Raw genomic sequence first — 142,522 nt, forward strand, 5'->3', positions numbered from 1 at the left:
TTGCCAGCCCCCTCACTATGCTAGTGGGGAAACTGAGGCGCAGAGTGGTAAAGGGACTTGTCACAGTCACTCAGGGCGTCAGAACCAAGACACAGGCCCCTGGCTCCCTGCCCACTGCTCCCTCTCTCTCTCTTTCATGAGCAAGCCCAAGGCCTGCCCCTCAGGACGGGTGGAGGAGAGGGAGGGACTTGGTCGGGTGTGTGCGCCCTTTCCTAGGGAAGCAGCACAGCGGTGCCAGCCAGATGTCAGCCCCACTCTACTCCATCCTGCAGTCTGCTCCGCCCCAGCCTGAACCCGGATGGACTGCAGATCTGACAAACAGCAAGATTTACGTCTTGATGGTGTAAGAAAGGACAGAAGAGGTGATCTTGGCCTTTGGCCCCTAAATCAAAGGTTTAAGCCAGAAGGCATTGAGCCAGAAAGGAGAGGATCTGCATTAACACCCTCTTCACATCACATAATCACCATCACTGTGTGTCACAACCAACACCGTCACCACCACCACACCCATACAAACACCATGACCACCATCAACGACGCCATCATAACCAGCACCAGCACCATCACACAATCACCACCACTGTCAATACTGCCATCACCACCACCACCCCTTCTATCATCAGTGCTGAGCCAGATCTGAGTTGAGTTACGCTAGGAAGCAAAAGGTTCCCCCTGCAGCTGACACGGAACCCAGAAATCTAGCTGGAGAGAGTGGGGATGGGCTGGGTCTCAGCCCCCAGGAAGGGCCAAGTGGCTCAGCTCGTCAGCAGGGAAGTAGAGTGGGCAGGACCGGACAGGCCTAGAGCTGGCACTGAAGATGAGAAGCAGCAGACGGGGCCCCAGCCAGGGCAGGCATCGGGCGGGCTAGAAGAAGGAGGGATGGGGGGTCAGGGGAGCAGGCGAGCAGGCTGCCGGTCGTCTAGATGGAACACCAGAGGGAGGAGGAGAGCAGCCCCTACGGGAGCCCGCTCGTGGGGGGGAGACCAGGAGCAAGCAGCTTCTCCGAGCCGGGGCCCAGCGGGCAGGCAAGCCTACCCCGTATGTGAATGAATGGCCACGGTGTCCCACATGGCTTCCCACTCTCTCATCACCATGACAACCAGCTTCATGCCTCCTTCACCATAGCTACCGACACATCCCCACAATTACTCCCTACATGGTCCCACCACCCCAGAAGCAGACCGCTGCTGCCCGTCCCTGGCCTGCTCCCTGCTCCCCTTAATGACAGAGCTCCCACGTGCCTTTGACGGACGCCACTGCAGGCTGGGTTTCCCGGGAAGCAGACCTGAGAGAGAGAGCAGGGGGCGGGTTCCCTGAGGAGTACCCTTGGGGCTGACACTTGTCCAAGGCAAGGGAAAGAAGAGGGAGTGGGCAGAGGGAGAAACTGGCTGCAATGCCCTCTCCACAAAGGCCTTGGCTGACCCCACAAGGACCTCTGAAGACCAGATGGCTCTTCAGAGTTGTCCTGAGTTGTACCTAAGAGACTGGGCCTTGATGCTCCTAACATTCCTGCAAAACCCAGTCACAGCATGCAGGCTGCCCCATGGGAAGGGGGCATAACCTTGGACAAGGCATATCTTTCTAGCCAAGAGTCATTTCTAGAGATGGCTGAGGACCCTCAGCCAGCAGCCCTCCCTGCAGCTGGGGAAGAAGTCCTTCAGTCCTGAGGGGCATCTGGGTAGTGTATTGCAATGCCCACCACAAATACCCATGAAGCCTTACATTCCCACTTGCCCTTACAGCTAGATGTGGCCAACTGGCTAAATTCTGACCAATGATATGTGAGAGGAAATTATGTCTACCACTTCATGGTTGTGCCAGCAAAGGAAAAGGCATCCCTTCTCACTCTCCTTACCACTGTCTGGGATGCAGGTGTGATGATGGGAGCTGGAGCAGCCACCTTGGGTTCAGAGTTGGATGCTACATGTAGAGGAGTGGCAGAGTTGCCCAGTTCTTAACTGCACACCTCCAGATTGTTACCTACAGAGAAATGGCTTCCGCTTTGTCTGAGCATTTGTGGGGCTCTTTGTTGTATTCTATTCTCCTTTATCCTAATTGAGCAGCCACCACTTACATCACTCCTTGACCGCAGTATGACTACTGTGTCCACCATCGTCAAGACCAAGTTCAACTCCAGGTTCAGTCCTGGCTCTGCCACCCACTTGCTCTAAGACCTCAGACAAATCACTATACCTTTCTGGGCCTCACTATACTGTTCAGAAAATATGCAGTTTATAATACATAAGGGCTCAGTGCTGAGGCCAGATGCTGGGTGTGGGCAGGCCCAGTCCGTCCTTCTTAGAGGTGAGATCCTCTCAGTGCTGGAAGGCCTCCTAGGCAAGACCACCCTCCTCTGGCTGGCACCTGAAATCCCACCGTTAGCTGTGTGCCAAGCATTGCCCTCATCTGGGAGGGAGGAGATAAGACTTTCTCCTTTTGTGAATTATTCAATAAGATCTTTTCCCTACAGCAAGAGGGATGGCACACACTGAGTGAGAGCCCTAAAGAGGGAGGGGAGTGACATTAATGACAAAGTTTGAAAAGTCACCATTTTGCCATAATCCAAACCAAACTGATAGCAAAAAAAATGGACATCCCCATGTCCCCACGGTCCCTGCCTTAATCGTAGTCGTGACTATTATGCTCAATGACAGTGCTGTCCACACATTCGCCGCCGCTCCCCATGAGGGGATTCTTTTCCCACCCCATCAGCATCAGGTTGGGTCATATGACTTGCTTTGGCCAGTGAGATGTGGGTACAAGTGACATGTGCCACCCCAAGCAGAAACTTTAAGAGCCACTGTGTGTTTTTGCTGTTGCTCTGTTTCCTCTGTTGCAAGAGCAGCATATTCTAAATGAGGCCTGCTCCTTCAGCCTGGACCCTGGACAGAAGACATGTGGGGCATCACCCCAGCCACCTTGTAACCTTAAAAGAAACATAAATCTTCGTTTCTGCAAAACATTGAGATTCAGGGGATGTTTGTCATGAGAAGGTAACTATCAGATGCTGACCGATACAACAGCTGGCATGGATACAGCATTTACTACGAGGCAGGCACACTTCTGAGTAATTTCCATGTGTCACCTCATTTAACTCCCACAGAAACCCTGATAAGATGGTTCCAACCTGATGAGGTTAGTAAAGCTCTGACTTGCTAAGTATCATGTCCAAGGCAGGAACGAGCAAAGCTGGGATCTGAACCAAATCTGTCCACCTTGAGGGAGGGAGGGATTTTCCCCCCCACATTACAGATGGGGAAGCTACTAGGTAAAGCCACTGGTCCAAAGTCAGCTAGAGACGGTCCCTTCGGGTCAGGTGACCCGCAGCAGGTCACATGGGACGTGAGACCCAAGGCCTCCCCGCTTCCAACCCAGCAGCTTTCCACTGCGTCTCTGCTATGATAGGGGGTCCCCACCGCAGCCAGCATCAGGGAGCCGCCCTCTCCGTAACGCTCAAGCTTAAGTTTCAGGCGCCCCCGCGCCCCTCCTCGGCGCAGGGGGCAGCGGCAGAGCCGCATCTGCCCAGGCGCTTCCGAGCTTTTTGACACTTGTTAATATCTTCCCGCTTCTGTGCAGGAGGGTCTGGTTTACATTAGCACCCCAGGCCCCGCGGTGGTCGGACGCAGGGCTTGGGCCCCATCCAAAAAGTGTCAGACTCCGCGGGGGCCCTTCTAACTACTTATCTAACGTGGAACATCGAATGGTTTGATCTGCCAATTAGGCTCACCCAGAGCTGCTAACTGGAAGCAGATGGGCCTGTACATTATTGTAGGGAGACCCTGCGCCTCCGTCTTCCCTGCAGAACGGGAAGGCTGTGGCTGCGCTTCTCCCGGCCCACCCTGCACACCGCCTGCACGGCGGCAGGTCTGCGTGCCACCTTGGGGGCCTTGGGTGGGAGATTGAGGCCCAGGGGAGATCGTCCTCAGTTCCTATTCCCGGGAGTCAGAGGAAACTTGCTTCTGGTTATGGAGTGAGTCAGGAGGGGGTCCACCAAGTGGTGCCGAGTTCCCGGGGTGTCAACAGGCTTCTGCCAGCCAGGTCCCCTATCCAGTGCCATCGGCACCAGCCACTAGGCTGGGCCTGGTCTGCAAAGAGACAAGGGGGTGGTATACCCTCTGACCCTTGGGTGGCCCAAACCCACCCCCCTGACAGCTCTCCCAGCCCCCCCGCCCCCCCAGCCTGACTCCCTCTCCTCACACCAGGGCCAACCTCTCACCAAAGGGGCACTGGTGTCCCAAGTCCATGGCCACCACCGGTGCTTCGCTCACCCGGACCTGTTGGCCAACACCGGAGAGGCTGTCTCCCTGCCTTCTCAGACCCACACTGTCTGTCTCCCATCTTCAAAATCCCTTTAAGTTTCTGTCTTAGGACAAAGTCAAATTCCAAACAATAATCGTAGCTAACACTTGTAGATACTCGTTCCATGCCGGGCATCCGGCTACATGCTTCACATGGGACAGCTCATGCCATCCTTCCGGCAGCCCTGGGGTCAGCACGGTGCCCATCACTCCCTTTTACAGAAGAGAAAACTGCAGCACAGAGAGGCACGCTCACGCCCCCCAAGCCACACAGCCCCTCCTCCCCTCTCTGTCCCTTCCTCTCCTCTGTCTGCCTGCTCGGTCTCTCTTCCCCCACCCTCCCTCTCCCCCATCTCTCCCCCGCTCCCTCCCACTCTCTCCCCACTCCTCTCCCCCCACTGGCCCATCCATGCCCACCCTCCAACTCCAGCCCACGAAGCCCCTCTGTTGCTGGGCCTGCCCAGCCCGCTGCACCAGGCCTTCACCCGGCTCCCCCGCCTCAGGTGTGCTCCATCCTCCGAGTGCCCCCTCCCTGGCGAACAGCTGTGTGTTCTTCAGGTCTCGGTTTGACAGCACCTCTTCAGGGAGCCTTCCTCAACCTCCCAAGGTGAGTGTCCTTTCCGGTGACTCCATACCACCGTGGGCCCACCTTCTCCCAGTGGTGTGCCATGGGGTCAGATGGTCTGTTTGGTGTCAGCCACTGGAACACAAGCTGCTTGGGATCAGAGACTGCCTTCTTGGGTGACACTGGGTCCTGGCGCCGCAGGGCCTCACCCAAGCAGTGCTCGGTATCCATTTGTTGAGGGAGGGAGGGAATTTATGCGTGAGTGGCTGCGGGCCTCCAGCAGCCCTCCCTAGCTCGTGGGGCTGAGCCCCTGGCCCTGACCATGATCCCCAAACTTCCCGATCTGCTCCTGGCTCCCCCAGCTTCTGACCTCATGATCCACTGTGGTTCTGTCTCACTCATTCCCTCACTGATTCAACCAGCATTTGTTAGGCACCTACTGCACCCTACTTTTGCAGGGGCTCAGATGCACCAGCACACAGCTCCCTGCCCTCATGGAGCTTACAGTCCCCTGAGGGAGAAAAACAATAAAGAAGACAAAGAAGTAAACTGTATAGTGTGTTACACGGTAGTGAGTGTTAAGGGGAAAAGTCAAGCAGGAAGAGAAAATGAACGAGGGAACAAGCCGTGTGACAGTCCCAGGAAGGGCATTGGAAGGAGAAGTAACACCCGTGCAAAGGCCCTGAGGCATAAACATGGTATGTTTGGGGGATGGCGAAGAGGCCGGTGTGGCTGCAGAGGAGAGGAGAGGGGAGGAGGGGTCCCAGCGAGGTAGGAGAGGTGGTGGGGAGCCCTGTGGGTCTGATGCACAGAGGGCTTTGGCCCTCCGTCTGAGAGAGATGGGGAGGCCCTGGGACACCGAGCAGAGCGGGATGTGGACTGACTTAGGTTTCTGAAGGGCCTCTCTGCACATGACGGGGGCAAGGGCAGAAGCAGGCAGAGCAGTCAGAAGGCTGTTGCTACAACTTTGGCTTCCACCAGGTTCTGGATCTATTTTGAAGTTTGAACAGTTTTACCTCCAACAGGGTTACCTGGACTGACAGATAGAATGTAGGATGAGGGAGAAAATGTCAGGGGACTCAAAGTGATGGAGATGCCGCCAATGAGTCTCCTACCGACTGGTCCTTCCCTGAAGGCTCAGCTCCAGCTCCCTGGCTTCCCTCTGTCACCATCTCCATTCCCCTCTGCAGCCCCGGCCACCAGGGAAAACAACACATTTAGCCTGCCTGTCCCCAAGGCCCTGGCCATAACCAGCCCCTGCCCCATGTGCCCACCAGCCCCCATGAGATGCAGGCCAGCCCTGCAAAATGCCCCACACATGTCGCTGCCCAGCCAAGAGCACTCAATGCCTCAAGCAGAAAATCCCTGGAGGTGAGGCTACAGGTGAGAAAAGGCCGGCACAGAGGAGCACAGAGCCTGCCCCCCCCCCAGCCCCCACCTCAGAAGGTCCCAGCCCAGCAAGGCAGCAGGCAGGTTGCAAGTGCCAGGACCGACAGGGCTTAAACCCCGCAGCTCTGTGAGTGCAGAGGATCTCCTGTGCTCCAAGGAAGGGAAGTCTCCCCAGGGAGGGGGCATTTGAACTGGGCCTTAAGGGATGAATACAAGTCTACCAGGAGGAAAAAGAGAAGGGACAGCTTGAACAGAAGCATGAGGAATAGCCGGGAGTCCGCAGGGGCCCCTGGGAGATGAGGCAGGGAAGGTGAGCAGGGGCCCGGATTTGGAAGCACTTGAATGGCACATGAAGGAGGTCAAGCATTCTCATGCGGGCACCAGGGAGCCGCGGAAGTTTTCTGAGCTGGGGAGGCCTCTGACTGTGATTGGTTTTAGGGGACATCACTAAGCTGGCCAGAGTGCAGATTTGGGAAGATTGGCAAAGGCCAAGGAGAGGGAAGGTGGGAGGTGCTCTAATGTTTACAGGCCAGACTGTGTCCAAAGGAAAGGACCGGGATGGTGGTCAAAAATCAGGTCCTAAAGCAATTGCAGACTTTTAGACCAAAAGGAGAGATGATCCGAGGAGAACACAACAGCTGTATCTCTCCACAGTTCCCCCTGAGCCCAAATCCTAGCTCCCCCACTCCCCTGGGTGACCCAGGGCAAGTTAACCAGCATCTCTGAGCTTGTTTCCTCTCCAGGACGCATTGGGCTGCGGGTGGCAGAAAATCCAACTCAAACTGTCTTAAGCAATAGTGGACATTCACGGACCCGTGAAAGGGAAGATTTCAGATTGCAGGCAAGATCCATCATCTCAAAAGTCCCCAAGGAGCCATGCTTCCACTTTGCCATCTGCAAGGTCCAGCTTTCTTCTAAGGCTGACTGGCCCTGTGGGTGGTCCCACAAGAGCTGCCCCCGGCTCGTGAACCTACAGCCTTGCTAGTTCCTAGGGAATCTCTGTCTCAGGCAAAATCCTGAGCGTCCCTCTGACGGCAACCACCCCGGTCACGTGCCCACCCCTGAGCCAACCACTGCAGCCCAGGGACAGGCGTGCATGGCCTCGGTCCCCTGCTCCACCCCCTGGAGCCAGGTCACAGAGTCGGCTCCCCAAGAACCATATAGGCCTCCCTTGGGAAAACAGGGCCTGCCAGCAGGTGAGAGAGGAGGGGATGCTGGGAGGCATCGGCACATGGTCAACAGGGTCACCGGTACCCATCTGGCAGAGTCCTTGTAGGGATTAGAGGTGACATGTGCAAAGTGCCTGTCTGGCACACTGTCTGTGTACCTGGAAAGGTGGTTATTCTTTTTATTACATATAAAAATCATGATGCGAAGGAGGAATGAGATTTCATTTGTGGCCCCAAAGGATAAAACTGGCATCCATACATAGAAATCCCAGAGAGCTGGGTTTTGCTCCAATCTAAGAAACATGTTCTAATAACGGGCATGGGACTCTATGAGCCTCCCATCACTGGAGGCGAACAAGAAAGGATCAAGATCTCAGCTCTGGGCAGCTACACGAGGAGGAAGGAGCAGATGCCTCTGAGGTCGATGAGATCCCAGGATTCTCTCTCTAACAGTGGTTCATGAGGCAGAACCCAGAAAATGAGGTCATTATCCGAGAAACAAAATTTAAACCAAGGCGTCAAAAGCATGCAAGAAAAGAGAATTAAGAGCTTAAAACTCCTTGAGCCTGACAATCTGGTCCCGAGGGGGATGGGGACGGGACACAGGCACATCTGGGAGTGGGCCATGCAGAGCTGCTCGCTGGAGGCTCAGAGCTGGGTGGGGTCCAGCCGAGGTCCTGGGCTCCCCTGGGAAGCAAGTGGAGGGGTGGGGACAGTACGTTCACACCTGACAGCCGGGCACTGGAGGCCTCTCCCGGTGGTCTGCAGCCCATCCGGCCAAGCCGATGACCAGGACTGTGGGAGGAGGACGGCTGGCCACAGAGACGAGGGACAGCCAGGAACACCACCGGGAGGCACAGGACAGAGGCAAGCGGCACGTGCTCGGATGCTGGCAAGTAGCCATCCCGCGTTTCCAGACAAGTTCTAGACACCTGGGTCGGGGTTCCCCCCATCAAATCCCCAGCCATACTGCCAAGCTTGTTTCTCATGACAGCCCCTGGAAGGCTTCCTCTGAAATCTTCCCCAGTCACTGCATCCACCAGCCGTCTCCCTAAAATCTGAGCCCGCACCCCACAGTGCCTTGGTAGGGAACCTGAGCCCCCCCACAGTGATTGCAGTTCCCCTACACCAGCTTTCTGGGCACGGCCTCACTCCACAGAGGGCCATGGTTCCAGCAATGGGCTCTGTGAGGCTGGGAAAGCGTCAGCCTCTTTGAGTCCCCTTTTTCACCCCATCTGCAAAACAAGGATCCTAATGGTACCCGACTAGCAGTTTTGTGAGGAATAAATGGGTGCAGGAGTAAAATTCTAGGGAGCATAATAAATGTTAGCTGTTTCCAATCTTAACTACAGAAGTCTGTGTCATATTTCTGAATACCCCTCAGGGTCTGGCGCCCCAGGCAGTCACAGATGAACTGAATTAATGATGCAATGGCCCCAGAGAACAGGTGGCGATGGAGAAGGTGAAGGGTGCGGATAGTGATTGAGCCGTTCTATTAGTATTCATGGAGCACCTGCTATGTGACAGGCTCTAGAAGGAGGCTCAGAGAAGGGAAACAGGGATGGTACTTGCCCTTATAGCAAAGTGGCCCCAAAATATGAAGTCCATTTCCCCAAATTCCAGATGATTCCATCCAAGACCCTGCCGCCTGCCGCCTGGAAGCATGAAAGGGTAAATGCAGGACAAGAAGGAGCCAGCTCTGCCCTCCCCACTACAAACAGGCTGAGGGAAGTGGCTTCTGCCTGGATTGGTGACGGACAACAATAAATCACTCCCAGGGGAGTCTGGGGACAGCCACACTGTCACCGCAGTACCTGAGTCTCAGGAAGCCTGTGTCTGCCCGAGTGCAGTGAGCTCCGACCCTCCCACCCTTGCCTTCAAGCTGAGAGGCAATGACTCCCGAGAATGTCATTCAGCCTCTCTGGGCTGCAGCTTGGAGGGCTCAGCACCGCTGTTCTGGCTCCTTGGTTAGATGTGAGGGGCCTGGGCGGGGGCGTCAAGGCCCCTTTCGCTGCCGGAGCCCAGCATCGGGGGTGGTCGGCACGGACACAGCCGCACCCAGCAGAGCAGCCTCTCCCAGTCCGGCAGTGCCAAGGCGGCAGGGTCGTGGCACACACTGGCTCTGGAGCACACGTGAGGCTCAAGCACCCCCGAGACAACACCCAGTTTCCAGCAGAGGCTAGTGTCGTGGACTAGGACATACATCATGGACATTCTGGTAGTATAAAGGAAACACAATCTTATTTTGTCCCTGATAGTTCCAGGGACATGTGGATTTGTGATGGTGGGCGTTTATTGAGTACCTACGATATGCACTTTACACACGCCTCTGATCCTTCAGTGTCCCTGTGAAGCAGCTATTGTTCCCATTTTAGAGATGGGGAAGTATAGGCCCAGGGACATTAAATAACTGGGCCAAGGTACACAACTCGGAAGTGGTGGAGCTGAGATGGAAACTGAGGCCTCTGATTCCACATCCTCTTTGACCAGGGGACCCCTGGAAACAAGTGCATTCATGTTAGCCTAGTGAATGAGCATCTACGGGCAACTCAGTGAGCATCTATGAAGCGCACACTGTGCCCAGCCATCACTCAGAGATAACATAGAAGCTGGGTGATGAGACTCAGACACATGGGCAGCTTGTGAATGAAGCCCAGGCAGGGTTATTTGAGCTCACACTCTCCACACCAGCCCCAGTCCAGCCCACCGTGGGCTTTGGTTCACGGTGAGGGGAACGGATTGGGACCTGCAGGTCCAGCTTCGACCACCAGATGGAGGCAGTGGGCTGCTAAATGTGACTGTCCTTGGAGGTTAATAGGTCGCCTTGGGTGGGTTTCTTAGAATGGGGTGGCAGTGCCTGCAAGCTAAACAGCTCAAGGGAAAGAACAAAAGTGTGAATGTTTCTAGGCATCCATTACTAGGCGGGTAAAAAGGACTGGATACAGAGAACCTTAGAGGGACGCCAAGTGAGACACGAGGGGATGGGGATGATGTTAATCTAGGATGCTTCCCTGCATCCATCTGGAGTGGACCAAGCAAGCCCCAGCCTCTGTGTCTCAACACTGGGGCCCTGCGTCCCTGGGGGCAGCTGATGGCAGCCCTCTCCTCCGCATGCCGTAGCCCTGGGTCATGCTGTTGAAATAGACCGGAGAGTAGCGCTTCAGGTAAAAGAGGATCATGTAGCACTTGGGGCCAGAGTAACCCAGGCTGATGCCCAAGGGGTTGAGCATAGTGACCAGCACCCCCCCATAGACAGACGTGAAGGTGCAGAGGAAGATGGAGGAGGTGAAGTACAAAGTCATGCAGCAGGTGGTGAACTTGGCCTCATGGTTGGTGGGCAGCTCTTCGCACATGCAAGCAAAGCCGAAGCCCACCATGAAGAGGAGCAGGTCCAGGCTGGGGTTAAACAGCAGCTCCTTGCAGTGGCTGGGGCTGCAGGAGGGGATCGTGACCTAGGGACGTTGGGGTTGGTGTGGGTGGCAGGGCCAACAATTGCTCGCCACCGTGACTGCCTTGAGCGCTGTGACAGAGCCACAGACACAGGGCCCATGGTAGCAGACCCAGTACCGTAGACACGAGGGAGGTGGCTGGCCATTTTGAAGAGGCCATTTTGGATGATCTGGGAAGAGCACATGGTGATGCAGGAGATGCAGATGGTAAAGCAGAGGGTGAAGAGAGCCTGGCAGCAGAAGCACACAAAGACTGTGGGGGGCCCTCCGGACCTGGGAACCATCCTGTATGCCTCCAGCAGCAGTGTCAGCACCAGGAAGCACATGGGGCCCCCAGCCGAGAGAACCATGGATGTCTGGAAGTGCCTCCAGAAGATTACCAGGGTGGCCAGGGTGCTGAGGAAGCCCAGGGTGGCCAGCATGGCACAGTGATGGTGGATGCTTTGGAAGGGCAGCTGTTGCTTAAAGCAGGAGGTGTCATTTCTGTGGGACCCCTTATAACTTGAGCAGGGCTGACAGTCAAATTCATCTGCAAAAGGTCACCTACAGCAACTCCTGTTAGCTGAACCCCCCTTCCCAGCACCTACATCCACCAGGCCTGCAGTGGGCCACTGGGAGAGAGTTCTAAGGGCAACCCTTGCAGTCACAGCCAACACTCACTGAGCATCAACCACCCCCAGCTCATCAACTCTTCATAGAATCCCCATTTCACAGATACAGAAACTGAGGCAGAGGCAGGTAAAGTCACAAAACCAGTAAGTTACAGAGGCAGGATTTGAACCGAGATCTCCTTGACTCAGAGCCTAACAACTATAATTCCTTGCTTCCAAGACTTCACCCTCTGTTAGAGGGCCATTCAACCATTTATTCAAAGAATTCATTCAACAAATATCTTCTTGAGTGCCATCGACTATGATGGATACCTGGGGTGAGAGGCTACACAGATGGATATATCCTAGCCCCTGCCTTCAGGATACTGACCAGTTGGAAGAAGATGCCAAGTGAAATCATTTGACAAGCTTTTGTTGAGCACCTACTTTGTACCCTGTGCTCTGCTGGGCACAAAGTACTTTGATTGGTAGATGTATGTATATGCTTAATTTATTAATCAGTGAAGTCATGAAAAAAAATAATTTGAACCCCAACTCTAAACTGTGCTAAACACTAATGTGGCAGACAGATGACACTCTCCCCACCTTCCGGGAGTTTGTTCTATAGGGGAGATATGTGTTAATTCTTCTAATCAAGGAAATCATTCATTAAACAAACATTCACTGAGCAACAATCAATATGCTCTGAACGATGCTATGCACTTGGGAGGCCAAAGAGATAAATCAGATTCTGTCCCGTCTGCTAGAAATGTGCCTTCTATTGGCAGAGTTATTCATTCATTCATTCACTCATCATCCAGTGGACACTCCCTGGCCTGCCCCCTCACCTGGGCTGTGTGGGTGGAGAGGGAATCAGTTACAGCCCTGCCTGGGTGGGCGTTATTCCTTCTCCCACCCCCACCCGCAAAGAGACTGCATTGAAGATTTTTCTCTAATCTGGTAGTGGGGAGATACAAGCAGAATCAGACATGGTCCCTGGCCTTTGGACACTTATACCCCCTGGGGGAGACCCCAGAGGTGAAGGGCCCGGAGACCCTGAGGGTAGGGAAGGTGCAAGGTAAGGGCTTGGGCCTACAATACCTGCAGTTTGGTTGAGGAAGAGACCAGGGAACCAATCACAACACTCGAAGCAGCAGGGGGTGGATGCCCACGAGCTGCTTCCTTTGCCCAGGCTGGCAGTCCTTGGAACACAGACATGGGAGTCTGGGGGGAAGAGGGCAAGGTACACACGTTGGGGCTCTCCCTGCTCTCTCCATCTAATGGGGTACTCAGGAGAGGGAAGCCTGGCCTCTGCGTGGGAAGGGAGGGGTGCTAGGACTGCCATTAGAACTGGACCTCTGTAGGGAACCTCTTCATTTTGCCTGCCCAGACCTAATCCACCTTCTTTAGGTAGTAAGAAGATGGAGACTTTCTGAGGTCATTGAACAGATAGGCCGTGACTTGGAAGCCGCTAGCAGTCGTCCTGTCTCTAGGGTGAAACATTCCTGAGGAAGGATCTGGGAGATGGGGAGAGTGAGATGCTGGATCCCCGCTTGCCTACAACTTCATGGCCTACCCCTAAAGTTTTCAGTGACATGAAGCGATAATTAACTTCTTGCTTACATCACCTTCTGTCCCTTGCAACCAAGAGCCCTAATTCATGTAGCCTTTATGGAAGGGCAGGGGTTTTCAGATGAACAAGAACAGGTAGGCAGTGACCAGGTTTATTGTTTTTACTGCTGTATTTCTAGAACACTGAAGAGTTCCCAGCATAGAGAAGGCCTCCAGTGACTGTTTATTAAGTGAATAAATGAATTACCATTAGCGGAAACAGTAAAAGCGTGGAGGAGTAGAAGGGGGGTGGTATACTTGGGAAGAGAGCATCTCCGGGCCTGGCTGGAGTCAGGGTGCATTCGGGGAGAGGGCAGGAGATGGTGGAAGAGCCACAGTCTGAAGGCTCATCCGTAGCACACTAAACATGCAGATGCAGGGGGAGGCAAGCATGGTTCTAGAAAGGGGGAGTGGCCTGATTAGATTCAGGGTGTATAAAAGTCATTCTGGTGACCAATCAGGATGGTACTGCAAGAGCACACATATGACCAAGGGCCCAGACGAGGGGAACCACGGTAGGACCACTTGACCCCAGAGTTTTCCGTAATTACTCCCCTCTGAGCCCGCCGGTGTGAAATAAAACCTCAACACTCCAAGACCTCCGATTGCCGCTTGGTTCTTCCATCAGCTTTTGCTCTGATCGCTTGGTTCTTCCATCAGTGATCCAGTCCAGGTTTTCCAGTATTTTCCATAACAAGAGCACTGCTCTTCTTGCCTCTCAGAGGTCCCCTGTCACCCTGTTCCACCCCTGTAGTCCCATTTCATGCAGCCGTCAGATGGTATTTCAGACATCTTGTTCCCCTCCCTGAAACTCCATGGAGGAGCCTCAGTGACTCTCTATTGGCCAAGGTTAAAAATCTGATCCCCGCCAGCCTGTCCAGGCCTGCCAGGGTCCTCTCTGCCTCCCACGGGCCCGCACACATGTGGAGGCATATCCGCACGAATACACCCCATTCACACACACACCCATCCAGACCTGCACCCCACTACTCCCTTGCCATGTGTCCCTTTTCCCCACTCCCGAACTCGTCTCTTCACTGTCCCCTCAGTCATCAAAATAATCCTACCTCTTACCCATGGAATCTCAACCTGCTATTCATTCATTCACTGATTCAAAAAGGTATTAGCACACGCTGATGCCAGGCCCTGGGAATACAGCAGTGAGCCAAATGAGGCGAAGTCTCTTTCTATGGGATGAATGTCTTCATGGGGAAAAGAGACAAAACACATGTAAATATGTAATAGGACAGATAGAGATAAATAGCATGAAGGAAAATAAAGCCATGCAAGAGGATGGAAAATGATGGAGGAACTGATTATAATCTCAAATGGGGTGGGCAAGCAAGGCCTCACTGAGCAGATGATATTGGAGCAGACACCTAAGATATGAAGGTATCTGTTCAGGCAGAGGGAACAGCAGGTGCAAAGGCCCCAGGGTGGAGAAACTTGGCAGAGTAGAGGAGCAGCAATTCCAGCATGCTTGAGCAGAATGAGCAAGAGGGAGAGAGGGCGGTAGATCAGCTCAAAGAGGTGGAATCAAAATGCTTTGGCTTTTTCTCTGATAGAAGTGAGAAACTACTGGAGGATTCCAAGCAGAGGAGTGATAGAATCTGACTTTGTTTTAACAAGAGTTCCCTGTTTTCTACGTTGAGTATAGACTGTAAGGGGCAAAGGCGGAAGCAAGGGACCAGGCAGGATGTTCTTGTAATAATCCAGGTGAGAAATGATGCTGGTTCTGACAGGTGAGAGATATAGCACTGGAAGAGGTGAGAAGGGGTCAGATTCTGGATGTATTTGGGGAGTGGACTGGACAGAGTTTACTGTTGCACTGGATGAGAAAGAGACGAGTCAAAGGTAACTCTGGTGTTTTTGGTCTGAACAACAGAAAGATGGTGTCACCTTTTACTGGGATGGGAAGACCTCAGGAGAGCAGGTTTGAGTAGGCAGGTGAATATTTGAAGTGAATCTAAAGGGAGAAGTCTAATCTAAAGATATAAAGTAGGGAATGAATGTAGATGATATTTTAAACCATGTAGACAGAGAAGAGAGCAAGTCCAATGGCTGAACTCTGGTACACTCTGGAGTTTCAAGGTCAATGAGATAAGGAAGAACCAGAAAAGGAGACCTAGAAGGGAGGAGTAGTCACAGATGTAGGGGAACCAAGAGAGAAAATGGCTCAGAGACCAAGTAAAGATACTGTTTCCAAAGAAAGGAAGTGATTAGCTGTTTCAAATCTGCTGACAGGTTGACTATGAAAATGACCGTTGGATTGGCAATATGCAGACATCAGTGACCTTGACAAGCGCTGTCTCAGAAGAGTGGTGCAGATGAATGAAAGCCTCCTTGGAATTTGGAGTGGGTTCAAGACAGATTAGGGCACTTCTGGTTTTCCAGTCTGGCATATAGGGAGCTTGGAAGCCATCACTTCTTTCCTCACAACATGAGAAAGGCTGAGCAAACTAAAAATCAACTCTTCTTGAATCCATCAGAGAACTGGAATCACAGGGGTGCAGACCCCAAAACTGGAGAGACGGGTGAATATGCAGAATCACAGGTTACCAGGAGCAGAAACTGCCACTGGAGGCAGCAACTGGTAGGACAATTCAAAGACTACGTGACTAATTGCTGGAGATTGACCTTGGACTGGCTTGAAAGAAAAATTCCTGGGTGCAGTCTTACGCCCAGGTATCCTACCAGGTTGTAGACTGGAGGTGAAGATTGGAGAAAAATCTCCTTATGCTTCCAGTAGAGAGGGAGGAAAAAGTAACCATTTTTAAATACATCCAGAGCATTCTGTTCTCCTTTAAAAAGGACTGCCTTCAAGGGAAACTACTTTATCAGAGCCTAACTGACATAGGGGAAGAGAAGTACCCAACTCTGGCCCCCTCCAACCTTCCTGTCTTACCTAAGGCGGGGAAGCTGAAAAGCACTTGTGAAGGACACAGCCCAAGGGCACAGGTTCATTGAAAGAATGAAACCTAGTCATAGGATCATTACAGAAGGTTCCTCTCCTCCCGTACCTTAGCACCACATCATTCAGGCTCCTGTATAACAGGGGGTTACAACCAAAAGAACTTCAAGGGTCTATTTAAGGAGGAGTCTCTGGGGAAATCAGACACCAGAGGAAACAAAAAGACACAAGAGGAAATTTTAACCTCTGACACCACAGCACAACAAATTATAAACATAGCCTAACTCCTACCCAGATAAACATAAAACTTCACACTAAAGATTTATGTATCTCAGTTCCAATAATTCATGTCTGGATTCCAACAAAAAAATTACAAGGCATGCTAAAAGACAAAAAAAAGAAAAAAAAACAGTCTGAAGAAATAAAACAGTATCAGAACAAGACTCAGGCATGGCAGAGATTTGGGGATTATCAGACCAGGAACTTAAAATAGCAACAATTTCTATGCTAAGGCTGTAATTGAAAAAGTGGGTAACATGCAAGAACAGATGGGTGACGTAAGCAGGGAAATGGAAACTAAGAAAGAATCAAAAGGAAATGCTAGAAATTTTTTTAATAACATGGTAACAGAAATGAAGAATGCCTTTGATGAGCTCATCAGTAGACTGGACATAGCTAAGGAAACAATCAGTGAACTTGAAGAGATGTCAATAAAAATACCTTAAACTGAAAAGCAAAGAGAAAAAGATAAGCAAAAACAATCAAACAAATGAACAAAATATCTAAGAACTATAGGATCATTACAAAATGCATAATTTAGATATAATGGGAATACCCAGAGGAAAAAGGAACAGAAGAAATAATTGAAGGAATGTTGGCAGAGAAATTTCTAAAATTAATGAAAGACACCAAACCATAACACAAGACAGGATAAGCATTAAAAAAAAAAAAAAAAAAAACTATACCTAGGTCTATCATATCAAACTGCAAAAACAAAAAAAAAGCAAAGATAAAATCTCAAAGGAAGCCAGAGGTGTGAAAATACCAACAAAAATAGTTACTAGAGAAAAAGAAGGGCATTTTATAATGATAAAAGCGTCAATCCATCTAGAAGATATAATAATAATAAATATATATAACCTAACAAGAGAGCCCCAGGAGACATGTTGCAAAAGCCATCAGAACTGAAGGGAGAAATAGACAATTCTGCATATAACATTCCACAATACTTGGAGACTTCAATACCCACTCTCAATAATGGCTAGAACAACCAGACAGGAAATAAACAAGGAATAGAGGACTTGCACAACACAATAAACCAACACTCTATCCAACAGCACATCCTCCCCAGAACACACATCCTTCTCAGGTTCACATGGGACATTTCCCATGACAGATCATGTTAGATCACAAATTAAGTCTCAATAGATTTTAAAGGATATCACACAAAATACCTTCTCTGACCACAATGGGTTGAAGTTAGAAATGAGTAACAGAAGAAAAACTGGAAGATTCACAAATTTGTGGAAATTAAACAACCAATGGACCAAAGGAGAAATTAGAAAGGAAGTGAGAAAATAGAGATGAATGAAAATAAAAGCACAACATACCAAAAACATGGGATACTGTGAAGCAGTGTTAAGGGGGAAATTTATAGCAATATATGCTTACGTTTAAAAACTAGAATGATTTCAAATCAACAACCTAACTTTACAACTTAAGGAACTAGAAAAAACAAACTAAACCCAAAGCTAGCAGAAAGAAGTAATAAAGATTAAAGCAGATATAAATTAAATAGAAAATGGAAAAATAATAGAAAAATCAATGAGACCAAAAGTTGATTCTTCAATAAGATCAATGAAAGTTGACAAACCTTTAGTTAGATGGACTAAGAAAAAGAGAGAAGATTCAAATTACTAAGATCAGAAATAAAAGTGGGGATATTACTACCAATTCTACAGAAATAAAAAGGACTATAAGCGACTACTATGGGTAACTGTATGTCAACCAATTGAATAACTTGGATGAAATGGACAAATTCCTAGAGACACAAAACCTGCCAAGACTACATCATGAAGACATAGAAACTCTTAATAGACTTATAATTAGTAAGAAGATTAAACCAGTAATAAAAAATATGACAAAGGGGAGAGGGGCGGAAGATGGCGGCGTGAGTAGAGCAGTGGAAATCTCCTCCCAAAACAACATATATCTATGAAAATATAACAAAGACAACCCTTCCTAGAATAAAGACCAGAGGACACAGGATAATATCCAGACCACATCCACACCTGAGAGAACCCAGCGCCTCGCGAAGGGGGTAAGATACAAGCCCCGGCCCCGGGGGAGCCGAGCGCCCCTCCCCCCAGCTCCCGGCGGGAGAAGAGCAGGCAGAGCGGGAGGGAGACGGAGCCCAGGGCTGCCGAACACCCAGCCCCCGCCATCCGGGCCAGAGTGCAGGGCGCTCGATACCAGGAAAACAGGGCAGCAAGAACAGTGAGCAGGCACTGGAGGCTGGGCGCCAGAGGACATAAGAAAAGCAAGCGACCATTTTTTTTTTTGCTTTTTTGCTGTTTTGTTTTGGCGAGCGCTTTTTGGAAGTCTTAAAGGGATAGGGACCCCAATACTAGGGAAACAGGGCAGCAAGACCGGTGAGCAGAGGCCTGAGGCTGGCACTGGAGAATAAAGAAAAACGAAAGACCACCTTTTTTTTTTTTTTTTTTTTAATTAAAAACATTTTTTTTTTTTTAATTAAAAACATTTTTTTTTTTTTTAATTAAAAAAATTTTTTTTTCTTTTTTTTTGGTGGTCGTTGTTTTGTTTTGGCGGGTGCTTTTTGGAAGTCTTAAAGGGGCAGGGCGGGTCACTTAATCCAGAGGTAGGGAATCCGGGATCTCTGGGCACCCTAACCCCTGGGCTGCAGGGAGCAGGGAGGCCCCTTACGGAGATAAATAGCCTCCCAGCAGCTCCTGCTCCAACGCGACTCCACCATTTTGGAGCAGCAGCCCGAGCCAGGCCACGCCCACAGCAACAGCGGAGATTAACTCCATAACAGCCGGGCAGGAAGCAGAAACCCTGTCTGCGCGCAGCTGCGCAGCACAAGCCACTAGAGGTCGCTGTTCTCCCAGGAGAGGAGGGCCACAAACCAACAAGAAAGGAAGTCCTTCCAGCCGTCACTCGTCCCAGTTCTGCAGACTATTCCTATCACCATGAAAAGGCAAAGCTACAGGCAGACAAAGATCACAGAGACAACACCAGAGAAGGAGACAGACCTAACCAGTCTTCCTGACAAAGAATTCAAAATAAGAATCATAAACATGCTGACAGAGATGCAGAGAAATACGCAAGAGAAATGGGATGAAGTCCGGAAGGAGATCACAGATGCCAGAAAGGAGATCGCAGAAATGAAACAAACTCTGGAAGGGTTTATAAGCAGAATGGATAGAATGCAAGAGGCCATTGACGGAATTGAAATCAGAGAACAGGAACGCATAGAAGCTGACATAGAGAGAGACAAAAGGATCTCCAGGAATGAAACAATATTAAGAGAACTGTGTGACCAATCCAAAAGGAACAATATCCGTATTATAGGGGTCCCAGAAGAAGAAGAGAGAGGAAAAGAGATGGAAAGTATCTTAGAAGAAATAATTGCTGAAAACTTCCCCACACTGGGGGAGGAAGTAATCGAACAGACCACGGAAATACACAGAACCCCCAACAGAAAGGATCCAAGAAGGACAACACCAAGACACATAATAATTAAAATGGCAAAGATCAAGGACAAGGAAAGAGTGTTAAAGGCAGCTAGAAAGAAAAAGGTCACCTATAAAGGGAAACCCATCAGGCTAACGTCAGATTTCTCAACAGAAACCCTACAGGCCAGAAGAGAATGGCATGATATATTTAATACAATGAAACAGAAGGGCCTTGAACCAAGGATACTGTATCCAGCACGACTATCATTCAAATATGATGGTGGGATTAAACAATTCCCAGACAAACAAAAGCTGAGGGAATTTGCTTTCCACAAACCACCTCTACAGAACATCTTACAGGGACTGCTCTAGATGGGAGCACTCCTAGAAAGAGCACAGCACAAAACACCCAACATATGAAGAATCGAGGAGGAGGAACAAGAAGGGAGAGAAGAAAAGAATCTCCAGACAGTGTATATAACAGCTCAATAAGCGAGCTAAGTTAGGCAGTAAGATACTAAAGAGGCTAACCTTGAACCTTTGGTAACCACGAATTTAAAGCCTGCAATGGCAATAAGTACATATCTTTCAATAGTCACCCTAAATGTTAATGGGTTGAATGCACCAATCAAAAGACACAGAGTAACAGAATGGATAAAAAAGCAAGACCCATCTATATGCTGCTTACAAGAAACTCACCTCAAACCAAAAGACATGTACAGACTGAAAGTCAAGGGATGGAAAAACATATTTCAGGCAAACAACAGTGAGAAGAAAGCAGGGGTTGCAGTACTAATATCAGACAAAATAGACTTCAAAACAAAGAAAGTAACAAGAGATAAAGAAGGACACTACATAATGATAAAGGGCTCAGTCAAACAAGAGGATATAACCATTCTAAATATATATGCACCCAACACAGGAGCACCAGCATATGTGAAACAAATACTAACAGAACTAAAGGGGGATATAGACTGCAATGCATTCATTCTAGGAGACTTCAACACACCACTCACCCCAAAGGATAGATCCACCGGGCAGAAAATAAGTAAGGACACGGAAGCACTGAACAACACAGTAGAGCAGATGGACCTAATAGACATCTATAGAACTCTACATCTAAAAGCAGCGGGATATACATTCTTCTCAAGTGCACATGGAACATTCTCCAGAATAGACCACATACTAGGCCACAAAAAGAGCCTCAGAAAATTCCAAAAGATTGAAATCCTACCAACCAACTTTTCAGACCACAAAGGCATAAAACTAGAAATAAACTGTACAAAGAAAGCAAAGAGGCTCACAAACACATGGAGGCTTAACAACACGCTCCTAAATAATCAATGGATCAATGACCAAATCAAAATGGAGATCCAGCAATATATGGAAACAAATGACAACAACAACACTAAGCCCCAACTTCTGTGGGACACAGCAAAAGCAGTCTTAAGAGGAAAGTATATAGCAATCCAAGCATATTTAAAAAAGGAAGAGCAATCCCAAATGAATGGTCTAATGTCACAATTATCGAAATTGGAAAAAGAAGAACAGATGAGGCCTAAGGTCAGCAGAAGGAGGGACATAATAAAGATCAGAGAAGAAATAAATAAAATTGAGAAGAATAAAACAATAGCAAAAATCAATGAAACCAAGAGCTGGTTCTTTGAGAAAATAAACAAAATAGATAAGCCTCTAGCCAGACTTATTAAGAAGAAAAGAGAGTCAACACAAATCAGCAGTATCAGAAACGAGAAAGGAAAAATCACGACGGACCCCACGGAAATGCAAAGAATTATTGGAGAATACTATGAAAACCTATATGCTAACAAGCTGGGAAACCTAGGAGAAATGGACAACTTCCTAGAAAAATATAACCTTCCAAGATTGACCCAGGAAGAAACAGAAAATCTAAACAGACCAATTACCAGCAACAAAATTGAAGCGGTAATCAAAAAACTACCAAAGAACAAAACCCCCGGGCCAGATGGATTTACCTCAGAATTTTATCAGACATACAGGGAAGACATAATACCCATTCTCCTTAAAGTTTTCCAAAAAATAGAGGAGGAGGGGATACTCCCAAACTCATTCTATGAAGCTAACATCACCCTAATACCAAAACCAGGCAAAGACCCCACCAAAAAAGAAAACTACAGACCAATATCCCTGATGAACGTAGATGCAAAAATACTCAACAAAATATTAGCAAACCGAATTCAAAAATACATCAAAAGGATCATACACCATGACCAAGTGGGATTCATCCCAGGGATGCAAGGATGGTACAACATTCGAAAGTCCATCAACATCATCCACCACATCAACAAAAAGAAAGACAAAAACCACATGATCATCTCCATAGATGCTGAAAAAGCATTTGACAAAGTTCAACATCCATTCATGTTAAAAACTCTCAGCAAAATGGGAATAGAGGGCAAGTACCTCAACATAATAAAGGCCATCTATGATAAACCCACAGCCAACATTATATTGAACAGCGAGAAGCTGAAAGCATTTCCTCTGAGATCGGGAACTAGACAGGGATGCCCACTCTCTCCACTGTTATTTAACATAGTACAGGAGGTCCTAGCCACGGCAATCAGACAAAATAAAGAAATACAAGGAATCCAGATTGGTAAAGAAGAAGTTAAACTGTCACTATTTGCAGATGACATGATACTGTACATAAAAAACCCTAAAGACTCCACCCCAAAACTACTAGAACTGATATCGGAATACAGCAAAGTTGCAGGATACAAAATCAACACACAGAAATCTGTGGCTTTCCTATATACTAACAATGAACCAACAGAAAGAGAAATCAGGAAAACAACTCCATTCACAATTGCATCAAAAAAGTAAAATACCTAGGAATAAACCTAACCAAAGAAGTGAAAGACTTATACTCTGAAAACTACAAGTCACTCTTAAGAGAAATTAAAGGGGACACTAACAGATGGAAACTCATCCCATGCTCGTGGTTAGGAAGAATTAATATCATCAAAATGGCCATCCTGCCCAAAGCAATATACAGATTTGATGCAATCCCTATGAAACTACCAGCAACATTCTTCAATGAACTGGAACAAATAATTCAAAAATTCATATGGAAACACCAAAGACCCCGAATAGCCAAAGCAATCCTGAGAAAGAAGAATAAAGTAGGGGGGGTCTCACTCCCCAACTTCAAGCTCTACTATAAAGCCATAGTAATCAAGACAATTTGGTACTGGCACAAGAGCAGAGCCACAGACCAATGGAACAGACTAGAGAATCCAGACATTAACCCAGACATATATGGTCAATTAATATTCGATAAAGGAGCCATGGTCATACAATGGCGAAATGACAGTCTCTTCAACAGGTGGTGCTGGCAAAACTGGACAGCTACATGTAGGAGAATGAAACTGGACCATTGTCTAACCCCATATACAAAAGTAAACTCAAAATGGATCAAAGACCTGAATGTAAGCCATGAAACCATTAAACTCTTGGAAGAAAACATAGGCAAAAACCTCTTAGACATAAACATGAGTGACCTCTTCTTGAACATATCTCCCCGGGCAAGGAAAACAACAGCAAAAATGAGTAAGTGGGACTATATTAAGCTGAAAAGCTTCTGTACAGCAAAAGACACCATCAATAGAACAAGAAGGATCCCTACAGTATGGGAGAATATATTTGAAAATGACACATCCGATAAAGGCTTGACGTCCAGAATATATAAAGAGCTCACACGCCTCAACAAACAAAAAACAAATAACCCAATTAAAAAATGGGCAGAGGAACTGAACAGACAGTTCTCCAAAAAAGAAATACAGATGGCCAACAGACACATGAAAAGATGCTCCACATCGCTAATTATCAGAGAAATGCAAATTAAAACTACAATGAGGTATCACCTCACACCAGTAAGGATGGCTGCCATCCAAAAGACAAACAACAACAAATGTTGGCGAGGCTGTGGAGAAAGGGGAACCCTCCTACACTGCTGGTGGGAATGTAAGTTAGTTCAACCATTGTGAAAAGCAGTATGGAGGTACATCAAAATGCTCAAAACAGACTTACCATTTGACCCAGGAATTCCACTCCTAGGAATTTACCCTAAGAACGCAGCAATCAAGTTTGAGAAAGACAGATGCACCCCTATGTTTATTGCAGCACTATTTACAATAGCCAAGAATTGGAAGCAACCTAAATGTCCATCGATAGATGAATGGATAAAGAAGCTGTGGTACATATACACAATGGAATACTACTCAGCCATAAGAAAAGGGCAAATCCAATCATTTGCAGCAACATGGATGGAGCTGGAGGGTATTATGCTCAGTGAAACAAGCCAAGCGGAGAAAGAGAAATACCAAATGATTTCACTTATCTGTGGAATATAAGAACAAAGGAAAAACTGAAGGAACAAAACAGCAGCAGAATCACAGAACTCAAGAATGGACTAACAGGTACCAAAGGGAAAGGGACTGGGGAGGATGGGTGGGTAGGGAGGGATAAGGGGGGGAGAAGTAGGGGGGTATTAAGATTAACATGCATGGGGGGGTAGGAGAAAAGGGAGGGCTGTACAACACAGAGAAGGCAAGTAGTGATTCTACAACATTTTGCTAAGCTGATGGACAGTGACTGTAAAGGGGTTTATAGGGGAGACCTGGTATAGGGGAGAGCCTAGTAAACATAATATTCGTCATGTAAGTGTAGATTAGTGATACCAAAAACAAAGCAAAAAAAAAAAAAGGGCAGTTCCTGTGTGGTAACCTCCAACGAGTTCTACACAAGGGTATAAAGGGCATATAAAAGTGTAGGCAAAGGGTCTGTTTGTGTTTATACAGAGGATCAAAGCCTAATTGGGCTAACCCGAAAATGAACTAAGATACAATATGAAAAAGAACTTCCAACATCTGCACTCTCTGGAAGACTCATGCCAGAAGATGATCATCAAAAAACCCCAACAAAGATCCACGCACTGCTACAGCTGTAGATGCACTCATCCCACCAGTTCCTGGACTTGCCATGGGAATGAGGAAGGAGATATCTAAGCTGGCCTGTGCATACAGTAAAACAACAAATTTGACTGGATCTATACTGTTGGAACTCAACCAAGAATTAGGAGAAGTGCAAATTGTAGCGCTCCAAAATCTTACAACTACAGACTATTTACTGTTAAAAGAACATAAGGGAGGTGAACATTCCCCAGGAATGGGTTGTTTTAATTTGTCTGATTTCTCTCAGACTGTTCAAGTTCAGTTGGACAATATCCACCATATCATAGATAAGTTTTCACAAATTCCTAAGGTGCCTAACTGGTTTTCTTGGTTTCACTGGAGATGGCTGGTAATTACAGATATGCTTTGGTTATGTAACTATACTCCTATTATGTTAATGTGTGTGCGCAATTTAAGTAGTAGCTTAAAACCTATACATGCTGAAGTTACTCTACAAGAAGATATATCAAAGAAATAATCAATCTTCCCATGTTTTCTTCTGCCTGCTACTTCTATAGCTTTTCTTCTTCCTTCCTAATTACAACCCTTAAATAGAATTCGTGCCTCATATCAAATTTACCGAGTATCATAATTCTTCCAAGTGGTAAAGATACCTCAAGACAAATGCTGGGCATAGAAGCCACAGGGCATAAATATGCAAAGAAGTAAAAAGCTAACCTTTTCAAACAATAAGGCTTCTCTCTCACTTACCAACTTCACATTTCCCTGTATGGCCCCGGAAGATGACTGGTTAGCCAGAGACGGGTAAGATTCCTCAAGGGAGGAACAACCTAAGACAGGCACAGTCGCAGGGGGGCCATCAGGTGAGAAATTGGGGAGCAGCAGAGGTGAGGCTTAGAACCTCCCCCCTCATGTTCTGAGAGAAATCTTCTGCATACGTGGATGTTTTATTGCCCTTGTCTAGCTCGGATTAACACATAGTCTACAGGCACACACCTGATCATCTACATTTGCTCTCTTACAACACTAAACTATGTTTTCTACCTTTATCTTGTATCTACCTACCACTTCAGCATTGTTTTAAAAATAATAATAATAAAGAGAGAAATGTGGTATCCACATATAAATCAAGTATAAAAACCAAATGAGTATTCATATTTGAACTGACTGTTTATAGTTCATAATGCATGAGCAAAACCAAAAGTTTCTGTGATGACTGCCCTTGTACTGTTCACTATGTAACTTATTCACTATGTAAGAATTTGTTCTCCATGTAAGAACTTGTTTGTTATGCCTCAGAAGATTGGAGACTGACGAAAATTAGGCTTGGGGTGGATTAATGATTGTGCATTGAGCACTGACTCCCCTATACAGAATTTTATTGTCATTAACAACCATTTGATCAATAAACATGAGAGATGCCCTCACAAAAAAAAAAAAAAAAAAAAAAAAGGACAGACTTCCAATGGTAAAATAAATAAGTCACCGGGATGTAATGTATAGCATAAGGAATATAGTCAAGATATTGTAACAGCTTGGTAGGGTGATAGCTGGAACCTAGAATTATGTATATAAATGTTTTACCACTGTGTTGTACACTTGAAACTAATGTAATGTAATACTGTGCATCAACTACCCTTCAATAAAAAATAATTATTAAAAAAAAAAAAAATGACAAAGAAAACCCATTGACCTGATGGTTTCACCAGTGAATTCAAGCAAACATTTAAAAAAACTAACAGTAATCTTTCTGAAACTTTTCCAAAATTGAAAAGGAGGGAATATTCCCTAACCCCTTATATGAGGCCAGCATCAATCTGATACCAAAGCCAGACAAAGGTACTACAAGAAAGTACAAACCAACATCCCTTATGATGCAAAAATCCTCAGCAAAATCCTAGCAAACCAAGTTCAGAGGCCAAGTGGGATTTATTCTGGGAATGCAAGGATGGTTCAACCATATTAAAATCAATCAATGTAATATACCACATTAACAAAATAAAGGGAAAAAACCATGTCATCTCAATTGATGCAGAAAAAGCATTAAACAAAATTCAACACTCTTTCATGATACAAGCACATAACAAGGAGTAGACGGGAGCTATCTCTACATATTAAAAGTCATATGTGAAAAGTCCACTATGAACATCATACTTAATGGAGAAAGATTGAAAGATTTTCTTTATGATCAGGAATAAGGAAAGGATGACTGCTTTCATCACTTCTATTCAACAATAATACTGGAAGTCCTGCCTGGACAGGAATAAATAATATGACCTGTTCACAGATTAAATGATCTTACATGTAGAAAATCCTAAAAATTCCTCACACACACATACATAAATTGTTAGAACCAATATAATTCAGCAAAGTAGCAGGATACAAAGTCAACCCATAAGAATCAGTTGCATTTCTATATACTAACAAAATAAAAAAGGAAATTAAGAAAAACAGTCCCATTTACAATAGCATCAGAAAGAATAAAATACTTAGGAACTTTGGAACTCAACCAAGAATTAGGAGAAGTGCAAATTGTAGCGCTCCAAAATCTTACAACTACAGACTATTTACTGTTAAAAGAACATATGGGATGTGAACAGTGCCCAGGAATGGGTTGTTTTAATTTGTCTGATTTTTCTCAAACTATTCAAATTCAGTTAGATAATAACCATCATATCATTGATAAGTTTTCACAAATGCCTAGGGTGCCTAACTGGTTTTCTTGGTTTCACTGGAGATGGCTGGTAATTACAGGTATGCTTTGGTTATGTAACTATACTCCTATTATGTTAATGTGTGTGCGCAATTTAAGTAGTAGCTTAAAATATATACATGCTGAAGTTACTCTACAAGAAGATATGTCAAAGAAATAATCAATCTTCCCATGTTTTCTCCCGCCTGCTACTTCTATAGCTTTTCTTCTTCCTTCCTAATTACAACGAATTCTTAAATAGAATTCGTGCCTCATATCAAATTTACCGAGTATCATAACTCCTCCAAGTGGTAAAGATACCTCAAGACAAATGCTGGGCATAGAAGCCACAGGGCATAAATATGCAAAGAAATAAAAAGCTAACCATTTCAAACAATAAGGCTTCTCTCTCACTTACCAACTTAACATTTCCCTGTGTGGCCCCGGAAGATGACTGGTTAGCCAGAGACGGGTAAGATTCCTCAAGGGAGGAACAACCTAAGACAGGCACAGTCGCTGGGGGGTCATCAGGTGAGAAATTGGGGATCAACAGAGGTGAGGCTTAGAACCTCACCCCCCCTGTACTGAGAGAAATCTTCTGCATATGTGGATGTTTTATTGCCCTTGTCTAGCTTGGATTAACACATAGTCTACAGGCACACACCTGATCATCTACATTTGCTCTCTTACAACACTAAACTGTTTTCTACCTTTATGTTGTATCTACCTACCACTTCAGCATCTTATTAAAAATAATAAAGAGAGAAATGTGGTATCCACATATAAATCAAGTATAAAAATCAAATGTGTATTCATATTTGAACTGACTGTTTATAGTTCATAATGCATGAGCAAAACCAAAAGTTTCTGTGATGACTGCCCTTGTACTGTTCACCATGTAACTTATTCACTATGTAAGAATTTGTTCTCCATGTAAGAACTTGTTCGTTATGCTTCAGAAGATTGGAGACTGACGAAAAATAGGCTTGTGGTGGATTAATGATTGTGCATTGAGCATTGACTCCCCTATACAGAATTTTATTGTTGTTAACAACCATTTGATCAATAAATATGAGAGATGCCCTAACAACAACAACCAAGAAAAAGTACACACTTCCAATTGTAAAATAAATAAGCAACCGGGATGTAATGTATAGCATAAGGAATATAGTCAAAATATTGTAACAACTTGGTATGGTGATAGCTGGTACTTAGAATTATCATGTATATAAATGTTGAATCACTGTGTTGTACACCTGAAACTAATGTAATGTAATACTGTGTGTCAACTACCCTTCAATAAAAAATAATTATCTAAAAAAAAAAAAAAAAAAAAAAAAAAAATACTTAGGAACTAACTTAACCAAGGAGGAAAAGACTTACACAATGAAAACAACAAAGCATTTCTAAAAGAAGTTTTAAAAGATGAATAAATGGATAGACATCTCATGTTTATAGGTTGAAAGTCTTAATATTGTTAAAATGTCAATACCACCCAAAGCAATCTACAAATTTGATGCAATCCCCATCAAAGTCCCAGTAATTTTTTAAAGAAATAGAAAATCCCATCCTAAAACTCATATTTTAGGAAACCTCAAGTGACCCTCAATACCCAAAACAATCTTGAAAAAGAACAAAGCTGAAGGACTCACTTCCTGATTTCAAAATTTACTACCAAGAAGGATTGGCCGCACTTACCATTATTCTCAGGAGCCCATTATAGGATTTGTATTTCTTATTCCCCCAAGCTTAGATTTTGCTAGAACAGGTTCTGTTTTCCAAAGGGGGAGTACTTCCACCAGCAAACACAATGACATTCTCTATTACAACCTGGCCATTTAGGGGGCCTCATGCAAGTGAATAAAAGGGCCAAGAAAGGATTAGCATGAGGGGCAGGGGGGTAGGAAGGAGTAGGTGCGGGATCCAGGGGCTGCCTCTGGTGGTGCCGCTACAGGCCAGCAAGGACAAGGCGATCACAGACTCAGACACCCTGGGCATGATGTCTGGGTCACCAACCAGTCAACTGGCCTAGAGCAGCCAAATGGCTGAGAGTGAAAGGAACCCAGGGTGGACGGCGGAAGGGATGACGTTGAGTATCAGTTCCACTTCAGGCCCAGCTGTGGCAGCAGGGCCCGTGGCGGGGTCCACTTGGCACCCCTTGTGTGGAGACTGGGCTGGCTGCTGCCCTAAAAATCAGACTCACCAGGCTCAATCAAGGACACAAACCCAGTGGGTGCAAAGAGGAGTGGACATCTCTGTGACCCCCCTCATATTTTCTCAGCCCACCTTATGTTCCTGCCCTTGCTACAGCAACCAATTTCATGGAGGTGCTACCTGGTAGCCCCTCACCTCAGCTGCCCTGCAGACCTCTGCTGCCCTCTGCCCTGGGGCTGCAGTGTGAAGTGCCCACACACAGCTGCTGGGCACTCACACATGTGTAACCTAGAAATGCAAGGGAGCTAACACCCCATGGGGAGACCATGGACCACTGGAGGGATGGGGGTGTGGTATGGAGCCTGGATCAATGCCATCTCCTCCCCTCCCTTGGGGGACAGTTCTAAAGTGGCTCCTCAGAAGGTCCTGGTAAGACGAGCTCCATTTGCTCACAGCCATGGCCAGCTTGAGAACGTTCCCTTATGTGGACTTTCCCACTTTCCCTGTTGATCTCTTCCACTCTTGTTCCCCTGGTTCCTATCCTGGAATAAACTGCACATAAGCCCTTGTCTCAGGCTCTGCTTTCTGGGAGAAACCCAGGTGAAGACACGGTTATTTGTTCAATTGTGTCCCCTCAAATTTCATATGAAGTCCTAACCTCAAGGACCCAAGAATGTGGCCTTATTTGGAAATAAGATCATTGCACATGTAATTAGTTAAGGTGAGGTCATATTAGAGGAGGGTGGGCCCCTTTACTAAAGGAGATTTGGGACAGATGCACCCGCCGGGAGAGCACCTGTGATGAGGGCCGACCGCAGGTGACGCAGCAGAAGCCAAGGAAAGCCAACAGCGGCCGACAAGCCACCAGAAGCTGGGAGAGGGGCCAGGGGCAGATTCTCCTTCACAGCTCTCAGCAGGAATCAAGCCTACCAACACCCTGACCTCTGACCCCAGCCTCTTGGACCCCAGAACTGTGAGACAATACATTTCTGTTTGAGTCCCCTAGTTTGTGGTGCTTTGTGAGAGCGACTAATAAAGATGTTAACTCCATTTACTCCATTAAAAATTCCCAAGAAGCCCAGGAACCAGATACCCCTGGACCTGGAGATAAAGCGGGGCTCAGGGTACAGGTGGGGAGTGATGAAGGCTCTTCGAGAAGCCTTTAGGTCCCCTCCCCGCCCCATGCGGCAGGGTCTCTGCCTTCCACAGCTGAGCAGCATTCTGACATTATCTAAAGAGGGTACAACAAAGGAGCCTTAGACTGATGAACGTCCGCCACAGCTGAAGGCACAGCTGCTATAAATAACATGAGTATTACTTGATAGCATGTAGCCTGAAGGCTGTATGTAGAAGCAGGACAAGCTGTGTGGCCTTAGGCAGGTCATGCAACCACTCTGTGCCTTGTTTCCTAACCCATAATATAGTGAGAATAGTGGTGTCTCTTTCCTAGGGTTGACATGAGAACTGAAGTCCTTAGCGCACACACGTCCAACAAATGCTTACTCTGGAGAGGCCCTGAGCCCCTCGGTCCTGAGAAAGCCCTTAACTTACACAGTGCTAATCAACGGAAAAGGACAGGACCCCAGACAATACACCCACAGAAATCCCGCAGCTATCAATGAATCTTGGGTGGAAAGGGCCCCTGCCACCCCAGCACAAGCCCTGACGCCCTGGCACCCAGCCCCTGGCCACACCCCCAACCAGCCCCCAGAGCTGACCGTGCTGTCGGGGGTGTGCCAGGAGGTGCTGGGCAGGCCTTCAGCTACTGCAGCTGCGGTAGCAGGAGGCGATGCTCTGGGAAGGTTCTGGTTAAGGTCCCATTGGCACTGGGTGACCTCCAGGCACATGGGCAGGTCCCCTTTCTGGTCAAAGGAGATTTGTTGGCCCGAGAGGGTGCAGATGACCTTCCAGAATTTCTGGAGTAGCTAGAGAGGCCAGAGGGAGAGGAAGTGGCCTCAGAGGTTGGGCCAGACCTGGGAGAAGTTCTACCATCCCACTAAGCCCTGGTTTCCACCTCTGTAAAGTAGGGGCAATAAGACTTTGCCAATGTGGCAGTTTGGGAGGCACTGACTAAGGCTCTGGCTCCGGATTCAGACACATCTGGGACCCACTGCTTAACCCTAGTTTTCTCTTCTGTAGCAAAGAGGTAGCAACAAAAACACCATCTCCTGGGCTTTGGAGAGACTCTAGCTTTAAAGCAATTTATGAGTTCATCTGTTAGGGACTTAGAACAGTGCCCAGAAAACAGTGAGTCCTCACTTCGTGCTGTTACTCCCTTGCTCCAGAAGTCACCTCAGCCATCCCTCTGGGACCCAGTACCTGGGGCCCAGAGTCCACTGCCTCTCCTCCCTGCAAGGGTCAGCTGCACTGTCCCCATCTCCTGGGTCCTTCCTGCCTGCCCACACTTTAGAGTCAACTATCTTTCCAATCTCTCCCTGTCACACTCAGTCTGCAAGAGCAGACTTTGGACTGGCATCCTTCAGCCCAAATGCCAGTCCCAGGTGTGTCTGCAATTTGCTGTGTGACTTTAGGCAAGTCACTTAGCCTCTCTGGGCTAGCCCTGAAAGGACTTCCAGCTTAGATATCCCATTGGTCTGGCTCCTAGATTTTCCCACCATAAATGGGAGAGTCTATTGGACTGTATCTCAGGAGCCCGGAGCTCACCTCACCTCACCTCACCACTGACAGACAGATGGATAACCACGGGAGCTGGGCCACAGCCTTCTCACTGCCCAGCCCAGAGAGTGAGGTCCTGGCTCTGGAAGCCTCTCCAGAACTTTCACATGCTGCTGGGCCTGAGGGCAACGGTCCTGGGAGCTGAGAGGAGGGAGGCTTCACCTGCAGATGGGGATCAGGGCGGCGGAGGCCCCAGGGAGCCAGATGCTGGTGTCCGTCACACCCCTGCTCCACCTGGCCAAGCTGGGCTGAACAACCTGGGATCCCAGGGGCCCAATACATGAGGTCAGAAAGCTTTGTCCCGACAACCCTCCTGAGCAGGTGGGGGCCTGGACTGCTATTAGCAGGGGCCCGGGGCTCCTCTATGGGGTCTGAGCCTTGATTCTCCTTCCTAACCTAGCCCCACACCCACCCCAGCACTGGCTCTGGCTCCAAGCCCCACCTCTCTCGCCTAAGGCCAGACGCAGGTGTCAGCCATGGATGCAGAGGAAAAGGACATTCAGCTTCTCCTCTGTGCCAGGTACTCTGCATATGGCATTATTAATCTTCTCCATAACTCAACAGGCTGCATGTTGTTCTTTCTACCTAACAGATGAGAAAACTGAGAGGCAGAATAGTGAATAACTTGCCCGAGGCTGCTAGTGGTGGCAGAGCTGGGACTCGAACCCAGTTGGCCCAATTTCAAAGCTCTGCTTGGTTCCTCATCACCTACCTCCCAAGAGATGGGTGGATGGCCATATAAGAGATGCCAAAGAGCGAGTGAGGACGACGAGCGGGTGGCATATGAACCAGGGTGGTCCTGGCTGGCTGAATGGTCCCTGATAGGGCCCAAGGGGCCTCAATCCCCCATTTATGAACTAGATGGTGTCTTGCTAATGGGTTTCAGCCCTGGGCAGGTTCACCATGGATTCAGTGAGACTGAGGAATGATAATGGGGCGTTCTTGGGGTGAAAGGGTTTATTACCTGGCTTGTTCTCCCTGCATTAGGTTGAGAACTAGAATTACATCTGCACCCAACAGTCTGCACGTCTGTAATCCTCCTTTGTCTCTGCCTCTGCCCAGAGGGCTGGGCAGAGCTCTTTATATAGTGACTCAGTCAATAATAGCTAATTGCCCACGGGTGTGGAAGCATTAGCCTAGCAGCAGGCCAGTTACATCATCAAGTAGTTCAGGTTCAGGTGAGGATCCTGGCCATAGGAACCCCAACTTTCCCCACAGATGGACTGGACCAGAAGATTCTGAGAAGACCTCATGGCTCTGCCCCAGATGATTCAATAACCTGCTGAGCAATCTCCCTTGGACTGCCCAAGCCCCCTCTCATGTGCCAGCCTGGATCTCCAGCCTCCTCCTGTGCAGATGTCCCATCACCACAGGGAGCAGCTGTTCCGGCCTCCACCTCCAAGGCTCCTCATCACCCGACACCCCCCCTCCCCCTCGCCTCTCCTAGGGCACCTCCTCTCCATCCCCACCACCCTGCCCTATTTCATCCTCCCTCCACTCCCTAGCTGGGTGACCATCACTTCTCTGAACGTTCATGTGGATAAAGTGAAGGTTTCTATGATGGGCTCTAGGAGGGCAATGATTTCTGTTTTGTTCCTGGCTATATGCCCAGGTCCCGCCACTCTGACTTCCTGCTGCCCTTGGCAGACAGATCTTATTCGTGGTCCTCGTCTCGTCCTGGTGAGAGTCTGTCCCCCCCACGGTGCCCCTCTGGGGCCTGGTGCATGGTGGACACTCAGTAAATGGGACTGGATGCCCTCGTTGCTGTTAGTACCCTTTGGTCTCCACTCTTAGGAAAGAAGCTGACTGGTTCTCCATCACAGCTCCTGCCAGTCATGGCAGGTGAACCAGAGAGTGGGTGGATCCGGGTTCAAAGCTGCCGTCTGCTGCTTACCACTAGGCCACCATGGGCAACTCGCTTCCACGCCCTGGCCCTCAGTTTCCCTATCTGTTGATCATCAACCTCATAGGATGGCCGTGAGTTAGCATGATATCTACTGGGCACTCAGAGCCCTAGGCACTTAAGAAACAGCAAAACAGCCATTATTACTAGGCACAGCATTAAGGTAGCATGAGACAGAAAGTAAAATACGGTGTTTACCAGCAGGCTATGGAATTCCTTTTAAAGAATAATTACATTTTTAGAAAATAAACACTTAGGGTTGCAAGGTCAGGCTCTGAGATTGTGAGCGTGGAGGGGTACAAATAAATGGAATAGGGGCAGGGTTAGGAGCGAACCAAATGGCTCTGTTAAGAAAGTGAACAGGTATTTGGGGGTGGAGGGGATCCAGAAAAAGGGAGGAAGGAGAGAATGAAGACCAGATATAGACAAGGGTGGGGCAGTGGCTGAGACCCAAACTGTGGAGAAGCCGAGGAACTGTTCAAGGACAGAGATGCTTGAGAGCAAAGTATGAAGTTAGTCTGTGGTGTAAATCCCCACGGCTCCTCCAGATCCTCAGTACAATCTCTACGCCCCTGAAGTGCTCACGGTAGGGAATGTATGTGTGCATAAATCAGAAAAACACAAGATCTGAAATTCCAGGTGTGAATCAAGGCAACACAGAATGGGAACAATGAGAAGGTCTGTAAACCTGCACAGGGAAGCTGGGCTCCCACCCACTGTGTGGCTTCAGGGAATTTCACCCCAATCTCCAAGAACAGATGATCTTGGATAAGGATGATTAAATTAATAAAAAAAAGGAATTCTGTTGTGTCACCATGAAGGACTTCTGGTTCTGTGCATCTGGAGGCAGGGCGTGCATGCCCCATGGTCACTGCCACTAGTTTGCCCAGAACCACCAGGGAAGGGGAGGCTAGAGCAGAGCACTGGGGTGCCCTGCAGTCTCCATGGCACCCACAGACTGTGCCTGCTCCATGGGGTGTTGGCTGTCCCTGGGCCGGGCCTCACCTGCCAGGCATAGACCACCTCCTTGGAGCAGCTGGCCTGCTTGCAGCCCAGGAGGCTGTGCAGCTATGTAGGCGACAACAGAGACGGCCAAGTACACGTTGTAGACTAGGCGCTCACCGGACAGTGTGAGGACGGTGTTGAAGGATGCAGTGGTGTCCTGGAAGGTGCCACACTCCCATTTGCAGGTGGTCTCCAGGCTGGGGCAGCCTGGCCTAGTGGAGGGCATGCAGAACTCGCCGAAGCCCAGGTGGGCACTGTCTGGGTGGTGATGCACAGGAAGGTGCCTGCACGGAGCAGCTCAGTGAGGTTGTGCAGGACCAGGTCCACAGCCCAGGACTTGGAGGGGATCCACACTATGCCGTGAAGTTCCGGCACAGCACCTCGTGGAAGAAGTCATGCAGGGCCAGGTCTGGTGAGAACACCAGCATGACACGCACCGTGCTCCACTGCAGGTTGTCCGGGAGCTCGCACTCCAGCTGCATGGCCACCTGGTTGGGCTGCGGTGTGGGCAGCACCTTCTGGAGGGTGATGCAGATGTCGCCATCGGCCAGGTGCTCACTGAGCCCCTGGCTGCCATCATAGCCATAGTCGGCGCCGCTCACCAACACGATGACCCTGCTCCAGCAGAAGGGCAGCATGAGCTGTACCATGACCTTGATCTGGTGACTGGTCCCTGGCACTGTGTGCAGGAGCGCTGGAAAGCCCAGCCTGTCATGCAGCTCATTGTTGATGGTGCTGTAGGTGATCTGCTGGAGGGGAGGGGCCACCAGCATCAGCAAGGGGCCCATGGCCAGGCCCCGTGGGAGGTTCCACCTGCCATTATCATCCTGGCGACATCTGGGGAGCACACAGTGCCAGCCATGCCCTGGGCTGGGTGATGTACACCATCATCATCATCACTGTAGTGACATTTAGTGAGAACCTACTATGTGCCAGGCCCTAGGCTAGGAGCTTTACATCAGCATCAACATGGTATCATTGTGGTATCACTTATGAAGCACCTACTATGTGCCGAGCTCTAGGCTAGGTGATTTATATCATTATCATTCCCATCATATAGTCACATTTGTCAAGCACCTACTGTGTGTCCCTGAGCACAGTGCCTTCCCCCTCACCACGTTCACAGTCACTCACATCTCCTCCCTCAGCTCCAGGACTTCCCGCTCTTGGATTTCTTCCCAGTTCATTGGCTGCTCCATCTCCTTGGCGGGCTCCTTCTCTTCTCCGCTGAAGAGGACCTTGGAGGACCAGGGCTCAGCCTTCAGTCCTACTTCTCCACCTGCTTTCCCTCCCTTGGTGACGTCAAACAAGCTCCCAGCTTTAAGTACCACTTCCAACGCTGACGACTCCCAGTGTATCGCCCTGGCCTGGACCCTCTCCTAAACTTCGGACCCATATTCACAATGGTCTACCCGCTGGCATCTCAAACGTCACATACCCAAAACGACTCCTGCCTCTCCTGAACCTGTTCCACCCATAACCCTCCCCATCTCCACTGATAGTGAATCCATCCTTCCAGCTACTCAGGCCAAAAGCGGAAGAGTTGCCCTGGGCTCTTCTCTCTCCCACAGGCCCCATTCAGTCCGTCAGCAAATCTCACTGGATCTACCTTCAAAATGTGTCCATCCAGTGCCTGCCACCGCCCACCTTCCCCCTTCATCCTAGTGCGGCCACCATCATGCCAGGCCTGGGTCACCACATTATCCCCCCACCATGCCCCCCTGCAGTCTAAGCTTTGGCAGCCAGGGTGACACTGCTCACACAGTGGCAGTTACGTCACTGCTCTGCTCAAAACCCTCCAACAGCAACTAGTGTCACTCAGAAAAAGCCAGAGCCCCCCAGTGGCCCCTAAGGGGCCCCAGTGTTGAGTCCAGCCTTTACCTCTCTGACTTTGCCTCCTCCTACTCTCCCCGGAACCCGGTTCTGCTCACCCAGAGGACACGCCAGGCACCTCCAGCTTCTGCATTTGCTGATTCCTCTTCTGGAGTGTTCTTCCACTGGATACCCATGTACCTCCCTCAGTCCACTCTTCAAGGCCTTGGCCAACCGTCAGCAAGACCCACCTGACTACCTGGTTAAAACCACTATCTCCCCCTCCCCCTCCCCCGTCTGCCGACATGTCGAATCTCCCTCACCGTGCTTGGCTTTCATTTTAATCATCGCACTTCTCACAGTCTAACACTAACAATAAATGTCACTAATTCAGATCCATTATCAATATCTCTCTCCCCACTAGAAGATAAGCTGCATGAGAGCAATGGTTTCTGTTTTGTTCCACGCTATATCCCCCATGCCTACAGCAGTATCTGGCACAGTAGGTACTCAATAAATCCTTGTTAATGAATGAAAGCAAGAGTTCAGTCCTGGACCAGATGCTTCACAAAAGAATATTAACATTTGTTGAGCACTTACTATGTGTCAGCCCCTTGTTTTATAATAAAAACAACAGCAAAATTCACAGTATTTGTAACTACCTATTATGTGCCAAGCCTTGTGCTAGCTGCTCTTTAATGAATAACTATTTTGTGCCAGTTCTGTGCTTGATGTTTTCAATCATGATGATGATAATAGTTATAAGAATAGCAGTAATACTAATAGCACTTTCTAGAGGACCTACTATACACCACACTTGTGTTAGGCAACTGTACAGGCCAGAGGGGGCCCTGCCTCACCAGAGAGCTGGTGGCTTGACACCAGGGATTTGCACAGACATTTACATAGTGACAGTCGTGCCACTGTCCATGGGGTGGGGAAAGCCCCTAGAATGACCCCTTCCTGGGCAGGGTGGGGCCTGGGTGGTCTGGAAGAACCCCATTTGGAGGCAGAGAGAACATGTCCTACTAGGCCACTCCCCAGCCTTTGGCCACGTGGTTAAGGACACGGCTCATGCCCCTGATGTTCCGAACATCTGGGAGTAAAGGGCACAGGCGCTCCCATCAGCGGACAGAGCAGGCTGGCAAAGGGACCCAGGCTTCAGAGCCTGGTGTACAGTAATGGATACATGGCCTCTGACCCAGGAGAGATGTTCCAAAAGCAGAAGCCACTGTCAGTAAGAACCAGACAGCCTGCTAAGCACTTGTCATTCACCATCTCACTAGTGCTCACAAGAGTGGGACGTAGCAGTCCCATTTCACAGATAAGGAAACTGAGGCACAGAGAACTGAGGAAACCTGCCCTAGGCTGCACAACCAGCACTGCCAGGATTCAGGGGCCTGGCTCTTAATCTCCACACTGTATTACATAACAAAGTTCTTGGTTTTGATAAAGAGCAGCAGAGCAGCAGCAAGGAGAATGGAGGTGCATGTGGGGGAGCGGGGGTCTCGCCCTGACAGCGGGCATCTGGCCACGAGGGTTGCTGGCAGTCCATCAGCAGCTCTGCCGAGTGAGCCCCTTGGGCACCTCCCTTGGATCCAGCACCAAGAAAAAGGTGAAAATTCCCAAAGTCAAAGGTGACTACCCGCGGGAGTGGGGTGGAGGGAGACAGCTCTGGCAAATTAGGACCCCAGTTGAGTAAGAGACCCTTGACCGTGTCTTCTTGTGCCGGTCCTTACCAGCCCTGGCTACGAGCAACCTCAGGGCACCGGCCACATGCTGCGCAGCTCCCACGGGCCTGTCACAGGCCTGCCAGCTCTCTCTGCAGGAGGCGGCTCCGAGGTGCAGGGAGCTGGTGGAAAGCCCACACTCCCCTCCGTCCTGCACCGGTCAAAGCCTGCTCCTCCTTCAAGGGCTGGGCAGCCTTGCCTCTTCCAAGAACCATCCCTGGCCCCAGTTCACAGGACTTGCCCTGCCCCTGCTCTGAGCTACACTGACCCACCAGCCCATCCGTGTCACCCCTGGGCACCCATTAACACCCCTACATCGTTGAGCTGCTCCTGCGGAGGAGTGTGTCTACACTCTCAGAACCTTGAGGCGGCATGACTCTAGCCCACCTGGATTGGACATCAGCTCTGTTTGCTTTGTGAGCACAGGCAAGTTGCTCAGTCTCTCTGAGCCTCTAGTTCCTCCCCTCCTGAAATATAATAATTCCATCCTCATGGGATCAGTGTGGGGATGACACAGCCAGGATACAGGGCTGTGGCTTGTAGTCTGGAGACAGGAATCAGGGGTGTCAGGAGGGTAGCACATGCTAGAACACACAACACGTGCCCCGGGGTGGCCCGGGCCCAACACAACTGTCACCTTCATGACCCAGTCCAGGACCTGGGGTCCCAGTGTTCACACCTGTGTGGCCATTGATTGCCAGGGTGTCAGAGAGCTACCGCAGGCTTATGTAAGGCCCATGGTGGGGGAGGAGGGGAAGTTGTGGAAATGGGGGCCCAGGAGAAGCTGCCCATTAGCCTTGCATCTGCTTCCCCCAGGCCTTATGGGAAGGAACTAGCCACATTTGCTTTGGGCTTGGGGAGGGGGGTGCCCTGAACCTCCTTCCCCACCTGCCACAGTAGTTGGTGGTACTGGGGGGTCGGAGCACAGAGGAGCCTGACCCCAGGGCCTGGGGCCTGCGTCAGCTCCTCTCCCCGACCCCATCCTCCAATCTGTCTCTCTCGACGGTCGCTGAAGGTGAAGGGAAGGGAAGCACTATTCATGGAAGTCTCTACAATACTTTCAAACATCCCTGCATCTGCTCACTGCAGTTCGGTGAGGGGTTTTTATCCCCACTGTACGTATGAAGAAACCAGGACTCAGGAGATGACCTGGTTTGCCCAAGTCACTGGGATTTGAACCCGGTTTTGTTTCCCTTCCGGAGCTCATACATATACCTTCCACTATGTTAGTGTAATCATCTTAAATTTAAAGTTGTATCAAAAAGAGCGGACTGCTCTTCACGTATGCGGCCTGAGGTGATCTCCAAAAACAGTTCGCTATTCACTTGACCCAGAAAACCCCACAACATCATGCAAATCAAGAGGCTCAAATCTTCATGTTCACTTTAAGAACACTCGTGAAACTGCCCAGGCCAACAAAGGTATGCATATCCGAAAAGCTACCAAGTATCTGAAGGATGTCACCTTGCAGAAGCAATGTGTGCCATTCCGTCGCTACAATGGTGGAGTTGATAGGTGTGCCCAGGCCAAACAGTGGGGATGGACACAGGGTTGGTGGACCAAAAAGAGTGCTGAATTTTTACTGCACATGCTTAAAAATGCAGAGAGTAATGCTGAGCTTCAGGATTTAGATGTAGATTCTCTGGTCATTTAGCATATCCAGGTGAACAAAGCCCCCAAGATGCGGCACAGAACTTAACAGAGCTCATGGTCGAATCAACCCATCTATGAGGTCTCCCTGCCACACTGATATGATCCTTACTGAAAAAGAGCAGATTGTGCCTAAACCAGAAGAGGAAGTTGCACAGAAGAAAAAGATATCTCAGGAGAAACTCAAGAAACAGAAACTTATGGCCCAGGAATAAATTAATCATAAGATAATGCAAATAAAAAGTAAAAGCAGAAAAAAAAAAGAGAGAAAAAAAAAAGAGCAGACTGTCCAGAACAAGGGAAGTGACAGTCCTGCCATGTAATGTGATCAGACCTCACATGAGTAGATGATTTGAACAGTCACTGCTCACGTAGACTGACCCCTGGCCGCCCAGCCCAGGAATAAGTCCATTTTCATGTTTTAGCTCATTCAATCCTCATAACAACTGTAAGAATGAGGACTGTTATCACTCCATCTCCATCTTACACAAGAGAGCACTGAGGCTCAAAGAGGTGCTGTGACCCAGCCGAGGTCACACAGCCGGTCCCAGCTCACAATGACTCTGAACTGTTCTCCTTGGCGCCACCAGAGGTCATGAGGTGGATGAAGAACCAGAAACCTTGTCCCCCAGGGAGCTGAAGGGACAGGTATGTTCAGCCTGAGTAAGAAGAGACTCAGGGAGCCCCTGACGGGAGCATAAAGGGCTGTGGTGGGCAAGGAGCGGTCCCGTTCTGTGGGGCTCCAGAGGGCACCGCCCAAACCGGTGGGCAAGGGCCAACCAGCAGGCTCCGACTCCTCTGCTTCCTTGCCTATAAAGGAGGGTGACTAAATGCATGTAATGCATCAGTCATCTGCATAATAAATGGCGGCAAATATTACACTACAGTGTCTATGGCTTCATTCCTGGCATGGGACACACATGGGACCTCAATTTTAACACCATTAAAGGCGGGGTCTACGACTCTGTATGATTCTTCTCCTAAGACTCAGATCTGACCAACCTGGGTTCCAATCCAATCTCTGCCACTTGCTGGCTGTGTGACCTCTTCCAGGCACTGCCCTCCCTGAGCCATGCTCTCCTCCCAACCACGTCTGCCCAAGTGCACGTCATAGAGCAGGTGCCTGGCAGAACATCAGCTCCCTTGCTTTGCCCCAGCCTTGTGCACCAAATGTACAGGGGCTGGGGGTAACTGCCTGGGCACTTGTAGCTTGGAGGGAGGACATGGCAGAGTCCTTGAACAGAATTCTGACGTACCTTGGGCACCTGAGGGTCATGTGGTTGCCAACAGCCAGAGTGTGGAGGACAAGGCTGGGTGCCTGCGTTCGGAGCCACAGCAACAGCCATGCCTCCTCCCACCCACCCACTGGCTGGCTCCCATACAGAAGCTGCTGGATTCCTGAGAGACCAGGGCACGGGGGTGCTGGCATGGTCATCAGGAACAAATTCTGCTCTTCCTCCTGCCCGAGTGGGTCTCTCTTCACCTCTCTGAGCCTCAGTTTCTTCATGTGTGAAATGTGGCTAAAATACCACCTCCCTCCTCGGCTGCTGTGGCAAAGATCATTAGCGGGACCAACTGGTCGACTAATGGTTCTCAGGGAAGCCTGCCTTCTCCTCCTTCCTGGGCACCGGTACCAGGATAAAGGTGTGGAGGGAGTGGCTGAAAATACCAAGTTCTCTTTCACTGAGCAGCTCATTCTGTGCAGGGCCCGGTCCTGGCACTTTGTGTTTTAAACATGCCGTTTGATCCTCAGCTCCCTGAGAAACATCCCAGAGGGTGGGGAGAACAAGGCACAGGTAAAGGGGGTTAAGATGGGAGCTGAGCCCAGGCCTGCCTGACACCACCGTTGTGCTCCAGGACGGTGCAGAGTGGTCATGAGCACAGGCCTGGCAGGCAGAGATGGGCAACAGAAGCCCAGGCAGCCATCTCCTACCGGTGTACTGGTTACTTGGCCCATCTGTGCCTCGGTCTCCCCATCTGTAAAATGGGAGCAGGAAAGCCCCTCAGAGACTGCAGTGAGGACCTGAAGATGTGATGCCTGGCCCACAGCCTGCACTCAGGCCATGGTGGCTCCTACTGTTTACGAGGCCAGCCTCTAGACAGAATGTACAGGAACTGTGGTGACAAGCATGCACTGGGGCAATCGATACAAATGAAGACTTGGGGAAGAGGGTGGGTTTGCAGCCTGCCCCTTCCTCTGGCCCTTTTGGAGCTCGGGGCAGCCTGGAGGTAGGAGCCGGCTCTGATAGCCTGATTTCCTTAGACAGCACACCTGGCCAGCAGCCCGGGGGACAGTGGTGGCAAGGACATACAGGCTCAAATGCTTCACGCCCATCCCAGACTCGTGGCCTGGCCCCCAGCCACAGCAGGGAAGTGAAGAGGCTCCCTGGGCCACCATGGACATGGGGACTTACTGTGGTGACAATGCAAGGAAGCCTTGGGCATCCAGGAGGGCACTGGGTCCTCAAGAGCCAACACCCCAAGTCTGGGGGATGAGGGAGGGCAGGGGGTGCAGAATGAGCAACAGCTTTAACCACCACCCGTTACCAGAGGCAAAGGTGCCAGATTGGGGAGGGTGGGGTCAAATGCCAGTGGACGAGGAACATCTGACAGAGCAAGAGGAGAGGAGCACCCACAGACCTGGGTTCAAACCCCGGCCCTCCCAACTGGGTGTGTGACCTTGGGCTAGTCATTTCACCTCTGACCTTCATTGGACCTTCCACAGAAGGTGGCTAGTAGTTACCCAGTAAGGTTGATGGCAAGGCTATATGAGACTGGGTAGGTAGATCACTTAGCCAGTCATCAGCCCAGTCCACTACTATTTCAGTAGAGCCTTGAGCAAGGCACTCCATTCACTCAAAAACATTCACTGGCCTACACATACATATGCATAAATGTAGTTGGCACCTTTTCCTTCCACGAGCATCCGACTGGGCACATGCTGCCCTTTGGTCCTGACTTCTTGCACCAGTCAGTGGTAGCCCCTGGGTCAGCCAGGATGGGGGTTCTGCCAGGAGGGGGATTCTAGTCTCTACCCCCCTCCCCACAGCTCCGAGATCTCCATGCCAACAGCCCTGATGCAGACCACCCCAAGAGATGCCCACACGGCTTAGGAGCAGCTCCTTTCACATTCTCTCTGGATGGAGGCAGGCCAGGACACACATGTTCCCCCCTGCAAGTCAGCCGGCCCATGTGGGCTTAGACCCAGATTCTGGGCTCAAGTTAATGAGCCACAGTTGTCCCCTCCACGTCTCTGACCAGCTGAGCGGGTCTTTCCAAGGCAGTTCAGTGGAGAATAGGTTGGGAACCATAGACCTGGCTTATGTCCCAGCAATACCATACCCACAGCCAAGTCCCCTCACCTCTCTGCACCATTTCCTCTTCTGCAAAATGGGAGAATGGCAGCGCTTACTTCCTAAGGCTGTTGTGAGCGAGGAAAAATGCAAAGTCCTTGGCCCATGTATCAGTCAGGGTCCCCTAAAGAAACAGGGCGGACAGGATGCACCAATACTCAAGACTTACTGTAAGGAACTGGCTCCCACGACTGTGGAGGTTGGAAAATCCACAATCTGCAGTGTGGCTGGCAGGCTGGAGACCCAGGGAAGAGCTGCAGTTAAATCCAAACTCTTTGCTGCTGGCAGAACCTTTTCTCACTGGGGAGGTCAGTCTTCGTTCTAGAAGGCCTTCAACTGACTGAATAAGGCCCACTCACTATGGAGAATAACCTGATTTACTCAAAGCCCACTGATTTAAATGTTAATCTCATCCAAAACACCTTCACAGAAACATCCAGAACAATGTTTAACTGGGCACCACAGCCCAGCCAAGTTGACACAAAACTTTTAACTATCTCATCACATCCCAGTGGCTTGTTACAATGTGTAAATGGATAACATGGTTGAACCATTATTGTGTGTCTGGAATTATCCTGAACACTTACACAATAGAATTCTCATGACAACCTGTGTATGTGCATGTATGTGTGTGTACATTATTCCCAATTTACAGATGAAAAGGCAGAAGGTCAGAGAGGTTACATAACTTTTTTAAAGATCACTGGGCTGGGAAGCAGAGTCACAGTTTGAACCCACCTTACTCCAGAGCTCCCACCACCTCCAGCACAGATTCCCAAACATCAGTGCCCTCGTGTGCGTGGGTACTATACTCCTGACACTAATGACACACGAGTGACACCACCAGACTTAGAAGTTAGCCAGCCCCCACTACCCCCACCACAAAGACCACCAATTTAAGGAAAAGCATTTTTATTGTGTGGCATCAGGTGAATCCCACTGCCACCTCACAGTGTAGAACCGGAAACACGGCCAGCCCCCCAGCCGGCTGCCCTGGCCTCCCACAGAAGCACTGCAGACCCTGCAGGAAGCAGGGCCCATGCCCTGCTCGGGCAGCACTGGCACCTGCCCCCGACCATGGGCCTGTTTGAAGTCACGGCACTTGGGGAATAGCCACACCAGCCCCGTGGGGCCATCCTTAGGAGGGCTCAGCACTTTTAGGGCCCCCTAAGAACTGCCCTCCAAAGACACCCCTCATAGATCCCTGGCCACCCAGAATCTAATCAGCAGGTATTTGCAACTGTCCACCAATTGGCTGCGTCAAACAGAGAACAGTCCCCCTAGGGGCCAATCCAAGAGAGCCCTGTGAGCACAAAGGAGGGAAGATTCTACAGGCAATCCTTGGCCCAGGCTACAAGGGGACCCAGGACTAGGTCTCAGTGGGTGCGGAAGGAGGGAGCGAAGCCCACCAGGCCTCTTTACCACAGCCAGAAGGAGCAGAGCTCCTACAGAACCCTGGGCCAACAGACTCTGAGAGTGGCCCTCACTAGTAGCAGGACCGGCTGAGGCGGCTGAACTAGCGTGCAGACCCACCTGAGCTTTTCCAAGACCACAGCCCCAACGGGAAGGACCACATCCCACACCTTGGAGGGGCTTCCAATTGTCCCCCAGCCCAGCATCTGCAGACGGCCAGGAAGCATGTGGGCCTCACATGAACACAAGCCCCCTGCAGAAAGGCACACAGCCATCTAAGGCATATGGTTAGGCACAGATGCCCACTGGCTCAGGTGGACCTGGGCAAAGAGCTAGTGAGGAAGGTGGGCAGCCCAGACCCAAGAGGGCAAGGCCAGCCGGTGTCCCTGGCATGATGCAGCCGTAACTCACCAGCCCTGCAAGCCTCTCCGGGTCACACCTTACCCTGGAGACCTGGAGGAGCCAGGGCCAAGGCCAGGAGCCTCTGTGGGTGGTGAGGCTTGCCAAGGGACCCAGAGATGCCCCCTCTCCCCCAAGGGATCCTGGTAGCTGCTCTGCCACCATTCCCTAGACCCCTGAGCCACCAAGCCGTGGTGTAAAGACAAAAGGACAGATGGAGAAGCAGCTGGGCCCAAAGGGCACACCTACTGGGTAGATTTCCGGGCCAGCCAGCGGGTTAAGGGGTAGTGGTCCCTGTTCCTCCCCAGCATGTCCTCAAACCAGAGCCTGATACCTGATCCCAAGGGGTGGGACAGGCCGGAATACAGGCCAGCAGGGGTCAGGGGTGGAGGCCTCGGCCCTGGAAAGAGGACTGTCCCAGTGGGAGGGGAGAGGAGGGGCTGGGATGGGGCCGGTGCCCAGAGGTCAGTCATCTGGACGGACAGACAGGTGGACGGCAGAGGAGCAAGCACAGTTCACTGCATGTACGAGTAACGCCAATCCCCCAGGGGTTCGTGGGTCTCCTTAATGACCTGGGGCGATGTCCACCGCAGGATGTAGTGGGGTCCCCCCGGCTTGTCATTGGTTCCTGTGGAAGAAAGCTCTGTTTCTCTCTGAAAAGATACAACAGCTCCAGGCAGAAGGGAAAAGACACGGGGAGGAGTGCAGGGAACAAACAGGCACCGGCAAGGGCAGCAAGCAGCTGAACTACAGCGAAACGCGCAGCAGGCCCAGGTTCCCAGTGTGCGTCTGCACGCAGAGCACGCAGCCTGAAGTCAGCAGAGGCAGGCTGCCCGCGGTCCCCATTCCCGGGTCCCAGCGCCCCACCTGGGAGGCAGGGGGCACTGTGGAGACACCACTGCACTGGGAGTCCGGAGCCCTGGGTTCTGGCACTGTCTCTGCCACTGGGCAGCTGGGCCCTTTGGCAAGTCGCCACCCCTCTCTGAGCCTCAGTTTCCCCATTTGTAAAGAGGAGTGAGATGGACTGAAGTGGTCTGGAGCTCGGTGGTAAAAGGTGTGGGTGCTGGAACCAAAATCCCAGGCACACCATTTCCTCGCCATGTGCCCCCGAGCCAGTGTCTCGTCCTCTGCAAAATGGGAAAGCAGCTCAGCTCATGAGGTCGCTGGAGAGACTGAGCAAGGTGCCTGGCCCACAGGGCGCAGTAAATGTTCTATTCCTGTTACTCCAAATGCCTGGAGAGAAAGGATCAAGGGGCTCCCACCAGGAATTCAACTCCCCTCTGCAAAGGGGGACCCACTCACCAGAGGCGCGGGCCCCCCCAAAAGGCTGCTGGCCCACCACTGAGCCAGTGGACTTGTCATTGATGTAGAAGTTGCCAGCAGCATTTCTCAGCATCTTTGTAGCCTCCTGGACAACGTCCCTACAAGGCAGGGTAGTGATATGAGGGCAGTGGGCTCACCTCCACCTTCCCCACCCCCAGCCCAGCCCACACCAGCTGTCCAGCTGAAGCACCAGTCGAACCTGGGACCAGGGACATGGGCCAGCCACTAGCTGTGGGCCCTCGGGCAGGCCACTCAGAGTCTCTGAGCCTGGGCTTCCTCCTCTGGAAGGGGGTTAGCACGCCTCCCCTGCAGGGCTGCTGCGGGGACTGAATGAGAGGAGGGTCAGCTGCACACACTCAGGGAGTGGCCTGTCCTGGTCCAGGGTTCCTGCCCCTTGGGAGCTGGGGGACCCTGAGACTCCCACCCTGCTGCTCAGGTTCCAATCCCATCTCTGCTCTCACTTAGAAGCAGACATGTGGCAGCAACTAGTTCCAGGAAAGAAGGAAACCAAGCCTCGGGTTTAGCATCATGGCACCCAGGCTGAATGCTGCCTCTGCAGCATGAGGCAATGGCCTCACTCCATGGGCCCCATCAGACCTGGGGGAGCTGGTCAAAAGCACCAATTCCCCGCAAGATCTAGATTCAGTGGCCAGTAGTGGGACCCCAGAACCTAAATTTTAACAAAGAGCCCAGCAGCTTCTGTGTACCTGTGCTGGGGAGGCCTGCCTGCCAGTCAGAGCTCAAGTGAATGAATGGAGAGAAGGCAAGAGACAGCACTACTACTAGGATCCGCGTCCGGACGGGTAGTCTCAGGATGGGGCCAGGGCACCAGGCCCAGAGCAGAGGGGCTGCGGCCACTCACTTATCCTGGGCAAACACTGCCCCCGTGAGGCCATAGCTGGTGGTGCTGTCGACCAGCTGTAGAGTCTCCTTGTACTTGTCATCCGGGTAGACATACACGGTCAGCACGGGCCCAAAGATCTCCTGGGAGAGAAGCCCCAAGGTCAGGCCGCGCCTGGACCAGAGCTGAGGACCCCCAGTTTCTCTGCTCTCAACCTCCCCAACGCCTCAGTCCATAACTCAGCGCCTGCAAAAACAGCGAGGTGCTGATTCCGGGTAGGTTCACTTGACCTTCCTGGGAAGGTCACTCTGGGGCAGTGACATGCCCAGTTCCTGCCTGTCCACCCCACCCCAACCTGGCGAAAGATCTGAGGAAACTTCCTGGCCCTCCTTCCCAACCAAACCCACACCCAGAGCGCAAAGGGTCCAGGTCCTCAGAAATGGGAGGCTTCTGGAAGCAGCTGGCACAGGAACTCCCCAGTAGCATCGCTATCCCTTGCCACCAAGGAGCTGGGGGACAAGCCCCGCCCCTGCGTGGTCATCCCGAGCAAGTGCCTTGACAGCTTGGAGTCTAATTTCTCACCTGTAAAATGGGAATGCTAATATTCACCTTATCTCAGTCAAGGCCCAGCCTGGCCAGCCCACAGAAAAGTCTATAAAATGTTAGCTGCTGATTGCTGCAGGGGCCTCGATGCTGTGGGCAGTGGAAGTGCTGTAACACCAGCCAAGGTCACCAGTGTCAAGGACAGAGCATTGGATGCTGCATGGGGAGGCCTGGCTCTGCTCTCACTGAGGGTGAGACAGTCCCTTTTAGGTCCTCTCTTCCCCCATTGGTGAAATGGGACACCACCATGAGGAGACAACAGTGTGCAGCTGCCTGTGGGTGTGCTTGCTCAAGGGAGAGGCTGGTCCCCTCTATGCCCTGCCATCCGCCCATTACCTCCTTCATGATGGGCTCCTGAGGGTCCTTGCTCTCGATGATGCAGGGCTCCACGAAGTAGCCCATGGAGTCATCACACTTGCCTCCAGCCAGGACGGTGAGGCTGGGCGAGGAGCGGGCGTGCTCCAGCCACTTCTTGATGCGGCCAAAGGACTGGGGTGGGCCGGAAAGAGGGGGTCAAGGACACCGTTCCCAGCAGCGGGCCGCCCCTGCTGGACGCCCCACCCATACACATACATGCACCCAAAACACCTGTCCCTGAAGGGCCCAAATTCTGAAATGGGGAGGGGAGTGGGAGGTGGGCACTGAGGGCAAAAGCCAGGGTCTGGCTGAGTCACCGTGGAGACAAGGACAGAGACACGTGTTCATGTGTATTGTGTGTGTATCTTAGAACCACAGCTATACAAACCTAATGCATAAATATAAATGCATATAAATGCATGTATACGATATACATGACCATTTGTCTTTACGTTTAGGTATGTGGACATATGTATGCCTGTGGTATACGTTTATGCAGATTTATATGGCCTATATATACATCTGAGCATGTGTATGTACACACATTTTGTTTACATATGGAGATCCTATGTGCACATGGATGTTTATGTGGCTAGACCTACACGCACGCCCACACGGAGGGCCACGTGACTGTGGATATGCATGTACACATGCATGTATGTTCAGGTTTATGCGTGTGCAGGCCTATCTGTGTGCGCACGGACACATGCACTTAAACAGGGCTCACTGAGTCTGGCTGCAGGGTGTGTGGGAGGCCAGTTCTCTGGTTACGGATGGCTCTGCCCTTTTCAGAGCTGGGGTGGGGGTGTACGTGTGGCCACGGGGCTGCCTTGCTCCATGCAGTGGGGCTGCATCAGCCCCCAGTCACGGCCCCCCCATCTTCTCCTCCCTCCCCGAGTCCAGAGCTCGGCCCCCAGGAGAGCCCTACTTCCTGCCCATACCTTGGCATCGATCACTGCAGAGAAGAAGGTCCCAAAATCCTCTGCCGGCTGGAGGCAGGGGAGACACCAGAAGAGGCTGAGCTGCCACAGGCCCGAGACAAAGGGAGCCCCCTTCCCACACCCCCCAGCCCCGCCACCCACACCGGAGCTCCGATCCCACCAGCCACCCGCTGGGCTGTGGCGGGGATGAAGGCACCACTCACGTCGCCCACTCTGATCCTGCCGTGCTCCTCCAGCAGCCGCCCTTTGATCTGCGGCCACAGCGAGTGCGGCACATAGAGGCGGGAGCAGGCTGAGCACTTCTGGCCACCGTACTCGAAGGCTGAGCGCAGGGTCCCGCTCACCACGCTGTCCACGTCGGCCGAGCCATGCACAAAGTGGAAGTTCTTCCCACCACACTCTGAAGGGGCAGGTAGTGGGGGGTGGTGACTGGGGGAACGGGTGTCCCTGGCCAGTCCAGGCCCTGTGATCAGCCCGATACTGGGCAGATGAGGTGGGAGGGGGCACCCAGAAGCCCATGAGCTGGGCTGATTCTCCCGCTTTACAGATGAGAGCACTGAGGCCGGGGGAAGGGGGAAGGGCACCAGGGGTCATCAGGACCAACTCCTGGGGGCCAGGTCATTTCCGGAAGTGGGCACAGCTTTCCTTGAGCCCTCCTGACCCCACTCACCCAGCAGGATGGGGCCCACCCTGTCTGCCAGGCCGGCCCCCTCCCCTGCCTGCGCAGCAGAAAACACTCCCAGCTCCCTGGTGTGAGGAGCCTCAGGCAGCCTCCACCGTCCAGGCCTGGGTGACAGCAGCAGCTCACGGCGGCAAAGCCCCTCCCTACCACCTGCCGGACTCCGTTCAAAGCACTGCTAGCTGCCTCACTGAGGCCTCACAACACCTCACAGCAGGATTCCCATATCAAAGACCAGAAAACTGGGGCGGGCGGGATTAAGCGGCGTGCTCGAGGCTGGCACGTGGTAGAGGGAGCAGTGGGCCCCGGCCCTCAGGGAGACGGTGGGAAAGAGACTGAGCAGAAGAGCACAGACCCACTGAGGGGGCTCACTGGGCCATCTTGTAAAGGTGGGGATGGGGTACACTGGGGGCTCAAGGGTAGAGATGCGACACCAGCCCTGCAGGGTCACCCACCCTGACACCCCCAACAAATCTCCCACCTGCTCTCCCCTTGGGGTCCCACTGCAGCCCCAGGAGCAAGAATCCTGAACCACCAGCCTCAGCTCTGCAGTTACTGTGCTGTGTGACCCTAGACAGACCCCCTTTCTCAGGGTCTCAGCACTTTCCCAAAGTGAACCCTACAAAAAACTTGATCCATGGGGACCTCCACAAAAATGGCATTCTGTGGCCCAAAGGGTTTGGAAAACATGTCAGACCTCACTCTTAAAGAAATGCAATGCATATTAGAGCATTAAAGGCTCGAAGAAGTCCTGCAGGCAAGGAACCTGTTTTGCTTTAACACAGCCTATGCCAAATTTTCTTGCCTATGAAACTGTTCCTTTGTGGAGAAATTACTAACATTTCAGCATTATGTAGCCCTGCCAGCCTCTCAGCCCCGTCTCCCGCCACCGCCCTCCCTCCCTACTCCAGCTACGATGGCCTTGTTTCTTCAAATACAGGCTCATCCTACCCACGGCCTCCTTACCTGTAGTTTCCTCTGCCTAGACTGGGCTGTGCCACACTAGCCACCAGTCACATGTGGCTACCTAAATTCAAATTAATTACAAGGAAACAAAACAAAAAACTCACTTCTTCAGTCGCACTAGCCACATTTCAAGTGCTCCATAGCCACATGTGGCTGGTGGCTGCCAGATTGGCCAGCCCAAACACAGAACATTCCCATTGCTGCAGAAAGTTCTACTGCACAGCCTTGGTGCTCAAGATGGCTCACCACTCCTTGCCCCGACAGGGTCTCTGAGGCTGGCTTCCCTTCATTGCTCAGGTCTTGGATCCAATGTTCCCCCCTTGAAGGGCCCCACTGCGCCACCGTGGGCCACGCCCACACCTTTGCGTGCTGCCTCTTCTCCCTCCTTTCATTCTCTGCACCCAGTCACTACCCAGCCTCAGCTATCTATTCTCTGTCTGCCTCCTGTTACTGGAAGTGCATGAGGGCTGGGTTTGTGTGCCCCCCTCATCGTTTCCTCAGCATCCAGAAAGTACCTACACAGACACATAATAGTTTATTTGCTGAATGACTGACGAATGAATGAATGTAAAAATGGACACTTGGAGGCTTACATGCTCTGCACAACCCCAGCACCTGCCCAAGCAGAGGCTCTGCCCCAAAGGCTCCAGGTTCTCAGCTCCTGAGGGGCCAACCCACGTATGGGGGCATCACCTCTGCCTTTTCCTCTTTCAGGGAGGCCAGGGGAGGGGTCCCTGGGGCCACAGTGGATGGGACAGGGGGAGGAGCCCTTACCTCCAGCCAGGCGTGGGAAGGTGTGGAACCGGTCCAGGTTCTGGGCTACCTGCTTCCACAGGTGTTTGAAGGTGCTAAAACCAGAGGACAAGGTGGGGATCAGGGAGCTGTGCACAGGTGAGGGTCCTGGGGGTGGGGAGGGGCCCCACCAGAGGAAGGGGCCAAAAGGCCCAGGAGTACCAGGGGCAGCAGCCCAAGAGGAGGTGGTGGGGTGGGGCTGCGTAGGTGGTGGCAACCGGACAGGCTGCTTTCAGGGTCTGTGGGGAGGAAGCATGGGGAGGCTTAGCAGCAACATGATGCAGAGAAGGCTGAAGGGTACTGGGTTTCAGTCTTAACTCAGACACTCCTGGCTGTGTGATCTTACCCTCATTACTTAACCTCTCTGAACCTCAAATTCTGCACCTCATCAGGGAACTGGAGACGAATTCCACCTTGCAGAGCTGTTCTGTGATAGTGTTAATGTGAGTCAAGTGCTTCAGACAGTGCTGGGCACAGTGCAGGTGCCTGAGGGGTACAGCTGTTGCCATGGTCGGAGGTGCACCCCCAGCCCAGCACCCAGGCTCCAGAGGCCAAACTGAGAAGGGTACTGGGAAAGGGAGCTCAGGCCCCCACCTCCTCCCTGGGCTCCAAGTGTGACCAACCTCAGCACCACAAAACAATAAAAATGCTAATCACCAGGGAGCCAGCGACACAGTAGCTAATACTAATTTATGACTTTCCTACCTTTAAGCCTGCTGCTCATCAGAGCATGGCAAATGGGGGCCAGGCCCGCTCTGCCCGCTAATAGGCAGGGACCCGTGGGGCCCACGGCTGGCAGAATGGGCCTTTTGGAAAACAGTCCCCTCAGCAATTCTAATGCTGCCATCATTACCTGGCAAACCTTAGCGGGAAGCAGGGATTGGGGAGGCTGAGGCCAGACAGGGAGGCAAGAAGCCACCACAGGTATCCCCAAGGACAACTAGAAGGACCCCAAGTGCATCTCCACCAGATGACCCTCAGGCACCCCTAACTTAGAGTGACCAGCATGTGACTCATCACCTCCGCCCAAGCCTTTTGGATACCCACCTTGGAACGATGCCCTTTCTGCCCAGACTGGACATTCGCACTGACACCCTTCCGCCAACTGATCCAACCCCACAGACAGGTGACTGAGTCTCCCTGCTACTTGCTCATTCAAATTGGCCCACTTCTCTCCATTCCCTCCGTCTCTACCCCAGTTCAGGCCTCTGTCACCCCTCCCTGGATGTGCACAGCCTCCTAACCAGTCTGTTTCTGCCTACTAGCAATTTACGTGCGGAGCAGCCAGACAGTCACCTAGGAGAAAGTGGAAACAGAGCCCAGAGGGGCCAGGCAGGGAGCAAAGGAGCTAACTAGGCGCACAGAGACCCAGGGCCTGGTGGGGTGGTGGGAAATCGGATGGCACCCGCTCACCTTCAGCCAATGGTGCCAGGTAGAAATGCAGGACCAGAGGGACCAGGTTCTCAAAACAGCTTGAAATCTCAAAAAAAGATTTTATTTTTTATATATACTGTCTAAACTGTACAAGGCTGATCTGTCCCTATTAGGAGTTAAAAAAAAAACAAACCAGCCACTTGCCAGGTCCAACTGGAGAGCCACCATTTGCAATCTCTGCTTGAAACAGAACTCTGAATCAGCTACTCCCCCCGCCTAAAATATTCTGTAGCTCCCGTCATCCTACAGGTAGTCCAGACACGTTTGTTTGCAGGATCATAGCGCCTACAGTCACCAGCCTAAATCCTGACAGGTGGGACCACACCGTGCATTCACTGGATAAACGCTTGCTGAGTGAGTGAATCAATGAGCGGTCACGATCAACCCAAGGCCTGCCCCCACCCTCCTACCCTGGGCCCACAAACTCCACACTCCAGCCATGAGGAACCACACCACCGCCCACAGCACAAGAACCAGCCTTGAGGCTTCTGCATACGCTGTTCCTGTTCCTAGAACATTCTCCCCACCCCTCTTTGGCCAACTGCTTCACTGAGATGCTACCTCCTCCAAGAAGCCTTCCTGACTCTCCTCCTCCAATTCATTCCAAGCTCTCTTGTCCCTTTTTAGAGGTGGCACCAAGATCAATATTGCCATCCATCTGTAGGCTGCTTGCAGCCTATGAGGCTCTTTCCTGCTCATTAACTCATTGGATCCTTGCAATTGCTCTGCAAGGTAGGTATCATCATTCCCATTGTACAGGTGAAGAAACGGAGGCTCAGAGAGATAAGCTGGCCCACCCATGGCCACACAGCAAGTAAGTGGATGTAGTTACAGTTGGTGCCTGATCTCTGAGTTCACCACCCCAGACTTTATCTGGAAGATGACAGGAGCCATGGAAGACAGAGGTGACGAGGCAGTTGCCTGGTGAATGTCCCGATGCCACCCGCCCCACCCCATCTCAGGGACTTACGGCACACTGCCTGTGAAATTGATGCCACAGAGGTGCTCTGAGCTGGTGACGGTGTTCCCAAATGTGGGCCCATCAGCTGGCACAAACTGGATGATGTTGGGGGGCAGGCCAGCTTCCCGGAGGACGCGGTAGACAACGTAGCTGGCCAGCATGGCAGTGTCACTGGGCTTCCATAAGACCACATTGCCCTGGTCGGGAGGCATGGGGATGATTCATGAGGCCAGGGACCACAGCCCCACTCCCACCCCACCCCGAAGCATCAGGCCCGTGTGCAGGCCAGGATGTCCCCTGCCCAGCCCCACGCCTCCAGGTGCTGGACACTGGGCTCTAAAAGCCCTTGTCAACAAGCCAATACCCTGCCTGTCTGCTCCCGCTCTGGCCACAGCTCCCTTCCCCGGGAAGCCTGTGCTGACTGGTCCTGCCAGCACCTGGGGGCAGCTCTGTTCTGGGTGTTTCCAAGTCACTGGGCGCGGCTGGGCAAGTCCTCACAGGGCTGGTCTGCACGTGTCCTGGGTGAGAGCACATGGATGCCCAGGTGTGGGCCCGTCGTGCACAGATGCATGAAGATGGCCCTGTGCAGCAGCATCCTCGCAGACACCCAGCTGCCCCCATTGGTCCCAGGCCCCGTCCACTGGCAGTCCTCCTCCTGCCACTCCATGAGCCACCCAGGCACACCCAGAGCAGGGCTGCATTGCCCCCACTGGACTGGGAGCTCCTGGGGGTGATGGCCACCTTCACTGGCAGCGGAGTCCGAGTCCTTACCTGTCCCATTATTTATTAGCTGTGCAACTCTTGACAGGTAAGTCAGAGGGCACCTGATAAGCACTTGAAAGTAATTGTTAGTAAACAATTACCATGTTTACTAATACCATCTACTAAGCTACACTGGGCCAGAGCAGCTGGCATTAGAAGGTTCATGCACACTTCACTTGCTGCTCACAACCCTGTACTGTAAGCTTTTCTGTTATTTCCACTTTGCAGATGAGGAAACTGCGCTAGAGAAGTTCAGGGGCTTGCCCGGGGTCACCCAGGGGAGGACAGAGCTGGGATTCGAGTCTGACTCCAAAGCCTTCCCACGGCCCCACGCTGCCTCTGCCTTCTGGGCTTCTCCCCACAACTAGGGCTGGGACCTGAGGGGCTGTTGTGGTCTTTTGTCTGTTGAGATGGGAACAGTGGTTACTCCAGCCATGCCCATGCCCTGCCCACATCTTACCATCAAGGCCGGTGCCCCCGCCAGGTTGCCGCCAATCGCAGTGAAGTTAAAGGGGGAGATGGCTGCCACGAAGCCCTGGGAAGAGGAGACAGTGAGGCCGAGGCCAAGGCTTCCAGCAGCGCCTGCCCACCCCGCCACCTGTGGGTACCTCCAGCCCCCGGTACACCACGCTGTTGGTGCTGGGCGGCACGCTGATGGGCTGCTCCCCCTCCAGCTCCACGGCAAACTTGGCATTGAATCGGAAGAAGTCAATGAGCTCGGCCGCAGCGTCGATCTCCGCCTGCATCACCGTCTTACCCTGCAAGGCAGGGGGCCGGGGGGCTCAGGCGGTAGACGCGCCTCCCACGAGCCCCCTTCCAGCACGGGACCCCGCACCCACGGAGACACCACGTTCAGGGCGCTGGCAGCTCCACCCCCCAGGGTGAGCACGTGCCCTCACTGGGGGCAGCCGGGCCAAGAACCAGGCGGCCAGCAGCTCAGGACGTCCTTAGGCTGCCTCTTCCTCCTGACGGTGAATGAGCGCCGTGGGAAAGGCAGCTGCTGGGGCTCCTCCAGATCGGGGCGGTTCCTCCTTGGCACAAGGGTCCCTGGCTGCTCCCCCTGCTTGGGACGTGGAGCCAGGGAAGCTGTGCTAAGGTGTCCTGCCTCCTGCCCTGCAAAGCGACTGTGCTTCTTACAAGCTCCTGAGTCCTTAGTCAAATAAAGAGATACCTTAATCTGGTTTTAGGGTGCATGTGTCTCTTCCTGCCATGTGGGGCTCACCCAGAACACTCTGGAGCCGGACACCCACCCGGGGGCTGCATACACAACCAGGAGACACTTGGTGGGGCGCAGCTGTCATCCCCACTCTGTGCAGCAGAGGGGGCTCCCACCGCAGCAGGAAGAGCGCCGGGCTGAGCCCCTAAGGCTCCTTTCTGGGACGGTGAAGGGAACTCTTTTCCTCTGCTCGTTTCCCCACACTCTGAGCTGCTAGTGCCGCTCTGGCTCAACATGCACTCACTCAAAAACGTCCATCAGGAGCCTCTATGACTCCAGAAAGACATGTATGAGGCTCAGAAAGACGAACAACATTAACATGTAATTATTATCCCCAAAAAGCTTGTAAAGGGGTGACAAACACATAGGATCTCGTTATACCCCAAGTGATCTGAGCTGTAACTGACAAATGAATTGCATGCTGCAGGAGCACAGAGGCAGGACTGATCCTTTTGGATAGAGAAGGTTCTAGAAGCCTCACAGAGGTGGTGATATCTGGGCTGCACCTTGACAGCTGAGAGTCAAGGAGCAGAGGAGAGAGATTCCAGGAGGAGAACACGGGGGCAGAGGCAGGGAGACAGATGCCTGTGGTGTCAGGAGTCTTGCTAAGCCCATTCTGGCAACATCATGGGTGGGATGCCTGGCAGGAAGAGCAGGGCAGCTGGCAAGCGGCACAGAGGCCGGAAGCCAAGGGCCCTGGGTGTTGGGCTTGGAACTGTGGTGTGACTCTCAGTGAGAGAGATCTGGAGTGACCGCCTGGAGTGTCAAAAGACCTCTGCAGGCTGCAGCGGTGTGACTGAGCCCGGAGGACTGCTCAGGGCAACTATCAGTCCAGGCAAAGGAAAGGCCTGGCCCAGGTGGGAACAGGGAAGAAGAGGGGATGTTCCCGTGGTAGGACACGCAGGCTTGGCATTGTCTAGTAAGTTATGTCCACCTGGCCCCTCTCGTAAACTGTCCCTTCTGTGCCTCACCGCACAAGGACACCGCCCAGTCTCCGGCATGCGGAGCAGGCCTTGGCACCCGGACGCCGCTCAGCTGTTGTCTGACAAACTGAGCAGCTGCCTCCACCCGACGCACCCATGCCCACAGGCACCTCACCTGCCCCACCATGGTCTTGGCCAGGACCTCTGCTCTGCGTGGCCCGCTCAGCAGATCTGCTGCCTTCAGGAAGATCTGGGCCCGGTCTGTGACAGGCTTCAGGTCCCACTCTTTTCTGGCAGCCACGGCTGCCTCAATAGCTTTGCTGAGCAGGGCCTAATGAAGAGGAAAAGGTTGGGGGCTTCTTCCTGTAACAGGAAGGGTACCAGGGGAAAGAGCCATGGAAAAGAAATCTGGAGGCTCCTCTCCACCCAGAGAAGACCCCTGGCTCCGAGGCCTCAGGCCCCCTCCTCCCCAAAGCTGCAGACACTGTGTGCCATCAGCAGCTGGGCCACCCCAGGCTCGAGGCCTGTCCTGCTGCCAGTCTGGAGATGTCTGAGGGACTTGACAGATAGGTCGGCATGCCAAGGACTCAGCACTGTTAAACCTGCTCCATTTTCTCTCATGGGCTCACCTGGGCCTCGCCTTATGCCTGGGCCACCTGAACCACCACCCAGAGCCTCCACCCTTCAAGGTCAGGGAGTCTGGCCTTGCCCTTGCCGGGCCAGAAGCAGACTGAGACATGCATCTGCTGCTGGCATCCCAGATGCCAACTGTCCTGTCAGTGACACCAACGCCTAGACCCTCTACCACAGGTCACCCCATCCCCTCTCGCTGGCCCTCCATAATGCCAATTCCCTGTCTGGCATTCCACCCACAATGTCTCCAATTTGCCTGACTCAGCCTTCTAGAATCTACTTCCCATTCTCAAACCAGGGTCTGACTCTCGGCAAGAGGCATGTCAAGGGATGTCCCAGCCTGGCCTACACAGCTCTCACTTGGCTCACATTAACCCTTGCCTGCCTGGCCCTGCTGAAGACACTGCCCAGGGACTCCCCCAGTGCTGCTGTCCCAACTACGCCCCACCCACCACGGCCAGAGAGGGAAGCAGCGACTGACATCTGCCTCCATGTCAGCTGCCAGTGGGGCAAGATGGGGCAGCACTTCAGCCCCAATGCCATCAGGGACCCACCTTGTCTGCATAGCAGAACTTGGCCACTTTGTGTCCATGGTTGTAGGGCTGAAAGAGAGAAGAGTTAGGTCACTGCCCAAGAGAGAGGCGGGCAGGTCAGGACGGGGCAGGGCTCAGAGCTTGCTTTCTGGGCAGGGGTCCTCAGCACACCGCCCTCTGCCCTTCAGTCCCCATGAAGCCCTCTGCAGTCGCCCAGCCCAGGCCAATCTCTCCTGCCTGAGTGTCAAGGCCCACCCACTGCTGGATGAGTACGACATGGTTCCCACTCGGGAATGTTCACAGTCCAGGGCAAGTGTGGACTTTGTGGTCACAGACACGGGTTAAAACCCCAGCTCTGCTGCCTACAAGCTGTGGGGCCTTACGTAAACTTACTTCCCTTCTCTGAGCCTCCCAACTGAGAACCGGGGGCTTCCCTGCCTCCTGGCATGGAGAGGCAGACCAAATGGGGTCACCAGGAAATTCTTCCAAACTGGGTCTGTCATGAGGCTCAGAAATGGGCGCTATCACCACGAAGGCCCAGAACAGTAAGCTGATGTTGTGAAACGCTCAGGATTTCTGCCCTGCCTCCAAGTCCCTAGGGAACCAAGTAATTGATTCTTGAGACCCTTGCAGGGGACCCAGGCTCACTCGTCCTCAACAAACATTCACCAGGAGAACCTAGCAGAGCTGGGTACTAGCATGAGCACTAAAGTGGGGAGAAATCCCCCTTCTTTCCCAACCCTGGGATGGTGATATACTTTACACCATAATCATCAATACTTTTGCCAATCATTCTGCCAATGGACCTTTGGGGCTTTCCCCTAAGGTATCAGCCACTAGCCCCACATGCCCGCTGACATTCAAGTTCAGTTTGTCAGCTGCACTGGCCACGTCATGTGCTGATAACCACGTGTGGTTGGTGGCTGCCATCACTGGCAGTGTGGATACAGAACGTTTCCATCATTGTCATCACAGAAAGTGTTGGTGGAACACATTAGGTTGGAGTAGAACTTGGTCCTTTCCCCTTCACTGTAACTCCTGGAGGTCACCTGTATCCCGTGCATACCTGGATGGCCTGTGACACTCAGGGGCCAAAAAGGCGGCTGGGACCCAGGCCCTTCAGTTCAGACGGTCCCAGGGGGACTAGTCACCCCAAATCAGCACTGCGTCCCCACAATGTAGCTCCTGCCCTCACCCCACTACTGCCCCCCTGGGCTCCAATGAGGCCAGGTCAGTGAGGCAGGGTGGGAAATGAAAACCAGAGGTGCCCACCTGGGGATTATCGAAATCCCAGCTGCCCGGAGAAACCCCAGGTGCCATGGTGGTCTTGAGAGCTGCAGGCAGGGGCAGGCTCTCGGTAGCTACGGAGCCAAGACCCAGTGAGCAAGGTCATGGGAGCTGCTCTCGGCTGGCACCTGGGCACACACCTGGCGTAGAGCCACGGAGCCGAGGGACCTGGCCCGAAGCCTGTGCTCCGGTGCTCTGGTCACCGGCCCAGGAGCAGGGCCTCCAGGAGGCCTCGTGGGTGACTCCTGCCCCAGGCCATCCGCAAAACCCTCGGAGTGGGGTCCCTGGGTCCTCACCCTACCCCAGCACACACCTGCTCAGGGCTCCATCTGGACAGAGCTGGAAAGTGCTCACCACGTCTGCCAAAGGGCCTCCCCTTACTCTCCTCCAAATTACAGACCCGAGTTTCGTGGTCCACCCAAAGTGCAAAACAATTTCTGGCTGGATCCACTCCGGGCAGGTGGGTTCTCAGGACAATGTCACCTCAGAATTGGAGCCAGCTTAGCCCACCATTAGTCCCTAAACCCCCTTGTGGAGAAATCCAACAGGAAAACAGAAGACGCTGTGTGGACTCTCGGGATCCCTCTCGCCTGTGGGCAGGACTCAGGTCTGGGCCGGGCCTGGGGTGGCTGTCTGGCTAGTGGTAACCCCAAGGCCCACACCACACCCGGGTGAGAACCAGGGCGGGTTACTCAAAGTCCCCTGACATCACTGTGAGTAACGTCCAGGGGTTACAACAGACACGTGCTCCTTGCTTCTTTTTAATTTGTCCTTTTACCTCGTTCTCTCTTCAGCGGGCCCTGCTGTGCTCATGTTCAGTTTCCTGCGCTCAGGTGCTGTGTTTGACACAGATTAATTCACTGAAGTCTGACAATCACCCTAGAGCCTGACTGCAACCCCCACTTTACAAGGAGAAACCGGAGGCACAGAAGGGCAAGCAGCCCAGACACACAACCAGCAGGCGGGCGGAAAGGGGCCTCCTTACGGCAACTAGGCTGAGGCTTAGGAAGAAACTCGGAGGCTTCTCTCTCCACCTCCCTCCTCTGAGAATCAGCGTCCTGCATCTTTCAGGAGACCCACTTCCTTTGCCTTTCTGGTCCCACAGAGGTCTCCACAGCACCCAGCCCCACAAGCAAGGGGCCTGCTGACAGTGCTGAGTTCAGGGCAGGAAATCCGATCGGCCCGACTGGGGTCCGGTGCGCGGCCTCAGGGAGCTGTGCCTGTAGTTTCACAGGCCCCAGCGCCCATTGTCGGGGCACGTGAGGAGCTCGGCAGCTTGGGCAGACTGTCCAAGGAGGCCTGCCGCACGCCACCTCGGGCTGGGATCCTTAGGTCTTTGTTCTGGCTCTTCTCGTGGCTTCCTCCACAAAGCCTCCTCCGTGGCCCGCCCCCACTTCCCATCCCAAACTCCCTGGCTGCCCACGGAACGAGAAAGCAGTCTCCTGTAATGAACAACAGGGCTCTTCTGGGAAGTCTCACCTCCTTCAGCCCTCCTATGGCTCCCCAGTGCTCTCAAAGAGGGTCCTTAACCATGGCCACGAGCTCTCCACCCTGGATCCTCCAGGCCCACTGGCTGCCTGTTCTGCAGCTCACTGAGCCTCTTGCTGCCCCCGGGAAGTGGGAAGGAACTCCACGCCTGCAGACCCTGCCCGGCAGGGAAGCCCCTTTGGGAGCCATCTTCCACCTTCACATAGGTCTCTAGCTAACACGGCCATAGAGGAAGCCACCTCATTGACATACCATGGCATCGCTTTGCAGCTGGTTGTTTTGCACAAAGCTAGAAACTCCACATAAATCCATATACATGGAGTTTCAAAATATGTTTGTGTACACATACACACACATCACACACACACACGTTTTACTTCTGTTCATCACTGCGGTGGGTATTTGTTTCAAGTTTTCCTGAGCTAAAACTGTCATAGCCACACAAGGGACTTAAAGGGATGGGAGGGGTCCTCTGCCTGGGGTGGGAGCAGACCCAGGGGTTCCCCCTCAGGCCACCTCGTGGGGGCACACTGCAGACTTCCATTCAGCCATGAATCCTCATCATACCAACTGTCACAGAAGGACGTCACTCCCACCCTCAAACCGACACTTGGGGCACAGAAGTGGGTGACGCTTCTTAGCCATCAACAAACCAAAAGCCTTCCAGCGACTTGCTGAGGACACGCCTACCTCACAGAGGTCACATAGTCAGCAAAAGCCCTGCCGGCAGAAAGGCTTAAGGAGGGTGGCTGAGGGACAAGCAGACTGGCCACTGCTCTGGCCGGCCTGCAACCCAAGAGGCCTGCGAGGGCCAGAGAGGCAACAGAGCTGAGTGGGCGGAGGGGGCTGGAAACTGTGTACTGGGGAGCAGCGGGACGCAGGCCACTGGGCAGTGTGGCCCCTCTGCTGTGTTCTAACCATGCGGTGGCTCACAGGAATGCCAGCCTGCATGGCCACCCCTGCCCACCCTCAGGAGAAGTCAGACTGTTGAATTTCTATGTGGAGCTCCCCATCTTTAGGTTTTGGCAACGAAACTATAGTCTGTCAGTTTGCAATCTGAGCTCCAGATGGACAACCCAGCCCAGCAGCAGATGGGGCCTGCAGGGTGGCCCTCTTGGCGTCCCCAGGCATGCGACTTTGATGACGTCCTTGGCCCAAAGTGAGGGTGTGCGAAAAGCAGCCATGAAACATCCGTGCATGAGAGGTGTGACTTTTGTGGGCATCCTGCTGGTCACATCACTGTCCTTCTGACACCCTTGGGAGAATCTCTCTCTGGGCCCAGGATCAGGGATGGCTGTGTTTCTCCAACCATGAAGGTGGAACTGATTTCAAGAACCCTCTGCCTTATGTGAGCGATGTGTTCTCTTCTCCGTGGCCACCAGGAGGCTTAAAGGCAAGGCTGTAGCTGTCTCCAGAAGCAGCCTAGAATGTCACGATTGTCATTTTGTGACTAGCAGGTCACAGCAAGACCTGTCTTGCTGCACTGTATACGAATAAACATGCTGCTTCTAAATCCTCTTCAGAAAAACAGTATACATGAATTCACTTGAGTCAAAATCAATGGACTATGGTTCTGGAGAATGTGGATCTACCATCCCTGTTCCGTATCTGACTGCGTCACCCCAGGCAAGTCATTTAATGTATCTAAGCTTGTCCTGAGATCTCTAAAATGGGCAGCTACTTACTGCTCTTCCTACCTCAAAGGGGAGGGACAGGGCCTGAAGGAGGGCTTGTGCAGCTGTGACAGGGCCTCTCAGATATGCCTGCGGAAGGAGCACAGCTCCAACAGGAGGGCTTCTAGGAGGTGGCGACACCTGGCTCACCCTGGGTACCTACTTCAGCTGAGCTCACCATTGGCTAGACCAGTGGTTCTCAAAGGGCTTTGGTGACTGTCCTTCCTTTGGAAGGACTGCCTTCAGTCCTGACATCTGTTCTTTCTTCCTGCTCTCTAGGTGGTCAACAGTTTAACTTTACTGATGAGATGACGAAGCTGATGGCAGTCATTTTTAACTTCCTCTTGGCAGGTGTCAAGGTGGCACTTTGATGATAGTCCCCAGGTTGCCTTTGGAAGTTTCATACCAGTGAATTGAATTAAAAGCCTGGGAGTGACTACAAACCCCTTCGGAAGCAGGGACCCCACATTAGATGCTGATAGACTGCCCGAGAGACAGACCCCAGGTTCAAGGTGGAGGGTGAGCCCTACCCACCCAGTGGACTTACCGACACCTGGTACTGTACATCCGAGGTCCACACCTCTTCGTCCCCCACCACGCACGGGATGGCTTCTGTCCAGCCCTTCAGGTCCTTCAGGGCCTGGGGAGAGGACAAGAGGGCAGATGGACACTCCCTTCCCCTCTCTGCCCCGCCTAAATTCCAAATGGGGAGTCTGCAAATGCAGACGCCCAAGCAAGAACAGAGAAACGAGAAGGGGGCTAGTTTGAGGTCAGAAAGCATGTGCTCCGGGTGGGGCTGTGGAGCAGGACTCAGGCCCTGTCCACTTCACTTGCTGTCCTTCAGTAATGCGAGCCCAGTGTTGCCAGGTCCTCCCAATAAAAAAAAATTTTTGAACTGCATCTGAAATTTGTGAAATGCTGTAATTTTTAAAATATGATGATTTTAATTCATTCATTCATCTAACTAATGGGAGAATGTTTTTAAGCATAAAACATTAGAAGACTGATGACTCCAACCTGGCTGGAGGCCCCAAAGTGGCCCAGGTTGCAATCCTGCTGCTCCCAGGCTCCCATCTAAATGCACAGCTCTCCCCGGGCCCCGGATTTCCTTCCAAGGCTGAGGGCAGAGCAGGAGTAGGGGACAGCTGTAGGTGTGGAGAGGCATCTTTGGGGCCACTGAAGGCTTTCTCTGCTCCATGCCCTATGCGTGCTGGGTGCACCCCACCCTCCTGTTACCTTCTGTAATGCATCTCGCTCGGGGCTGCCCTGTGTGAAGGCCAAGACTGGCTCGTTGGCCACCTTCAGGGAGGAGGTGTGCTTCCACCGCAGCCTGGGGTACAAGGGTGGAGAACAAAGTCAGACAGGTCAGCAGTAGATACCACCAGGCCCAGCCCCTCTGCCTCCAATGAGGGGTCCTGGATTGGTCCAGAATCCTGAAATCCAGAGCAACTACAGAACTGGGGTCCAAAACCCAAGTTCAAGTCCTAATGCTGCCACCAGGTGTCCTTGGGCATGTGACATGCCTCCTCTGAACCTGTTCCTACATCTACTGAGAATAATCATATAAACTCACATAGTTGTTTGAAGTTTAAATTCACAGTTGCAAAACCATTTCTAAGTGCTCTGCCCATAGAGGGGTTTATTCTCCCTCTATTTCCCCACAATGCAGCCTTTATCCCAGACAAGTCTCTTTCTTTCTCTACACTGAAAAGGCAGCACATTCCAGAGCAGAGTCTCATCAGAATGTGAACCAGCTGAGATCCTCTCGGCACAAAGACCCGGGCTCCGGGTGGGCAAGAACAGCCAAGACGCGGACCGTGAACTTGGAGGGGCGCCCTGAGCTCAGTTCCCAGCGACAAGGAGAGCTGGTCTGGGGGCTCAGGGCCTGGCTCTGCGTTACTGTCTGGAGAGCTCCTTGTCCTGCAGGCCCTACTTAACTGTGAACCTCATGACCTCACTGACTAGGACCACTGCTGCTAACTAGTGCCTGGGGGTAGAATGGGGGGAGGACGGGCGGTGAGAGCCAGGACTTCAGGGTCAGCCACTGCAGACCTGGGGCCCCAGCTGCGGGGCTTCTCCTCCTCCTGCTTCCTTATGTGTAAGTGAGCACAATATGGATGGCAAAGGCCGCCCAAGGCCCATTGGGCTTATCAGACTGGATGAGGCCTCCAATGAATGCTAGGTGGGCCTCTGCAGTGGCCCATTATAGAAATAAGGTAATTCAGGTCCTACAAGGAAAAAAAGACTAGTTCATAATCAAAATCAGGACTAACCGGGATTTGAGTCCATAAACACCCAGATTATCGTCTCTCTCTGGTGTCAATGCCCAACAGCCAGAGACCAGTGGGAACACACCTGGGTGTGGGTGGGCACGTCCTTCAGGAGGAAGAATGCACACCTGGGGGACCAGCAGGCCTCGCAGAAAGAGGGTGTTGGGAAGAAACTGCCCATAGGACATGGTTTGGTTGAGTGATTTGGGGAGGGTTTAAGGAAGCTGGGGTCTGCTCCAGATTGGATGCTGTCAGGACATGGGGGCAATTCTCTGATTGGGTAAAATATCATTAGTCCCCTCACTGAGCCAAAGAAGTGGATGTCTGACACTCCGGCAGTGGTACAGTGACCCTGTTTTTGTCTGTACTTAGACAAAATGAGGGACTTGCGGCATCCCATTTCCTCCTGGTCCCAGAGTGACCCTGGCAGAGGCTGGAGTTCTGTAAGGTTGTTTACGCCCAGCAGGAGAGCAAACGAGCTGGCTCAGGGTCAGAGGCACTTTTTTCTTTTGCACAAGGGGTCTGGAAGCTCCAAGCCCCAGCCTGGAAAGCCTGGAGAAACAAAACCTGGACACAAAACCCGGGCCTGGGAGGGCAGGTCCTCCATTCACTCTGCCAGGTTACTGAGCCCCTGCCCCGCCTCGGACACCATGCTGGACACTGGAGTTCGAGCGGCAGCCAGGATGGCAAGGCCTCTGGCTGCACACGGCTGACCTCCGGTGGGGGACACAAGCAAGAAACAAACGCATGACAGAGGGAACATGAAAATAAGCGTGTCAGGGGGAGGCTGGGGCTACAGCCAGGGGGGTCACAGGGTGATCCCTGATGGAGACGTGGAGGTTTGCAGAGCTGGAAACGTTCCAGGTCCAGAGAAGAGCAAGCGCAGGGCCCAGAGCAGAACGCATGTGACGGGGGAGCAGAAAGGGGCCTGTGCAATTGAGGAGGGGGAGAGAGGGCAGGGCCAGGTGACCCAAGATCCCCAAGGGCAAAGGGAGGGGGGCCTTCTCTGCCCACCCCCACAACCCAGGAAGCCATTCACATTCCTCGGGCATCATCTTCCTCTAACCAAAGGGAGAAATGTGGGGCTACCTCAACCCCCCACTAGCTGTGGAGTCTTGGGCAAGTCACTGCCTAGGAGCTGGTTTTCTCCTGTGTCAAATGGTGACACCGTCTCACGGGGTCACTACGGAGCTCTGAAGAGGTAATAAAGCAAAGCTACAGATGTGCTCCATAAATTCAGATCCGCACCTCTCGTGGCGGGGAAGAACGGAAGCCAGAAAAGACCAGCAGCCACAGCCTCAACAGCAGCCCAGAAAGGGGAGGGCAGCACTTACCCCACCACCAGCACCCGCCACCCCCAGGGCCACCTGGGATTCCAGCAGCGTCCCTCTGGGCCTCAGAGGCAGCACACACCACAACCAGCCATGCCCTCTTTGAGCCAGGGAGTGATGGTCAGGAGAGCTGGGCTGGGAGCCAGGAGGCAGGCACCCACCCCAGCCTGGATCCCAAGCTCCTGGTGGGCACACAAAGCCCGGGCTCTGGAAGCAGACGTGCCTAGGACCAAATCCCACACCTGCTCCGAGACCTCGGCACATTACCACACACTCTGTAGGCCTCTGTTTCCAAAATGGGGGTAAGACCGTGTTCCCTTGCAGGGGTTTTGTGAGGCCTGAAAGCACTTGCCTTTCCTCACCCCTCCCGTGCTGTTTTTCTAAGAACATTGTAAAGGTATTCCAGAACGTTACTCCACGAGGCAGGCCAGGTGTTCAAAGGCAAACAGACTTCCAGACACCCCCCCCCCCAAAGGATTGGGGGCTAGACAAGACGTGCAATAAATAACGCTGGAACAGACTTCATCCCATAGCACTGGGTTCCACCCAGGGCAGGAGCTGAAAACGCCGCAGCTACGAGCTCTCACCCTGTTCCCACCCAGGCAGTGTCAGAAACAAAGGTGCTGTAGGTCCTCAGGACCATACATCCCCATGGTTTTCGCTATGCCAGCAAAGTCCCTGGACCTGGCCCAGTTCTCTGTCAGGCCTTCCAAATGTGGCTTGGGTAACAGACTTGTCCAAAGATCAGCCTGGGTCAACTAGATCCAAAAATAATCTAGGGACGCCAGACAAACTTTTTTTTTTGGCTCATGAGCACCCTTCACTGGCTCAGGGGGAGGCATTTATCACTCACAGGACCTGGGGCCTCTGAGGATCTGGCATTCCTAAGTCATTCATTCATTCATTCATTCATGCAGCCAGCACACATTTATTCCACACTGAAGGGACACAGAGACAGCTCAGATATGGTCAGTACAGCTCACCCATTTATCCACCACACGCATCCTGAGCACCCACTAGGTGCCTGGTCCGGGGTGTAGTGAGGAATTGACCCTGACCCTTCTCAGAGCAGCTCTCGGTGCCCCCCGTCAGGAAGGAGGCACAGGGCTGAGTGTGAATTTGACTCAGGCTGTCCTAACCACCTGAGGCACTCCTGCTCGCCAGGGGGCCTCAGGGCCTGACCTCTGTCACCCCCGCAGGTCCCGGCACCTGAGCCAAAATGCCACAATACCAGAACATCCCTAGCAATGGGCGATGGCAGGGCTGGATAGAGCGTGGGGCCAGCCAAGGGGACCCCAGAAACTTAGAGGGGAAAAGTGAAGATGAAAATTGGAGGCCTGAGTTCCTAGGTCACCCTCAGCCCCTGCCCTGGTCCCCTAAGACACCAGCAGCTTTTGCCTGGATGGGGGCAAGAGCTACTCCTGCTCCGTTGTCCCCAAGCTACTGTGCAAACCACAGCCAGTTACAGTTTCAACATGGAACACTCATCACCACACAGAGACAGAGTAAACGTTCGGCCCAAACTACTCAGTGGCCTCTCATTTCTCCTACAACGGAAAATCAGAATCCTTCCTAAGGTCTCGACTTGCCTCCCATCACCCACCATCCCTCCACCCTAATCTGATGCAATCCAGCCACAGTGGTCTTTTCGGGGTCCCTTCTGCTAGCTTCACGCCACCTGGACAGGGCCCCCACTGTGTCATCTCAGAGTCCCACACCTTTATCACAGCACCAGGAACCCTTGTTACGGAGCTGTTTGCACACCAGCCAGGCCACTGGCTCCACTTGGCTGGCCTGCATCTGTTCCATTCACCACTGGATGCACTGCCTGGACCGTGGTAAGCACTTGAGAAATACCTCTTAAAACAACACACAAGTGACGTCACAGCCAACACCAGGACCCCAGGACTGGACTCCCAGGCCCAAGTCCCGGGAGCTGGGTCAGGGATGACTAAGGTCAAGGAGTAGAAAGTACTTTTGCTCCATTCAGTTTCCAGGCTTTTTCAGCTGTTATCTAGGACCTGACAAGAGCAATCCTCTTTATCACTGAGATAAGGGGCCAGGAGTGGAAGTGAGCAGAGAAAGTGCAAGGCCCAGGGCAGGTCCAGAAGGGAGGGGCATCAAGCCCAGGATGAGCTGTTTCCACTTTATTGCCCCGGAAAACATCAAGGAGTATTTATTAAGCACTTACGACATGCTTGGCACTATGCTAAGTGATTAACTCACTGAATCCAATCTACAAATGCCATGAGGAAGGTGCTATTTTTACCTCTGTCTTGTAGATGAAGAAACTGAGGCTCAGAGATTACAGTACCCGCCTGTGGCTCGTGGTCACAACTCACCAGGTGGGAGAGCAGGATTTGCAACCAGGTCTTCTGCACGTGGGAGACATATCCTACAGCAGAAGCCCCTGCAGCAGGCCAGAGCCCCATATTCCTTCCTCTCATGTCCACATAGCACCTCCTTTTTCCTAGCATTTCCCACCCAAGGGAGGAGGCCTCCAGATGGGCAGTGGCTTGCCCAAGGTCACACAGCTGTCCCGTGGCTCTGACAGCTCAGCCCAGGGCTTTCCACTCCATGTTTTCTCCGCCAGCAACGGGTCTATGGGGAAAGGAGCCCCCAAGAAAGGCAGGTGTGTCTCCCATCCTCAGGAGGGGAGTGGCGGGGCCAACACTAACAGAAGGGGTTTGCATCAGGGGAATTAGTTAGAGTAACGGGAAAGAAGTGAGGACAGCTGAGTGGTACCTGCCACCACCCTTGTGCTGCTGGGACCCTCCTGTCTTAATTTTCCCGACCAAGGATGGGCCCTCAGGGCAGCCCACTCATGGAGGAGGGGATCAAAATAATAACTGAAGCAATATTTATTGAAAAATGAACAGGAATTCTTTAATGTCCAGGCACATCCTATAAGTTGGCTACAATCATTATTTTCCACATAGGAACATGAGGTAGCAGAGAGGATAAGTAACATCACCAGGGCCACAGAGCCGCTAAGAAGGGGAGCCAGGATCCACCTGCTGCTGTCTTCTGCACCATTCCAACAGCAACTGCTCAGTACCCACTACGTGCCAAGCCAGGTACTGCACAGCGGGAGCAAGGGTTCCAAGGTGTGCCAGGGCCAATTGCTGCCCAAGTGGGGATTTTAACAACTTTAGAGGCAAGTGTTAGGGTCACTGCTGGCTCTATTTATTCCATCACTCAATTATTTACAGAACACGCTCTGGGTACCTGGCCCCAGCAAGCCATTTGTCACATCATCACTAACCTGAGTGTTACACTGCTGTTAATAGGTTTCTCCCCATTTTATAGACAGGACACTGAAGGGCCAAGGGAAAGCTGCCTCGCCAAGACCACAGAATGCTGGGTGGGGGTGGTTTCACAAAGGTGGCCAGGGGAGGAAATTCCAGGCAAGAAGCACTACCCGGCCACTGCTTGGAGAGACAGCAGAACATGTCCAGGGAATGATGGGACAAGCCAGCCCCCGGCCCAGCACCACCTGTGCCCATCCAAGGGCAGGAAGGCTGGGACAAGCACTGGGTGGTTTTGGAATTGTGAAAATTAAACAGGCAGGTGTGCTGAGAGGAGTCCAGGGTTACCCCGGATTCCTGCAGGGGACAGCACGGTGGCCAGTTCCAGCCAACAAGCCCCCTGGTCTCGGGGCCCCAGTGGGAGTCATCTCTGGACCTCTGGCACCCAGCAGGGTCTGCTACAAGAGCAAGCAGGGGACAAAAATTAACATTCACTGTAAGTCTACTGCACCCGGGCTAGTTATAATATTGTATTATACATACAATATAAACATTTATCTTGTCTCTTTCCAAAGAGAATTTGCAGAGACATAACCAGGACACTCAGGATAAAGTTTAGAAAAAGAGGTCAAGGCCAAAGGGGCCAGAAGGCAGACAACTGGGGGTCTGGTGTTTACTAGCTTAAAGCCTTGGACAAGGTTTCCTTAATTTCCAAGGGCCCCAGTTGCTTCAGCTGTGAAATGGGAATAGTAACACCTATAGCATCGGCTGCTGAGGAGCTAAGTAAAATAATCCACATAAAATGGATGGCCATTGCCATTAGTCGCCATCCCTGGGCCATCCATAAAAGCCGCGTGTTTGCGGTGATGGTCTCAAAACCAGTTGTGCTGTCTCTGTTGACAAGGAAAGAGTCATGGGAAAATTCACTCATTCACCAAATACTGCTGCAGGTTTACCAGGTGCAGACATAATTCTAGTGTGTCTAGACATATATAGGGGACATCCAGTAAGGGAGACAAGTCCATGAAGTGAAAAAGCTCCAAGAAAGTGTTTGCAGATGAGCCCATATTTATATTGTCCTTTTAAAGCATACATCATGGAGACTTAAAAGGACATTAATCACAGTGATGACAGTGGTTACCTCTGTGTGGTGAGTCTACAGGTGTTTTTATTCTTTTTTGCTTTATCTGTACTTTTTACAATGGACACTCATTAAATAGAGAGAAAATGCACAATCAAAAATATATTTTCAAGAACTGGCTGAGGTTCCCAGCGCTGCAGGCAAAAAGGGGCCCACTAAAAACATCACCCACCCCAGTTCCTCAAAAGAGGTGGTTCTTTCTCAACCCTAGTTTCACATACAGGGCACCGAGACATGACTAAATGTGTCCTCAAATGTTCCTCCATAAATGCCACAGGTGTGTCAAACAAATGAACCAGGAAACATCAAAGCTGTCTCCTAGCACTACAGCTCTCAACATGGAGTGATTCTTTGCACACACACACACACATACCCCAGGTGACATTTGGCAATGTCTAACATTTTTACATTGTCACAACTGTGGGGTGCTAATGGTATGTAGTGGGTAGAGGCCAGGAATGCTGGTAAAGATTGTACACTTCCCAGGATGCCCCCACAACAAGGGATTAGCCAACTCACGATGCTAACAGTGCCTTGGTTGAGAAACTCTATCTAGGGCATCGGGCCAGCTGCTATATCAGAGGAGGTCACCTGAGCCTGTGGATCTGATTGCAAAAGCTTTCTCTCTGGTTGCAAAATGCTTTTTCTCCATTCAAGAGGCCTTGTGCTTAAGAACATGACTCTGGTGTTAGACCAACTGTGATTTCTGTCCTACCTTTGCCTTAACTGGCAGGTAAGTTTCCCATATGTAAAATGGGGTAACAGTGCTTATCAGCACTGTGCCAAGCCTATGTGTTTGGCTGCTGGGTAAATATTACTGTTTTTATGGGCTTTTTTAGAATATGGATTGCTTTCTACCAGATATTAGGGGAAGTTATGTCTAAGCCTTTCTCCTCTAGTAAACCAAAAATTGTTGGAAGACCCCATCCACATGTGAATGGATGTGGGTCCCCTTCCTCCAGTGTTTAGCACAGCACTGCACATGCTAGGCGCTCAGTAAACAAGTCAATCAGTGGGGCTTCCATCTAGAGTCTGAGATGGGTTGTCTCTGAGTGCATGGAGATGCCTGCAACTGGGACCAAGCTGAGGGTATAGCAAGTGTGGCCCCCAACCTAGGCTCAAGTCAGGAGCCCTGCCCTCCCATGTCCCCTTCCTGTGCCCTTCTCTATCCCAAACCCACACAGTGAGGACACAGAGCAGTGCTCAGATTCATCTGTGCCCAGGGCATCCCATGCCACCCCCTGGGACACTGATTAACTCAGAAAGCACAGCTCAGCAGGGAAGACTGGTGACAGTCCTAGGGGTCAGGTAAACAAAACTCAAACTGGGGGGCGGGGGGCTGCCCAATTCTGAAAGGGAGGTCCACAGAAACACCAGTCCATAGGGGAGCAGCCTCACCAGACTGTGAGCCCCTCTGGGGCAGGGTCTGTGTCCTACCTACTTCCCCACACCTAGCCCAGAGATGGAAGGGACTCTGAGAACATGTCACTGCGTGGGCAAGGGTCCAGGAGCCCAACTCCGCAGTATGGAGGTTTGCAACAGTTTAAGTGAAAGTGATCATGATCCTGATTAATAATAACTAGGCTGCCTACCTGCCCAGGCACTTTCAGGACCCTTCACATTAATTCAGTCATCACAGTAAGGTATACACCAAGTGCCGAGCACTGCATCTGGCACATTATAAGCATTCTGTTAACATTTCCACCTGCCAGAAGAAAGGAGTCCCTTTTCTGCCCAACAGTAACTTGAAAAAAGGGGGAAGAGAAAAAGAGGTCAAAATCCCGGGTCGAAAGAGAGGAGAGAGGACTCAGGTGTGCTAAAAACGGCCCCGGGGAGGAAGCCAGCGCAGCGGGCGGGCGGGCGCATTTCGAAGATCCAGGTGAAGGATTAACACGAGAGCGTAGGAGGCTACTTCCCGAGCGTGGGAGCCGCGAGGGCACCGAGGGAAAACCACCCCCCCGCCACAGGATTCAGGAAGGGGGTTCCCCTCGCCGAAGTAAGAAAACGAGGGGTTGCAGTAGAAGAAGGCCTCGTGAGGAGCACGGGGCCCTAAGCGAAGCGACCCCCGGCGACAGGGCGCCCCAGGGACCCGGCAGGGAGTCTGCGCAGGGAGTGCCCTGCTACTCCCAGGACCTGGGACCCGCAGGCGCCGCTCTGGACCGCAGCCCCGGGCTCACTCACCCGACCCACCTCCAGGGGCGGGCCAGCAGCGCGCGGAGGAACGGGGGCGTCGGCGGCAGCATCTCGAACTCCAGGCCCTGCTCTCCGCGCAACTCCAGGTCCCAGGCGCGGCCAGATGGCGCTGCCCCGCCCGGAGCGCACCACCTCAGCCGGCAGGGGGACCGGATCACCCGGCCGTCCTCCGAGTCGCAGGCAACCGAAATACCTCCTGTGTACCTTGTGCTAACAAAACTATTGTTTCTGTGGGAATTATAGAGGCCATTATAGCACAAGGCAACCCAAAAGAGAACCTTGAAATATACGTTTCCTCCTCTTCTCTTTATGGTATGACCGAGGAGGGAGGCCGAGGGCGAGAGGGCGTGGCTAGGTTGACCAATCAGAGTGACAGATGGAAGCCCCTGGGCCAATCAGAGGGACGGTTTTATTACAGCCTTCTTAGGACAGGAGAGAGGGCTGAAAGAGCCAATGAGAGAGCGGGGATAGGGCACGTGTGAGGCGGGGCGGAAGAACTGCTGGTCCGCGCAGCAGGTGCAGCGGGAGTCCTGGAGCCGCCAGTTCGGCTGCCGTTATCCGGTGGCTACCAGACTCCGACTCTGCAGGGTCATCCTGCACCCAGCCCCCTTCCTCTACCCGAGGGCTGCAATCCCTGGGATGAGTCCGACCTCCCTACCAGCAGCCTCCTGGCCGGGACCCAGCCTCCCTCCACCTTCCGGCCTGGCGCGGGGCCGCTAATTGTCCCAGGACCTGGCGCTTTGCATCCTTGCAGATTGTGAGCAATAAAAGAATGATTAAACCCAGGCGGTCTGTGTTTAGCTTTTCCTTAAGAGCCTCTGGCCAAGGAACCAGTTTTATTGCTCCCTTTTTCCCCCAGATCAAAATTTCGGTTTTCTCTTGGAGAAGTTAGTGAACACTTTTAAAACTCGGGTTCTGAAGCTTTCCTAATGACGGGGTCTCAGGGACCCATTCTATTCCTAAAGTACTGTTGACAGCATTTCCAACAATATTCTAATTTGTCTGTTTATATTTCCTCCAAGAACCTGCTTAGTCAGAGTTCTGATGCTGATTATGGTTCCTTCTTATGACAGGGGCAAAATATATAGCTTCCCTGGGCCTCAGTTTCCATATCTATAACATGGGGATAATAACACCTGTCAACTGAAATCAACATGACCATTGCCTTTAAGGAAGAAAACGTAGTCAATGTCTTAATGAGGACCACGGCCCAAGAGCAGTCCATCAGCGCGTTCTGATTAACTGCTGCAAAGCCCCTTTGGGAACATCTTAAATACTGTTTTTTTACAAAGGGGGGTGGGTGCAGGAAACAAGGTTCTGTCAATGAATACATTAGGGACACTGTCTTGAAGGAACAATGAACTTTCTGATGCCATCTTCATGTGAGAGGAAGCAACAATTAGGATTGCTAATTATTCACCTAAAGGATTCTACTAGGGACACAAGAACCAGACCAGGTTATCTTCTTTTGAGCATTCCAAGCTGTTTTTCCACGGGTGTGGGCTGAGAGGTTGTGAATCTTGTAACACAGGTGAGAATGGCAGGGCATCTTCACAGCACAGCAGCTGACCTGGCTGACGGGGGCCTCTGCAGTTTGCATGGCCCTTTTCCTGAGGGGACCACCTAAGAAACCATATAATTTCATTCTATTTCACAATTTCCCCCTTATTGTCAGTTATCAACCCTCAGCTTCATATCATGACCATACGTTGATGTTGTCCAGGACAATGTTCAAAGACTCAGCGGTTTTCTGGCCTCATGACCCTCCCGAACTTACTTAACAAGAACATGCCTTCTGAATGATTTCTAACTTTCTAGCTAACATGATTCAGGCTCTGTCCTGCCATTGTTTCCTCCGGCACCTAGCACACCACCTGAATACTATAACAGAAGCATAATTAAATTACAGTAGTGGTTATAGTTTAATGACATAGGTAAGAAAACCATCCAATAAATCCTGAACAAACATCAGCATGTTTTTTAACCAGTGTGACTATTAGTAAGCAGAGTCCATCAGCTACCCATGGGAAGTATTCAGTTATTTTCATGAATGGTCCCTATTCCCACTGCCTGTACTACTTACTTCATGGGCTTTTGCTGGTTTAATTTAGGAGCCAGTGCTGTCAGGGAGCAAAGGTGTAAGTTACAAATCCCTTCTATTTTTTCTCACAAGTTGAGAGGACCATAAATTTTCCAAAGTGTGTTTCTTTAGTTTCAGCAGCTAATAGACCACCTTTCATGGCTACTTCTAATTCCATCTGAGCAACATAGCGGAGGCTTTGCTGGGTGCAGGTAGTTTTCTCTAACCAGCAGTTGATTGCCTCATTCTGTTCCCATGCTGCCTCCCAACCTTTCCCTTCTTCCTGATTAGCATTAGTTGGGATTGGGGCCCACCCACAAACAAGGTGAAGGGGAATGGGGACACGTGGCACTGTGACAGGAAATACAATGTGTAATTAAAGGATGTGCATCAATGTATCCCAGGAGATTTTCAAGAGGTTCACCGTGAATTCCTATAGCCACAGTATCACTGATAAAAATCTGCCTGCTTTATTCGTGTGATTTCCCTCCTGGTAATGTTACCTGGCAGGATTTCTATAGATTTTCCCCCCCACTGAATTTTCTATGTAATAAACATACCCTGTGAAATTAGAACTGAAGGGAAGATTTAAGTATAGGCTCATACAAGGTAGACTCCAAGCTTTGGGTCTTGACATTATACATGAATATCTGGCTTAATGAATCAAGTTTTCCCGTTTGGAATCCCATAAGGTGGCTTTTTTCAAAACACCATTTGACTTTCTCTATGGCCCAACAAATGAGGGGTGTGGGCAGGCATATGGATTGGCACCAGTCCCATAACAATGAAAAAAGAAGCAATAATTCAGTCACTGAATTATCTTTTCCATGGGCCACTCTGGAACAGGTGCCCTTTTAAGTGAGAAATGTGGATCTAGGAGTCAACACCCTGCGATTGTGCTGCACAAGAGTTAGTTAGGAGGGCTTGGAAAGGGCCTTTCCATGTGGGCTGTAAGGAGTTTTACAACTGGTGACAGTTCCAGAATGCCCAGTCACCATGCTCCAGTCTGTGACCAACAGGATCCTTTGAACTGGGGACCTGGGAAGGCATCATTTACCTATTGATGATAAGGCTAAGTTTAAGGTATTAGACATTTGCAGACTAGTATGAGATAACAAGGGATCAGTAAAAGGTCTTACGTAATAGGCATTGGCCTGCCAGTGACTATTTCATCTTAAGTTTGAGGCCAAGAAGTTTGCAAGCCTTTTTATTCAGGCTTGTATAATTTGCCCAGTTAAGTGAGTACCTCCATCACTCGAGATTGTGAAAGACATACTCCTAGTGGGAAACATATGCTCTAACCATTTCTTTACTGTAAGGGCATCAGCCTTACAACAGGGGAAGGCTACACCCCATCCGGAAAACACACATACAATAACGACAACATATTGGCTGATAATTCATGCTAAATGGCAGCCAAATGAAGTGGCAGGTGTTCAAAAAGCACAGAGGAAGAAAGTCTAAGGCCTTTGGGGACCAAAATAATGTTCCTTAAAAGCATTAAGGTGGATAAAAGAACGTCTAAACCTAAAATAGGGTTTGATGCAGACAGAAGAACCAAGCGGCTGTCTTGGATTTCCCATAGCCCCGGCTACTCGCCGATTTATAACCATTATTAGCCTATCTTAATTGAGAGGTCTTTTTTTGTAAAAGCAGATTTGACTTAATCCACATGTGCCATACCTCTACAGACTCTGTTGCTGCTGCACCTGCATGAAAATCAGCTAGGGAATCTCCCTGATACTCAGGTTCAATTCCTCTAGTGTGATTCTCAGTTTAATGACAGCAGTTTCAGAAAGGAAGAGATTACAGATAATAACATTATGCCAGAACATATCAGAATTCTAGGAATGTCACCTAATTTCTAGAACACATATAAAACTATGTAAATACAATATAAAGAAGGCTTATCACTGCTTGTTTGGAAAAAAAATACTTCTCAAAGTAATTTAACATGCCAATAAACATAATTAGTTTAACACATCCTCTGGAATATTTGTTTCTTCCAAGTCAAAACAAAAAAAAATAAAAGCTGCATTTAGAATTTCATTTTGAGAAATTCATTATCTATTAATAAAACTTCATGTTCCTTCAATCATGTTCCTGATTGCAATTCTCTACTGTTCCCAAATAACTCATTTTTGTTGTTTTATAACTGTTTCGTTTTTAAGGTTAACATTACATGGTGTCAGAAGTGGGATCCAGAGAATACACACACTCCACCCAGCCCCCAACAACTCGTAGACTGGTGAGTAATCAGGTGCCATTACCCACCGAGCCCATCAAGCTCACTGCTTTCTTGCCAACTGTAGAGTTTGAGGGTAAGTTTTCTCCTGGATTTTGAACTCTTTGCATTTCTGAGCTCTCTAGATTCAGGATCTAAGATGTTGTTCTTTCTGAAAGTACTCATTTGCCCTTTGGTCCAACTACTGTTTGGAATTGGGCTGTTTCTATTGGAACTGCACTAGCCTTTAGTCCATATTCTTTTGGGAAGTGAACTGTTCCTGAAGAACTATGCTAAGCCTTTGGTCTGACTCCTATTTGGAAGCAGACTGCTCCTATTGGAACTGTGCTAGCCATCAGTCCATACCTTCTTGGGGATTGGACTGTCCCCAGTGAACTGTGCTGATAAAACTGTGAGATATCCTTTTGGGGGTCAGACTGTTCCTAATGGAACTTTGCTAGCATTTGGTTTGACTCTCAGAACCAGACTGTTCCTCTTGAAACTACCGTTAATAACTTTTATTTGCTCTAGAGAAAAACCTCTAAGAAATTAGATCTCAGTCATCAAAATGCTCTGTGGCACCCCCCTTTCTAGGACCCCAACTGGTTTTATGTTTAAAAACTATGGTCCCTCCTCAAGCACAGTGCTAGCAAAATAGATCACCTTAACCAAAAGTAATGTAGAGCTACAAGGGCCATTATGGGGAACCTTTGATCTCCCCAAACTTGTTTTTCTCAAAATTAAATTAGCCACAGCTCCAAAAGGAAAAAAACTGAATGGGTTGGCTATTTTAATTATACCTTGAGGCTTCCAAACATTTTAAGTTAACATTTAAATGTTGTAAGCAAAATAGTGTTTCTAAATTAACTGAGGCAAATAAATGATTAAAAGAAACCAAATGACTTCTGAGGCCTCTTTTTCCCCTACCCCATTTTCTATGCCCCCCCCCATGGCAGCCACCTTGTGATCTGGTCCTGCCCCGGCACCCCCTCCCTGCCATTTCCCTTTATTCCCTCTGCACTGTCCCCACCTCCTCATTCTCCTTTTGCTGAACTTCCCCTTTTCTGGAATCTCTCTCTGCTCCCTCCTCTCCTGAATCTATTAAACCTTGTCCCTTAAAACCAATCTTCTGAGGATCTAAATAAACCCCAAGTTTCTTATGTTCCCTGAACTTAGGCCAAATGGTAAACCTTATTAGTTAAAGAGTTTCCTAAGGTGACTAAAGATCACATGGGTTTGCTGAAGAATTAAACATATTAAAATTATTCAAATTTACCAACCTCGTTTCTCAAATTTATATTAGTAAATATACATGCTTGTTGGTGAGGTCCAGGCCAAGCACTGGATGAAACTGGCTCAGGGGCATCATCCTGAAAGCGATTTAGAGAAACAGACCCCTAACTTGACAAAATGCCAGAACACTTGGAAATCTCCATCAAGTAATTGCAGTAACTTTTCTAAGCCTGTTGTTTGGAATAAAATTCAGGCTCGCACACAAAGCCCGATGAACTTGTTCATGACTATCACAATCAGCTTCAGATTGTTTCTGAAGAAAATTCTGGTCTTCCTTTAGTTGTTGAATCCAGCTTGTAGCATCGAACTCTGTTTATTAACGGGATGAACCAGAATCTCTCCTCTTGGTTAAAAGGACCAGGGCAAAATGGGAACCTATGTCCACTCCAGATTTAGTTAATTTGAAAAACTAGTTTGCTCCCACTCTAGATGAGTCACCAAAGGAAAGATTGCTAAAATTCTCAATTTTCAACTCTGGCAAATGAAGTCCCCTAAGCAAAACCAAAACCTCCTAGCTTTGCTATTATTGCAAAGCACCCGGACACTGAGGGGCAAAAACAGGCTATTTCAAATTTAAGAGCTTCAGGGTGCTTCCTGCCTTCTCGCCAATCTTTCCAGTGTCCTATTCCCAGTGACTGGGCTCCAAGGAACTATAGGGGCTCTTGCCAACCCTACTTCTCAATTGGCTCAGAGGAACCACTCCAGACTGAGAATGAATCGCTCTCTGTCTTTATTGACACTAGAGCTGCATTTTCCATGCTTAACTCCACTGTTATAAAGTGGCCCCTGCCTCAGAGAACTACAGCAGTTCAAACAGTGGAGATCTCAAATAAACATCAACAGCCTCCTGTCTCTGAACCTATTCCCTTTTATGTAGTCCCTTGAGAGCTACAAACCCTTTTCTCATTAGTTCCTCTCCCCTATCTATTTATTGGGCTGAGTATTCTTTAAAATATATGTATCATGCAGGAATGAATTTCTTCCAAGAGAGGGAAAATAATTCTAGAATCTAATAATAGTAATCAAAATAGCCAACCAAGGGAACTAAACTCCCCTTAAACATCTCCTATTTGCTCAATATTTGATGGCATTATAGCTGAGTCTGATGACACTGTTTATCTGCTGCTAGATCAGCTAATATCCTCCTTATGGCCAAAATCTTCAACTGATATTGGCAGAATCCACAATGCACCTTCCATCAAGATTCATATAGATCCCTCAAAACCTCTCCCCCAAATTAATCAATACTCTATAAAGAAGCCCTTCAAGGCATTAAGCCAAGAATAAAAGATTATAAAACTCAGGGCTTCATCCCTGCACTAGTCGGTGTAACATCCCCATTTTATCTGTGAGAAAGCCCAGTGGCTGCAGATGGAGGTTAGTCTAGGACCTCTAGGCAATAAGTAACATTGTTATCCCTTGGCACCCTGTTGTTCCTAACCGCTGTAAGCTGCTGACATTCATCCCGACTGAAAGCAAAATTTTCACTGTTAGTGATCTATGCAGCGCATGTGTAGTATTCCAGTTGATAAGATAGCCAATATCTTCTTGCTTTCACTTGGGAAGACCGGAACTACGCCTGGACAGTAATGCCCAGGTTTCACAGAAACTTCTTACTTTTCACAAACCTTAAAAGCTGATTTGGATGACATAGTCTTCTGCAGGCTCTACTTTGTTACAGTACCTGGATGATTTGCTTCTCTGCTACCTTTCTCAAACTTCTTCATAGGAAGACAGCACTTATCCACCTGCTAAAAATTTTGGTCTTTAAGGGACATAAAGTCTCCAAAGAAAAATTGCAATTTGCTCAAACTCAGGTCTCCTACTTAGGGCCTCTGATCTCCGAATAGGACCACAGTTGGGTCTGTATGAAAACCCTCACATATACTTAATGCTGACAGATCACCTTTTGACTCCCTGTGACAGTTTACTGAAAACTCCTCTAATCCATGCAGATTTTTCATTCTTCACTGATGGTTCTTATTTAAAGGATGGAGATGGTTCTGGGTATATGGTATTGCAACTACTTTTGAAGTCACTGAGACCATACCTTTACTTTTGGTTATTTTGGCCCAATAAGCTGAGTTTTATGCCCTTACCTCATGTTTGTACCTCGGACAAGGGGAAAACCATGAGCATTTATACTAATGGTTGGTATGCCTTGGGGTGGCTCAATCCTTTGGAATATCATGGAAACAATGAGGCTTCCTAACCTCCAATGGGGATGAAATTAAAAATGGCTCCTATGTCCAAAATTTATTTGATGCCATACTCCTGTTGGCAGCTCTGGTTATAAGGTTTCTGAGCACTCTAGACCCAACTTCCGGGACACCAAAAGAAGCCACCATGCTGAATTTCCACTAAAAATGTTGCTTTTAAAGAAGCCAAAAGACAAAACGTCTGTCATGCTCTGAAGCGATGTTCTCCCCAATGATAATCTGGGAAATTAATAAGAGATACCCAACAAATGGCCCCAGAGAGGAAAAATAATATTGGAAATCTAATTTTGGTTGGATAAAAAAAAGAGAACTCTGGTTTAGACCAAATAACAATCATCCCGGCCCTATCAGAAATTTTGAAAATTCCATAACTGACCACCATACATGCACTAAACCATTGGTCTACTGACAAAATGATAGCATTCGTGAACCAATATTGGTGGGGAAATATTAATAATCCTGCAAAAAGTACCTACCTCACTTGTCCCACCTGTCCATATGGTTCCCAGACATTTTAAATTGCCCAGTGGGCAAAACAGGTGCAAAGCCTTTCCAAGATCCACAGCCACTTGCAAAGACAGCTAAAATACAGAATCAGTGACCTCCATGTCCCAGGCAGGCAGAGAGCCAATCCCAGTTTTTAGAGCATAAAACCGGAGAAGCAGGAAAAGCCAGAAGGCAACAGCTATCCCAGAAGAGGCAGTGGCAATGACAAAGGGGCTAGATTTGGAAAGGGAGAGATGATGTGAAATTTTATCTCCCTCTCTCGGCTGGACGTTACTGAGGATGCCTGAGAGCTGTTTCTTTTTAAGTTTCACCCTTGCAGCCTTCTGCCATTTTTTTCTGGGATCCTCTGCAGGCCTCCCTGGTAACCATCAGAGTTTCCCTTAAGCTGTTGAAGGGAAACAATGTAGCAGTTGGATTTTATCCCAGTTTTAACAGTTTTAGGTACCCCAGTGATCTTTAAATTCTCATTAGCTTTTGCAATGAAGCCTTCAATTAAGCTCTTCTGGAATTTTTAAGACGGTTTTTAAGAGCACTTCTTATAGGGTTGTATCTAATTGAAACATGCCTCATAATGGCCGTGGTTATTCTAGGTTGTAATTCCCCTGAGGACTGGCAACAGTTTGGTAAGACCTTAGCTGCACATAACGTAATGCACATTTCTGTCCAGCCATACCTGGATGCAAGTAACTCACACATCTGTCTTATAACAGGGTCTCCAGCCGGACAGTTACTAAGCAAAGCTCTCAGAACACAACAAACATAGTAAGATGTTGCTATTTTTGCTAGATATTTGCAGCTTCCTGAACCATCGCATTTAGTACCAGAATGCAGTGTGCTTGACTCTTCAGAATTTAAGATGATTTTCCCTTTTGGATTCTTCCAAATAAACCAGTCAAGACAGGCATCCTTGTAGACGGTGGCTTTTCTGGTTGCATACACGAAAAAACATGAGCGTGGGCAAATTGGAAGTGCCCCATTTTGGCCATTTCAGAATGAGATCTCCTTTAGTAAAATTCTCCCACTTTGGGGAGTCACTTGCAAGTCAATGCTGCAGGAGAACTAGCAGGGGGCTGGTTGCTTGGTGCCCTGAGATTTTGTCTTAGAAGTCTGGTTTCCCAATCTGGTTCTGTGAAACAAAACGAGGGTTTAGGTATCATGGGTCAGCGTGCTGGTGTGCAAGTGGCACTCCCCGTGAAACACTCTCTTTGATGTCTTGGTTTCTCCCTGCCAGTCTAAAATGACCATGGGGCTTGGAGCACTGGGTGATCAATCCTTATGTGTGGGTCCCCGCATGAGCCAGTTACTTTGCTGTACGGGGATTCCCTATGGCACCACTGCAGGCGTGAGGATTAGACCTCTGACTGGAGCTGGGGTTCCTTTATCTTAGGCATCAGTGAGCCCTGACACTCATTCAAATTTGGGTTTATCTCACTGAACTTGCTTAATAGACCTAAATCGAGATGGGAAAGCACAGACCAGTTTTTCCCTCCACTAGTTTGTGCTTTTTGTTTTTGATTTTTCTTCCCAGTGTCTTTCAACTGAGACTTTGCCCCCAGTATCTTTCAACCGGGTCTCTGGAATTCCCTTGCCTGTTACTTATGACGGGTGACCACTCAGGAGAGTGAAAACAACTACTAAATAAACTCAGGACTGTCAGCTAAAAAAAAGAGGTCAGACGCCCAGGGAAGACTCACAGCCGCAGTTGGAACTTGGAAACCGGCTGGGCTCAAAGGCCCCTTGCCAGTACCTGGCTCTGGGTCCACCAGTTGTTCCAGGTGGTCTCAGGCAGTGTGTTCTGCATCCATGTGGGGCTGCCAAGAACTGCTGACTGAAATCAACATGACCATTGTACTTAAGGAAAATGTTTTTTCAGTGACTTACTGAGGACCATGGCCCAAGACCAGCCAGTCCCTACGTTCTGATTAACTGCTCCACAGCCCCTTTGGGCACATCTTACTTTTTTACAATAGAGGGTGGGTGCAGGGAAAAGGTTATGTCAATCAGTACCTTAGGGCCATGTCCTAAAGGAAAGGACAATGAAAACTCTCATGCCATCTATTAGTTTAGGATTGCTAATTTTTCTCCTTAAGGATTCTGCCAGGGACACAAGAACCAAGCCAGGTTTTCTTCTTTTGAGCATTCCAGGCTGGTTTTTCTCTGGTGATGGGTGAGGGGTGCAGGGCAGTGACTCTTGTGGCACAGACACAAAAGGGTACCAGGCATCTGCACAGCACAGCAGCTGGACTGGCTGACTTGGGCCCCAGCAGTTTGCATGGCCCTTTGCCTGTGGGACCACCATGGGGAACCACAGAAATTCAGTTTATTTCACATACCTTAGAATGCCTCCATTATTTCATGTTCTCTTGGTCTACAAAGTCACTCCCTTTAAGACACTTCGGGGAATTTAAACAGAGAGGGGGATGGGAAAAGGAAACTACATTAAGTGCAAGGGTTAGAGATGATAAAAGACAAATCAGAATTGGTACTGGCTGTTTCTCTTCATCCTTGAAATAATCCCTGGTGGGGAGGGGGCAGTATGCATGGGGCGATGCCTCCCTGAATTTGGCCATTTACAAGAAAGAAACTAGAACACTGGAGAGTGTCAAATCCAGAGTCCTGGGAGGTGGCCTCTTACAGGCACTGTGAGGTGGTTACAGGAATTTGGGCTTTATGATTAAGAGGACCTCAACTCCAAACCAGGCCATGCCAACTATTCAGCCTGTGATTTCTCAGGCCCTCAGTTCCCCTTCTGTGGCATGTAATAATAAATCCTGCTTTAACTACTTCCAAAGATTTTATTGTGAGATGCAAATATAAAAGGTGGTATGAAATTTCTCTACTTTGTCACTAACTGGCTACTCTTCTTTAATGTGTGTCCCTCAGTCCCCCTGTTCCTTCCCCAACACTACCCTCAATTAAAAAAAAAGCACCATCAATTCTAAGACATTTCACTTTATTTAAAAGAAGCCAATATACAGGATATAAAGGGTATGATATTTACAACAGTACAGTAAACAGGTTGGTTTCCGGTAGGATCAGTAGTCTTTCAATGAGTAGAAACATCCCCCCACCCCGAACCCTTTCCCTTTACATTAGACCCAGCTGGCAGACAGACAGCAACAGTGGGGTGGGAAGGGACACGCGATAGAAAGTCTCCCTGGATGGGGCTAAAAATCAGGTCAGTGCTAAAATGTCCACAAAGGGGTCTTGGGGGGCAGGGCACCTTTGCTTCATTTCTTTGAGGGCTGGACAGCAGGAATGGTAAGGGATTTGTCCAAGACCTACGCACAATCCACCCTGAGCCCAGAAACCTTCCACCCATGGGAAATTCCCTTCCAGAGAGAATTTGCCTTTATTTACACCCACCTGGCTGCCTCCAGACTCCCCGCTCCAGAACCAGAGCTTGGTGTCTCAGGGAGGGGGACCCAGGTCTGTGGAAGCCCCCAGAGCCCCAGTTCCTCATCCAGGGCCCTGGAGGGGCACTTCACAGCCAGCAGCCCAGGCCTCAGCCTGGAGTAGGCACCGCCAGGGCTGGGCTATGGCACCTCTGGGCACTTCCAGTCTTGCTCCAGCTGCCCGACAACCTGGGATCCGGTAGGACCCAACCTCCAAGCAAGCCATGTGCCTCCTGAACCAGTGGTCCATAGCCACCCACACGCTGCTGTTTCTCAGGTCTCTCCCAGACACAGCTGACTTGAAATGGATCTCAGCAAACCAGAGTTCGAGGAACAATCAGAACCCACCCTCCGACGTACAGCCTGTCCTGTCCCGAGTGCCCCCCTCCCCTCCCCCCACCCACCCAATTCAGAATTCCCTGCTGCCCACCTGCTCCCACAAGCACCCCTCCAAGACTTCCAAGGACCAAGCTGAGGGATCGGGGAACAGGGACGGGGATGGGTGGGTTGCACGCTCCGCTGAAGCCGCTCAGGGGTGAGGATGAGCGGGCAGGGCGGCCAGGGAGCGACGGGGAGGCGCACTGATATATGAAATCCAGGAGCAACATGCATCTTGCCCACAGGAAAACGCCGGGTTCCCACCACTACCTACCCTAGATTACAAAACCTTTCCTTTCATAAAAATAGATGAGAGTCTCTTGCTTTATAAATAGATTACATTTAGCTTAAGTTACACCTTATAGTACCCCCACCCATGGCCCTCTCTCCCCATCCCAAGCTGTAGTGGCTTGATTCTCCGTAGGTCATCTGAGCTCCACCCCCAGAGCTACGTCCATGGGGTCTGGCCCTTCAGAGACCTCAAGACATATTCCCACAGGAAAATAAAATGCATTTACTTGCCAAGGGCTTTTTTCCCAGTTCAGAGTCTCAGAGGAGTGAGTGAGTGATGGTGTGAGTGTGTATGTGTACTTGTGTGCGTGTGTCCCACAACCAGGGAGCCAAAAAGAAGCTGCTCTCCCTGCCCCTCCCCAATCCTCTTTTTATAAAACCCCCAAAAATAGGAGAGTGAGAGAGGGCAGCACAGGAGAGCCCATTTGAGAACAATTCTAAAATACCAATGTCAATATGACACTGGGCTTAGAAATAGGAAATTAAGTATTTACAGCTTTACAGAGGATGGACCAGTTCATCCCGACTGGTGCTGCCCCAGAGAGCGTTGGGGTCTTTCTTGGCAAGCTGTAGGCTCATGGCGAGGGGACAAGCAGGGCCCACCGGCAACTGACTCACAAAAGAACTTGGTGGGGATGGGGGCAGCCAGGCCAGGACCCAGGACCCTGCTCAAGAAGCAGGTCAGTCATTCCCTTGCTGTCCCTCAGACCCCCTGCCCCACCACCTGCCCCAAATCCTTGCTCCCCAGGGGAGAACAGCTATTAAAAACCAGCAGGAAGGAACTTTTAGCCAGCCTCTGTCTTGGCTCCTGCCATTTACATACTCCATGGACAAGTTCAGAGGACCCCAGTCCCCAAAGATAATGTCCTATGTATAAGAGGGGGAGAGCAAAACTAATACCACTGGACACCAACTGCCACGGTCACCTTGGTTACCTGCAAATACACTGTTGCCTTACTGTCTTAACCCTAAATTTCGGTCTATCACCCTCCCACCACCTTAAGAACAACCCAGGGCTGGGTTCCACTCTGCCTCCCAAACTGCACCATTCGATGCCTCCCTCAGCCCTGGACAGAGGAGGCCCATGGGGCCGTCCTGCAAACGGAAAATCTTTTAAGCAGCTGAGGTCCAAGCCTACTGGCTCTGATAACCTTTGGTTAAAATAAAACTAAAACTAAAACAATAACAATAATGACAATAATAATCAGGTATGTTTGAACCCTGTAACCCTTTGAACAAGAGTCGGTAAGGAGGAGGAGGAAAGGCGGTCTCTCCTCCGAAACCATTGTCCCTCCACGTACCTACCACAGGACTGCTTGGCCAGTAAGAGATGCTGGGGACGGAGGCCTCTCAGCCAGACGGCCACAGGGAACCAGTAGGAAGTTCCCCCAACAATAACAACAAAAAGGAAAAACTCATAAAGGCCATCTGATAAATAAAAAATTATATACCGTCACTAACACACTCTCTCTCCCTCTCTCTTTCTCTCTCTCTCTCTCTATATATACTGAATGAGTATTATATACAATGGTTTCATGACAACAAAACAAGTGGGGGAAATGGAAGAGAGAGAAGCCCTTACAGGTCACTGGCACCCCAAAGAGGAAAGACAGGGCCACCAACCCACTGGAAGCTAGAGCCCCTCCTCCAGACACAGACCCCACCCAGGTGGTTAAGTTCTGGTTCTTGGGCACATTTTGCTTCTCTGACCTCCAGGGGCGCTTCTGGACCAACAAAAACAAAGCATGGCACCCACAGCAGTGGGTACAAACAAAAACAACAACAAAATAATCAAAGCCCGCTGGTCTGACTCCAAGCTGAGATTTGGTGGGTGGCCTCAACGGGGTGCCCTTCAACAGGGGTCCACTCAAGTCTTGGGGAGATACTGGCTCAGATTAACTCCCCGGCTGGTCGGTCAATCAAGTGAATTATAGGAAGAGGTTTGCATATGTCCACGAGCAGAACAAGGCTGATTCTCACTCCAGCTCCACTCCCACCACCTCCAACCTGCCAGCAGCCCTTGTGGCTCCCCTCCTCTTCCCTTTCCAATGCCCGCCAGTGGCCAAACGGGCGACGGGGCTGTGGAGAACCAAGATGGCAGCAGGCAGAACTAACCCAGCTCCGGCCTGGACCCCTCCAGACTTTCTCACAGAGAAATTACAGATCTATAACCTCTTATTGTTGGCTGGAAGGGGGGCGAAAAACATCAAGTCGTCAGGGCAATAAAAGACCCCCCACCCCCCAACCCACAGAGGTCCCAAGAACGCAGTCAGGCGGGCCGAGGGCCTTGCGGGACCCAGGCCTCACCACCGACCAGGACAGGACGCCCTCTCCAGTCAGTGCGCACCCTCAGAGGCTGCAAGAGAGACCATCTTAGCTTCAGCCTCCCTCTCAGCTCCACGGGCAGCCAGGAGTCTGGGAGAAGGGCCTACCTTCCACAGCGATAAGGCAAGCTGCTTTTTGTTTGTTTTGTTTTTTGCATAGTAGTTTAAACACAGTGAGGCTCCGCTTTCCCCCACAGTGCCTTGTCCCTCCGCTTTGCCACTTGATCCAAAAAGAAAAGAAAAATTTGTTTACCCTACCTCCTTCCCCCTTTTCCCTCTTTTGATAAGAAAAACACTTGGGAGGCCCCCAAGGTTGCAAAGGCAAGCAGCTCCTTCCTGGGGGCGCAGTGGACCACCCCAAGCCCAGCTCAGTCAGCGCTGGCCGGAAGAGGAGGGGACGGCATAGCTCATGGCCAATCAGAGGAGCAGGTGGGAGGGTAGAAGACCGCAAGTATACCATGCCAGGGGGGCCCCGCCCTCACCCTAGAGTTTTGTATAAAAACACCTGCTAGGAGTAATTCTTTGGAGCTCAAAGTGGCTCAGCTTCAGGGAAAAGGCACAGTTAACACTGCCTCGTCCGGACAGAAGTCTGCATTTGTAACGTGGAGAACAATAGAAATTGACAGCACCATTCCGTGAGTGGGTGGGTAGATGGAGAAGGGGCACTGGTTGGTGGGGGGTGGAAGGAAGGAAGCAGCGGTCCCTCGGGGCCTCCAGAGAGGGAGGCAGAGGAAGTCTACATGGTGAGGTCTGCAGCCCCATTCCGGAAGCCTTCTTGGCCCCATGGGGAGGGAGGGGGTGCAGGGGCCCCATCACCAAGACCACCAGGCACAGGGGGTCTCAGTCATCAGCTGACCATTGGCTCCACATCCGCCTCACGCTCGAACTCATCCTGGATCTCGTCTGTACTTCCTGAGTCGCTGCTGGCCACGGAACTGGGGGATGGTGAATTCCTGGAAGGCACAAGAGAACGGGGGACATTCAGAGGGCAGCCTGAGGACCCCTCAAGGGATTCGAGGAGCAGGAAAGACTGAGCAGCCACCTCTGTAAGATCTAACCTCAGACTGGGAACCTGGCCTGAGATCCTGACTTGCTCTGCTTTCCTTAGAATCTTCTTAGAATTCACACGAGTTGAACGTGGCTCTCGAGAGGCCTCCTGGGACCCCTTACACCAGCCACTAATTGCTCTGGGTGCTGAGAGCTCCTTGGAACCAGGAACCATGGATTGAGCTCAGTTCTTAACCTCTAACTGCCTAACACCGATTTGGGCACACAGCAGGTGCTCAGTAAACCCCAATTAACTCAGAGCTCAAAGGGAGGCCACACAAGATAGTGGTTAATAGCATGGGATCGAATTCCAACTCTATCACTGATGAGCTGGGGAGGCCTTGGGCAAGTTATTTAACTTGTCTAGGTGTATTCTTCTCCATCTCAACAACGGATATAACAACAGTGGGTTCTGGGGGATTCGATGAGCTTAGGTATAACACACTAAGCCTAGGTTCCCAAAGAGCTGCTCCTTCCTCTTTTCCAGCCTGAACCACAGCCTGCAGCAGTATAGTCATAATAAGAGAAACAACTACAATGACCATATCGGTGCGTTGTGCCAAGCATTCTACATGTATCACTGCATTGTATCATTAGCATGTCTGCCTCCCCTAAAGGCTGAATGTTCCTTGAAGTCAGGGGCTCTGCCTTTGTTTGGGATCCCCCAGCAAAAAAGGGTCGGATGCATGTCAGTCTCGTGGGTACAGACCCAGGTGGCCCTGGGCTGGAAGACTGGAAAGCTTCCTGTGGACAAATGTGAGCCCCACCAGCACAGTGGGTGGGAGTGCTTGGCCACCTCCTTCACCTGCCATTTCAGCAGAAAGTGGGCATAAGCTCCATGGGGCAGGGGGCTGTGGCTGTTCTGCTCACCACTCTATGCCCATGGCCTTGCACGAAGCAAGCCTTTGACAAGTAGCTGTGGCATCAGTGGGGCCAGGGCTGTTGAGGGAGTCACATGGGATCAGGTACGGAAGTCACCTAGCATGTGTGCACAGGTGGGTGGGTGGATGGTCAATGGGCAGGTGAAACGGGCCAGGCTGTAAGCTGTAGCCCCACAGATCCTCCCAAGGACCCAACCACTGACACCTGGGGAGAATGGGGGCAGGTACCTGTCTGCCGAGCCTTTGATGAGCCGGCGGCAGGTCTCCATCTGCACGTCCAGGCCCCGCTTCATGCTGCACATCTCCATGTACTCGTGCAGGTGTCGGTTCATGTCGCTCTTGGCTGTGGCCAGCTCCAGCTGAGAAGAACCAGCGTGGATAAAGGTGAGGCCAAGACATCCCTGTAGCAGGTTCCTCAGTGGTGGCAGCATTAAGGCCACCTCTGGACACCACGCCCTGGGAGCCCTCCCTCCTCTGCTCTTTGCAGGCCTCTAGACCAGCTTCTGCCAAAGTGGGAATGGTTGCTTAACAGCCATAGGGCAGCCTCCCTGAGCCTGGCCTGGTCTGCAACTCCCCCCCGTCACACCTCTGCATTCCCTTACGTGGACCTGACTAGTCTGTCATGGTTACGACCCTTCTCCTCCACCAAATGATACAGCCCCTGGCAAAGGAGACCCCAGCCTTTCTTTCTCCAGCACAACACCGGCAACAACTCTCGTTGCCAGAGTGGCCAGTGCCCAGGCTCTGGGGCAGAGGAGTTGGGCTTGGAGGCTGCTTCCTGGCTGGAGGCCTTGGGCAACTCACTCGGTCTCTCTTTACCTTATCCTCTCCTCTGTAAAACGGGGTGCACAGTCCCTACTGTAGAGGACAGAGGCACCCAGGTACCTCTAGGCACATACAGAGAGTATGCAGATACTAGGGGGCTGTACTTGTAAAGGGCTTACTCAGTGCCTAGTGTCAGTCCATGTCACTCAAATGTCAGCTTTGTTATTTTGGGATCACCATCCCGGTTGAATAACTTAAAAAAACTCTGGGACAGACAGGGGTCACTACCCCCATTTTACAGATGAGGAAACTGAGGCCCTATGAGGGGTATGACTTGCTCACTGCCAGGCAAGGTCAGTAGGACTTCCGAGCCCCGATCCTGTGCCTGTCCCACTCTACCAGCCCCTGCCCAGGGGTCTCGACCATCGCACAGAGCTTCTCCGGGGGCTCTAGCACCCAAGCCCTCACCTCTATCTGGCCTATCGTCTCCTGGTACTCCTTGTCTCTCGTCTTGAAGAAGGATTCAGTCTCGTGGATCAAGTTGCCCAAGTTTTCCTCTTGCTGAGGGAACAAAAGAAAGGGGACAATTTAGCTGGGCGACGGGGGCTACTGGGAAAGAATGGGACGAGGGATCCTTGAAAGGCGGTGCCCCCGAGTTCCCCATGCCCCAGCCTCTGGGAAGCGGGGCCCTGGGCTCACCTCTCCCTGCAGGTCGATGGTGGGATTGCAGTTGGTGAAGTCCTCCCAGAGCAGCAGCGTGTCTTCATTCTCCTCCCAGGTCAGGCTGTCACAGTCATCATCAAAATCAAAGGTCTCCCGCCTGTGGGGATGACACCGTACGGCACAAGTGAACAGAAGCCAGGCTCCAGGGGCCCAGATGGGAGACAAACGGGTGCTACCCCAGCGGGCATGCTCCCATAAGGTGGTCTGCCAAAAAGACGGGGGAGGTGGCCAAAGGGGACATGGGCCTTATCAGTGGAGTTTATCTCTTAAAATGCAAAATGTACTTACACACTATTTATGCAATTTAAAATGCATGTTTTTTAAGACTCCAGGCTTCAATTAATGGAGATGAAAGATATTTTCCTCCCAAGTCCAAACTTGTAACTTTCATTCAACAATTCATTTCTTGGCCCCTACTTTAGCAAGGGCACTTATATAACCTTTTCCATAACTCAGAAAGGGTAACATTATTTATTCCCATTTTACAGATGAGAGAATCACAGTTCAGAAAGAATAACTCACTTGTCCAAAGTCACACTTGTAGCCTGTAACAGTAACGGGCTGAAAGCCAGATGTTTCTACTCCCTACAGCTTTTTCCTCTCATCAAACATCACAGGCACCTATTATGTGCTGGGCATGGGACTGGCCACTGAGCACATATTAAAATGCAATTCATTCCATCCTCACAACAATCCTATTAGGTGAGCATGATTATTATTCCCATTTTACAGGTGAGGAAACAGAGGCTCAGAGGAATTAGGTGTACTTCTAGACCAATACATGCTAGAAATCAGGTTTGAATTCAAAGCCTGAGTAATTTCAGGGCTTCCTTATTCACGAGAACTGGAGTAGGGTGACCAGCCATATGGGTCTGCCTAGGACTGAGGGGTGTCTGGAGATGCACCAGTTACCCCAACTGGAAGGAACCTTAGGAATGACTCAGCCCAACATGTCCATTTTTCGGATGGGAAGGCTGATGCCTGCAGGAGTTAGAGCACCTGAGCCAGTGAGACATCCACAGAGGAGGACTGATTCCCAAGTCCCCAGACTTGCATCCTAGGGCTCTCCCCATTGCCTACACACCCTCCCTCAGTGCCTCCCAGGGTCCTCCGGGGCAGTGCTCCCAAACTTCCCGCAATGGACCAGGCTGGGGGCTGCTGGGCAGGGCCCAAGAATTTCTGGTAAAAAGCTACCTAGAGCACCCCTGGAGCCAGGTTTCCCACCAGAGCAGTCCGTGCCAGCGCCAGAAGGTGGCTCCCTGAGTCCAGGGACTAGAGCTGGGGCCAGGGCTGCAGGGGGCGGGGCTGCCGGCCTGGAGGAGCTGCAGAGGAGCCCCCGGGGTCCACCGTCCCCACGCCGCATACCCGACTGCTGACTTCACTTCCTCCCCAGTGTCTGGGATCTGAAGGACAGCCGGCTGAGGCATGGTGAGCCAGAAAGGACAGGAAGATGGACTTGAGAAAGGGGTCTGAAGAGGGTCTGCACTCCCCACAGATCTGAAGGGCGGGGTGGAGGAGCGGGGCTGGCCACAGTGCACAGGAAGTAGCAAATTCTTCCCCCTTTCCTTGGTCCGAAGCCCAAGGAACAGATTTTGATCAAAACAAAACAGCACTGACACGGGTACACTATTCAAAGACTTCAGTGGCACTGCTGGGGGGCAGCCTGCTTGGGTCTCAGCCCACAGTGGGGGAGATGTCAGCAGGAGGGGGCCAGGGCCCTGCCTAGGGTGGGGTCAGCATGGCCTTTGCTAGAACTGCAAGGATGGAGGGGTGATCAGAGGATTTTTAAATTTTAACTTAGGCAACTTTACAACCAGGTAAATCTAACTGGGTACTGAGCCGAGATCTGAACTGCCAACACTCTGCTGCCCATTTTTGCAGCATTTGAAAGTTCCTTGCTCCACATAGGAGCACCGCTGATGGAGCCCCCAGACTCAGCTCTCGGGGCTGTCTTGCTGCTCACCCCATTCCTGGGCAGCCTAACAAATCCTTGGAGACTTTATGAAAACAGGGACGATTTCTTCAAAGAAGCCCTTTAATGCAAGCGAACCAGCCTGGCTCTGTGGGGCGTACAATCTCTGAGGCTCAGGATGCTCAAAGCAACCTTCAGAAAACCTAAACCCAACCAAGGGTTCTCTTCCAAAGCTCCCCTTGTCAGCAACAGAGCTTTGGGGGAAAGCGGTGTCAGAAGTTAAATCAAGAGTCTAAGGACTCTCCTTATCACCCTCCAACAGCAAACCCACAGAGCACGGCCCCTTCTCAGTTCTGTTTCAAGGGAATGGCAAGCACAGGGAAGCACAGGCAGAGCCAGCCCTGCCCAGTCCAACTCTCATCTCCCTTACAAGTCACCTGGCCTGGCTGCAAAGTGGCCAGGGTGGGGAAGGTGAGGCTCGAGGGCAGAGGGGGGTCATCTCTTCCAAGCATGAAGACAGCTGGTTAGAGACAGAGATGGACTGAGAGCTGGGGGCCCAGCTCTGTTCCAACTCCTCACTCATCCCTCTGGGGGCCTCAATTTCTGCATTTGCACTTGGAAGGGGGTTGTTGGAGTGATCTTGGAACTCGTAACGCTAAGGCAGCTCCAGAGCTCTGAGGAAGCATTAGGAGAGGCCCAAGCCTCGGCTTCTGAAGTGAGTCCGCATCAGAGGCATCTGCTGAAAGGAGTGTGCCCTCTCGGGAGAGGTTCTGGGAGGCTTTGTGATGGTCCTTAGAGCCCAGGGCCCAAACGCGGCCCTGCTATTGGAAACCCAGGACTCTGGGCAGAGACATCAGGCCAGAAAGCCTGCTCGGCCCTGAAACTCTGATGCTGGGGAGGTAGGGGTATTGGAGACCTGGGGAAAATATGAGTTCTCAGGTCTCAGGTGCCCAACTGTGAGGGATTCCAGAGAGAGCAGGTGAAAGCCGGCCAGTGGGGAAAGGTGGACCCCAGAGACCCAGTCCCAGCCCCACCCTTTGACTCCAGGCCCTCTGGCCAGTTGTCCGGTGCTGGCTCTGCCCCTCCCCAGCCCCACTTTAGGACACTCAGTGGATTAGCCTTAAAGATGGATCGGGTCTGAGAATATGGCACTGGCTAGGCCAAGGCCACAGAGCATCCCGGCTGCAGGGGTGAGGTTCTGGGAAACCGGCTTTCTTTAGGGGCAGGGGAAGTCAGCCCTGATTGGTAGCTCATGCCAATTTCCCACCATGGCAGAGTTTAAGCTGCCAGTGTGCCATCACTGAACTGGGGTGAGCAGACATGCTTACAGTCAGCTTTCACGAGCTGGTACAGCCGGCTCCAGCCCACCATTGCCCATATCCTGCACCAGACTCTGCCTCGAAGCCAGGCAGCCCCTCCTAGTGAGAAAACACAGGCCGACAGGCCCAGCTCTGAATTCCAGCTCTGCCACATCTTAGTGGAGTGCCCTCCACCAAGTTGTTTCCCCTCTCTGAGCCTCAGTATCCTCATCTACAAAAGGGGAATGTTAAACCTACCTCCTACATTGATCGAAGTCAGTGAAATGACCTCATAGAGCACTGTGCAGATGGAGGAGCCCTCCCCCCACCAGCATGGCGGGCCCCAGCATGTGGATCAGCTCAGCCACCCCACCACATGGACAACTAGTGAGAGCAGGTCTAAGGCTTGATCAAGACTAGCGCACAAATAAGACCACCGCTACCATTTGTCTCTTTCTAAAAATGTGAAACTCCCCATATTGTAAATGTTGAGAATGAATCCAAATCCTTTCAGAGCCCAATGCCGGTCAAACAAAACACATCTGTGGGCTACTTTCAGCCCTGACCACCAGTTCGTCACCCCTGCCCTAGCCGTCTAGGGAGGGAATGGAGAGGTGCCCCCAGTGCTGGGCAGCAGAGGTACTCACAGCTGGTTAAACATGCGTTTCATCTCGTCTGTGATATTCATGGAGCCAACTTCGTCATCAGAGAACCGGTTCACTTCCCCATCCTGCTCGGAGATGTCATCGTCTGGAGCCACCTTACGCTCTTTCTTTTTGGGGACCACCTGACCCAGAAAGGAAGAGATCAAGGTTAACTGGGAGGTTCTTCTGGGACAGACGGTGGGGTGGTCTGAGAAAGGAGCCGGCCTCCCATAGAATGGATGGAGCGTGGCTGGGGCCAGCCACTGCCAGGAAAGATGAACAGCTCCTCTAAGAAGCAGGCAGTGTTAGCAGGAAGCGTGACGGGGGCGACATGCAGGTGGACGACACAGACAGCCTGGACCCTTTCCTGCCCTGGTGGCTGGATTGGCTCAACTCACTAGAAGGAGCCTCATGACTTGGGGGAAGCAGTGGGCCAGACTGGGGCCAGAGTCATCTGGAATGTCTCCAGGCCAGCCAGAGAGAAGGAGAACCCCTCACAGAGGCCTAGCTGCTCACATGCAAAGGCGACAGGCAGGTGGCCCAAGGTCACCAGGCTCCCTCCACTTCAAGCAGGCAAGACATGAGCAAACCAAACAGAGGCTGAAATGGTCCCCAGTGCTTTCCAGCAGAGGGGCAGCAAGAAGGCACAGAGGTGGACAAAGGGCCCCAGGGAAGCCCAGCTCTTAGCCAGCTATACCCAAAGTCACACGCTTACAGCAACAACACACTGTATTGCCCTGGGCTCAAGCAAAAGCCAAACCACAACCCCAAATTCAAGAAGCAGCCTTCAGAGAATGACATGTGCCCTTCAGGCAGCCGGACAAGTCCCCAAGCTCTCTCCAGAGAACAGCGGCCAGTGCTGACCCATTGCCTTCTCAGGACACACACACACTGTGGGGGGTCGGGAATCGAGAGACTCTTCAGGGGAATGAAGAATAGTGAGAGGCCGACAGCAACTCTTTCGGAATTCTGAGCTCATCTGCCAAGGCTCAGGCCGGCTCACCCAGCACTCCCACAGCCTGGCCGGCTCTCCCCGACCTTGGTAAAGGCGCCTAGTTCTGGTACGCGGAGGCAGGAAGTGGGGCAGTGGACCCAGAGTGGGCCAGCCAGTGGACTGAGCCCTGGAGGGTCAGGAGACCTGAGTTCTAGTCCCAGCTCTGCCATTTCCTTCCTTGAGCCCATCACATGACCCCCTTGGGTCCGAAGCCGTCAGCCCTGATGATGGAGTCAGATGAACCTAAGAGTCTGCGAGCCCTGATTTGGTTTCCCTGGTGAGTTGGGTAAACCCTATCTCTGGGGAACAGGGAGTGGGCAAGATGTGAGGGAAATAGGGGTTGGCCAGGCAGGGTTGGAGGCCGCTCCGGGAGGGTGGCAGTGGCAGGTGGGAGTGGTGGCTGGTGAGCAGGGTGGCCCTATTCACCTGGAAGATCTTGGACACGTCTTCCGAGTTCCGCTGCTGTGCGACATCGCACAGCTTGGCCGTGATATCGATTCGGCGGCAGATGTCCATGTCCACCTTCATGGCCTTTTCTTGGATCTTTGTGTCCAGGTCTGTCATGGGCTGCAGGGAGGACAGCAGGGGGTTACGTGAGCAGGGGATGGAGCTAGCCAGGGGCCAGGGGCCAGGGGAGTCACTCCTGGGCTCCTGCTGAGCAGAGGGGTGGGCCCCCGAATATGAGGGGAGCCTTGAGCTTTTCCTGGGCCTGAAGGGCTGGCCGGTGCTGCTCCAGCTGGGGAAGGGGGTGGAGGGGCCACAGGACCTAAAGGCTTTGGTGCCGAGTGGACAACACGCGGCAGTGTTTGCAGTCTCCCTAAGGGCTGGAAGGCCTCTTCTTGGCAGACATGTCAGTGTTAATGTTTTTACAGCAAAGATAAAAAAGAAAGACAAGGCCTACTGGCAAGCCTTCCTTTCTTCCGCGCCCCTCACGCCCCACCTGCCCCGACCCAGGGGCCTTCCAAGGCGGCGCTCTCTCCAGGATTCCTCCCTCAGCTGACAGCAGGGTCACATAGGGTGAGGGGTCCCCTTGACCCCAGGGCTTCCCTCTGGAGCCCCTGGAGCTTCCTCCAGCCTCAGCCAGCTTCACATATCAGGCTGTCGCCCATGTTCGGGCTCCTCCTCCTTCCTGGCAGCTCTCCCCACACACTGCCCACCGCTCAAAGGTGGCAGGAAACATGGGTCCCCAGCAGGAAGGAGGCCTTTGCTGCCAACACCTTCCCCCACCCACAGTTACTCAGAGGGGCTCCAGCTGTCAGAAGGACACACACATTGGTCTTTCCCAACTTCATAAAGCAACCCTGCTCAAGGCTGCTGGCCCAGGGAGCCTCTCAGGCTGGCAAAGACCAGACCTGGGGGTCCCCTAAGCCTGCCATGGGCTCCACACGGTGCCCCGACACAGGGGCTACGGCTACCACCCGCCCTCTTCAAGGCGAGCTGGGAAGGAGTGGAGCAAATACACAGGCATCAGAGGAGCCCTGAGGAGGGCGGGATGGGTTAAGCAGCAGATTAATGCAGCTCTACTCAGACCAAGGGAAGCGGAAGTGGGGAGGGGGCGGGAGGAGGGCGCCTGGTCTGCGATGCATCCGTCACCCTCACAGGTCAAACGCAGCCAGCCAGGACTCTAACTAGAAGCCGAGCTCTGGAGCCTCGGAGTGAATGAAGCATCTTGCATGATGGGTGTTGGGGGGAGATCAGGATGCCTGAGGTCGGCAGCTGGTGGCACTTACATCACTCATGAGCCCCTTAAACACCACCAGCTCAGCCTTGAGTCTCTCGATCTTCTCGTTCATCTCCTCCTGGATGGCTTCGGCCTCCTGCGCAGCCTACAGAGGATGGAGATGGGGAAGCGTTTAGGGGGGCCAGGCACCCTGATAGGTAGAAGGGACTATATCCCTGGACACCTGACATCTAACCAGGCCGGGCACCTGAGTGTCAGGGAAGGGGTGCCAAGGACCTCATCCTAGCCTGGCTTCCCGCTGAGCCCTGCTCACTGCAAGGCACTGCTCAGCTGAAAACACTTCTCAAAGGTACACTTATTGTAGGAAAAAGAGCAGTTTAATGTAACAAATGATCCCCATAGGTTAAAGTATTAGGTCGATCCATGGGAAATTGCTGATAGCTGACCACCTCTGATCACAAAAATGGCAACATCACATGTCCACCTAACTGAATGTCCACATCGAGAATATATGTATGTTTGCACAGAAAAGACTGGAAGGTGGCACACCAGTTTATCAACTGTAGAGGGGTAGAACTGGAAGTAAGTTTTATTTTCTTCTCTGCGTTTTTCTGAATTTTCCAAATATTTGACCATGAACCTGTTTTGTTTATAAAATAAGAAGAGCTTCTGTTATGAAAGGGAGGGGGAACATTCACTCTTTTCTTTCTACATACTGACATTTTAATCTGTCTCTAATGTGCTTAGAAGATCGATGCTTTAAAGATCAGAAAGGAATTAAAACTGGAAGAACCATGCCTCCTCTTGGGGTTGCTACTTATGTGCCCATTTGCCTGAGAGGAAAACAGAGGCTGAAGACATGAAGTTTGCTGCTCGGGGCAAACTGCAGACAGGTGAGTAGCAGAGCGCAGAACACATGGAGCCAGATCAGCCAGGGAACGTTCTCATACCTGTCACAGAGAGCCTGCTAAGCCCGGGAGCCCACTGGGCACATGCCCACCTGCCCTCTCCAAGGCATTCAGCCCCCAAATAGTTCCTGCAAGCGGGGGGCAAGGGGCTTAGAGACTACCTAGTCCAAGCCTCAGGTGGGAGAAAGAGGTGGGAAAGGAGAGTCATGAGCCCAAGATCACCCAGCAAGTAAAGGGCAGTGCCCAGACGTGGACCCAGACTTCCCAATTCCTGTGCCTGAGCTTTTCTGCAACACCGTGCTGCTCCCTTCCTAGCTCCAAAGCCAGGGATGCAGAAGAGGCCTTCTGGCTCCATCAAGGAGAAGCTGAGGAGCTGACACAGTAGGACTGTGCTGGGAACTGTCCCTGGCTTTGCCCCGTGAAGACTGTACCCTTGGCCACACGGTTCACCAGCAAACCCCTCCTGGTCAGGACCTCGGAGGGCTCTTACCTCCTGTAGTGTGTCCACCATGGTCTGCAGGTTCATGCGCTTGGCGAGCTCCTCCTCCCACCTGCAAAAGCCAAGAGCAGGTGGTCAGAGGGTGGCCTTCCCATGCCAATCTGGCCCTCCAACACAATGCCAGCACCCACCCTGGGTCTGTCCCCAGACCGGGCAGGGAAGGGGCAGGAAGAGCCCATCACTGTTTGCCCTCTAGGAGCTCCCAGTCTAGGGTGGGGAGGAGGGGGAGGATAGCCAGGTTGACAGATAACTGTAACAGCAGGTGGCGGTGGTAAGTGCCGCTTCCAGGCATGAGCACAGCACCATGGGCAGACGAAGGCAGGAGGGACGGCCATCCTGCTTCACACAAACCGTAAAGGGCTCCTGCCATTGCCAACCACACGGTGCTGAGGCTGGCACCCAGGAGCCAGGCTGCAGCCAGCACCACACTCAGGCTCCTTTGCCCCCACAAGAAACAAACTTTTACTGTGCAACCTCTGCCTTCCTGGAGCCTACGGGTCCTACAGCCTACCCTAACCAGCAAAGAAATTTCCTACATACAAATACTATCTCTGTCTTACAGATAGGGAAACTGAGGCTCAGAGAGGTTAAATGTCTTCCCCAGAGACACACAGCTAGTTAATGGCTGGGGCTGGACTTCAAACCCAGGTCTGTTTCATCACATTGAAACAGAGAGCAATGAATACTGCTCTTACTTATGGAGCACTTATTATGTGCTAGGCCTTGTTCCAGGGGCTTTATGCATTTCATCTCATTCATGCGGGTGTTGGTGAAGCTGGACAGGAAGGACAGAGGGCAGAAGGCACAGAGGGCTCACAGCATCCCCCAAATTAACTAGAAGTAGGGTAGGATAATAGTTACGATCACCACAACAATACCGGCTAACCATGTGCTTACTTTGTGCTAGGCACCATTCTGCATGGCATCGCTCAATCCTCGTAACGACCCTCCTGCACAGTGCCACCACTATCCCATGCTACAGGTGAGGGAAGCAAGACACAGGGTCGGGTACCTGAGGTCAGGGCAAGGACAGGGGGAGCGGGAACCAAAGCCAGGCTGAGGCTCCAGACGGAACACCCGTAAGCCTGCCAGGCTCCTGCAGACCTGGGTCCCTCAGAGCCCTAGCCTGGCTCCCCACCGGGGTCCCCCCACTCCCCCAGGGCAGCCAGGACAGGTTCCTTCCCTCCCTCTGACCTGGGACATACAGACAGCTTCTGTCTTTCCTCACCCCATACCAAGCTCCCTACATGGCCTCAGAGCAGGCAAGTCTGGAAGCCTTTTAGAATGCTGTCGGGGCCGGCTAAAAATAGGCCAGAGGGGAGGAATGGATCAAGAGTGAGTTACGTCACCAGCTTTTAGAAACAAGAGAAAACGGATACTGTTTGCACACACAGAGGAAAATTCCTCCCCTCTCCCACACGAGATGAGATGGCCCTGGCCAGGGCTCCTGGAGGACACACACACTCCCAAGCTCCCTGTCCTCTTCACCAGCCACTGGTATTGGTGGCCTGGCCCAGATCTGCTGTGGGCTGCAGGGCCCAGGACCTACTGGGCAGCCCGGCTGGGGCTGGGCTCCTGCTGGGGATGAAGGACACAGAGGAAGCTAAGGGGCAGAGCGAGAACTTAAAGGTCTAACCCAGGTGGGACCATCTTGCTGAACACCCTCATTGTACAAAGAGGGAAACTGAGGCCCAGAGTATACAGGGAATTTGCCCAGTGCCACCCAGTATGTCAGGGGCAAAGCTAGGAGTCCAGACGCCAGCCCAAGGTGGGGGACAGGAATCTGGGTGGAAGTTCACAGGCCGCTCTCCCACTCTCCCGCAGCACTATGGGGCATCTGGGGCTTCCCTCAAGAGAGGCCAAGGCTCAGAGCACGCGTCCCAAGCTGAATCATCTCTCCTGGCCACAATGCTCTGAGGGGGGTGGGGGACTTGATTCCAAGGCCGCTAGGCAGCGCAGTTGCAAGGGAGGGCCCGGCGGTGGCACTGGCTGCGGCTGGCCTCACTCCTGCATCTTACGGCAAAAGCGGGAGCGGCAGGAAGGGGGCAGTGGGGGTAAAGCTGCAGGCACCAGGGGCATCACACACACCCATTTCCCAGCCCTGGGGATGAAACCTGGCACCCTCCCGCTTCTCTTTTAAGTAGCCTTTTCATGGGGAAGGTGGGGCAAGGGCCAGCAGACCCATTGTATAGATGGAGAAAATGAGGCCCAGAGAAGGAAAGCAACCTGCCCCCAGTCAGCCCAGAGGGAGAACACAAGCCTTGTCTTTGGATGTCAGATGCACGAGCAACAGAAGCAGCCACTGATGGCTGAGCAGTCCCACGCCCTGGGCTCAGAGCCCTGTACACACATCTCGTCAGCTTTCACGTGCATTACTAACCATTTTGAATAAAGACTTTCCCCCAAAACCAATTTTGCAGATGAGAAAACAGGCCTGGCGAGGTGAGGTAACCAGTCTGAGGTCACACAGCTAATAAGCAGGAACAGAACTTGAGCCTGGCCCATGCTCTAAAGCAGCAAGTCTCAAACTGTGATGTGCATGGAGTCACCCGGGGATCTTGTTCATGTGCAGACCCGATTCAGCAGGCCTGGGGTGGGGCGGACATGCTACATTTCTAACAAGTGCCCCTGCAGATGGCACTTTGAGTGGCCCCATGCCTCACTAGGGTTTCTAAGCTGCACCCCAGCTGATGAATTACACAAATGATTTCATGGGCCTTTTATTTCCAAAGCCGGGCTGGGTGGGCAGCCGGCTCGCCTGCTCCCAGAAGACCCAGGGCAGACCCGGGCATGTAGATAGCAGCTGGCTTGACAGACCAAATCCACTGCCCATGCTGCTGTGCCTCCCAGGCACGGTGGGAAAACCTGGCTCTGCTAGCTCCGAGGCTGATAGTGCACGAAAGCTTTGCCCTTCAGCGGCTCTGGCTGCCTAGGGCAGAAAGACCTGGACGATGTCCTTAGGGTACCCCAGGTGCCCCGCACTCACTGCAACTCAGACAGGCAGGGAAAGGCACACAGCTTAACCAAATCCCAAACCCAACTTGTGGGTTCTAAAATGTCAGCACCTGTTTCCCAGGCAGTCTCCTCCCCTGACCTGGACCTGCCCACAGGAGTAAGCTTTTGGCAGGACAGGTGTTACAGTCAGAGGGCCCAGCATAAGCAAAGATGAGCAGCAGGCAGGCCAGGAAGTAGCCAGTTGACACTGAGAAGGGGACACACCTACTATGGGTCAGGGGTTAGTGCGTGTCATGTCCCTTAAACTTTTACTGTCCCAATTCTCACACCCACGGCCCAGCCCATCACTGAGCAAAGCTGTTCACACGGCGGACTGTGAAGCTACAGAGAAACCCCCTGCCCATCTTACAGGTCAGAAAATGAGGGCTCAGAGCACAGAGACACCTCCAGCCAGGGCCAAGACTACTGCACCACTCACAGCCTCCACTGCCCACCATGACCCAATAGTTCATAACACTTCCACATTCTCTCTTAAGGTGTTAGAGAAGGAAGAGGAGGGAATGTTATTGGCCACCTTCTGGGTGGTGTTCACCCTGTGAGCATTCAGACACACTTAACATATCAATATCACTTACCCAGCCCCAAGGATCACCCTCATTTTGCAGATGAGGAAACCGGCTCAGAGGTAACTCAATTCCCCTTCCCCTCCCTCCTCAGCCTCCTGAAATTCTATTCATTCTACAGGCTCGGCTCAGATGTCATCTTGTCCCCAAGCCTCTGCAGCCTCTTCAATTGTTTTCCCTCGTTGAGCTCCGGCTTAAGGAAGCCAGGCCTTAGGATCCCATCTCCCTGGGCCATTTCATCATGCATGGCTGTCACCCAAAGAGCCAGGCATATGCCAGGGACAGGCAGGGACCACCCTCCAACTTCTCCGCCTCCAAAAAGTGCTCAGGCCCTAGCCCCAGATCTGGCTGGTGCCTGACCATGAAGGACTGCTACCCGCCCTCCAGTCCCGCCTGCAGACACCCTCCCGCAACAGGCTCACAGCACGCCAGCTCCTCCAAGCGCTCTCACTTCACGATGCTCAGAGCAGCCTCTGAAGCAGACAGGAGAGATCACGATGGCAAGGAAGAGGATGATAATACTAACAGAGCAGCTAACAGGACCCACTGCTCAATGATGCGTCGGGCATCCCTCTTAGGCACATTTACAGAAGTTTCACAAGAACCTCTAGGTAGAATTATCTCCGTTGCTGATGAGGAAACTGAACTCCAAATCCATTGCCCAAGATCACACAGCTGGGAAGGTGGGGTTTCTATTGCACAGGGGAAATAACACTCAGAATCTCCCAAAGTGGAAGCTGAAAGGACCAGAGCTCACTCAGCCCAAACCTCTGGGTGCACAGATAAGGAAACTGAGGCCCAGGGTCACGCAGGGAGTTCATGCGCGCTCCACTCACCCAGCCCAGGCTAGAGCTCACGGGGAAGGAGGCAGAGGGATGTGAGTCTGAACCCCGGCTCTGCTTCCCCCCAGCATCTGCCTCCATCTCTGAGCCTGGGTCTCTCCCCCTGTAAATGAGACAGAATGGGGGCCCAACACACCCTAGGGATGCTCAAGAAAAAACATTCTGTTCCTACACTCCCTGTAAGTTAGGTGACTGGCCCCCAGCCACACAGTTCAGGCTTCACCTCAGGGTGCATATCCTGGCCCCAGCCCCGCCTACTGCCCCCAGCTACTCCAATCCATCCAGTGACCAGTGTTCAAATCCTGCCACCGCCTGAAGGCTTTACCTTGTGATCTCAAGAGGGAAGGAGGTGGCACACAGCATCCCAGGAGACCCCGGGCTGATCCACGTGGCGGCAGGGACAGGGCACTGCACGAGGGTGACGGCAGCCCCAAAGGGCCTCCGTGCCAGTACGGAGGACAGGCAGGGGCTCAGACTGTGGAGGCCACGTGTCGGGAAGCTGGATGTGTGTGCAAGGCAGCACGGCAAAGCCCTCCAGCACCCGTCTCAGGAGGTCTCACACACCCTGTGCCCTGGCCATGGGTGAGATGCCTGTCATAGGTGGGAAAAGGGGCACAGAGGAGGGGCCCTCATACAAGTCACCAGAGGAGTTGGCTCTAAAGCTGGGTCCCCAGCCCCCACACCAGTCCACAGAACTGGTTATAATTACCATTACTATGCTCACTGCTATACTTCCTGCACCTAAAACTACCCTCACTTGGTAAGGAGTCAAATAGTGGGTATGTAGATTTGTTTAATGAAGAATGAATGAATGAATGAATGAACCAACGAATCCAAGCTGTACTCACGCCTCTAGCATCCCCTCCTCTCACCCCTTCCCCATCCAGAGCCCCTTCTGCTGGAACATTCTCCACGTGTACGGCCCCAGCCTGGGAGATCCTGGCAATTAAATTCCCAGAAGGAGCTCAGCCCCAACCACTTGGCTCCAGGGAAAGGCCAGGCCCAGGGGCGGGGGGTGGGGGTGGGGGTGGGGACAGCCAGGCCAGGGCAGGAAGTGGGCAGAGAGAGACCTTCCCTCTCCTACTCCCCACAGCCCTCCAGGATCAGATGGGAGGCGGGGGATCAGGCCAAAGAAGGCAGGGAGAGGAAATGACTCCATAAAATGACACTGCTGAGGGGATCTGGGGCCTCGGCTACTCTTGAAGCAGAACAAGCAGAGCCACATGCGGGAGGCTTGTGGCCAGGAGGGGGAGGTGACAGCACCCACCCCAGCCAGATGTGGTCTTCCTGCATTCCTGAGGAGCCACTGAGGCAACCAACCACGTGGAGGACGGGAAGTTTCAGTCTCAAAGGCCACGGAGGGGAGGGGGTGGCAGCTTCTCCAGCAGCCCCCGCCCCCAGCCAACACTCAGGGCCAGTGACTCCCCCTCCCCCATCAGCTCACGATGACACACAGATGCCAGGAAAGGGGCCGCAGGAAAGGGTCCGACAAAGCCTGCCCTACGGAGGGACAGACAGAAAGCCAGGCTGCAGTCACTGGCAGAGGCACTGCCTCACAGATTTTTCACTTCCGGTGCCGCCACAGAAAGAGGCTCCCCAGCTCCAGAGGAAAGTGGGTGCAGCCCCAGCAAAACAATTAAGGCTCTAGGCACAGCCCTGGGGCTTCTGGGGAGAAAGTCCTGGAGACTCCTGGGGGACAAGAGACTGGGTTTGAATCCTAGCCCTGTCACTTCCCAGCTGTGTGACCTTGGACAAGTCAGTTACCCTCTCTGGGCCTCAGTTTCCCCATCTGTGAAATGGGAAGCACACCACCCCATTTGAGGGTGGTTGTGAGAGCTACATGAGATGGATGGTCTGGGTGAAACACCCAGTCCCACCCCTGGCACACAGCCAGCAATGAACGTTCGGCGGCTCAATTTGAGCTGCAGAGTGCAGAGGCTGGCTCCAGACACCAGGCCTCAGAGCACTGGAAGGGTGCTGCGGAAATGTTCCACACCTTTCCAGGGAGGGCAGACAGCCGGCACGCCCCAGCTGACTCACTCAGGTGATAGGAAGCAAGCTCAGGTGAGGCTGAGCAGGAGCTGTCAGTGGAAAACTTCATTCTGGGCCAAGCATGGGCCTGGCCTCTGGCGTAGGGCAGATGGCAGATGGCAGAGGGCAATTTCCACCACTGCAGCATGGCCGGGGGCACCCTGGGGCCCTTCTGCCCGCCTGTCCTCCTGGGCTCCTTGCTGGCCCTGGCTTCTGCGTGAGCTCAGCCACAGATGCCCAGAGGCATCACTCCCCTTCCGCCGTGGACAGCACCGTGGCCAGGGCATCACTGCAGAGCTGGGGCGGAGCTGGGGTCCAGACTGGCAGGTTCTTCTCTAGACCAAGACCTGGGCTGGAAGATGAAGATGCCAGCAGAGAGGCAGAGTAGGGGGCCCCTTTCCTCAAACGCACTTTCACAGAAGCCAGGGGGTAACAGATCTGAGTGGGCACTCCAGCCGGGCCCAAGCTGCAAGTGAAGACACGAGCTGCCCACCCCCTTAGCTTCTGCTGAGCCCCCTTAGAGAGATTAGAAATCACAATTGAGTCAACTTCCTCATTCCACACCGCCTGTCTAATGTCACAAACAATTCACACTTGTGGCACAAAAAAAACAGGAGCAAGAAGGGCAGTGGGAGTGGGTGGGGCTGCGAACACATGATGAGACCCCACCCCTCTGAGGGAGGTCCTCCTCCCAGCCGCCAAAGGCGGAAACACGTGGAGTCCCTCCCCTCCAGACTTCCTCCTCTCCTTTGATCCACCCTGAGCATCTCTTCTCTCCAGTAAAAGGAGGGTCGGTCCCCAGCCTGCTACCACGGAAGGGAGGCCCCCTGTCCCCTGAGCCCTGCTCTTGCAGGTCCCTCCTGGCACCATGTCACCCATCCTCCTCCCTGTGCACCAAGCCCCTGAGCTTCGGGAGGCGATGCCTCACAGATGTGCCCAGCAGAGGCCCGGCTGCCCAGCCGCACTCTGCTGCTCAAAAGGAAACACAAATTAAATGCCAACTGATTGTCTCCACAGAGAAGGTATTAATTTAATGTGAACACTTAACCAGGGCAGCCGATTCCATTACAGGCAGGCAGTAATGGGCCAGGCAGGCCAGAGCACAGGCTGTAAGCTGGGTGGGCCGGGTTTGAGCAGCCACCACATCCAGTGTGCACTCCAACCACATACGCACTTGCACACTCACACACAGCCTGCATTCAACGGGAATATCAGCCCCCTCCAGGGATCCCAGCAGATGAGGTCTGAGGGAAGCTACTCAGCAGGTGGGCAGGGGTCTAATCCCCAGGCAAGCGCCCTGTGGAGGACAGGGCTCTGGGTTAGATCCTGGTTTGAGTCCTGGGCTGTCACTGATTCAAAGCGAGTCGTCTTCTCTGCCTGGGCCTCAGTCTCCCCATCTATAATTGATCTCTAAGAGTCCCTCCGCATGTGATATTTGCAGCACCACTTGCAGAGCCTGGATGTGGCCCTTCCTTGGTACCAGGAAGAGGTGACAGCCTCAGGGATGTCAACTCCATCCTGAGCGACCTAGGTATTGGCATCAGCCTCCTGCCAGTGTCCGACCAGTAGCTGACAAGCTCGGCAGGTTGGCCATATGCACTGGTTCAGTTCGTGCACACATTCTATCCACAGTCGGCTCCTTGGGTGCTGCGAGCTGCTCAGGCCTCAGCATCAGAGATGACAGGAGTCTCTCTCAACCCCACAAAGAAGGGCAGGCAAAGAGCCGTCTGCCACAGTGTGACCCTGACAGGCCCGCTTACCACTAGCTAGGAACCGCAGCCTCCTCTCTGTAAAGTGGGGGTAGCAGTCCTGCCTTGTTGGGGCCATAGGTTGAATAAGCTCAAGGAAAGGCGCACAGGCCCCCTTGGTGACCTTGGCCACTGTTCTCACTGACACTGCCATTGCACTGCCAGCAAACCCTCCAAATGTCCTGCTTCTGCCCCCCTCCTCCCCACCCCCAGACATGCCTGGAGAATGAATGGGCACATGCTCAGCCCTCTGAGGTCTAGCCTGACAAGGACCACCATGACAGCAGGTGAAACCAAAGCAGGAAAGGCCTTGCCAGCCAGAGCCTGGATGGTCTTATGGAACCACCCTGGCAGGCACAAGGCATTTAGGCGCATTCTCCTGTGCCCAGAGAAGCCTCTGGTCACTTGTCCCCATGGCAGTCCGAAGTTTTGGCTATTTATTATATGAGTCACCTGTTCCAATTCCTCGGTGTCCACATTTACCCAGGTTCCCAGCACCCCTCCCACTTGGGTGTCATTTACTCAAGACACCTTCGGAGACCCAGCAGATCTGTGGCTGCCTATAATTCAGAGCTGTCTGCAGGGCAGCAACCTCCTTCCAGTGCCTCTGTCTAGAAGCCACACACCCCTCAAACCAGGCCACTCTGAAAAGGAAAGTGACTCAAAACACACCTCACGGCAAGGAGGAACATGCATTCCAAATTGCTGGCCCACCACAAATTGCTTCTGGAGCACCATTTCCAACCTCTTCCAGGCCTGTTACACCTTCATTACCTCCAGGGAGCCCATCGTGACTTCCCCAGGATGACTCAGTATGGCCACCCTGGTGTTTCAGACCTGGAGCATGCCTTCCTCGTGGCATCCGGGGTACTATAAGTTTTCACTTCTCTGCCTCTCCCATTGGGATCTGCTCTCCTAGAAGAAAGGGAGGACTTGCATTTACTGTAAAATGCTTATTACATTCTAGTCCAGTCACTACTCCCATCATAGCTCTGTGAACCAGTTGTCTTCATTCCCACTTTATAGATAAGAGAACTGAGGCTCAGGTGCAGTGACAGGCTCCAGGTCAAGCCCAGGTCCGTCTGACTCCCAAGGGCAAGTGGTAAGAGTGTCTCTTCAGCTCCATAAACCCCATTCTCTACCATGCCCCCCAGCACACTAGTCAGAAAACACACCAAACGATCATACCAAGGTCAGATGTACAGATGCAGACCCACAGGGCCACAGCTGCTCACTTGGAAAAGAGCTGCCTCGCCAGGGTATTTGCATTGCCTGTTTGCTCACTTCTCAGGGCTCTGAAAGCTGGGTGAGAGAGGCCCTAGCACTCCACCTCCACTGGCCAAGGCTCATCTGCCTGCAGCCCCGCCACGCCTATGGCTGTCTGGGGTTAGCAAAAAAGGGACTAGCTTTGGATCTGGATCCAACTGGGTTCAAATTCCAGCATTACCAGTCACATGCTTCTGGGCAGGTAAGCCTCCCTCTCTGTTCATCGTGAAATGGGGATCACAAAGGCCCCCTGCTCAGGGCTGCTACAGTTTTGCGAAAGAACTGACATATGCAGGCTCTGGATAAACAGAGGCTCCCCTTCCCCGCCCTACCCTCCCGGTCACTGCCTAGCTCTGCGTCTAAGACTGCACTCTTCTCTCTCCCAGACTCGGTTTCTTCATATGCAAAATGGTCTTTCATTTGGCTCTGCTGCTGTATAGAAATCATGGTGATGGGAATCAAGGTGGAGAAATATGGGGGTGTGGCTATGGGGGGAGTCATGGTGGGGGAATCAAGGGAGGGATCAAGAGGGAGTCAAGAGGGGGAATCAAGGTGGAGGACCATGGAAGGTGGGGCTGCAGTTTGTCCCCAGGCCCCTAGGCACTGACCGCAGAGGTCCCACACTGTCCCCCTCCAGACTGGGATGCTGGGAGGGGCAGATGTGAGCCTTTAGGCAAAACACGTAACCTCCTGTGCTCCAGGTGTCCCATCTTTAAGGTGGGGGGCCTAATGGAAGAAGCTCCTACCTCCTGGGGCTGGTGTATTACGTGAGTCAATATGTGTTAGCCACTTAGCACAGAGCCCAACTCCCAGGACCAGGACACGCTCAACTGATGGAAGCTATGATTAGCCACGGACCGTGGTCTTTATCGTCTTGCCCGCCATGGAGAATCGGTGACTCAGCCTGGAGTGGCAGCTCCGCTGAGTGGACTGGCCAGGACCCCAGGCACCAGGCAAGATACTGAGTATCAAACCAAACCCCCTGCTCTCAATGCCTGGGAACCCACAGGGCTGTCAAACAGACACACGGCAGGACTTCTCATCTCCCTTGTGTCCAATCCAGCATGACATCCCTCTACTGGCACAAGACCTGCACTGGGGACACCCCAACAAGCGAGTGTTGGTGTCTCTGGGACACAGAGCCCAGCCGCCTCAGAGCATCCACCGCAGACCAACTGTCTGGCTACTGGCTTAGATCGCATCTCATTTCCCCCACAACAGGTTCAACAAACATTTCTCCCAAGTGTCCAAATGGGAGCCAAGTGCTGGGGACACAGAAGTGGACTGAGAGAATTTTCCTCCCACTGAGAGAGGCAGAACACGTTCTGAAGCTCTCTCCAGACAGGCCCCCTGGATCCCCAGCCTCAGGCCCTCAATCCCTCCAATCCAACAGCGCAGGAAGATCTGGGTACTCGCTGCCTCGTGTCCTGGAAGCGGGGCTGGAAGGGGGTGCTTATCCTGGGCTGTCGGGGCCAGGAGGCAACTTCACTCTGCCCGTGAGTGAGGGGCCCCATGCGAGTTTTCCTTGCCCATCAGTACCCTGGGCAGGAGGAGGGAAACCAAGAATCCACCACCACACTGAAAATAGGGGTTGCCTCCAGAGAGGGAACATGTGACTCGGGCACAGGGGTGGGAGGGACACTCGTCACTCTGTCCCCTGTATCTTTCTTTTTTAATTGTAGTAAAATATACATTATAAGACTTATCAGCATAACCATTTTTAAGTGTACAATTCAGTGGCATTAAGTACATTCACACTATTTTGTAACTATCACCACCACCCATCTCTAGAACTCTTCATTTTGCAAAACTGAAACTCTGTACCCACTAGACACGACCCACCCATTCTCTCCTCCCCCAGCCCCTGGCAACCACCATTCTGCTTTCTGCCTCTTTGAGTTCAACTATTTCCAGTACTTCCTGTAAGTGGAACCATGCAGTATCTGTCCTTTTGTGACTGGCTTATAATCACTCAGCTTAATGTCCTCAAGGCTTGTCCACACTTTAGCATGGTCAGAATTTCCTCTCCTTCTGTATCATTTTAGTTTTGAATGATCTGATGTATCACCTAGTCAAAAAATCCCAACCATTTACATTTTAAAGACAAAATACCTGCTTGTTTTCCCCTTGTTTTAAATTGCATGAGTATTTTACAATGGTTACACAGTAGAAAAAAAACAGGTAAGCCAAGCAAAACTATAATCCCCCCACACACACCCCTGAGAGGATCACCATTAACACTGGCTGCACACCCTTCCCCCTTTCCCATGCTTTCTTATGAGATCTTTTAAAAGTGAAAATGGGGTCAGACCATACGTGGTCTTCAAGTATGCTTTTTCCATTTACTGGTATCCAGCGAGCACCCTTCCAGGTGGGCTGATATAGCAGGTGGCTGGCACACTGCAGATCTAATGCACTGGCACCCCCAGTCCCAGCAGTCTAAGCAGCACTGGGAAGAACATCCTGGTACACACGTGTCTGCATATCTGTCTAGTTATCTCTGTGGAGTGAATTGCTAGGTCAAGGGTGCAGACTTATCAAAGGCTTTGGTGCCCCTCTAAAGTGCTGTATATGACAAGGCTACACTCTCCCAGGGCTCGGCAGCTGCCAAAGTCTGGAAAGCTGACCAGCGAGCCAAGAAAAAGCAGGGTCCTCACCCCAGCTCCTGCAGCAATACTGTTTTGTGCCACGATTCCCGCACAAGTCAAAAGGCTGCCTCTCCCTCAGACGGAAGAAGACCCCACCCACCATGAAAACCGCCCTCCCTCATCCTCATTAGGGTGACATTCTGCCTTCCTGAAGGAGCAAGGGGTTGGGAGATGAAACTCATCTGAGAAATGGGCCCAACACCTCTCTTCTGAAAGGGTAGAGCCCCCCCCCACCTGGCATGTGAAGAGCCTGGCAGCAACAGGTCACATGCTTGATGGGGCAAGACCAAACAGCACCCCCAAGGCTCTGCCAGCCCCAGGTATGCCAAGCTGCACCATACCCTCCAGGCCTTGGCATGTGCTGTATACTCCCCCTGAGAGGCTCCATTCTACATGTCCCCTTGTCCCCTTTGTCACATCTTCCTCTCCTCATCTTATGCCAACTTCGGGACCCAGTTTATATACCCCCTACTCCAGGAAGCCTCTTCGGACTTCTTGATCAAGGTCAGGTGCCCCTCTTCTGTACTCCAAAGGCCCCAGTCACTTGCTGCTGAGGTTATCTGCTCACCTGTTGGTCTCCCTGCGTAACTCAGCTCTTGCAAGATCAGGCCCATCTCTAGCTCCTAGCTGCAACTCCAGAGGCCAGCATGGAGCCTGGCACACAATAGGCACCAAATAAATGTTTCCTGGACAAAGGGCACATTGAATGTCACCTCCCAGGCCTTCCTTAGAAGCTCCAGTCTGGAGTCAGTGCAGACTCACTGTGTGGCCTTAGACACGACCTTCCTGCCTGCCTGTCCCCAACAGCCTCAGTCTCCCCAGACAACCCCCACAGTCCCTGCCAACTCTGCTACCTCTCCTCGCACTTCAACACCGGGGCCTGCCTCACATGGGGCCAACCCCGGGAAGGTTAGTGCCCTCAGCTCTCCACCCCCAGGACTCTGACTTTCTGCCAGGCCTGGCCAAGCCCCTATAAATGCTCCACCCCATCCCTCACCCTCAGCCCAGACCGCTCTCAGCCCTCGGGAGCTCCAGCTCTTGCTCAAGTCCAGAAGCCAGCAGGGGGTCTGGGCACCCAGACCAAGAACCAGAAAGTCCAGGGGTCTTTGCTCAGGAGGCTGGGGGTGCCCCACCCAGGGATATATTTATAGCTCTGAGGAAAAACAGCAACTCCCAAGGCTATTTTGGAAACCTAATATGCGCTTTGGGTCTCTCCATTGTTTATTCCCATTGACCGTGAGGCCACACAGGTAATGCAAGGCACCTGTGGGTATGCAGCTCAAAGTCATCTCCACATCAAAGCCACATCACTCCCTGGGAGGAGCATGTGCTTTCACCCCGAGCAACCCTGAGGCCTTGGACTCCAAGTTTCCCTTATCATCTGCAGTCTGGACACATAAGGGGTCAGAAGACCAGTAGAGCCCAAGAGCCCACCAGGCAGGACTTGGCACCCACACCCCAGCCTGGATTTGAACCAAGGCTCTGCAGCCTTGAGCAGGTCACCTCCCCAGGCCTCAGTCTCATCTGTGAATAAGAGAAAATGACCCCACCTGGATTAATCGAGGATAGACAAGCACAAGTGGAAAAAACAGATCACAGAACACAGGATCCCAGGATGTCACAAGGGGACACTCAGAAGTCCAGGCCACTTGTAAATGAGAAGTCTGAAGCTTGGAGGGGTGCAGGGACATGCCCAAGGTCACAAAGCCATGCAGCAGCAGAGCAGGGACTGGAACCCAGAGCCCGGGTGCTTCCCGAACGCTGCAGGAAGGGGAGGAAGACATTCCTGAGCAATCGATCACCAAGGAGGAAGAAGGGAAGAGCAGCAAGGGCCCAGGAAGCCAATTACACGTGGGGCTTGTGCAACTGAGGATGGGTGGTGGCCAGCACTGCCTGTGTGTGCAGCATCCTAATTGCCATAACTGGCCGGGAGGGCTCCAGGCACAGCCGGGGCAGGTAATTAGACTGCGATGGCCCATGCCAAGAGGGGGATTAGTGACTAAACGCAGCTCAAGGGAACGGACTCACCACTTAACACCAGCCTCCTGTCATCACACGGGCCCTGACATTCAACCTGATGTGAACCAGTGGGGAGGGCAGTGGGGCATCTCCCAACACACACACAGGGTGTTCCTCCCGCCATCTATGGAGCTGGTGCTGGGGCTCTCCCAGAGGAGACAGAGAGATCAGTTCCTCAAGACAGGAGGGGAACACAATGAAGCAGCTGTCCAGAGACCCTGATGTGACAGTGAAGCCTGTGGCAGAGACCTCATTGGAGCCTCTCATTTCCTCGATCCCATTCTGCTGGCAGAGAACCTGAGGCTCACAGAGGTGGGGCGACTTGTTCAGGGTCACATAATCAAAACACGCTAACATTTCTTTATGAAGTGTTAGTCTGTAATGGGCACTGCTAACTCATTTAGTCCCCACAACTTTAGGAGGTAGGTGCTATTATTATGCAGATGAGGAAACTGAGGCCCTGGGAAGTGAAACAACTTGCACAAGGTCACAGAGCTTGGAAGTGATAAAGCTGGGACTTGAATCCAGGGAGTCTGGCTCCAGAACCCAAGCTCATGTCCAGCAGACAGTCACCTGCCTCTGCTCTCTGGAGGGAGTGGCACATGGTGGCCAGGTGACCTCATAAGGAAAGGAAGTGTCAGGGAGCATGTGCCTCAGTCTCCTGGGGCTCAGAATGGACCTCAACTTTAACACCTCTAAACCCCAAGAGCAAAAAGCTAAGGCCCCCACTCTGGGCTGCCAGGCTGGGCCCAGCTTTGCCCTGACTCTGTGGTCCCTGAAGTGAGGTTTCTGTAGGTCTGGTCCAGCCCCCAGGGCCCTCAGATGAGCAGGGAGTCCATCAGACACCAGGGATCCTCCAGGGAGTATCCCCCAAGCACTGCCCAGGTCCTGCCAGGTGCCTAGCCCAGGAGGCGGCAGAAGGTCAACAACCCCAGCCCTACCGAGGGACCAGCAAGCTCCTCTTCTCAGCTCAAACACAACTGGGCCTCTCTTCCCCCTGAGACTTGGTCCTCCAGCCACATAATCCCTGGCCTGGACTTGCAAGTAGCCCAAAAGGAAACAGTCCAAGACAGAGGGACAAGAAGGGGCACCTGGAGGAAGGGGTGAGGCCATCTCCCCTGCCCCTGATCTCAGAACACTTTGACAACAGACTCAGCCACTCCCCATCTGGTGACCTGCTAAAGTGACTTTGCCTACCTGATCCTCAGTTTCCTCACCTGTAAAACAGGGGTAACAATAGTACCTACCTCACCAGGTTGTGAGGATTAAACAAGATTGTGAACACCAAGCCTCTAATGTGATTTTGCTCATCTTAGCAAATAGGACCCACTTCTAGCTGCTGAGGTAGTTGTTCTGGGACACAGGGTACAGGTCTTGGCTGGGATGTGCCATTCTTTCCCACAGATGTTTCAGCCTCTGGACTCCCTCTCCCTCACTCTGGGAATGCGGCACTGTCTGATATCCAGAGGTTCCCAGGGCCAAGCACAGAGTAGCCCCTCAACTGGCACTTACTGGATGAATCAGCTTGTGAGAGAGAGCAACTGGGCAGAACAGTGAGCCGGTCCTGCTCTGTCCTCACCAACTCACTGTGTGACCCTGGGCCCATCCCAGGACTCCTCTGGACCCATCTGCACCAGAAAGCTCTGACCACCCTGGGAGCTAAGGCTCTCCCTCCTCTGGCTTCTGGGAAACACACAGGCCAGCCTGCCCAGGGTAGCCATTTCCCAACTTGCCACACCTCCTAAGGACAGCTGGTGGTCCACGCCCACCCCTGCAGGCCCACAAAGGCACCAGGCAGGCCTCCTCCTGGTGACTTTGCCTTGGGACAGATGGAAGTGTGTGGCGCCTGTCAAGCCAGATGGCCTGGTTGGCCTGAGGGGCTAGAACACCAGCTGGGAGTCCAGCCCAGCCAGCAGAGCTGCTTAACCCCTTCCTGCCCCAGTCGCAGGTGTTAGTGTCCCCACTGCAACCGAGTCACTGTGATACACTCGGGCCTCTGCAATCCGCTCTTTGAGGTGAGGGGCGTCCCTGGGGCCAAAAGGAGTCAGGGAGGCAGTGGGATGGGAGGGAACCACAGGACAGGTGGACGTGGACGAGGCACCACTGCTCAGCTCTGAGGGCAGGCCTGGGCCGCCTGCAATCTGCCAACCCACTGGGCGGGCCGGGAAGGGCACTGATTCCTGCCAGGGAGCTCTGTGGAGCCGTGTGGAGCTGGCTGCTTTGCTTCCAGGACACCTATCTGGGGCAGGGACCACCAGGCCAGAAGGCTACCGGCCACCTTTATGGGGAGGCAAAACCCACTCCCGGGCCCAAACCCCAGAAATAGCTCTGCCCTCTGAAGAAGGAGATCTAGCTCCACCAGGCTGCCTGAAGAGCCTCAGGCATGTTGCTCAATCTCTCGGGCCTCAATTTCTCCATCAGGAAAGGTGCAGCTGGGGTGATCCCTGGGCTCCAGGGCCACTTCCAGCTCAGAGAGTTCTATGACTCCACGAGAAGGAATGTGCTTCTCTCCCAGAACTTGTGGGATCCTCAAGGGATGGGCCACATCCTTCCTACACAAAGAGCATGCCCCAACTAGCGCACATGAGTCAAGAGAGGCTTAAGGCAGAAAGAGAGTAAGCTTCAAGGGTCTTGAAGGGGAATGATGCTGCCTTGAGAACGTGGGAAGGCTCTCACCAGGCAGTTGCTGTCCACCTATTCCCCTAGTCTATGGCAGGCTAAACAGAGGTAAATGCAGTATAGGGAATTATGGCTAGAGACCAGGAAGCATTTCCCAATGGAGAAAGCTGCAAGGATGCCTGAAGGCACATCTAGGGCAAGGCTCTGGAGTGCCCTTCCTAGGCAGTCTGATCTTTAAGTAGGATTTGCAAAGGTACTAGCCTCAAAGTTAGGGAGAAACAGACAGCCTCTGGAGACACCCCGATCCACGCTCCTGGCACAGCAAGTAGGGGTTGTCCACATGGAAAAGTAAAGTACGGCTTCAGAGTCTCTGCCCTGGTGCACGACTGGCCAGCCTGATGTGCCAAACGGACAAGGGTGTCATCTCAGGGGACTGCACAGCTGAGCTCATCTCCAGCCTGGGGCCCGCACCAGGTTCAGCCAGCATCTCTGGTTGTCTCAGGACAGAGGCTGCAGAGAACACCAGAAAAGCCCAAGAACACATCAAAACAGCCAAGGGAAGGGCTGGGTGAGAGGGCTACCAGCCAGGAGTGGAGCCAGCAGAGGCAAGCACAGAAGAGAGGTAGGAACATGGGGCTGGGGTCTGCAGACCTGGCTGAGTCCTAGCTCTGCCACCAACTTGCTGTGCGACCTTGGGCGTATACTGAGGGAAAAACTAAACATCTCTAAGGACTCTTGCAGCTCTGATGTAAGTCATCTGGCAAGCTTTGGGGTCTGCCTCTCTGATCCATGTAGCACCATTCCTGGGGCCTAAGCATAGGGTCTGAGCACAGGATCCCAAAGGTACCGGCTTTCTGAGGTACCCTCCCGAAATGGGGTTTCAAATGAGCCTCAACAGTGGTGGGACCCCGGGGTGATCTCTGAAGCCAGAGAAACCCAAGTTCACATGCCGGCTCTACTACTTTCTTGCTACGACAAGTAACAAGCCGTTTCACCTGCCGAGACTCAGTTTCATCCATACAATGGGCTTCCCTTCACAGCTACCCTTCAAGAGTGTTGTGACTTCAAGAAAACAGTCCACGGAGTTTTGAACTGCACTGGCACATCTCGGAAAATGGCGAGACGACTACTATGGGGTTATGAGATTCTGGCTTCCTTATTGGAGGAGCTGAGGTAGAGCCAAGCCAGGGTTTCTCTGCTTGGGCCCTACAATCCCTCCCACTTCGTTTCCCACCTTGGGGTTGATGTGCCTGGACTTAAACCAGGCAGAAGCTACAAAGCAGCCTTTGTCTCAGAGATGAAACTTTAACCCAGCTGCCCTGATGTCAACACTGGACAAAACAATGCCAAGGCAGCCTTGACGTCACCTCTCTGCCAAGGTCTGGGAGCTAACGCTTCACCCACGAGGCCTCACAGACAGTCTGCAGGCTGGACAAGAACCCAGAAGCCATCTTCTCATCACTTTGCGGAAGCCCAGAAGGAAGAACAGCCACCCCGCTGCTGCTGAGAGGCCAGGCAGGACTTGACCCCGAACTTCCAACTCCCATTTCTCAGCGAAGGGCCAGGGGCAAAGAACATGTGGCTCCATTTCTCAGCCTGGGAAACTGAGTCTGGGAGTGTGGAGGGAAGAACTCTGAAGAGTTGGCCAGGCTCAGGTGCGGATCCCATCCCCAGCCTCACAGCAAGACCTCAAGCCAAGGGTGCTGCCTCCATATCCACACAAGGAGGCTGGGACTTAGAGGGCCCCTCCCTAGGGAGGCAAGGACACAACCAGACTCCCCCATTTGAGGCCATTCTCCAACAAGGCCACTGAAAGCCACAGGCTCCAGGCAACACTGTGCTGGACACCCCTGAATGCTAGGTCGTGCCCTATCGATGACCCCGTGCTGACAGTTGGCTGGGGAGGAGAGGGGATGTGACCTCCTCCTTGCTGGCTAGGCTGATGGCTTTGCTGGGGAAAGGAAATGCCCTGAACACAAAAGGCCACTCTTCAGCCGGAAGGGGGAGGGAGCAGGCAATTCCCACAGTGTGGGGCCTGGGGGCTGGGGAGGGCCAGGCTTGGACAGAAGGGACAGAGCAGTAACAGCTGAGGGGCCAGCACCACGCTGAGCACTCAGCGTGCACTATTTCATTGAATCCTCATCACAACCTTGTAAGCTCAGGTTGTCATCCCCATTTTATAGATGAGACAACTGCAGCTCAGCATGGTGGTGCGAACCCAGGCAGATTCACTTCAGAGGCAGAGCTCCCACCCAGTGAAGGCCCTGCGGACTGACTGTGCCTTAAGGCACAGAAAGGAACAACCTACCAGCTCGGGGTCCCCTGAACTTGGCATCAGGTTAATCCTGGCTCCGCCAGTGGCCTGCTGAGCTAAAGCTTTGGCTTCCCCAAATTGGATAAGTCTTGATGTTTTAAATGTTAGTGTTTTCTTTGAAGGCAAGTATAAAGCCAGTTGCAACATAATTTCCTTATAAAACTGTACAAATCCAAAAGGACTATTTGTCAGGCCACCTCCCCAGACTGGGGACTGAACATATATAGGGTTGGAGGCTTGGCCTTTACGGTTCACTCAACTGCAACATTCAGGGCGAAGTCCTCGGACCTTCCAGACCCAGGGCTCACCCCAGACGAAAGGGGATGGGAATGGCCTGCACTGGGCTAGGCTTGTCAACAACCCTGTGGGGCTTGTCATCGTATCTTACACAAGAGGAAACTAAAGCACAGAAAAATGATGCAGCCAAGCATGTGGTGGGCCATAGGAACAGTAGGTCAGTCAGTCAACACCCCAAGACCACTAGGTGACCAGGCCAGGAAAGTGTCTTTTGTTATAAGGAGACAAACCCACAGCAACCTGAAATCTCTCTTGCATAGGCCAAGAGCCTCGTCTGCAGCACCGAGGACCCGCTGTCTGGCTGAGGGCAGAGCTTGGTCTCTGTGGACTTCACCTGACAGGCTCAAAGGCTTCTTCACCCCAAGGGCTCTGGCCTCTGAGAGTTTTCAGAATCCCTCCTTGTAGGACTCTCAGCTCCCAGAAGGATCCCTTAGCTTTAGAGTTTCAAAAGAACCCTGTTTAGTGGTCCTGGGTTCTAGCCCCTTCTCTGCTATGTGACCTCAAGGGAGCTGCTGTCCTTGGGTCTCGGTTTTCCCACCTGTAAAATGGCCATGGGTATGTGAGTGGGGGTGGACAGAAAAATATAAAACACTGAAGAATGAATTCTCAGAATTTCTTTTTCAAAACACAGAAGGCACATCTCCTCATCTGGGGTGACAGGGGAATGATGTTGCCTGGAAGCAGGGGGATGGATTAAATGACCTTGGGCCTGCAAGGAGATAAGAGGAAGTCACAGGTGCGAGAGAGAAGGGACAGGCAGGGTGGTCAGACCTGGGGAACTAAGGTGAGCAGCCTAGCCTCCCCAGCCCCCACGCTCCTACCACTGCTTAACCTTAGGCCCAGACCTCAATGCGGGCTGGGGAACTGAGGTCTCCCCGTGATCTGTGTTGATCTCCAAGAGCCGTCAGCTATTCCTCTCACTGGGCACTTCCTCAGCCTCCAACCATGATGTACAAGGGGAAGTACAAAGGGTCTGGGGTGGCCAGAGCAGGTCCTGACCCAAGGGGCTCCAAATCCACAGGGTGTAGATGGCGGCTCCTGGACACATGCTCACATGCACGCGTGCACACACAGGTTCACAAAGCCCCAGCATCAGACAAAGAGCCCCACACTGAGGCCGGCATGCGGTGGAGGGGCAGGAGACAGGGTCCCCCTCTTAGCCCTCCCCTGCCTCAGATGGGGGAAGGGGCAGAGGTGAGAGACAGCCACAGGGAGTGGAGACAAAAACCAGAAAGAAAAGGAAGAGGGAGAGGAGAAAGGATGAGAGATGGCAAAACAGAACAAAGAGAGCCAAGCAGGCCATGAGGAGGGAGGGAGACAAGAAGGGGAGGGAAGAGCGGGCAGGCCAGGTTCTGGTTGCATCCAGACTCTAGCCTGGGCATGAGGAGCAGGCTCCAGACTGCACACTGGATGGCAGTCTCACCTCTGGGCCTTTGCACCAGCTCTTCTCTCTTCCTGGAGCACCCTTTCCCCTTCTCTTCCACTGTTACTGGACCTTCAAAACACAACTCAGGTGGTGTTTCCTCCAGGAAGCCTTCCTTGACTGGCCCTAAACCTGGCTCAGGTACCTTCCAGAATCTCTGGGTTTGAGGTACCACAGAGTCCCACCAGGGTCCCACCCAGAACTCCAAGGCTCACTGGTTCTGTCGTCTGACTTTGCAACAAGCTTTCCCCAAAGCTATTCTAGTTCCAGTCTCCCTGCCCACCCCCCACCCCTAGATGGTCTTCTGCCCATCACCGCAGCAGGCCAGGGGCAAAAGGAGGTGCCAGTGGGCCCTGGGAAGATGTACCAACCCTGCCCAGAGAGGAGACTGTCTGTCGGAGAATTTCACAAGGTCCACTTAGACCAACAGCTCTTCCCCTCCCCCAGGATGGCAATCATGGGGCAGTGAGCCAAGACCGGTCTTAAATAACCCAAGTAATAAAAATGGCCAATTAAGAGGGCGGAAGGCAGTGTCTCCACTGTGGGGGCATTTCTCCATCAAGCAGCAGATGAGCAGGGGGCTGTGTGAACCTGTACATCCTAAAGTCAGAGCACGCAAGCCGGAGAAGACCGCTGAGCAAGCATCTCAAAGACAGCTCAGAGACAGCCCTGCCCAGCGCAGCCACGTTGAGGAGCTCCTGCCTAGGCAGGGTCCAAATGCTATTCGATTCCCAACCCCGCTCCTCTCCCCAGAACCCCCAGCCTCAGGTAATAATCAGCACAGCAGCTGTCAGGGTCAGCACCACCACCCCATCCGCTTTCTTCTGCCATCCACGCAGTATGACTATTCCCATATTGCAAACAAGAAAACATGGCTCAGAGAAGCAAATGACTCTCTCTCAAGGTCAGGCTGCTGAAAAGCAGCAAGAACGCTTGGCCTCCTCTCTTTCCAGATCCCAAGTTCCCCACAAATGCTCTGCTCCCAGCTGTCTAGTTTTGCAGGTTTCTGCCCAACACCCATCACAGCTTGCCTCAGGATCCAGAGGAGGCATGAACATCAAGGCAAGGTGAGGATGGAACATCTCCTGGAGTTTCAAGTAGCCCCAGGCTGCATGGGGAGGTGGAGAGGAAACAGCAGTGTGGGTGGGCCTGGGGCTGCCAGTCATCATGCCCCGCAGACCAGACACTCTACTGTTTTTATAAAGTGTTGTAAGTTTATAACCTTCCAAACAGCCCCATGAGGTCAGATTTATTACCCCCATTTCAAAGAAGTGAGAACTGAGGCTCAGAGCACGAAAGCAACTTGCAATGGGCACACGGCTCCCTGGGTAGCATAAAAAGCTGGATCTGGAGCATGACTTCCTGGGTTCATATCCTGGCTTGCCACTTGTGAGGTATGTCTTGGCTGCCTCAAAGTCTCTGTGGCTCAGTTTCCACATCTCTAAAACGGGTTCATGATGGTGTTAACTCATACAGTTATTATGAGGTTATATGAATTAAATGTTAGCAAACTCCTTTGATGCAGCCTGGCAAAGGGTAAACACTATATAAATATTTGCTTAATGAATTAATGTTTACTGTGCCCCTAGTATGCACAGGCTCTACTTGAGCAGATACTTGTCACATGGCATTATCACATTTGCCTGTGTGCCCAGCCACTGTCCGGAGATTGGAACCTTGGCTTCTCAGACATACACACCCAGCAGTATCATCTTCCCCAACCGAGACACGGAATGACTGTAACAAGTTCCCTGCATCTTGGCAAAGTTCACAGCACCAACTGAAAGCAAAAGTGGGAGACCCAAGCCCAGGGCAGAGGCCAGCTTCCTTCTAGTCACCAGAATGCCCGGTGGTCTCTTCTGCTTGTTATCAGTTGGCAAAAACCCCTGGCCACTGCTCTGGGAGCACTTAGGTGCCAGGCATGATAAAAGGAGCATTAACTTAGAGTCTAAGACCCACCCCTGGTCCTGGCTTTGCTATGTGACTTTTCCCCTCTGAGCCCTGGTTTCCATCCTGCAGAGTTGCTGCTACAAGGTTTAAAACAGCCAGGTGTTAAGTACGGACAGGTAATAATACGTGTTCCCCGGCTCCCCATTCCTCCCCTCCCAGGTTAGCTAGGTGTGCTAACCTCTGCGCCTGACCAGGCACTGGCCCCTACCCAGAGTCCAGCACCTGTTAGGATCATCTACAAGGAAGATTGGGGCTGGACCACTCTCTATGGTGGCCTAGGAGGCTCATCTGTGTGTCGCTGCCGGCGATTCATTGGCTTCTCAAGAAATAATTAGTGTAAAGTGACAGCAGGAAGTCTTGCCAGGCCAGCAGGTGCCTCCTGTTCTGCCACCCGCTGTGGCAATACTGTGACAGGCACTTGGTAGACCCCATACCTTAGCTTGCCCCCAACCTGCCTCCTCACCCCAGACCAGCCTTTATTAGCCTTCAGGTGACATGGACAAGGTCAGTCATATCTGACCCTGGGAAGAGCACTGAACTTGGGGTCTAGAGACCCAGACTGGACTTGCTGTAAGATCTGAGGCAGATTTCTTCACCTCTCTGAACCTCCCATGTGTAAAATGGGCATAGTTAATGTCCACTTTTTGCTCTAATAACTAAATCTTACTTAAGAAGTCATCACAGAAGCTAGCATGTAATAGTTGCTCAATGGTAGCTATTAAGTCATTATTATTTATTTTTAAACCTTTTTCAAAATGCCTTCACACTCGAGTGTTTCAATTAATTTTTACATCAACCCTGGGCAATAGTACTCATAAGAAACTCTGCCCCCATTTTACAGAGTGACAAACTGAGGTGCAACAGATCAAACGGCATGTGTAGAATCCAGACCACTCCAGTTAAGTTACAGAGAGAACAGTCTTCACAGGGCACTGGGCTGGCACTTCCCCAGGCCCCATGGACAACAGTGAGCTCAGTGCAAGTCAGGACCATTCCCTGGACACCCCAGGGCTCTAGCAGCCCCATGCCACCACCCAGGGGGCTCAGCAAGGCCACAGCCCTTCCCAGGGACCAGAGACACTGACCAGGTTTACTGTTGGGTGACAACCATGCTCTATTGTAGCAGGAACTAGAGTAAGAAACCACATCCTCTCAGGAAGCCAAGCACCCAGTGCCCAGTGAGGACAGGAGGGCACTGTTCTGGTGGGCAGGCAGCAGCATCAGAAATCTTCACCAGCCTCCCACCTGGCCCAGAACCTTCTAAGCACCTCGCAGCTGGCCATGCCCAGGGGCTGCACAACCCCCAGATGCTGCCATAAAGGGCATGGACACCCTTGCCCCAGCTTCTCAACATCTACCCACCTCCCAAAGCCAGCACCACTCACCCCGAGGGCACCCACCCTTCAGCCCTGTGAAATCTTGCCATGGACCTTTTTTAGAGCTTCACCATTTATAAAGTGCTGTAGCTACATGAGCCCATTTGCTCCTCCCACAACTTTGTGACACAGAGCTCAGCAACCACTTTTTCCAGATGAAGAAACAGAATCAGAGAGGCAAAGTGACTACCCCAAGGGCTCTCAACTTCTAACTTCTGCACTTCCAAGTCCAGATCCTTTCCTCCATAAGCTGTGAGTGAGTCCCCAGATGTAGAGTCTGTGTCAGTCACCGTGTTGTCTGTGCCTTACATCCCACCCTATGGGGACCTAACAGCAGCAGGCACAGAGCCCCTTCTCACTACACAAAGACTTGCTCAGGATAGACTCTGGCCAGGTTCTGGCTGGGCTCTGAGAGGACAAAATGAAGGACTCAGACCCAGAGCCAGCCCCTGCAGAGCTTATAGTTGGCGAGGGAGCAGACACATCCCAGGCAATTAGGATGCAGGGTGCGGGGTGCTGTAAGGGGGAGGTAGTGGGTGCTCAGGGATGCCTGATGGATGACAGTCAAGGAAGAGCAACACATCCTAATCCTGAGCACAGAGAACAATGGGCTGCCTCCTTCCTTGCCCCAGGACTTTAGCCATCCAGGACATGGGAAATAAATGCGACACCGGCTGGGCTTCACCAATGTGACCAAAGCCAGGACTCCAGATTCCAAGTCCACAGCTCGGGTATCAGGGATACGTGGCACAGTTTAAAAATCGATTCCCCTGGGAGTCAATGCATCTCCTTGCAGCAAAGAGCATGTTCAAATTCTCAGTCTATCCTTCTGTGTCCTTCAAGTGCTGACACGTGTGCGGATGCATGGGCCTGAGAGAAAGACTGAGAATGTGTGTGAGTGTGTGTGCACACAAGCGTGCTTGGGGGGTGGGCTGGAGCCTCACATCCGGTGGCCAAGGCGAAAGCCCCGCCTCACATTCCTCGGAGAAGGAATCTCCAGCGTCAGCTGTCTCCCCACTTCCTGCTTCCTTTTCTTTTCTGGGACCTCATCCCCCACCTCTGGCTTGAGGTTCTGAAAATCCTCCCAAATTTGTCCCCATAAAGAAAGCCAGCCCAGCCAACAGACTTCGGAATACAGAGAGGCTGGATGGAGGGGGTTTTGTGTGTTTCTTTTAAAGGAGGCTGGGAGAAAGGGCGGACAGACATTTCCGGAGGCACAAATCAACTGCTAAGAGTAGGAAGAACACCCTCCTTAGATGCTGGACAAAGAAGTAGTCCTTTCTCCCTCCGCCCACAGCACCATCCCTGGCGCCTTCCCCGGGAGAGAGAGCAGCAACATGTCCTGAAATGGATGTGTTGGGCATTCGGACACTGTGCTAAGTCCCTGCAAATGAAGGGAACAGACATTGTAGGGGCAACAGGGGTGGCCTCGGGTGGAGAGAACACTGGGAGCCTACCAGGCCCCAGGTGCCTTAACTCATGAGCTCATTTATCCTTCCCGATTCCTGGGGAAATGACACATTATCCCTTTTTCCCAGAAAGCGGTGGCTCAGGAAGCTCAGAGAGGCTAAGCAATTGCCCACAGTCATACAGAGGATGGCAGAGCTGGGATTTGAACCCTTCTTCTACCTTATCAGGCTGCCTCCCTGGAAAATCAGAAATAGGGAATCCTTATCAGCGGCAGCCTCAGACATAATGTAAATGGCAATAAATACCCTCCAACTAGCTTCCCGGCAGTATTCTGGCTCTGGGGTGCTAAGGCGCCAGCACACACCTGCTCAAAGGGCTTCCCAGGGTGTGACGGGAGGAGGCAGGGGACACTCCAGCTGGCTCACCCAACAGCCCTTTTTGGAGCCCTCCATTCAGGCCAGCAGCCCAGCCCCTTCCGGCCCATGATCAGAAATAGCTGCGACAAAAGTCCCTCCCATCCCTGAAAGTGGCTTTTTAAAAAATGCTTAAAGGCAGACGCACAAGAAGGTGGCGAGAACTCTGGCAAGCCCCAGCCAGCCCAAGGCAGATGATGTGGGTAACACCTCAGAGCGGTGAGGAAAGCTCTTAATGGCAGGAGGCAAGCCTGCCCAGCTCAGCTTTGTGGGTCAGCTCCCTCTGGGCCTCAGTTTCCCCATCTCCAAAGTGAAAGTACTCAGCTGAATCAGCAGTTTCTCTCTTTTTTCTAAACTGCAGAACCCAGTTTTCCAATTGAACCTTCCTCAAAATACCAATCTGAGAATCATAGAAATGGAGCTGCTGTGGTTGATAGGGGTCAAATCCCAGGCGCTCAGCCCCTCACTATCCCCAGAATTACCCCAAGGTACCTCGCTCTGGACCCCAGGGCTCCAAAGGGCCCACTTGAAAACCACCCCACTGTGGTCCCTCCTGGCTCTCCAAGGAAGCTCCAGTCACCCGAGGTATCAATGAAAACAAACCAAGCCCTTCTACAGACTTGAGTCAGGGGCACAGACATTCAGCAACCTGCAGGGGCTGGGAAGGAAACCAGCCAGTTCCAAACCACACTGGGTCTGGGGCAGGGGAGGTACAGACTGCCGTCTCAGAGGCAGAAAGAGCAGCCCTGACACAGGCTCCTTGGTGGGAGGGATTGCCTTGTGTAAAGGTGGAGGACCGAAGGCTCAGAGAAGGCAGCAATTGGCCTGCAGTCACACAGCACCTAGCAGCAGAGCCAGACCTGGAGTCCAGGTCTCCTGGATGCTGATTCAGAGAACTCCCCTCTTGTTTAAAGTTCAGAGAGATTCAGCAGGAATCTCCAGGGAAAAGCCCCCAGCTTGCAAACTCAGAACAGGGTATTTTGGGGACACTGGGTGGTGACAGAGCAGAGATGTTTGTTTTGGTTTCCAAATCAACGCTTGACAACCTTGTTGGCATTATAGTTTCGGTGACCACATTTCCCTCGTGGTAAAGAGCTCAGAGCTGGTTGGACCAAAGGAAAATCAAAGCAGTAGTGACCAGGGCCTGGGACCAGGCACCCAGGCCAGGGGTTCTGATTTAGGCTAGTGTTTCCAAATCCTGGTTCCTATACCACCAATGGCACATGAGCTCATGTAAGGTGGTACATAGGTGACTTTTTCAATTTAAATTCCAACTACTTAGTTGAATGGATAAGCAAAATATGGTCTATCCATACAGGGGGCCAGCACATACCTGCTCAAAGGGCTACTGATACATGCTAGAATGTAGATGGAGTTCAAAAACATTAAGTAAAAGAAGCCAGATACAAAAGACTACAAATTGTATGATTCCATTTATATGAATTGTCCATAAAAGGCAAATCTATAGAAACAGAAAGGAGATGAGTGCTGCCAGAGCTGGGGTGGGACTAACTGCAAATGGGCATGAAGGATCTCTTGGGGGTGGTGCCAGTGTCCTAAAACTGGACTGCGGTGATGGTTGCACAACTCTGTGGATTTACTAAAAATTATTGAACCTGTCTGTATACTTAAAGTAAGAGGATTTTTTGATATGCAAGTTATTCCTCAATAAAACTTAAATATTTTACCTAAATAATAATACAAGTGGTGGTACATGGATATCATGGAGGCAGAACTGGAAAATGCCTCCAGCTTGGAGAACACTGAGCTTCCTAGTCCAGGTTGCCCTTTGGGGAGGCAGGTGGGGGACTCCAAGCCTATGAGTTCCTTTAGATAGACCAGAGGAAACCCCAGAACTTCTCCTTTAGAGGCACAGGCTCCTTCCATTGGTCACTGCTTGGGGCTCCGTGCTAGATATCCCAGAAGGATCTGAAGCCTTAGGTGGCCAACAGCCCAGGCAAACTTTGCAGTCTCATTCCTCAGACTGCGATTTCTTTTATGGACAAGGTATCAGAAGTGGGCTGGGAGCTCAAACTCAGATTTATATATTGTCAAGACTGGGAAGACCCTTTGAGATCATCTAGTCCTGTGGTTTTTAAACTTTTTAAAAAGGTGATCAGAAACCAGCCCTCCTCCCAAAAGAAAATTCTTATATGAGAAAGCCAAATATAGAAACAAGTAAAACACAGACTGTTACTTATGTACATTTACATTGTATGTTCAAATATATAACAGTCACTTATTCTAAATGCAATCAGTGAGGCTGATGAAGCTATTTGGTTCCATTATCACTTAGAACTAGGATTACGGATGACAGTTTCATGTTCAGTTTAATTCTATCTCCAGTTTTGGCTGTACAGGATCAAGAAAATCCTGACTCATACAGATAAGTAGCTACAAATGGAGATAGTTTTTAGCTTTTGCTTTGTAATTTCAGGATACCCTTCAGACAAATAGAGAAGGCAGGAGGGTGGCTTTAACTTGAGCCCGACTACTAACAAGTTAGCATGTCAGTGGACTTCAACAAGTTAACATTAAAAACTTAAAAGTGAGCACATTTTTATGACTATTAACATTTTAATATATTTTTAAATATTAAATTGATATAGCATTCAAGGAACCCCTAACGCATCTCTGAGGAAGCTGGAGGCTTCAAGAAACATGGTTCTAGCCCCCTCACCTCTTTACAGACAGGGAACTGAGGCCCCAAGAAGGGAGTATACTTCCTTTGGAAAAATCCAACTTGAGCCTTAAATCAACTTCAGAAAAGAAGGGACTCCCCGGTTCACAAAAAAAAAAATAGAGGAAAAGAAGGTGCCCAGGCACCCCAGAGGGCGGGAAGAGAGACACCCACACTCCACCTGTCTCCGCCCTGCTCATCTCATTCCAGGCCAGTGCCAGAAGCTGACATCACCCCTCACGCCCTGGGTGCAACTTGAACAGAGCATTGCTCAATGCCAACCTATTTCCCTCTAAAATTGGGCATGGTTTTCCATCTCCTTAGTAGCCAGGTCCAAAAGGTACACACACAATAAGACAAACACTACACAAGCCTGAGGCATGACGATACAATCAACAGTGGCAGAAAGAAGGGCCCATCCCCCAGAGTTTCACCATCCAGAGCAAGTGCCTGTCTCCCTACCCCACCTCAGCCAAGCTGCTCACAAGGGACAGAGAGGCAGCCTCCCTAATGAAGAGGCCCCAGGTCATTCTCAAGTCCTCAAGAGAGACAACTAGCCCAGGAGAGTAGCTCATCTCCCAGTGGGGATGTAAGACCTACCCCCAGAAAGCCTGGCCTGAGGCAGACCTGAGACTATAGGCATCTGCTCCCTGCTTGTCTGACCCTATCATCTTTAATAACGTCAGCTTGATTACTTTATATCTCACAAAAGGCACCACCATCCTTCTCTCCCGTCATGCAACTGTGAGTAGATTTTATTACTTCCATTTCTCTAATGAACAAATAGGCTTCCAAGTGATTCAACAATCTCACTGGCAGGTGATGGAGCTAGCATCTGAATCCTGCCCACTGACCAGCCTGGCCAGTGGAGGAAGATGAAGGAGACACCTTCCCAGCAACCTGGGCAGACCTCTGGGCCCATGCAAGTACTAGAACTCGAGGAGTAGAAGGAAAGATCCTTCTCAGGGCATCCTCCACAGATGTTCACAGCTCCCAATGCAGAGCTGCCCATTCCTGGGACAGCAGAGGGTCCCTGCCCCCAACCCATATCTGAAATGCTACAGACAGACCCTCTCCTCTTATCAGAAAGCTGAGCTATCAGTTCTGTCAGCCAGGCTGCAGATGGGAAGTAATGTCAATTTCCCAGCTGGGGAACCTGGGCTGGGCAGGAATGTGCTGGCCAGTCCTGCAGGGAGTCTGCCCCACACACTAGCCAGAGTTGGTGGTCTGGGTCCATTCGGTGTCCAGTCTTTCAGTCCAAGGTTATCTCCTCCTGTGTGCCTTTAGGGCTGAGCTTGTTGGGGCCCAATAAACCATAACAATAGGGAGTGTAGAGAAGAGAGGTGAAGAGAAGCGCTTTCAGAAGCCTGTGGTCAGTCTGATGTGGGTCTGGTTATCCACCTGGGCCAGCTGGACCTTACAAAGCTGACGGCTGACTCTGGACCCAGTGGGTAGAGACAGATCTATCTATTTTCAAACACATTATCTCATTTAATTCAAGAAATAAAAAGCCAGTAGGTTAGTTGAGGGTTTTTTCACCCACAGAGGGAGGGAACCCACTTCCTACATCCTTGGGAAAATACTTATGCTGGGAGACAAGACTGACTAGCCAGTAGTTAAATTCACCAGTTCACATCCTGGTTGCACCATTTATTGGCCAAGACAATTTAGGCAAGTCACTTGCACTTCTGCCTTAGTTTCCTGATCTACACAATGGGAATAAGCATGCCTTACACTCTGCCTTGTCGAGGATTAAATGAGATCACATTAAACACCAGTGGTTATTATATGTCACCTAGAAAACAATGTGCCTGTACTAATGACGGCTCTGAGGTGTCCCCTACCATAGACGGCGCCCACCACCACTCTTGGAACCAGATAACTGAGTTTTCCCAGCTTGTGCAAGGTGATATGCAAACACAGCTTCCAGCCCACCTGCTAGGACCAGCTGCCCCTCGCCCCCCGAAGCCCCTCCAGAACAGGCACATTCCGCGGCCTCCTGACCTGGACGCCCCCTCCCCGGGAGCTGCGGGGTGAGGGGCGGGTCCCCGGGAGCTGCGGGGTGGGGGGCGGGTCCCACTCACCTCCGCTTGTACTCGTCTCGTTCGCGCTTCACCTTGGCCAGCACGTTATAGAGCGCGCGTATCTCAGGCGTGATGGTGTCGATCTGCACGCCCACGCCGTCGGGGTGCACCCACGACACGCCGGGGCCCTGCACGGTCTCCACGCCACCGCCGCCCGTGCGCCGTACCTGCGTGTAGCTCCAGATGGTCCCGGGCAGGCGGCCGTAGTACTGCGGCTGCGAGCCGCCGCCGGGGGGCAGGCCGCCCAGGGCCACGGCGTTGGCGTTGGCTCCGGCCGCCGCGATGCCGTTAGCGTGCCCGCCGGCAGCCGCCGGCGGCCGCAGCAGCTCGGGCCCGGTCTGCACCGCCTGCTCGCGGGAGAAGGTCTTGTAGCGCAGCCGCCGCTCGCGCTCGCTCTGCTGCTGCTCCAGCTGCTTCTCCAGCAGCCGGTTGCGCCGCTCCAGCTCGTGCACCTTGGCCAGGAAGCAGCGGAAGCGCACATTGAGCCCCTTCAGGAGGTGGATGTTAGAGCCCAGGTCGTCCCGCAGCGCCGCCGTCACGGGCGACGGCCCCGGTCCGGCCCCGCCGCCGCCGCCCCCGCCGGGGCAGCTCCCGCCGCCGCCGCCGCCCGGCGGGCAGCCGAAGGCCAAGGCCATCTCCCCGAACAGCAGCGAGTTCATCATGCGCCGGCTGCGCGGCTCAGGGCCCCGGGCCCGAGGCTCCAGGTGCGGCTCCAGCTCCGGGCAGGGCTCCCGGCGCGGCCGGGCCAGGGCGGGCGCGGGCTCCAGGGCGGCGGGCCGGGCGGTTCCAGATGCGCGCCAGATGCGGCCTCCGCAGCGACCGCGGGACGGACTGTCCCCGGATTTGGGCGCCGAGGCGAGAGACTGACTGGGGCCGCCGTGGAGGCCGCGGCGGCTGCGCGAGTAGCGAGGGTCGCACGTCCGTGTCCGGGGGCTGTCACAGTCGCTGTGGAGACGCCGCGGCAGCCGCAAGCAGAGGACTCTCCGCCGGCACGGCCCCTCTGCAGAGGGCCCCGCCCATTGCAGACTCAGGCCGCGCCCCCACCCTCGCCCCGCCCACCCCTCGCTCTGCGGCGCTCCGGGGCCCGAGGCCCCGCCCCCGAGGCCCGCAGCGCCGGGCCACACCCACAGCCCGTGGGCCCGCCCACTCCCGGGCACCGCCACTTTCTCGGCTCCGTAGACCCGCTGTCTTCAGCTCTGGCTCCGCCCAGCTCACGGCTGGACCACGCCCTCTCCTGCGCCGGGTCCTGCCACCCAGCGGGGCTCGGATTCTTTGCCTGTGGACAAGCACCGCAGAGCAGCACCAGGCCGGCGGTTAGCTGGTTCCGCCGCAAAGCCAGCCCGGCCTCTTAAAGGGACCAACAGTCCGAGCAGCGCGCGACTCCCTCTGTAGGGTGCCCTTTCCCCTTGTCTTCTGCCAAGGAGGCTCCGCTTCTCTTCCTCCTCGCTCCAATTGCCCCGGCCAAAAATGCTCACGGGGTGTGGGACACCTCGGCCTGGGAGGCTGGGGGACCGTATCATCCGAAGGTGCATCCGCACCCCACCCCTCTCTTCATCCTGGGGCGGCCTAGATTGGCCTTCCCAGGATAAGGCAGCGCTTCCGCTGGCACGTGCCCCACGCGGTGGACCCGGGATGGCTTCTCAACCTCTTGCTCCCGCCTACAGCCGCTGGCTCTTCGTCCCGAGGTCGGCCGGGGCACTGCCGAGCCTGCAGGTCCCCGGACCCAAGCAGGCGCTGCGCCGAGTGGGGGTGGCGGAAACTGAGCTAAGATCCTCCCGGAATATGACACCCGCGAGCTCTCAGCCTGGGCTCCTGCCGCTCCCGGCCCAGAACGACCATCTCCCCACCACCTCGCACACAGAAGCTGAGATACAGCTGATCCCGAAGCTGTGGCTCTATTTCATCCAACCGCTTAGGGGGCAGCATGTGGGCTGAACAGGTCTGGAGGGTGGAGCCAGCCGAGGATCCATTCATTGATTCACTCACTCGTTCATTCAGATCTGTTTTCAGATGTACCACTCTAAAGACCAAGTTCTCCAGTCTCCGGGTGTCTCTTGAATCAATTTGCAAACACCTATCATTATTTTTTAAACAGTAATAATAGTTCCCATTATTGAGTAGTTCGTATATGTCAGGTGCCGTAGTTATTATCCCCATTTTACAGAGAAGGTCACTGAGACCTGAGGAATAGCAAGCCATCCCAAAGCGCATGCTCCAAACAGCCTTTGGCCATGGCTCTCCTCTTGTCCATTTCTCCGTTTGATCTTCACCACAGACCTCAGAGGAGAGGGGAGGTGATCCCCACCTTTGAATGCCTGTGGCTTGCACTGTGTACACTTAACTAGGTGTGTGGCACATTCCAGATTCTTCCAGTTGCATTTTTTAAATTAAAAATTAATTATTAGTCTTGTTATTAACTTCTGTGTTTTGTCTCACAAGGACAATGGCTTGGTATTCTCAGTGACAAAAGAGACACAAGGGAGAATGGGCTTGTTCTGGGATGAGGTCGTGGCTGTGATGTTAGTCTGCTGTTTTTGATTCAGTCTCAAGAGCAAACCCTTCCCATATTTCTTTCCTCAACCCTAGCTCCTTGCTCCCTGCCAAAATAGGCTCACCTTTACTACACTCAGCACTGAAACTCACCTGTCTTGAAACTTTCTCTGCTTAGCCCAACCCAGTGTGGTCACTACTCTTCTCTGCTCTCTCATCTCTTGGTGATTTTCTTGTTTATCTGACCTAAAGAATCAAAACCCTTTTGCCTTAAAGCAGCTCATGGACCCCTAAGGTAGCTGATAGAATTCTGAGGGATCCGTGACTTTGGGATGGGCAAAAGTTATGTCTTTATTTTCACAGATCTTCAAATGGAATTTAGCATTTCCTTTGCTCATGAATGCAGACAAACAAGTGAGTCCCTGTGACTTTATCACTAACAGAAATCACAAATATTTTCATATCACACTATGGTTACCATAGATAGCTAAAAATATTATTTAAGCTACCACAACTCTGAAATTAACATATTACACTCACCACTGAATCTTATTTAATGTATTAAAAAGGAAGCACATATGTCACTACATCACAAAATTTTTAAATATTTTGGTAATTGTATTTTGTTAAATTGCTTTTATTGTAATCCTAATGCAATTTGTAAGACTTCGTCTGAGAAGAGGCCCACCAGGCTTTACCAGATGCCCAAGGTGCCTGTGGGACAGAAAAGGTTAAGACAACACCTGTGGGGAGCGGCTCCCTACAGCCTATTCCAGGAAGGCACTGTCCTACCTCCAGCATGGCCGCAGAGTTGGGGTGTGAAGCCCTCCTGTGGGGAGGAGGAGAGGAGTGCCCAGCCCTGTCCTGGGCACTGGAGAGATTGAGACATTCTGTGATCATTTACTGAGCATTTACTACTTCAGCACAGCCCTTGTGCAAATACCGGGGAAACACCCGAGAACAACACAAGAGTTTAAGGAGCTGCAGGGTTGCTGATGGAGGCAGACAACCAAAAAGACCATTCTGAGACGTGAGGGGGGTGCAGAGAAGGGAAACCTGACCTGGAGGAGGTGGCTCAGCAGAGACTAGAAGATCTGAAGGAAATGGAGGAACCACTACCCACACTTGAAGGGATTCCACCTGGATCTTAGAAGCATGATATGTACAAACAAAATAGCTAGAAATAGTTCTATGGCTACATAGGAGCAAAAGTGAGATGCTGTGTGTCTTGCTCTTTGTGGGTGAGATAAAAGAGGAGGCTAATGTAATGTCCTTCTAGTAGGTAAGCAACTATCTCCTTTTGCCCAGGACTATCAAGAGGTTTCCTTTGATGAGGGGTTTTTAGGACTAAAACCCAGAAAGTTCAATTCAAACCAGGATGAGTTGGTAACCCTACTTCCAGCCCATGTAGCTCTGGACTTCTGAGACTCAAATCCTGTCATCAGTGTCAGCCAGACAGAGCTCAGAATACAGCAAGCCCCATGCTCCCAGTTTAGAGACAAGAGAATTGAGGCCCAGAAAATGGTAGGGACAGGCCCTGGGGTAGCAAAGCCTGGTCTAGAATTCTGGTCTCACTCCCTGTCTGATGCTCAGTCCTACCCTAAGCTGGAAGGCAAAGTCAGTGGTCCCTTCCTCTCAGCCCTGCACTCCTTGACCTCCCTATCTGTCACCCAAAGGGACTGCAGGTAGGTCCTTACCAGGTGGGGGGTTGTTCTACCAGACAAGGAATATCCCCAGGAAGGGATAAAAAGGATGAATTTTCTCAGCGGGGCACTTCCCTGTGGCCCTCAAAATCACAGTGGTGTATCTGATTTTGGCCTCTCCTTAGAGGCAGGAAGGGACAGATGGACTTTTGAGCCAAAGTTGGCTTAGGTTTGTATCTGCCCTGGCTGCATAACCTGGTAAGTCACATCACCTCTCTGAGGTTCCATTTCCTCATCAGTGAGATGGGCAAGGCTTTACCCAGGAGGTCCTTCTTATACCCTCTGCCTCCTTGTCCTGGCCACTCTGCCTGCCCCATCAATGTGCGTGAGCACAGGGAGGCTTGCGAGAAACAGTTGCTGAGTGACTGAATAAAAGAAGTAATGAATGAATGGACAAACACCTTTCATTCTGCCCACCCCTCTCCCCCACCATTTCACCTGACAACTACCCTTCATCCTTCAGGTCCCAGCCTCATGTGTAAGACCTCTGCCCTCCCAGCACCCTCCAGGTCTGGGTTGGGGTGCTCCCTCTAGGCTGTGTCAGCACCATGCCACCCCAGGTACACTCTCTTGTCATTGATGGCTTTTTCAGCCATATCTTCACCTCACCCCAACCCCAACTTTCCAATATTTGCTAGGCCATGGTCTCCATCAAGGCAGGCACTTTGAACCAGAGCCGAGTCAAGTTCACAGGCACATAATAGGTGCTCAACAAAGACAAGTTCAAGTAAACACATAAAGGAGCTATCAGTACCAGAGAAAAGTCCTGTAAAGTGCACTATGCTCAGTAAATGTTAGATTTTCACATTTTAACTATATTTTTTTGTTTTACAGTGTTATTGAGGCAGATTTTATATATCACGCAATTCACCTATATCAATGGTTTATAGTAAATTTACCAAGTTGTGCAGCCATTATAGGTCAGTTTCAGAATATTTCATCTCTCACAATAAGATCCCTCTTGCTCATTTACTGTTACTCCCTGGTTCCAGCCTCTGCCCCAGGAAACCACTAATCTACTTTCTGTCTCTATAGATGTGCCTTTTCTGGACATTTCTTATAAATGGAATCATACAGTACATGATCTCCCGTGTCTGGCTTCTTTCACTGAGCGTTATGCTGGTGAGGGTCATCCATGGGGTAGCATCAGTATGCCATTCCTTTTTATTGATGGGCCCTTTTAAAACTTTGATAGTTTGAATTTTTCATTATTTACTCAAATACTTTACTCTTCTGCACTTCTGGTCCTCAACTGGAACTAAGGACTAAGAGTATCTACCTCATGGAATGGACATAAGGGTCAAATGGGTTAATACATGTAAAGTCAGCATGTAGTAAATGCCCAATAAATATTAGCTATTATCACCATTTTTTTTTCATTTTTTTGGCTTGTGCAAATACAGAAAGCCCATAAATGCATAAAGAAGCAAGAAAAAGAATCTCCCACAATCCACACCCAGTGGCCCTCTCTGGCGTCTCAGTTCAGTCCTTTTGCCAGGGAGGATAAACTGCTCCTGCTTCCCTGCATCCCCCACCCCCACCCTCAGGCTGCAGCTTCTAGAACATTCCCATCAGCTTGCATCATGGTGAAATGAAAGAGAGCAGTAAAACATGACAGCACAGAGGGAAGGGAGTCGTTGCCAGGCCCATGTGATGCTGCAGGTGAAAATTAATCCTTTTAGCAGCTCAGACAAATTCTTGAGAAGTCCCATCTCTTCTTCCAAAAAACAATAATGACAACAACAATAACCAAAAAAACAAAAAGCTTGGCAGAAGGGGCGACTCTGGGCCTTCTCGGCAGTGGCACCGTGTTGCTGGGCACATCCCTCCTGGGCACCTCCAGGCTTGCAGACGCTTAAGCTGCATGTTGTCTCAACAATTTTTTTGGCTGGGTTTGCCTTCCTTGAAAAGGGCGTGGGTTTCACCAATGTCAGGGCGCCGTAATGTCCCACTGGCTTCCTGGAGAGCTCTGAGCTTGATCAGCAATACTGAGGGAGCCCTGATTGCTTCCAGCACTTTCTCCAGGCCTCTACGGGCCTGTTTCATGATGGGCAGCCTGGCCAACACTGTATAGTCTTGTTATATGGCAGAGTGGTTATACACTGGGGACCCAGAGGCAGGCTCCATCAACTGACTGTGCAACTGTGAGCAAGCTGCTCATCTGCTCTGTGCCTTGGTTTCCTCCTCTGTCTAATAGGATGGTTGTAGTTCACGGAGTTACTGTTGGGGACTTGTAAGGAGCTTAGAAAGTGCCTGGCCTGTGGTACTAGCTACCGTGAGCCAACATTCCTCGAACCCCTGCCACACATTGTTCTCGGTGGTGGGTTGAGCTCCATGTGACAGGAAATCAAGGCCAGGGGATGCAGAGGCCTCACCAGGGCCATGCTGGATCACTCTAGGGGGAGCCACGAATTTGGTGAGGGTTGTGTTTTCAGGCCTTCTTCCCTGACTCCAGATGAAAGCCATCTGTTGAACATCTCCTTTGCCCAGGCTCTATCACTAAAACTCCACATGCTGAAGACCCTTCTTACAGGTGGGGAAACTGGGGCTTGGAGGGTGAAGGGGCCTGTCTGAGAACACACAGTTCCTGGCACAGCTGAGCTTTGAACCCAGCTTTGAACTCCAAGTCCTTTCCATCCCGCTCTAGCTCCTTCCTCAACAACTCCAAGATGGAACATTGAAACACATCCTGGAGAAGTGAGTGGTGGAAGTGATTTCTGTCAACCTATCCCACAGTGGAAACCTTCAAATGAGGGGAAAGAGGTATAGAGAAGCGAGGGGCAGGGGCATCATCAAATGAGCCCAGAATCAAGATGAGAAGCAATGAATGCCATACATTCCTACCTCTGGGCCTTTGCACAGGCTGGTTCCTCCTCCAGACACAGTGTTCCTCCTTCTTGCTGGCTGGCCGTTACTGATCCTTCAGATCCTAGCTTTGGGAGCACTCCTCCTTCTTCACTGCTTGTCTTGTTTTGACTGTGTGTGGAGGTGTAACTTCCATTCAGGAAAGTGCACAAAATTACATGTACAGCTCAATGGATTCTACACATGTACACCCCAGTGTACTCACCACCCAGATCACCCCCAGACACCAGTGGACACACTTTCAGTGACATCTCCCAGAGGTAATCAGGTCCTGACTTTTCTCACCACAGATTCCTTTCTAGCCCCACATAAAGGGAAAGATACAGTATGTTTTTGGTTTGTTTTGTTCAATCTTATCTGCATGAGATCCATCCATGTAGCTGCATGTAGCAGCATTGTTCTTTTTCTTTGCTATGCGGTATTATATAGTATGAACATATCACAATTTATGCATTCTACTGCAGATGGACATTTGGGTGGTGTCTAGTTTGGGGCATAAAGTAGCTTTTCAGAGTAAAGCTGCCATGAACCCTCTCAAATATGTCTTTTGGTTTAACATAAGCACACGTGCCTCTTGGTTAGGATAAACCAAGGGGCAGGATTGTTGTCATTGGCTATGCAGATGTTCAGAGTTAGCAAATGCTGGCAGTTTTCCAAGTTGGCCATACAAATTTACACCCCCTCAGCAGTGTATGAGAGCTCCAATTGCTCCCCATCCCAGCTAATTTGTAGTAGAGTCAGTCCTTTTTATCTCAAACTGTCTGGTGGGTGTAAAGAGTAACACTTCCCTTTAGAAGCCGCTCTGCACCTCCCAGAGCAGGGAAGGGGCCTCCTGTTCTTCACTGTTGCAGATTCATTTCTTTGTAGCACTTCTGCCATCCACCATCTCTCCCATCTCATGGACAAGGACACCATCTATCTGACCCATAGCTCCCTTGGGAAGGAGAAGCTAGACCTGGTCACCCCAGTCTCAGGCCACTCACCCTCTTCAGATGCAGCCAAAAGTCCAGCCCCAAGGATGCAGGGTCCCTCTCTTTGATTTGCCCTCATTAATTTCAAGCCCAGTGCTTAATGAGATGGCTCCTTACTGGACATGTGAGGCCAGACCTCTCTGAGCCTCAGTTTTCCCATCTGTAAAATAGGAATAATAACTCTGTCCCATGGGGTTATGGTGTGAGCTAAATAAAATGCTATATATTAAGTCCTTGGAACAATGCCTAGCAGAGAGGGAATGGCTGAGGTCACCCTAAAGCCTGCAGCTCTTTCTCAGAGGAGATGACATCTTGTGCCACATCCTTTTCATTGGGAATCTCTAGAAAGTGCTCGACTGCATGAACTAAAGTGTCCCATCTGCCCAAAGAGACAGGCCCCTAACCAGCACATCCTAAGAGCCCTCTCTCTGCTCCACACACAGCTTTTCACTCATTAATCTCGTTACCCTGCTTGGGCCAATTCTAATAGCAATAGTTTACATGCCAGCCATTGTATAAGGGCTCCACATGCATCATCTTATCCCACTCTAACCTCATCATTTTGAGAGAAGGACCATCATTCTATGCTTACAGATGGAGAAACTGAGGCCTGGAAAGGACAAGCTCTATTCTTTCCCATTCCAGGGCCTGGAGATCATAGGTCTGAAACCTTAAGCCAGGTCTTTGTGGATATGGCAATGCCCACACCAACCCCAGGACGAGGGAGGGCCTTGCAGCTGCGTGGCGGACGAGGATGAGTGGATTGTTGCCAGGGGCGTCCTGGGGTTCCAGAAACCACAGGTAAGGCAGGCCAGGGAGAGTCCCTCCTGTCTTCTCCACTGGCTTGCATTGCTCCCATTAGGAGGTGAGATGGGTCAATCCCCACTTGCCTCACCTCTGATTTCCAGTTTGCAAAAGGCTTTCTCATGTCAGGGAAAGCCTTCAGAGGAAGGCAGGGCAGGTCCTCTGTGGCCTCATAGTCCTGCTTCTGCTGAAACAGGTGTCCCAGCAATGGGGACACCTCCTGGGAGGTGACTACAAGAAAGGGGTGATGCAAGCCTTCCTTCCCAGAGGTCTGCCCCTTCCAGCACCATGAAAAGGAGGCAGGCAGCTGAGTTCATCCCAGGCCCCAATGGCAGGACTATCTCCTTAATTGTCCTTAACGCAACTTTGAAATGACTCGCCACAAAAGGCCTCGTGTCAGCCTTGGTGACTTCCCCAATGACTGTTTCACAAGCGCAGAGGCCTCAGCCAGCTGGGTGCTTCCTTGGTCTGCACCTGCCCTGCACCTTCCAGCCCAACTCAAAACAGATGAAAGGAGGCATCTAGGTATCCAGCCACAGGGGACTGACTACCTAAGTCATGGCACCTCCCCAAGAAATAATCAAACAATCCAAAGGATAATACACACCGATATTCATTGGCATTGAAAAAGGTCCATCTCTTGCCACTGAAGTGAAAAGCACATTACAAAACACTATAAAACCCATTTAAAAGTGCCCAGCTTACGTCTGCTGGGGGCGTCTGTGTTCATATAATAGAAAAAAAATCTGTGAGGACATCCAAAAGGTCAGCCAATGGTTCTTACTTTTTAAAAATACCTTTATGTATTTTCTGAATAATAATAATGACAGTTACCAGAGCTCCGTGCCAGGCACAGTGGTGAATGCCCCCACCAGCATTATCCCATTCAATCCTGACATCCACAAGGCTGGGGAAATTCTTCCCCCATTTTACAATGAACACTTACTACTTTTGTGAGGAGAAAACAGAAAAGCTATTTTCCCTTGAGAAAAAAAAATGTTTATTGTGTACAGCTGCATAAAAAGCCCTGGGCCAAGTGGCAGATCTAAACATGCGTGGGATGCGGCCCTGACATCAAGAAAGTGCCACCTTCAGGTTCCTAAATAACTAGGTTTTTATGACATAACACTAGTTAGTATCTGGTAAGTTGACCAAGAGAGTCAGCAGGCAAAGTATTATGAGAACACGGAACAAAAGATGTAAAAGATGTAGCTTTAGAGGCAATCAGTGTTTTACATCAAGGTATATACAGTAAAATGCACAAATCTTAATGTCCAGATCAATGAATTTTAATATATGTATACATTCATGAAGCCATCATCCAGATTAAGATATCAACCATTCTCACTAATTTTTCCCCTTTCTCCTATTTTACCCATTCCCTCACCCACCTCCCCTATGACAACCTCCAGTCTATTCTCTGTGTTTATGAATCTATTTGTTTTGTTTCTTGGTTGGTTTTGTTTTTTAGATTCCACCTGCAAGTGAAGTCATATGGCATTTTTCTTTCTGTCTCTGTCTGACTTATTTCACTTAGCATAATGCCCTCTAAGTCCACCCATGTTGTCACAAATGGCAAGATTTCATTCTCTTTAATGGCTGAGTAATATTGCATTGTGTATATGTACCATATCTTCTTATCCATTCGTCTGTTGATGGACACTTAGGTTGCTTCCATAACTAGGCTATTGTAAATAATGCTATGACAAAATAGGGGTGCATATTTCTTTTTTTTTATGGTATCATTAATATATAATCACATAAGCAACATTGTGGTTACTAGACTCCCCCCATTATCAAGTCCCCACTACAAATCCCATTACAGTCACTGTCCAGCATAGTAAGATGATAATGAGCCTCTACTTGTCTTCTCTGTGCTATCCTGCTTTCCCTGTGCATCCCCCTACGTTATGTGTGCTAGTCATATTGCCTCTTAGTCCCCTTATCCCTCCCTTCTCCCCGACCCTCCCCAGTCCCTTTCCCTTTGGTAACTGTTAGTCCAGTCTTGGGTTCTGTGAGTCTGCTGCTCTTTTGTTCCTTCAGTTTTTGCTTTGTTATTATATTCTGTGAAATCATTTGGTACTTGTCTTTCACCTCCTGGCTTATTTCACTGAACATAATATCCTCTAGCTCCATCCATGTTGTTGCAAATGGTAGGATTTGTTTTCTTCTTATGACTGAATAATATTCCATTGTATATATGTACCACATCTTCTTTATCCATTCATCTATGGTGGACACTTAGGTTGCTTCCATATCTTGGCTATTGTATATAGTGCTGTGATAAACATAGGGGTGCATCTGTCTTTTTCAAACTGGGCTGCTGCATTCTTAGGGTAAATTCCTAGAACTGGAATTCCTGGGTCAAATGACATTTCTATTTTTAGTGTTTTGAGGAACCTCCACACTGCTTTCCACAATGGTTGAACTAATTTACATTCCCACCAGCAGTGTACGAGGGTTCCCCTTTCTCCACATCCTTGCCAACATTTGTTGTTGTTTGTCTTTTGGATGTTGGCCATCCTGACTGGTGTGAGGTGATATCGCATTGTGCTTTTAATTTGCATTTCTCTGATGATTAGCGATGTGGAGCATCTTTTCATGTGCCTGTTGGCCATCTGAATTTCTTCTTTGGAAAAATGTCTGTTCAGATCCTCTGCTCATTTTTTAATTGGCTTATTTGCTTTTTGTTTGTTGAGGTGCATGAGCTCTTTATATATTTTGGATATCAGACCCTTAATGGATATGTCATTTATGAATCCCATACTGTAGGATGCCTTTTTGTTCTACTGATGGTGTCCTTTGCTGTACAGAAGCTTTTTAGTTTGATATAGTCCCACTTGTTCATTTTTGCTTTTGTTTCCCTAGCCTGGGGAAATATGTTCATGAAAAAGTTGCTCATGTTTATATTCAAGAGAGTTTTGCCTATGTTTTCTTCTAAGAGTTTTATGGTTTCATGACTTACATTCAGGTCTTTGATCCATTTTGAGTTTACTTTTGTGTATGGAGTTAGATACACTTTTGTGCATCCAGTTTCATTCTCTTACATGTAGCTGTCCAGTTTTGCCAATACCAGATGTTGAAGAGGCTGTCATATCCCCATTGTACATCCATGGCTCCTCCTTTATCATATATTAATTGATCATGTATGCTTGGGTTAATATCTGGACTCTCTATTCTGTTCCATTGGTCTATGGGTCTGTTCTTGTGCCAGTACCAAATTGTCTTGATTACTGTGGCTTTGTAGTAAAGCTTTAAGTTGGGAAGTGTAATCTCCCCAGATTCATTCTTCCTTCTCAGGATTGCTTTGGCTGTTCAGGGTCTTTTGTAGTTCCATATGAATTTTAGAACTATTTGTTCCAGTTCATTGAAGAATGCTGTCAGTATTTTGTGTGTATTTCTTTTCAAATTAGTGATTTTGTTTTTTTCGGGTAAATTCCCAGAAGTGGAATTGCTGGGTTGTATGGTATTTCTATTTTTATTTTTTGAGAACCTGCCATACTGCTTCCCACAGTGGCTGTACCAGTTTACATTCCTACTAGCAGGGCACTAGAGTTCCCTTTTCTCCACATCCTTGCCAGAACTTGTTATTTACTGTCTCATTGATATAAGCTATTCCAACTGGTATGAAGTGATATCTCATCATAGTTTTGATTTGCATTTAGGGGCAATGACACGATTTATTGAGCACCTATTATATGCCTTTTGCTCTGAGCATCTTACCTCATTTCAGGCTCACAACTGCCCTTGGGGGCTCATAACTCCCATCACTGTGCTCCCAAGGAGATCCAGGCTCAAATGGCTCCAGAAATTTCCCAGAGCTGTGAAGCTAGCAGTGATGGAGATGGGATCCAAACCTCTGTCTCTAAAGGTGGTGCCTTCTCTCCCGCTCCTGAAACTCCCACCATCCCCAAGGG

At 51.5% G+C, this 142,522-nt stretch overlaps 3 protein-coding genes and 1 pseudogene across 4 annotated transcripts; 1 reads left to right on the forward strand and 3 right to left on the reverse strand.

Moving 5' to 3' along the window:
* Positions 1–10,477: 10,477 nt before the first annotated feature.
* TAS1R2 (taste 1 receptor member 2) lies at positions 10,478–37,178 on the reverse strand. The gene is given in 11 exon segments (XM_057501927.1): positions 10,478–10,989; positions 10,992–11,399; positions 12,562–12,619; positions 12,621–12,684; positions 31,153–31,400; positions 35,060–35,122; positions 35,124–35,305; positions 35,308–35,421; positions 35,424–35,896; positions 36,194–36,286; positions 37,123–37,178. Coding segments are annotated over 11 exon segments (2,271 nt in total).
* Positions 37,179–39,868: 2,690 nt separating this feature from the next.
* On the forward strand, positions 39,869–40,481 carry LOC118926948 (60S ribosomal protein L17-like; annotated as a pseudogene).
* Positions 40,482–44,499: 4,018 nt separating this feature from the next.
* ALDH4A1 (aldehyde dehydrogenase 4 family member A1) lies at positions 44,500–73,160 on the reverse strand. 2 transcript variants are annotated; one of them, XM_036914451.2, is made up of 15 exons: positions 73,009–73,160; positions 64,065–64,158; positions 63,376–63,468; positions 58,402–58,449; positions 57,390–57,545; positions 55,684–55,833; positions 55,536–55,610; positions 54,323–54,510; positions 51,901–51,974; positions 49,685–49,881; positions 49,482–49,529; positions 48,520–48,672; positions 47,602–47,723; positions 46,719–46,837; positions 44,500–46,044 (listed from the first exon to the last, which is right to left on the reverse strand). In XM_036914451.2, the coding sequence occupies exons 1-15, from the start codon at positions 73,059–73,061 to the stop codon at positions 45,932–45,934; spliced, it is 1,683 nt and encodes a 560-aa protein (XP_036770346.2). In that variant the 5' UTR covers positions 73,062–73,160; the 3' UTR covers positions 44,500–45,931. The 2 variants fall into 2 exon arrangements, with proteins under 2 accessions (XP_036770346.2, XP_036770345.2); XM_036914450.2 differs by having other exon boundaries at positions 73,000–73,149.
* Positions 73,161–84,270: 11,110 nt separating this feature from the next.
* On the reverse strand, positions 84,271–130,783 carry IFFO2 (intermediate filament family orphan 2). The gene is made up of 9 exons (XM_036914452.2): positions 129,773–130,783; positions 99,066–99,126; positions 97,717–97,812; positions 96,413–96,553; positions 94,996–95,135; positions 91,115–91,235; positions 90,884–90,976; positions 89,879–90,009; positions 84,271–88,675 (listed from the first exon to the last, which is right to left on the reverse strand). Exons 1-9 carry the CDS (start codon positions 130,432–130,434, stop codon positions 88,570–88,572), a joined length of 1,551 nt encoding a protein of 516 aa, XP_036770347.1. The 5' UTR covers positions 130,435–130,783; the 3' UTR covers positions 84,271–88,569.
* Positions 130,784–142,522: the final 11,739 nt, after the last annotated feature.

This window comes from Manis pentadactyla, chromosome 4 (genome assembly GCF_030020395.1).
Source record: "Manis pentadactyla isolate mManPen7 chromosome 4, mManPen7.hap1, whole genome shotgun sequence".
In the NCBI taxonomy this organism is placed as follows: domain Eukaryota; kingdom Metazoa; phylum Chordata; class Mammalia; order Pholidota; family Manidae; genus Manis; species Manis pentadactyla.

Excerpts from the sequence above, each read along its gene's own strand:
- ALDH4A1 (XM_036914450.2), bottom strand. The coding sequence starts at position 73,061 with ATGCTGCCGCCGACGCCCCCGTTCCTCCGCGCGCTGCTGGCCCGCCCC. Across the intron at positions 51,975-54,322 it reads AATTTCACAGGCAGTGTGCC|CACCTTCAAACACCTGTGGA; the intron begins GTAAGTCCCTGA and ends CTCTGGTTTTAG. Across the intron at positions 48,673-49,481 it reads CTGCAGTGATCGATGCCAAG|TCCTTTGGCCGCATCAAGAA; the intron begins GTATGGGCAGGA and ends GGCCCACCCCAG.
- IFFO2 (XM_036914452.2), bottom strand. The coding sequence starts at position 130,434 with ATGATGAACTCGCTGCTGTTCGGGGAGATGGCCTTGGCCTTCGGCTGC. Across the intron at positions 90,977-91,114 it reads CCATCGACCTGCAGGGAGAG|CAAGAGGAAAACTTGGGCAA; the intron begins GTGAGCCCAGGG and ends TTGTTCCCTCAG. Across the intron at positions 90,010-90,883 it reads AGACGATAGGCCAGATAGAG|CTGGAGCTGGCCACAGCCAA; the intron begins GTGAGGGCTTGG and ends GGTTCTTCTCAG.